The sequence below is a fragment of the Euprymna scolopes genome, chromosome 21 (assembly GCF_053919585.1).
Source record: "Euprymna scolopes isolate OS-2025 chromosome 21, ASM5391958v1, whole genome shotgun sequence".
Classification (NCBI taxonomy): Eukaryota; Metazoa; Mollusca; class Cephalopoda; order Sepiida; family Sepiolidae; genus Euprymna; species Euprymna scolopes.
Genome location: NC_136502.1, coordinates 40,626,832 through 40,756,497, shown reverse-complemented (window position 1 = coordinate 40,756,497; position 129,666 = coordinate 40,626,832). Strand labels below are relative to the sequence as shown.

Below are 129,666 nucleotides of genomic sequence, written 5' to 3'. Positions count from 1 at the left end.
TTTATTCGAAAAGAGAAAAAGTGATTTTAAACAATATTTAATTTTAAAACTAAAAATGGTCCAAGGACTTTCTGTTCACCCTGTATACAAACAAACACACGTGTAAATGTTAGCGGCTGTGTCATCTATACAATGGACGTATATATAACAGGTATATATATTTGTATATTTTGGCAGCAAGTCATTATTCAAGCACGCCTGATTGAACACAACAGAGTTATTCCTTTTTCTGAGTTTTCTGGTGGATATCTTTTCAATTCGCCCGGTCGTCTTTTTTTATTTCAGCTGGCATGTTGTATATAATGGCGCCCAGAAGTTGTTGTTTTCTCAAGCGCTTTCTATCAGTGCACCGGATCGTTATCAGGAGCAGTTGTTGTTGTTATCGTTTTCTTTTTTGTTTGAGGCTTGGTGTGCCAGCTGAAATAAAAAAGACCGCTCGGCAAATTGAAAAGATATCCAGAAAAATCAGAAAAAAGAATAACTCTGTCGTGTTCAATCAGAGGTGCTTGAACGAGTATATATGTACATATGTCATGTAGTGGCGCATGTCGTCTAGGGGATTGTGATGTGTGTGAACGTGTCAATTTGTTTCTATGTAGTGTTCTCTTTCTTGTATGTATAAATGTTCGAGTGAGTGGTTGACTGTGTTGGTGTTTACACATTAACACAGTTCGTCAAACAGGACACATAACATTTTATATACAGTTCTTTGTGGCAACAAAACTAATAAACATCTTTGTATGTGGCACACAAAACTAAAGGGAAACATACCTTCTTCCACTGGTTGGTATTGACTGAAAGTTCTGCAAGATGAAGATTACTTCCCTGCAAAGGAAACACTATACACAAATTTTCATATTTTAACATTTATTTTACTTTTGTGGACTCCCTGGGAGTTGAAGGCATTTTTCTGTTGTTTCTTACATTGTTTGTCCCCCAATTTATCGGAGAGGGACCTATGTTTTTAGTGGCGTCCATGCGTCCGTTAGTCTGGACTATTGCCAGATAAATGTCCATTAGTTTTTCCTGAAATTTTGCCACAAATTGTATTTCATTAAATAGATGTTCACAGTAAAAACATTAAAACATTTTTTTGCAAAAATTCCTGTTGCGCCCCCAGGGGCTCAAAAGGGGTAAAAAAAAAAAATGGCCCAAAATGACACATTTTGCTCCATAACTTTTAATCCATCTGTTAGATTTTTTGGAAACTTGGCTAAAATGTGGAGCCTATTGTTCTTAATATAAGTCCAGTATTGGTGACCCTGGCAAAATTCTGGTTTGCGTCCCTGGCGCATTTTAGTGCTAAAAACGCTTCTTTGTGTGGCTTTTTTTTTTATATATTTCTCAACAAAAACTTGATATGTCAAACTATATAGTGGTTTTTCATGGGGGGTCAACATAAATATATGTGTTAAGGCCTGAAATTGCACCGTTATCGATTTACACTGGGATTCGACGTCCCCTGGGGCTCAAAAGAGGTAAAAAATGACACTTTTTGCCCCATAGCGGTTGATCCATCCATTAGATTTTCCTGAAACTTGGTCAAAATGTGGAGACCATTGTTCTTAATATAAATTCGGTATGGGTGACCCTGGCAAAATTCTGGTTTGCATTCCTTTGGGACTTTAAGGGTTAAAAAAAACATGCCTTTTTGGAGCTCTTTTTTCATATTACTCAAGAACTTGGTATGTATGTCTATATATAGTGGTTTTCCATGGTGCTGAATTCAAATATACATCTCTAAAGGCGTGAAACTGCATCGCTTGTCCATTTTCACTGGGATTCAGTGTTCCCAGGAAGCTCAAAAGGAGTCACAAATACCCCAAAGTTTATGACACTTTTTACCCCATAACTTTTGCCCCATCTATTAGATTTTTCTGAGACTTGGCAAACATGTGAAGGCAACGTTGGCCCTTCACACTTCTTACATTCATCATTTCTTCACTATTTTTTGTGGTGTGATCTCACTTGCAGCACAAGAGGGGGACCACGCATGCGTGGCTTGTTCTAATTGGTTCAGTTGAATGCATGCATAACTGACAGACAACTGTCTAACTCCACTCTTCTAGTAGACTGGTTAGCTCTCTAACTACCCTGTCATGTGTTCCATCAATATATGATAACTCTTTTTTTGTTTGATTCTCTGATCTCACATAACCAGGTCAGTAATACTGTTAGTTACCTTGACTTTTGTTTATGTAACTAAAAATTCTCAAATCTTGTATTACACGAATTTTAACTGGCCTCACCAAATCTCAATGTTTATTATATAAATATTATTTAATTGCTTTACTAAAGCTATATATCTCCCCATTTCCATACATTCCTTTCTGTTATTAAACATTTTCCTTTATTTAATATTTGCTACTCTATAACATTTGGACATCTCATAGCGTCACCTCTTGCCTCCTCGTTCTATCTGGTCACCCAAAACTATCCAGGAGTCCAATATTTAATAAAGTTCTTTTTGAAAACTGAAAATGTTAATTTTACTGTGAATCCTAAGACTTCCAACATATGATGAGGGTAGAGGTGTTAGATGACTCTTGTTTTAACACCACGAACACACGGGAAGAAATGGATCATCTTGAATTTCAGCTGTCTAGAAAGAAAAAAAATGTCTCTTAAAAAATGTAATCTAGCGACATCCATAAAGTGTAATTTTTGATTAAAAGTGAGAATGTATTTGTGAGATGTGATTTGATTTGTTCTCAACTTAAACAATCATTGTCATCTAAACAATGAATTCTGAAGAAATAACTAATTGTATTAGTAACTTTCTATAATAATTATTATTATTATTAGTAGTAGTAGTAGTTTTGGTCAAAGAACCCTAGTTCAGTTTTATAAAATTATTAATATTTGTCTAAGAAAATTTTTTAAAGTTTAATTAATAAAATAAAATAACAAATGCAATACTGGTTAAAAATGTTCTTTCTTAAAAATAAATCTTCAACAAACGCAAGAGAAATTCACCTGAGGTACATGCACACATGTTTATATATACAAGAACCCAAGTTTGCCCAGCTAGGTAAACTTGAGTCCTTGTACCGGAAAAATATCCAGTAAATAAAATGTTTAGTAAATCGTTATTATTTTGCATTTCCATAGAACAAACATGGATATAAATATCACTAAAACATCCGCTGGGTCATAAGCTTCATTTCAGTACCTTACTTGTCTAAGTGGGTTGCCTGTAGGCTGTAGGCATCACACACAGACAGAGAGTAAATCAAACTTACTAAGGGAGATAGTAACTTCCGGTGAACACCGGAAAAATATCCAGTAAATAAAACGTTTAGTAAATCGCTATTTTTTTTACATTTTTTTTATTTTTTGCATTTCATCGATATAAATATCACTAAAACATCCGCTGGGTCATAAGCTTCATTTTGGTACTTTACTTGCTTAGGTGGGTTGCCTGTAGGCTTAGATAAACCGTGTCACACACACACATTAGAAAAATTACAGCCGTTGATGACTACGCGCGAAGAAGGAAAGGGGGAATACAATAGAGAAACGCGAACTGGCAAGTCGTCTGTAGAAAGAAAGGGTTAAGCTCAGTAGAACGTTGCGCACATGTCTGTGTCGATGGGCCAAAGCAAAGAGTGACGTTAGAGAACGCGGTCGGTTTGTTGACTCAACAGGTCAAACGCTGGTCCAGACGAAAAAAGGGAAGTTAACAGGTTTTGTTGACTTTTATACTGGAGTTAGTGTTCTGGGTGCGCATGTCTGGTTTTCACTTTAAAGGAAGTGACGTTTCGCGTGTGTGCGTGAATGTAAATGTATATACGTGAACGTGAGTATATGTACGTGTATGTGCGTGCGTACATGTGGGTGTGTATATGTAAGGGAAAACATGTTTGAACAAGCTACCATTTCATTGCAGCAGATGCAAGCCAGTCATTGCTACTTATCCTTAATACCATCACCACTTTTTGTTGACCGGAAAGGTAGGAAGTCATGTATACATCTTGAAGAACAAGTTTCCCTTTTCTAATTCTTCCATTGTTCTATCATTTTTCCCTTACGCCGATATTAAGTTACAAAAATACTTATTGATCAGGGGTGATAACTCTAAGTATGACTGAGTTATTTGCCCTTTTCATCTGTTCGGCAAGCGAATCTTTTATTCCATCAGTTTTATGTTTGGCTGTGTTTGTACGCTCTGGAATGAAGTCTTTTTGTATCTGCAAACAGATACGTGTGATATATCTTTATTTATTGATGTTAGACAAACTCATAAACGAAAAAAAAAGACACCTTAAAAATGTTCTATAATGACTGAAAGTTGGTAAGCCCTTCTCCACATTAATGGGTAAAAAAAAATACTATATACATTCATTGGAAGCAAGCGTGTGACTTTTTTTGTTGTTTTTACATAGGCATCACCACTTATCAAGGCCAAGAGGCCACTCGAGGATAAGAGTTTAGAGTGTACAGTAGTCAATTGGATAATATAGTAATCGTTAGTAATGGAAATTCGCTAAATTTGTTAACTTAAGTGGAACGGCTCATCAAGAACTTGTTTATGTTGGACTTGAAGACAACCAGATTGTAGTCAACTGGAAAGCCGGAAAATAGAAGACAATTCCACAGGCGTGCAGTTCTAAGAAAGAAGCTTTGTTCATGGACTCTACGTTTAAGTTTAGGCACAGATAAAGAGTTGGGGGAATTATTGATAGTGTTTTCAGCTAGACAAGTGGTTTTTGTGAAAGTTTGGCGAGGGGGGACCATAGATTGAAGCTCAGTCGAGCACTTGCCATGACAATAACGATAAAGCAGAGACAAACTCGCAACATCTCTTCTGTGAGATAGAGGTTGCAGCGAAGAGAAAAGGATATCTCCTACCAGGCTATGAAGTCTATTTGAAGTCTATCAAGGCAGGACAAATCCTTTCTAGCAGCTCCTGCCAAGATGTGGCAACAGTATTCCATCCTTAGCAATCACTTTCTCTGTGGAAAAGACCTCATGATACGAGGATTTTACTACTCTACATCAAAGGCTGGATAATCCAGCAGGTTCTAGACCTCGATATCAACAACCTAAACAATGGAGCACACTTGTTAGGGTGGAAATACTAGATATTGAACCTTAGGATATGGAAATGGAAACACAAAGATGGTTGACAATATATGATATCAAAATCAACCACTGTTAGATAATACTACATACATCCTGATGGGAACATTCTATGCAACTCACTTTCTCCATAGAATAGACCTCAAAACATTAGGCACATTGGATGATTCAAGTGGCACACCAGTTGAGGTTCTGACCACAACAATTAATCTGGCAGAAATTGGTCCATTTCGGTGGTCTTTTAGTTGTTGGACTAAGCCAAATATTCTAGGTAGTCCTAGAAGGTCTATCCTCTCAGGTCTTGGATCCCGAAAATCCAGGGGGCAGCAAGTTTATTGCTTGTTGTCTGAGACACTCACTAAGAATGCTGACGGGACTTTTTGAGGACCAGTGCTCCTTTTTTAGGGGTGCTAACCCATTCATTCTGCCTTCCGACTGTATGTTACATTCTTTTGCAGTGGGAGAATGATAAATAGAGGCCTGGGGCCTGACATAAAAAAAAAAACTAGATAATGGTCTACACCTATTAAGGTAGAAACAGTACAATTCCAAAATACAAGATACTGTACCAGAGGATATGGAAATGGAATATGCAGACAACTTGGATAGGATGAAAGTCCACACAAAGAGGTTGACAAAAACCGATATCAAAATCAATCATGGCCCATGTCACAACACAAGAATGTCACAGCCATTGAGAAACCTGTTCCAACAGATGCGAAGTATGTTGCACTGGTACACAAGAATGTCCTAGGAAGTGACCACAACCCAAATGCATGATGGGCCCCCATTAGAGGCGGGAGGAGTGGCATATAGAGTAATACATAGAACACAGGTTGTCAGGATTTAACTGGTAATATTAAGTTTTGGACTGATATGACAATGTGTACTATTTGGACTGACCTGCATTTGTAAACATTGAAAGCAGGTAGAGTTCGACAGAAAGATCTTTGAGTGCGACAAGATATACCTGAAGGTTTTCTCTAACGAAGTGTTTTGATACTTTTAAGCAGCATAAATCCGATAATCTACTAAATGAATTTTAGTTAGAAAATAAAATTTATAAAATTGCAGATTTTCCAAATAAAAGTTATCTCATTTTTATGCCACTAGACTAGAAAATAGGCACTAAGAAAGTACAAATGTGGAACCCTTGCTGCTAGCACCAGAGAAACAATATTTCTGATGACACCATGGTCTAGAACAGACTTGTGGGCAAAATGAATGCACACATATCCAAAGCAATGACTGAAATGTTAGAAAATTATCTCCAGCCTGCAGTGGAAAGGAAACATGAATGGATGATAACATTTAATACTATTAAGACAGAACTATTTTCTTTTAATAATTAAAAGAAACCTTACCGATTGCTATGGCTAATAAGATTTCCTAGCCTAACGTTCATAGACAACATGAATTGTAATTAAATACATAGAAAACATTGCCAAGACCGCTGCAAAGAAGGTGAGCTCTCTCTACCATACTAGAAAACTACATACACTTGCCAATATCCTGTTTCTCTAGAAAGCCACCATTAGCCCATGCATGGCATATTTTTACTAGTGCATCTACCACTAGTCTATCCATAGACAAGGTCCAAAATGAGTCTAGAATCTAATAGGTCCCACAGCGTCGGTCCTGGATATGACCTTAAACTATATCCGATGGTGAGGCCCCAGCTTGCAGGCTTTGGGGAGTGTGGAGACACCCTTTAATTGCCATTGCTCCCAGGTCCACTCTGACCTGGAGTGGTAGTACCTGTTAGAGTCACAAGTGTGGGTTAAATAGAAACCGACTTGAAAAAAACAAATATATTCTAATAAAAAAATTTTCTTTAAAATCACTGGATTCAGCATTAAATAACCTGAAAAGGGTTGATATGCCGTAAAACAAAAACAACCAAGCCCACAGGTTCAAACAAGCTCCAAACCTCTGTTCCATTGTCGCAATGTTATATTCCTGTGTCTGTTTTACAAGTACTTTAATGGAATGAGTTCTGACGAACTTGTAGCATTTGTACTCTTTCGACAAAAAATACCCTTGACTAACCCGACAAGCAGCAAAATCCCACCCTTTACTTAAGAAGTTTCTAAGATGCCAAAAAGCTCTTCATTCTAATAATTTCTTCCCTCAAACTGCAAGACTTTGAAATTCCCTCTGTTTCCTATTTTCCTGACTCTACTAACATGCAAAAATTTAAATGTAATGTGAATAAATATCTTGTTGCTCAACTTCCTATATTTGTGTACCTGTAGGCATGCTCCCAAACCATAGCACTTTACATCCAAGTGGCAGTATGCCTTGTTTGGAATGAATAAGATTAAAAAAATCTATAAATATAAAAGCGAAAATGTATGTGTGTTCGCTTTTTCTGTGTGTCTACAAAAGGCTTTTTTCAGAGAAGCGGTTGGTCGCCTAACAACTTTTTAAAACTTTTTATATCACATATAAATCGTAATATCTCAGAGTTAACAACGGAGCTCGCCTATCTATTTAATTTGCTCGACCTAGGGAAGATAAGTATTCAACAGTTTTCGCTCGCCGCATGTGTGTTAGGCCTTTTCCTATAATAAAAGCGACACTAATTCTGGCGGTATTTTTCCGGTCTCGATCGCCGGAAATGTCTGAAAGCAATGAGCTTTACTCAATGTGGAAATATTATTTCCTTATATCAGAAGACAATTGCTATTCAATTTGGACAAGTGGAGCTGTTTCCCCTACCACCAACATCTTGAAAAAAAAAAAAAAAAAAGCGTTCGGCACTAAATGCTACCCCGCAGTCAAAAGTTTACCTCATTAAGTCATTAAAACGTGCATCAGCTAATTTAAGTAATTAAATAAATTCAAACGTGTTTCTGTTAGCATCTCGTGGTGGCCCAATGGTTAATGTTGCACTCTTTTTTTTTCACACTTTAATTTACAACTTTGCCTGAATGATCCTCATACTTACCTACCAAAACATTTTTTTTTATTTTACCCCCCCCCCCCGGAGTTTTGATTTACCCAAAACCACACACACTTCCAAATACCAGGGCAACGCCGGGTACACTTCATTAGTCTTCGATAAATATAAAAGCGAAAATGTATGTATGTATGTGTGTTCACTTTTTCTGTATGTCTAGTACAAAAGGCTTTTTTCAGAGAAGCGGTCAGTTGGTTCACAACTTCTTAAAACTTTTTATATCACATAAATCATAATATCTCCGAGTTAACAATGGAGCTCGCCTTACTATTTAATTTGCTTGACTTCGGAAAGATAAATATTCAACATTTGTCGCTCGCCGCATGTGGATTAGGCTTTTTTCTATAATAAAAGCGACACTAATTCTGGCGGTATTTTTCCAGTCTCAATCGCCGGAAATGTCCGAAAGCAATCAGCTTTGATCAATGTGGAAATATTATTTCCTTATATCAGAAGACAATTGCTATTCAATTTGGACAAATGGAGCTGTTTCCCCCTACCCCCAACGTCTTGGGGAAAAAAAAAAAAAAAAAAGAAGCATTCCCGCACTAAATGAAATGCTACCCCGCAGTCAAAAGTTGACCTCATTAAGTCATTATTAAATAAATTCTTTTTTTGTCACACTTTAATTTACAACTTTGCCTCAAGGGTTCGGGTTCGATCCTCATACTTACCTACCAAAACATTTTTTTTACCCCCCCCCCCCCCGGAGTTTTGATTTACCCAAAACCACACACACCTCCAAACACCCGGGCAATGCCGGGTACTCCTCGCTAGTAAAAACATAAATAAAAGATGTTTTAAATACTTGATGTTTACGTGGTTAAAATACTTAATTGGATCAAAATACTCAATCTTAATTAGTTGCCCACATTGGACTTCAACCAATCAAAAGGAATCACCCTTTGGAGCCAAGCACTTGTGCACATTATCTATAAAAGTGACTACCCACACACTGTCTCCAAAGAGATGCAGTGAAATCCTAATTTGCTATATGAATTCATGTCAGTCCTGACACTACTGCACAAAGCTTGGCAGACAAATGAACTTGAGCCATAGCCCTGACTACCAGCATCTCAGCAAGCAACACAAGTCAAACTCATGGATTTTTAAATAAATCAAGAGTTTTTCAGTCCAACAAATTTACTCACAAGTCTAACATGTCTTCCGTCAAGATCATTGAACTCGACTTAAACTTTTTCTTCTTAATGTTTTACTTTTGGTTGTTCAACAAGACGTTAATAAAGTTGATATATAGACAAATTTTGTCATTATTTTACAACTTCGCCTTATTTCACTACACGATTTCAGACCAAGACTGGATTAGTATTAGTACAGCTTTTGAACCAGATAAAACTGAGTTTTTGTCCAGCATCTTTTAACCGTTTACGTAGATAGCCAGAAGATGTCAAGGTGCTTAGCCAATTAGAAATCTCCAGAAGCAAACTTTGAGTCTTCGGATATATATGACTCCTCAGAGAAGGAGGCTTGTACAGCTTTTGAACAGGATAAAAAGCAAACTGTTTTTTGTTTTGTTATGTAATCGTTAACCTAAACCAACCATAATCTAATTTTAGCAGAATTTAATCAGTTAAAAATAGAAAAACAAGAAAAAAAATTAATTCATTGTTTCATTGATTATATTCTTTACAATTTTTAGTTTATTCATTAAAAAAATTATGTACCGAAAAAAAAAAAAACTTCCCTGTGAAGAAAAATCATTTAATTGATTTTTTTATTAATAAATAAATAAACAAATATTTTTTCATAAAATAGACATATGGTGCATCTTTTTTTTCATTATTTATTTATTATTACTATTATTATAATGATTATTATTCATATAATTTCTTCTTGTTGCTGTTATTATTATTATTATTATTATTATTATTTATTTTATTTATTTAGTTAAAAATCCGTCTTGCTTTGATTTTGATCTGGTCTTTTTCCAGTTGTTGACGTATTTCTGCATCAGCAATATTTTGTTGTCGCTTTTGAGTTGCTTCTCCACAGGGTTTGGTTTTTAATGTTGGGAAAATCCCAGTTTCCCAAAAGGGGGCATTCTGAATTGGGAATAAAAATTAAAATTGTCTCGGTCAAGAAGGATTTCTTTTCACACTGAGGACAGAATAGAGAGCGTTTTTATTTTGCAATAGCTTCCTTTCTGTGGAACACGTTACCACAGGATGCTTCTCAGCAGATTAGAATAAGCTCATCTTCAAATCCAATGTCACAAGTAATCAAATTCAGTTAATTCTATTAATCATTTTGATGCTTATCCAGTTTTATGCCAATATTTAAAAAATATATAAGTGTACATAAATGTTATGCACGTACCTGTAAAATAAAATAAAAAAAAATGGTTGTGCATTAAACCTCACACAAATTCATACAGTATTTTTTTATAAAATAAAATCGAATTTGATTGGTAAACAATTTCTAGCCGGTATTATAAATAAAGCCTTGCTTGAATGAAAGTTTGAATCATCTCCCTTGATCATTGACTTTCATGTAAAGTGAAAATGACGGATGAGACATTTCACCATTAAAATATTTTTGTTTGTGTTTAAAAAAAATATTTGATGAATTTGTGTAATTTTAAAAAAATCGTTTTAAAACTTAGTACATAATAAAAAGTTTGTGCCATTTTCTTTGTTTTCTATTTTTTAAGGTACTTATGCAGAGAAGGTACTTTGCTAAGATAATAACATTATTATTTAGAAACTCATTCTTAAGATAGGGAGAAAGGATGTTTTGTAACTGTTCTGTTCTTTCATTTAACAATTTAATAAGCAAAAGATACCGTAAAAATTGAATTTAACTTGAAAATACTATTAAATAAAAAATAGCGCAGTATCTTCTCTGCATAAATACCATTTTTAATATTAGGACAAAACTGGATTAGCACCATAATTTTTAATACTCCCATAATATTCTTCATCCTTTATGAGAATCTTATTTTTTTAACCCTTCAGTTATTAAGCAGTGTTAATGGGGTGGGGAGGTCTGCTCACCTGTCCATATGACTCATCTGTGATCATCATCATCATCATCATCATCATCATCGCCTCTGCAAAACTCTACCAAATTCTTCCACCAATTTTGGGTCTAAACACTTGAAATTTTAGATATAGGTTACCTGGAAATGAGTCAAACTTTTATATATATATATATATATATATATATATATATATATATATATATGCACATAAAGTAATGAACAGTACATAGGGCCCAAGCCAAGCTGGGCTGAACTGCTAGTAAATAAATAAATAGAAGCCATGTGCTGGGTATATACAAATAAACTTAGATAAAAAAAAACCTGAATAATCTCGTCACCAGAAAATCTATTAAAAACATGAAACAAAGGAAAGTTACCTATTTTGTCTCACATATTTAGACGTCTGGGTGATTGACCACCCAGGGTTGGATGACAACTAGGGATAATGATTAATGTAGACATCAAAAGTTTATTTTGAATAACCATAAACAGAGATTAACTGACGGTCCTAGAACAAGGGCTGATTATCAGTAGACAAAGACCTTACGAAAAAAGAAAGAAAAAAAAAAATATTGACTTAGAAATGTACTTGTTTGGGGAGGAGGGATGAAGAGAGGCAGAGAGAGTTTAAGGGAGAGAAAGGAAGAAAATAGATTCAAAAGAAGAAAGAAACGAGAAAAGAAAGACAATAGAAGGAAAGGGGTAATCTCCAAATGATAGAGGAGGAAATGCTAATCTCAAAGAGAGATGGTCAGAATTAGAGCTCTACAAAAAACCCATTGTGTTTGGAAATAAAGAAGATTTGCTTGCTGGGCATCGAAGAGTTCGCACCTCTGCTTTGGGCTGTTGCCCAAGGCCAGATAACTTCCCCAATAGAGCTAAATTGAAAAGCTCTTCCTTCTCTGACTGAGAAGCTGTGAACGAACCTAAGTTGAAAACATCCTACATCATGAAACCATTAAGAACCCAATCAATTAACTTTCCTTTGCAAAAAAATGTACCCTGAAATATCTTTCTCATTAATAAAAAATGATCTCTGAATTATTATTGAATTGCTTTTGATTTGAAAACCCAGTTATTTACAGCGCCGATACCACAACTAGCCAATCAACAGAGCACCTACGAGAAGAACTCAAACCACGGCATTTGACAACAAGCGGCCAGCCAGTGTGCTAAAGGTATTGCCACATGGACTGAGAGTTATGCACATTTTGTGCACTCGGAGCACCAGAATGGTAGTTCCAGTGATAAGTAAGTGTCTAGTTACATTTTAAGGGGTCCAGCACTAGATGAAGTTAGGAGTGTTGCCACAGGGACTTAGGGTTAGTGCACAGTTTCTTGCCGTGTGTACGACCAGGCCCTGGTGGTTACAGTTGCTACTGTCATGGTGGTGTGCATTAATTAATTTACTTTCTGAGTCTAGTTTTTATTTGTTCCTCTTTTTTATTTTTCCTTTGTATTTTTTTTTCTCTTTTTTCTTTCATTTTTGATGACGAATATAAAATAGTCTTACCTAACAACTAACAAGTATTCCGTCTTACTTATCGACATCTATCTTCTAGTGGCTATTAGCCTTTATATATAGTAAAAATAATAATTAAAAAAAAAAAAAAAGCGGTTAAAATAAAGTTCCGTCCTTCTGTGTTTACATTCTTCGTCAGCAGATATTTGTTGAAATCCCCGGAAAATCACTTCTGAGTAATGTTTTTGTTTACGAGGTTTAGGATATGCAAACGGACACGGCTGTTTTTTTATTTAATTTTTTTTTTTTTAATTTATTTATTTATTTACTCAGAATGACGGAATATTTTAAAACTGGTAAACATTAGCCAGAAGTGACCCCCCTCCCCCCAAGCCATTTATCGCGAAGCAGTAAGCACAAATATCAGTGGACGAAGAATATGAACACAAACAGAACTTGATTTTAACCAAAAAAATGCTCCTACATTTTGATCCTAACTTGGACGAATGTTTTTTTTGTTTGTTTTTTTTTTATATATATATTTTGTTGTTTTTTTTTTTGCACTTGTTTAGTTTAATCAAAACATAAAAAAAATAAAGAAAATATTAAATATATATATATATATATATATATATATATATATATATATATATATATATATATATATATATATATATATATATATATATATGATTAGTTTTTTTGGAAAAAGAATTCCAGCAGAGTGCTCAATTAAAAGGAAAATCCAAATTTTAAGAGCGTACTTATATTTTGTGTACAGAAAGTTGTTAGTTGAGACAGGTCATTGGTACCGTCGGTTTCAAGCCCGATAATAAGGCCCGTTTAAGGTATCCTTAACAAGCTCTCTTCAGCCAATATTCGTCTCGACGGTACCAATGACCTGTCTCAACTAACAACTTTCTGTACACAATATATATATATATATATATATATATATATATATATATATATATATATATATATATATATATATATCCATATATATGTTTCATATAAAAAAATCAATTAATTTGATCACGTAGTTTTTTTGTTTTTTTTTATAGAGGAAAATCGGTACTTGTACAGTTTAGTCAAGACATTAAAAAAATGAAAATATCCCCCCCCCCAAAAAAAAAGGTTATATTGTACGTATCCGTTTTGAACTGAAGATCTCCGCCAAAAAAATTTCATTTAATTTGATCAAGTAGTTTTATCTTTTTTTATTTACAACGGAAAAACACGTTCTTATGAGAGCGCATTGGTTGCCGCATTTGAAGTCAGCCATTGTGAAATTTGCTGAACACGCCACTGGGAGATAACTCCACGTAAAGCGCCAATACTCCCTCCCCATCTTTAATTCTAGCTTTTCTTTCTAAAAATCGAACCTTTTGCTCGGTATCGTACCAAATTGTTTTTCCGCTGCAAAAAAAAAAAAAAAAAAAAAATACTTGATGAAATTAAGTGAAATTTTTTGTTCGGAGAACTCCGTTCCATAACGGATATGTGCAGTATAACCTTTTTTTTTCTTTTTTTTTTTTTTTTTCGATATTTTCATTTTTTAATGTCTTAACTAAAATGTACAAGTATCGGAGAATCAAATTTTAATGAGCTCGATCGTACCGGCGCGGCCGCGTTCATCTGCATATATCGCGGGCGAGAAGGGGGCGCCAAGGGAAATAACTCCAATCATCGCTTATAAAGTTTGTCAAAATTTGACGAGATTATTTTGAAACATGGACAGCAAAAATATATAGATAAATATTTTAGCTCTTTTTTTTTTTTTTTTCACTTATTTTACAGTTTCTCTGTTCTTTTTTAATGCCTTTTTCATTTTGTCCTTTATTAATCAATTTTTCGCTTAAAGGCACCCCTTCCTCGTCCGTGAAATAAGCAAGGTGGTCGCGACACGACGAGCTATCTCATTATAATTTGATTTTCCTCTGTAAAAAAACAAAAACAAAAAAAAACCTATTTGATCAAATTAAGTCATTTTTTTTGTATGAAAACTTTATTTCATAAAATGTACATACAATATCATTTTTTTTCTTTAATATTTTTATTTTTTAATGTCTTGAATCAACTAAAATAGTTTTTTTTAAACTGATTGCTGAAAGTAAAGGGTATTTATTTATATAAAAAATACAGAAAATGTGCCACTACTCCGAATAGGGGGACATGAGAAAGACTTATAGTATCTAACTTTATTTATCTAGCCGCATCCCCCTCCCCCCAAATCAGTCACACACATACAACCATATTACAAGTAAAAAGATAGAAGTTAATGCTGTTTCCTTGTATAAGTTTGTATCCGACTTGTACTATACTCAAACCCTCGCGAGAGAGGTATGTCCTGTCTTAACCAATGGCGAGCATTCTTTTTTGTCAATTGGTACGTAGCGTGTTCGTTTAATTGTAGAATCCTTGAGTGAATTTTCCTTAGTCAACAAACTAAAAGTTTCTCCTTGTAGAGCCAAAGCGTTTAGAAAAGAAAGAAACTGTGGCTGAAGACGTTTTAACAAGGAGAAAAACATAGGAAAATAACACGTGAGAAGGTCAGTCGCTCCATTTTGGTTTTTGTAACATTGAAAAAGCGAAAAAACACATTAACAATGTGTTTTTTCGCTTTTTTGTTTTCTAATTTGTTGTTTCATGTATCCGATTACGTCCACGTTTTCTTGTTTGCAGTTGTTCCACTAATTTTTTTTTTTTAAATATTTAATGTCACTTTGTTGAGACCTAATTTTATTTTTTAACGGATTAATATTTTAAAAACATCGGTCTGTCGCCTTTCTTTCTACTCTACAAGCAGCAAATATTGTTTATCTTGAACTTTTCAACTTTAAAGGGAGCTGCCATTGAAAAAGTATTATCTTAAACAGAAGACGGTAAATTTTTACTTACTTTCCACCCTAATCACCTTTAAAATGACGAATTTTACAGGTTTTTGGGTATGCTGAAAACGAATATCGCATTTAAATTTTCAGCAAGCAAGTAGTTTTTTTTTTAATATTAGGCAATGCAATTCCTTTATGTTATGCCAGTAAGTAAAAATTTACCCAAAATAGTTGGTACTTACTTGTTAAGACAAAGTTGACAGATCGATTTTTTAAATGTTTTTTAAGCAAAAACAACAGTACTTACTTGTCATATCGAAAATAGTAGTATATTAAAAAATTACGAAATTTCATCGAGTAAAAAATTATGTATAGTATATATAGTATATAAGTAATTTTTACGGAAAATTGGGGAAAATGGCATTTTCCCTAGATGTGAACACCTTGAAGACTGCGAATACAGGGGGCATACTTATCTCCCTTTTTCTCACTTTAATGGCTGACGTTTTGTTTTAACCGATAGCGATATACTTTTTTTACTTGGTGAATTGTCGTAATTTTAATTATTTAAAAAAATCTATTTTTATATAAAACACATCATTAGACCCAAAGGCTGAAATAAAACCAGAAAAAAGTTCATTTTTATTGTTTTGTTTCACGACATTCGATGCCCCTGTATTGCTTTTAAAATTTGACCTTTCTAAGGTTTGACAGATTAGCCTTTTTAAGGCCAAATTTTGGCCTTTTTTACGCTCTTTCACCACAAAAAATATATGGCAGCTCAAAACGTGGTTCATGAAAGAGCGTAAAAAAAATGTATTATTCTAATGGTTTTCACTGGTAGCCATGTTTGTTTTTTTTCCGCATGCGAAAACCAACGTGGCCACTATTAGAAAATAGTATCATAAAAACTACTTGTCAGTGATAATTTTAAATGTGATATTCGTTCAAAATAGACCTGATTACACCTAAAAATCAACTTTTTAAAGGTAAACCTTTAGTTTGGTACTCTAGCAAATATTGACTAATTTAAGATTAGTTCCCCGATGTTGACAAAGGTTTTATCCGGGATTGTCAACTACAAAATAAAATTAGTTTTTTTTTTTTTTTTTTTTTTTTTTTTTTTTTGGTGCTTCTACAATTTATCGCCGAAACTGGAAACGCCATTTTATTTCGCGCACCTGTTGTTGAAATCCAAGGAAGAGACATCAGTATTTTAAACTATGACCGAAGTTAGAAATAAATAAAAAAAATTAAACTAGATATTAATTACTTCCGGAAAGAACTATGAAAAAAGTAAATAAAGTGAAAGAGAACATCTCTGTAATTGTTTAATTGGAAATGTTTCGATTTAATTAATGAAAATGGCAAATATTTTTTTCATAAAACTTATATATATATTTTTTATTATTAAAAACAGAAAATGAAATGACATATTCATAAATTGTCTAAACTGGGCAAGCGTCATTTGAAAACCAAAACATTTACTGTATAAAAATTTATCAAAATATAATTGTAAAAACATTTATTGAAAAGTTTGTGTAAGAAAATATAATTTTAATAAAACGATTTTGTAATGAAAGCAACATTAGATTTTTATGAAATAGTTTTTTTGGTTTTTTTTGTTTTCGAACAAATAAATAATTTTAATGAAACATTTTTTTTTAATTAAAGCAACTTTGAACGATCAACAACAAATTAATTTAAATGAACCGATAAATCATTATCTAGTTTAATTTTTTTTTATTTATTTCATGCTTTGCTTCGGTCATAGCTTAAAATACTGATTTCACCCTTGGATTTCAACGACAGGTGCGCGAAATAAAATGGCATCTCAAGTTTCGACGATAAAGTGTAGAAGTGCTGCTTTTTTTTCTTTCTCAAATTTTCCTTTAAAAAATAAATAAGCAAACGAACAAAAATTTGGGTTATTCATTTTTCTGTTCGTTTGGTTATTTTAAAAAATACAATTTGAGAAAGAAAAAAAAAACCTCGTCCCCTTTTGCAGGTGATAGTTCCGGACAAAACCTTTGTCAACATCGGGGAACTTGAATTTTACCAAAAAAACTAGTAACGAATTTTCTTTGAAAAAGAGGCTGCAGGGAAGGAAAAAAAAGGACATCCTCCACTAGATATCGAAGTCGGTTTTGTATTCTGTCAAGGCAGAAATAGCTGCTGAGGCTCATAGCCTATGAACCGCACATTTCTACAGTACTGCAGGTTTTGGAGTCTTAATTTATTGTTCCAAGGTAGATAATTCTATTTTACTAAGAAAAATGACTTTGTTCGAACCTGCAACAAAGTTTTATAACATTAAAAAGAAAAAAAATGGTGTTTACGCAGTTTAGCAAATATATATTAAAAAAAAAAAAAAAAAAAAAAAAAAACAAAGATAAAGGAAAATCTATATGATGTAGGTGCCCGTCATGGAATGAAGTTCTCATAAAAAAAAGCAAAAAGCTTAATTTGATCAAGTGGGGTTTTTTTTTACAGAGGAAAATTAAATTTTAGTGAGACTCATTGTGATGCAGGCATCTTGGCAATTTCAGCTACGAAGAAAGGGGGAGCAGGGGAGATAACTCCATCTAATTCTTGAAGTTTGTCAAAACGCACATGAAGTTCTTATAATTTTATTAATAAATTTTAAAAGAAAAAAATACCTTAAAATTATTCAAAATTAAAAATAATCTCGTCAAATTTTGTCAAACATCAAAAATTAGAGTATGATATTTCGAAAAAATTTTTAATTTTATCAAAAATTATAGAAAAAGTATTAATATAATAAAATTCAGGGTTGAAATTATTTTTTTGGAAAAACAAAAGTTGTTCAGAAATAATGAATTTTGATAGATTTTAATTAGTTAAAATAAGCCAAAAAAAAAAAAAAAAAAACCGAACTGGAGTTTTCTAGGTTTATTGGCCGTCCCTAGTTTTATGTAGAGCAATTAATTTACCCATCTGAAATCAGTATGATTCGGTTCAGGTTCTCTAGAAGTAATGGAATCTTTTTTTTTTTCTTCTTCTTCCACTATCTAAACAAACCAGTTAAATTCAGGGTATGTTAAATGAAATATTACCAACTTTGGATATTGTTCAGGATGTATTTACAATCACCTCTTTTGCCTGATGAAAATTTTTTAAAATTAATAATATAGGACTCTATTCTGAACAATTGTTTCATTTTTTGGGTCAGCTAACACTACACAAATGAAATACAATTCTTTTCCTTTTTAATGTTTGCAGTCATTAAACAAAATGTTAAAATATAAAATATCAGGGCACTTCTATATTAACGATAAAAGTTGATTTTCAAGTGAAACAAATTGGTACCTACGTAATTGTCAAATCTCAAATAGTAATATATCCAAAAATTACGAAAAACGATGTGATAGAAAAATTATTATTGTGAAATCATTGTACGCTTACTAAAATATGTTGACAGGGGAGATAATTAAATTTTGTTGCTTACGTTACGTGATTAACATAATTAAAAATGTCAGACAAATTTTATTTCCTAACTAAACTTTATCAAAAACTGTTTTTCATTAATAATTATTTTTCTGACACATTGTTTTCCATAATTTTTGGATATGTTACTTTTTGCGACATGACAATTACATAGATGCCATTTGTTTTAGTTGAAATTCAATATTTTTTGTTATTATAATATAGAATCACTAATATGAGTTTAAGTTTTAGTTTTGCTAACCGTAAGCATTTTTTTTTTAAACTTGATGGTTGAATTACGTCACTTTTTGCACATGGCAAGGAACTTGAATAATATCTAACACGACAGCGTTTCTTACTAAACGATAAACATCTGTAATATCATCTTTTTTTTTTTTTTTTTTTTTTTAGTTTTCAGACAAAAAATTAATTAGAACTTCAGTTTGTTTTACTATTGTAAAATGACTTGGGTTTTGGTTTGTTTCTTTCTATTAAAAATAAAGACAATTTATACTAAGCGTTTTGACCTCATATCGTATGCCAGTGTGTGCGTGTGTTTCTCGCTTCTACGAGACTCTCACATTATTTTGTTTGTTTATTTATTGAAACAATAAAAGTAAATTTGTAGATTAACATTCGTAACTACCCCCCCATGATATTCTAATTTTTTACACCATGAAAATCTTTGCAAAAAACAAACAAACAAGAAACAATTGTTTAAGAATAAATTTAACGTACCCCACTATTTCCAGGCCCTTCCAAAGTTTTAGGGATGTTAATTATTTTTTGTTTTATCATTAACTATAAGTCCGTCTGGCAAGGTTGTAAAAATACACATAATTGCCTAAAAATAAAGTAGAACCCCATCCCTCTCAAATCGCACAGAATTAATCTCTCATGATAAAAAGTAAAATTTGTTACGTGCCCTAAATTGTAATAATGCCTCAAAAGTGGGATCATTAAAATCATAATAATAAATAAATACAATGCAAGTTTGTCTACCTCTACATTTCAATTTCTTAAGATCCTTTAAGTTTAAGCCTTAAATATTAGACTTTATCTAGAATCAAAATCATGTAATGGATTTTGGTCCAAATTTAGATAAGGATTATAGACATAAGGTTTAGTATCCTATATATGCATTGATTTTAAACTTTGTAAGGAAATATAAAAGTGGTGCAAAACTGTTCTTTTGGAAATGGGTATTTTTCTAATCTATTATATAAAATTAAGTTAGTCGGATTTTGATTTTGGGCTTGAATATTATTACATCTGACTAGTGTTGGGGCGATTCCTAATTTTTTTTCCGATTCTGATTCCGATTCCAGGAAAATGTTGGTTAACGATTCCGATACTAAGTATGATTCCGATTCCTGTGGAATTGTTGTTTTGAAATAAACCATTATATAATCGAAAGTTTTTGTAAAGCGAAAAAAATTTGGTACAGTGAAAATGTGGAAATACAATTTCGAAAACGATTTGATTTTTTTCATAAAATTTCTTTCATTGAAGATAAAAGTCAAAACAAATATTTTAACCACGAATTAAACATGCATCATGAAATTAATAACAATCAATTTCAGGAGTTATTTTATATATTAAAAAATATAAAGAAAAAGGGCGGAGGTACACGAATGCAACTCCTGTAGCGAAATAAGCATCGGCGAATCGGTTACGGTTCTGATGTTGTACGTTGTTCGACTGAGGGAGAAGTTATAATTTTTACAAGGAAAGAATTTTTGCGTGCGTGACTGCGTGACCTAGTTTTTTTTATTATTTATTTTGGCATGAAAGTTGCGCATGATTTTTGTTATGATTTTTATCCGTTTTTTTTATGGATATTTTTCTTTTTGCCGGAGTTTATATAATTATTAACAGGAAAATTGGTGACAGTCAAAATGGAATCCGCGCTAGTTTTAAATATCATTTTCAAGTTTAATTATGTTCACAGGGCTGTACAGTACACCACACCATTCACAAAATTTTGTGGATCCGCTTACTGGTGTTTGCACCAACAATATCGAAGCCTACTGGTCTCGTATTAAAAGAAGACTGAAATTACATATCGGGATCAATAGGAGAAATGAAATGGTCTCCTGTTGATGAGGCCAATTATAGAGAGGCTTATAACATGAAAAGTGAAAAAATATTAGATTATTTTGAAACATTTTTAGAGCATGTTCATGAAAAATATGGTAATTAAAAAAATCCCAATGAGCTTTGGGGGAAAAACATGTTTTGGACAATTGAAATTTTTATTTTTTTTATTTTGGAATAAAAAATATTGAAACAAAAACAGTAGTGTTCTCGTCCAGTAGTTTTTATTTTATTTAAGAAAATAAAAGGTACTCATGCAGCATGCACTTATTCAGCCGTGCTGAAGTAATGACATTATTTAGAAAGCCATTCTTAACATGGGGACGGGAGGGTGTTGTGTACTTGTGTACCTATTCTGTACTTTCACCTAACAATTTAATAAGAACAGGTATCGTAAAACTTTTATTAAACCTGAAAGTACTATTTAAAAATAGCGCGGATCAATAAGTACACTAGCATCAAATAACATTTCACTGTGTGTTTCAATCTACAACATTCCATGAGAGGTAGTACTCACTAAAGCTTTTTGTTTATCGCCACAAGTGCTAATTTTGACTTTCACCAATTTTCCTTTAATAAACAATTAGAAACTCTTCAAACATTGGGCGAGGCACTTTAACTATTTAAAAAGAAAAAAAATAAATAACGGTAACATAAGTGCATAAGCACCAATTTTTTTGTTTTGTTTTGCTTTACTTTCATTTTGTTTGTTTGTTAAATCCGGCAATAAATAAATAAATAAAAATAACAAAAGAATCCCAAAACAATAATAAGAAAAGGGTATCGTAAAACTTTAATTAAACTTGAAAATAATATTTAAAACTAGCGCGGATTCCATTTTGACTTTCATCAATTTTCCTGTTAATAATTACATAAACTCCGGCAAAAAAAAAAAAAAAAAAAAAAGAAAATATATATATCCATCCCCCAAAAAACAAAACAAAACAAAAAACATAAAATCATAATAACAAAAATCCGCGAAGCTTAGATAAGTAGGTCCTGCAGACGAGCCTCGTTCTGACATTCGAAAAATTTAGGTTAACAACCGGTGAACGGTGAAGCTACTGAAAAGTAACTCTTTGGAATGAAGATGGATATAAACAATATTTTTAAAATTAATTTCTTATTTTACTTAAAAACAAAATGTAAACATAAACAAAATATTTTAGAAAATAATTTCTTAATTTTAAATAAAAATTGTGAACTCTTGACTCTTTTGTCTCCCAATTTTTCGTCTGCTAAAATTTTAATCACGTGATTACGGTGTAGCGTCAATAAAATAAACCATTTAATCAAGTGCCGTTTGTTATGGATTTAGCTGATTACGATATTAACAATCACTTTATTGGTACTTATGCACTTATGTTACCAGGCTGGTGTGTATTTTGTAACTATTCCGTACTTTCACCTAACAAATTCATAAACAAAAAAGATATCGTAAAACTTGAATATATATATATATATATATATATATATATATATATATAATTTTTTTTTTTTTTTTTTTTTTTTTTTGAGGGGGGATTGATTTAGCGAGATAAAGGACCGTTTGAATAAATTCATGATTTGAATTTGTAATTACAAAAAAAAAAAAATTATTTTCAGTTGCGTGCACTTATGTTACCGAACTGGTATTGTAACTATTCTGTACTTTCACCTAACAATTTAATAAACAAAAAAGATATTGTAAAACTTGAATTTAACTTGAAAATACTATTTTAAGAAAGAGCACGGTAACATAAGTGCATGTGGCAACAACAGTACGGTCGCATACAGACCGACACCTTCAACATTTCATTGCAAATTGCATAATTTTATAATGTAAATTAACTAAATACGTGTTCCTTTTTGTTGTTTGTTTCTGTTGATAAATTGTTCGTTTGGAAATAATTTTAATGCTGGTTCTTTCTTTGAATTGAGTTCATTCGAATTTAAAATGTTTTCTGTTGAAAAAATTTTACTTACTTCTTGTTCCTTTTGGTTTGTCTTATTTGAATCGAATTGATATATTGCAAAGAAGTAAACAAACGAACTAAAGTGTCAAAAAAAAAAAAAAAAAATTTTAAAATACAATAAAATAAAGTTTACCATAACTAATAAAAGTTTCTTTTCTATCTACATGGCTCATTATTTTTTACTTATTTTTTTTAGAAATAATTACACAACACTTTAAATTTAAATCAATTTATTCAAACGGTCCTTTGGAAGAGAAATATGTAAAATAAAGTGGTGCTTATGCACTTATGTTACCGTGCTATTTTTTAAATAGTATTTTCAAGTTTTACAATATCTTATTGTTTATTAAATTGATAGGCGAAAATACAGAATGTTGTGAAAAAGATAATCAAAATGAGAACAGTAATCCGAAGAATCCAAATAATATGATTAACCAAACTAAAAAATTCAGAAACATGTATTTATTACATTTAAAAAAAAAAAAATTGTGACTGACAGACAGACAGATGGACAACATATCTATTAATATAAGATATATATATAAATAGAAATGGTTTAGAATCTCTACACTCCTTTCTCTGTGCTGAAGTTTTAGTACCCCTTACCCCCCCCCCCTCTTCCCCAACTAACTCATAGGAGCAGAACCCCCTTAAAACATCAAATACATGTCTGATTTTAATGAAATTTAAACCAATATGCATGTGGAAAAAAAAAAAATAATAATAATATGGTATTATAAGCATAGTGAAAAAGGACATTGTATCAATCAATCATGAGCACCATCGGGTCTTCCTGTTAGTTAATTGATAAATGTGGCAATTGTTATCAAATTGTATCTTTTTGTTAAAAATCATTTGTCTTAAGTTGTCAGAAAGCCCAGGATCTCTTGGTTCCATTCACCTTTTTAGCTGCTTTCCGGCCGTCTATTTAAAATTGTATTACATACATCTGTGGTGTAATTGCACTTAGAATTTGTATCATGATCATCAGTCTGAAACCCCCATCTTACGTAAGACATTGGCAGCATAGAAATTGTTCAAAGATGTGCAACGAAGCGAATGACCTCCATCAGACACCTGCCATACTCCGAACGGCATGCTTCGGTGAATTGAAGTTCTACCATCTATTTAGTAAACACTCACATCAAATAACCATCTCACCGACAATAAAGCCTGAGCAACTTTTTAATCTCATTGTGTCAGTGGGTGCATGCAAAATCAGGAAAGGTTTGATCCAGAATATGCTCTAGTAATGGTATGGAGAGGCATAGCAATATGCACATCCGGTTGGCATGTGCATATTCCTGTAGAGAAGCATTGGTTCACAAACTTGGGACCCTTCTGATACAAGAATAATACAAGTATGTAAATTTAGGTGTTGTTGGGAGTCCAAGCTGGCAGCATAAAAAGACAGACTTTTCTGTTTGACAGGAGTCTTTCGTTTTTGGATGTTGCCTTGTTTGCTTTTGAGTTTATTGATGGTTAGAGAGAAAAAGAAGAAAAGAGACTGCTGCTGCTTGATTGGAAAAGTGAATATTTCCTTGTGGGAGAAAGAAAGAACATGAAATAACCGGACTTGAGTGTGTGTTTTGTTGTCAAGTTGAAAGAATTTACGTGACTGAAATAGAAATTAATTCTTTAAAAATATTGTTCAGTCACAAAAAAAATTATAGACAATCTTTCACGCACAAAGGATAGGAATGACTTGGAAGCAACATTGCCACAATCGGTCCATCGATCGACATGCCGACAAAGTCAGAAAGCAGTATCGCTCTCATAACTTTCGGGGAATTTTTTATCTTCTCTCTCTTTGTATTTTTCTTTTTTTTTGCTTGCATGCTTCACCAAATCTACACATAATGCCCCCTCCCTCTCCATACACATGCACACATAAACTTTTGAGTTGTAGTGCACCTACTGAGAACTGCACACAAATCTCATTATCATTTTATCTTTTTATTATTAGAAGTTCTCACACAGGTTATCATCAAAGATTACTCACTGGCAATTACCAGTGATATTCCTTGGAGTTTGGGTGATAACAAGTTTCCCCAGATTTTCAGTGCTCTCCACTTCTTTCAATAACCTTTGCAAATGAATTTGTGTTATCACAACAGCCGTTTGCCATTGACTTTTTGCTGGAAGTGACTATTGGTCTTCATTGGAACTTGGGTGGCAATAAACCTCTGCACTGTCCCAGTCACCTTCACACCCATCCAGTAGAGGTCTAGTTAGTGCTTTCTCTCCTTGGTTTTTCCATCCTCCTTAACCCTTCCCGACTATTTAGTGTAATGCCAGTCGATGTCAAAACTACACTCCTATTTTTGGGAGGAGGTAGTTAACTTACAATTTTTTGATTTCAGTTTTCTTGGTTGTGATGTACCTGTATCTTTTGTTTTACTTTTGTTGTAGTTTTATGTGGTCGGTGAGTATTTGTAACTCATGTGTATCAGTTTCTGCATGCAAGGATTTTCCTTAAAATTACGGCTGTTTACAGCATTACTGTCTTACTGTATGTTGTATAATGTTGGTCTTCCTATTGATTCCAATTTTTCCTAGTCTTTTTTTTTTTCAAGTTCTTTGGGACTGTTCCTAGTGCTCCTACAATTATTGGTATTATATTGATGTTCCTCATGTTTCATATTTCTTTCAATTCTCTGTCAAGTTCTGCAGATTTGTTTCATTTTTCTGTCTCTTTGATCTTCATCCTGTAATCTGTAGTTGGCTGGGACAGCAAAATTTACAATTTGACAGTGTCTTTCCTTCTTGTTAATTACAATGTTTGATCTTTTTGCTTGGATGGATTTACCTGCTTGTATCGCCATATCCCAAAGAATTTTGTGGTTTTCATTTTCCAGTATTGTTTCCACTTTGTGTTGGCACCATTTTTCTACATGTTTGAGATGCAGTCATTTGACAGAGATCCCAGTACACTGCCTTCCTCCAGCAGTCATATTTGTCTTCATATTCTTTTTAAGCTAGTTTGCTACATTCCCTTATTATATGGTTTATTGTTTCATCTCTTAGTCCACAGAGTCTACAATTACTGTTTTCCTATATTTTATCTATTTTAGCTTTAATGTGGTTAGATCTAATCATGTTCTTTGCAGCTGTTAGTAGAGATTCTGCTTCTCTGTCTATGTGTCCTTTTCTTAGCCATGTCAATGTGTTTTCATGATTCTCTTCTCTTGTCATTCTTTCTCTTCCAATTATTATTATTATTTATTTAATGATTATTTTTAGTCGTCCAAATTTACAAAGTAAACTAAACTCCAAAATTAAATTAATTGATTAAAATTATGTCAATCGGATTTTTTGTTGAATTTAATTAGCATTTAAACTGGCTAATCAAACATTGATTTTGACTAGCCAATTTTCATTTGTTATTGTTGTACCATGTAATCCCCCCCCCTCAGTAAAAAACAAAAATAATGAAATAAAATTTTTGCGGTGTGTCACTACTAAGATTCCCCTTCTTTCTCTTGATATCTACGTTCCGGTTTGCATCCCTGATGAAAAACCAGCTGATCACTGATTATGAATAGTTTGAGAGATGGTGTGCTTGTTAGCATATTATTAGTTGTTGGTTACAAGAATTAGCAAGAACACTTCGTATAAACATGAAACTATTTCTTAACGATAGAAAAAAATGATAACTTTACAAGAACAATTATTGTTTTTAATGTGTGTCAACCATCTTGGATTGTTCTGTACTTTTTTTGCCCGTTCTGCCTGCCAGGGAAGACAACTCTATTCTTGCAATTATTACCCTTTATAACAGTTTTGTTCATCCATTTATGTTCAGTTAAATCATCTTGGGTTATGAAAAGTTTTTAAAAAAAAATATATCAGTCTTATCACTAGGGCTATGACAACAGAATATCCTTATCATTGTTTTAACTCTCGAGTATATATCTGACACAGTTAATCAACCGAGAATCACATCACTCTATATAAAAGCATATAAGATATCGACGGATACACATTCGAGAGTCAAAACAATGAAAAGAATATGCTCTTGTCCTAGCTCTACTCAGTACTTTCTTGAGCAGATCAGCTTCTTGACTGTAAGTCAGCTATCATCTCCTCAAAGTGCACTGCCTCACTCAATGTATGAAAACCTGGTTTTACTATTGGGAGCTGTTGATAATTTTATTGGTAAAAACAAAATAACTGAATATGGTGATTGTTGAATGATTTCAACAGTTTTTCCTGGAGTGATTTGCACAAGAAAAAATTGGATGTAGCTTCCGACCTTCTTTAGGTGTGTCTTCACAAATGGCGGTTATTGGTGAATAGTAAAAGAGAATGTTTTTGTTCTTTTTTTTCCAACGAACCTTATAAAAAAAATGGAAATGACCCAATGCTCTTCATTTTGTAAAAAAAACATCACACAATTTGAATTCTGGTGACTATGGTTCATTGGAAAAAATTAACGAAAACATTCTTTTTTCACCATTCACTAATAACAGCCATTGTAAAGGTCAGAGGTTACATCAGCCGAAACGTGAGAATAACAACTAAGATGAGAACAGTAATCCAAATAATCTAAATAATACAAATTATCAGTCCTCATCTCAAAAATTCAAAAGAATTATAAACAAAAAAAAATAGGTGTTGTAATTGAAGATATAGTGTGGAATGTTGAACTGGTTACAGCTCGTATTCTCATTTTGACGGTAGTTGAGATCTCCTAAAATATAATAGTTGAACAGATTGAAAGCTGCATGTCTCAAAGTGACACTGCCTTGGACAAACAACTGTTATCATAAACGGTTATCTTGCAATAAATGACATGATCACTAGACGCATTCCAAGTTCACTAACAAACAGGCAAATGATCTGCTTTATGCATACATAGGCTCAAAATGGGAAATCATTTGTAACCCTGGAGATCGACTGTTTAAATCGGCTTCACTGTTTTTCACTTTTTAATATTTAATACTACAGTACATTTTCACTGCTTTATGTATGACACAGATGATTTATTGTCACTTCAGGTAAGGGTATTATCAGCTTTGGCCATTACAGAAGATAAATGGTGAAGTGGATCAACTGTCTGTTTTAATTGCACAGTTTTACTTGAACAAATAACAAAGAATGATATGTGCAAAGTTATTGGCTCTTTTAGTTGTGGGAAAAATGGTTGGTTGTTTTTGTTTTACAACATATCAACCCTTTTCAGGTTATTTAATGCCGAATCCAGTGATTTTGAAGAAAAATTTTTTAATAGCATTTTTTTTTTTTTTAAAACCCTATATTACCACTCCGAGTCAGTGGACCTGGGAGCCATGGCAATTAAAGGGTGGCTACACACTCCCCAAAGCCCGCAAGCTGGAGCCTCACCATCGGATATAGTTTAAGGTCTCAGGAAAAATGGCTTTGATTGCGATAGCCGTTTGGAGGTTTGTGTTATGATGCTGTTTACCGACCTTGACAGTAACATTGAAAGTGAAAAAAATAGAAAATGGAAAAATAGGTGGCAGCTGTAGGTGTTTGAGTTTATATAAACACATGGCTTATTTGACCCCTAAAGGAGCAGCAATTGAGTTTATGTAGACAATGCATGACTAGACGAACGCCATGTCATCCAACGCAGAAATGGCACTCGAGTCAATGTGAGGCCCATATTCATTTACATATATGCAAGCTTTTATGGCATAAAAGACTGTAAATTTTCTTGCGTGGGCAGTATTTTATTTCAGAGTTCAAGAGATTGCCATGCATTATACATTTCTGAAGAAGGAGAAAGGGAAGAAGTAGGAGACAACCAAACAAGAAACTCAAACAGGGTTTACTTTTTGGCTAATCTTTCTTTTTTTGTTAATTATTATTGATGGTTTATTAACTACCAAGGCCTAGGAGCCACTCGAGGATAAGGGTAAGAGAATTTGTCAGTTGGGCGATGGTCATCGGTACGAAAGGACTGAAAACAGTGTGTGAAATCAGCAGAAGATTTAAGAGGAATTGATTATCCAAGAGGCCAGCTCAAACAAGTATTTGTTTATATTAGACTTGAAGAGGACCATGTCGCAGTCAGTTGGGAAGCACACACATGGTATCTTATCTTATTATACAAAAAAGAGTTTCTAAGAAAGAAACTTTGTTCATGGAAGTTCATTCTTGTTTTTTAGTACAGAGAGAGAGAGAGAGAAAGGAAAGTTCTTTGCTGTTTGTAATAGCTGTGAATATTTTACAGAAGTTATCAAGGATTGAATCTGAGCTAAGCATCTACCATGAACATAATGATACAGTAATAGCGACATGTCTTCCATGTGCAAAGGGCTGTAGGAACAAGAAGAGATCATTTCCCATTAGATTATGAAGTCTATTATACAATCCTTAAAAAGACAAGGGAAGACAACCACTCTGTCCCATCTATGAGTGTCTTATAAATGCCAATAAAAAGAGATGGCATTCTGAAGGTGTGAATGAAAAGACGCTTGTTTTTTAAAGTAGCTCTCATCAATAATCAGAAATTTAAATGTAAAAAAAATGGAGAAAGTTAAATGTCTTTGAAGCTTTTAAATAAATACTCTATGGTCATTCATGGACCATATAATTCTTTCTTTTTTTTTGTCTTTTGCAATCAGGAATATTCATTTTGTGGTTTAAAATAATAATAAAAAAGCAAATTAATTTAATTTTCATTGTCTGAACTTAATTTGTTTAAATTAAGTTCAGACAATGAAAATTAAATTAATTTGCTTTAAATTAAATTAATTTGATGGTTTCATCAGTAAAAACACAAAATAAGCCTCAGTGGTGTATTTATTTACCTGTTCCAGGAATGTGAGTTCTCTGCTTTTTAGGGAAATTCCACCCTTTTTTATCCAGAAAAAAGACATTTCTGTTGAAATCAATGTTTGGTTCCCACCTCCATCCTAAATGCACACCTATTTTTTTCTACAAAATTGCTAGAGTTCGACTTTTTTATTTTTATTTTTTTATTTGAACAGATGTTCTTTCTCTTTTTCTTTTCTCCTCCTCTTCCTCCTCTCTCTCTCTCGTTTTATCTTTATTTTTCTCTTCTTCTTCATCTCTCTATCTTGTGTTGCACAAAGAAAGAGCAAGATGAGTTCTCTTATGAAAACTAATGTTAATTTTATCTTGAAAACCAAAATGATGGGCAAAGGAGAATTAGATAACTTTTGTTTCATCAAAAGAACAACTTCTGTTTCCTTTTCCTGCTTATCTCACTCATCATAACTTTGACTTTCGTAGTTGAAACTTGAGTGCTTATTCAAATTAGCACTTATAGTAGCATTTAAAAATAAAGAAAATACTGAAAAGTCTGTGTAATGACCATACTAGTCATAGAATTAAAATGAAATATTCCAAAAATCACATAATTTTTTCAAGCATTTTTTTTTTATTAAAGAAAATCAAATTTTACTCCATGTTGAGGAGAAAAGTAGCAGCCGTAATAAAATTAAAAGACTTTCTTTTTTTTTTTTTTTTTTTTTTTGATAACAACAATCAAAACGTAACATTTAAATAAAACGAAACAATAACTTATTAACATTGCGTGTAAAATTTTCAAATTATGAAAACATTTTTTTAGAAGGGTCATTCTATATGTTAAAAACAAAACCTGAAGAATATTAAAATGGCTTCTGCCTTCACTTATTGGTAAAAAACAGCAAATTTGTTTAAGGAAAAATGATCAAATTTTGTGATTTTTGGTATATACCATCTTCATTCCATGACAAGTAGGTACACGATAAAAGTTTTTCTTCCTTTTTTGTTCATCTCCATAAGTGTGTCAATCTAAATAAGCACCAAAACTTGCTGAAGAGTTGATGATAAATACAACAAGGTGGTATATTTACAATATTGTGTATTTACAGAAATACAGAATAGCATGTTACAGAAAGACTGCTTTCCAGAATATTATTTACTTCTTTCCTATCACAGGAAGATGTGATACAAGGTTGGAAGGTGGGGCGAATCAAGTCAGTTCTTCTAAAGACCTAGTAAAAATTGCCTGGACAGTCCCATCAGCATTCCCCAGTGGGGGTGCATAAGGCAGTTAACAATAAGCTAACTCCACTCCAAAGAAGGGACGTGAGGCCTGGGAGGATAAACCTCCTAGGATTACCAAGCACCAGTTCCTCACCCTGACAGATAAAAAGCCACCAAAATGGCTTAATTTCTACAGGACTGATTGTTGGGAACAGATCCTCAACTGGTATGTATGTATCATGAAGTCTGGGTTATATTTTGTCTAAAAAAATGTGAGTTGTTGTGACCTTGAAGGACTGATAATAAATAAGACAACACGGTGGTATATTTTGTATTTACAGAAGTACAGAGTAGTATGTTATAGAAAACTCTTATCTTTAAGTGGCCACGTGATAAAAAAAAAATGCACCAAGACTGCATTGCATATTCTCTTCTATACATAGTGTTTGGAAAAGTCCATTTAGTCACGAAATAGGGTAGATCACCATCATGTTATAACAAAACTAATTGGAATTGTTTTTTTTTTGTTTTTTGCCATGATCAAAATATAGTATCTGTTCTGATACTACACTTCATCTTTTTTCCATTCTCAAGTGATGAGAGAGAGATCCTCCTAAACTGAGGCATTTTTTATTGATGCCCTATTTAAGAGTGTCTCCTTTCGGGGAGATATTGCTGATTTTTTTTTTTTTTTTTTTTTTTTTTAGAGCTACATGGGCCAAAATAATTAAAAAAAAAAAAAAAAAAAAAAAAAGACCTGAATGTGTTTCGTACTGTTTTTGTCAGTAGCTTTGATTTTGGTGAAGCTGATTCTCCAAAACCTCACTTTTAAAATCAGTTTCTTAACAAAATGAAAAAAAACTTTTTTACACATTTCCATCTTTTTAATTTTTCCTGAATATTTTTACATTTTCTATAATGGATCTAATCTGTGGGCCATACTTTGGAGACCCCTGCACTAGGTGAAATAATGTACTCTTGTCTACAAAAATGCCCAAGCAGTCCCAGAGGCGCCTTAGGCGATTATCAATAAACTAACCCCTTCTAAAAGAGAAGGTAAAGCCTGGGAAGATGGACCTCCTAGAACTAAACAGAACCCTACCTTAGCCTGATAACAACAATGCCACTGTTGTACTGATTATCGAGGACGTATCTCCGACTGGTACAGGCAACATTTACTCAAGCTGTGCCAGATTTCAATGATGTATTTTTTATTTCTTTTTTCAACCTCTCAACCTACAAAAAGTCTTAATTTCTTTTCTTTGTATTCTAAATCACTGTTCTATTTTCGTTATTTCCTGACGACTACAACCTCGTTTGTTGTGAAGGTGTTTTCAATCTGCTCTTCAACAAAAGTGATTCTTTTTTTTTCTTTTTTCCTTTTTTTTTTTTTTATAAATAGAAAATCGCTGCTCTTACCTCGCTTAGTCTGCTGCATAAATGGATGAATGTCAAACATATGCAAGATATAGCAACACAAACGAAAACGAAATAAACTTTCGACCCACAAAAACAAAAAGTTTGATTTCTTTTCTCATTCATATTCGTTTCCTCTGGTGAAGAGTATTCCTTGTGACATTGCTTGATCACACGATGACTAATCAAGCTATACAGCTTTTTAGGACTTCATTTGGAGACTTTTAGGGATTTTGCAGAGTTTCCAGACTTTCATGAAGAAAGATGTGTATACATTCTATTGTTTACCTGTTTGCTAAACACTTTGAGCATGGCTATCTTTGAGCCTCACTGGACCTTAGGTTTACTTTCTGCAGCCTTGCAACTCTCACTTCTCTCATTTCTCTCATTTTTTCCCTTAATTCTCACATTCCATGAGCGATGTTTCTGACAAAGGAGGAAGAATTGCTCTTTTCTGTGACGAAATCTATCAATCTAACATTAATCGTTGGCTAATTTTTGATCTTGAAGTAGTATTTTTTAGCTGCTTATATCAAATGGCTTCATGCTTTGTCTGAAGCGATTTTCATTAAAAACAAATCCTCCTTTGAAAGAATTATCAACAACAAAGACTTAGCAATTTTACTTAATTTTTAAAAGGACAAATAAACAGTCGCAATTTCTGATTACCTGTTTATTCTGTACAAAAATCAATGAATTTATATAAATTGCAATTCTGAATTTTTGAGATGAGATGCGAGTGCTTGTGTTATGTTGATTAATCGGACTATTATTCTCATCTTGGGTGTTATTAGCACAACGTTTCGGTCGCTGCAACCTGCGACTTTCTTTGGGTGTTGAAAACGTGCTTCTTTTTCTCTACTAGGGAAAAGAGTGTTGATTCTGCATTACAAGAATTCGAACCGTGGGTTTGAGTTGCTCCCCTTGCATTGTGTTTAAAAAAATATATATATCTTAGTGACCCATGAAGATTGAACTTTCTTTATGATCTACAAACTCACCCTCAAACCCACAGATTGCTTGATATTACCTATGTAGCAGTTCGGAAAACTCGCACAATCCAAAATACCAAAACTAGTAGAAGTATTTAATATAAGTTATTTGGTCAACTAATGTCACTAGACAACATTTGAAACAAATCATTAAAAAAATTTTTATTAAGTCTTAGAAATGAAGGGACCATTTTTTGTTTTTTTAATTAAGATTTTATGTAATTCTTAGGATAAATAACATTTTTCAATGCTCAACAAATATTATACTTGTATTATATTTGTATTATATTTGTAGTAATATTTAATTTTTTTTAATTATCATTTTACTTTGGTTAATTTTAAGATATCAAGGGGCTTTCACCTGGAGCTAAAACTTGATTTCATTATGATTTGAATTTATACCCACGGGCTCTTTTAAGAATAGACACTGTTCCCTTTATGGCTGCTATCTGTATTTTGTGCCAGTTTGGTCTTCCAGTGATTGTTTCCAAGTACTTAAGATTTCTTTTCATTAAGTCAGTTGCTCCTATCACAACTGGTATAACGATTACTTTAAGAGACTATGTTGTTTTTAATAGTGTGGATGTAAATGTGAGGTAACTATAAAAGTAGTTTCGTTTCCTTGATTTGAGACCAGGAATTAAATTGCAAGATGAAACCAACAAGTTGTTAATAATTGTATTCAATTTTATACAATGAAGGATCGCTGTGGGAGGTTGAACAGTGAAATGTTTGTCCACATTAAATTTAAACATCTGCAGGTTAGTGCAGTTAGGAAAGCAGGAAACAGTGAGGGGATTCCAAAGTCTAGCAGTTCGATGGTAGAAATTATTAGAGTAGAAGGCTTTCTGGCATCTAGGGACCTCAACAGTGAAGGGGTGGGATTTTACTGCTTGTTGTACATCAAGGAGGCACAAGTGCTATGATTTCATCAGAACATGTTCCAATCCATAAAAGTACTTGTAAAATAGACACAGGGATGCAACATTGTAGTGATGGGACAGAGGGTGGAGCTTGGCCTACAGTGTGGAAACTATTAGATTCAAAACTCTTTTTTTTTATCCTGTCTAAGAATGAGAGACTAGTAATAGATGCACTAATTCGGATGTGGCAACAATACTCCATGCATGGACAAATGATGGCATTGTAAAGATATAGAATACTCTCTAATGTGAGTTATTTTCTAGCACAGTAGAGGGAGCCCACCTTCTTTACAATGTCCTTAATGTATTTGTTCCAATTCATGTTGCCTGTGAATGTTAAACCAATGAATTTGAACAATGACTTCTCAGAGTATTATTTGTACATATATTTAATACAATTGCAAATTACTTAGGACCTCTATCCAGTCATGGCTGACGGAACAAGAGCATAGTTAGTGCCCCCCATGAAGTAAATAATGGGTTCCGTTCAAAACATTGTCCAAATTCCCAAGTTCGACAGAAACAATTCTTGAGTTCGAGAAGATAAACCTGAAGAGAGTTGAAGGTTACATTTATCGAAACATTGTGAAAATGGCACTCAAGATGAGAACAGTAGTCCAATGAATCCAAATAATATGAATAACCAATCCTCATCTCAAAAAGTTCAGAAATGTAATAATATACAAAGAATCATTTACAATAAGTATTGTTTCAACAAAAAAATCACTTCAAAAGTATGGATTTGCCATTAAACAAATTAATTAAACCCTGTTTGATGGATAATGTCATTTTTTCCCACCAGTTATTGCTATATTTTTTTTCATCTCACAATAAAAGAAGTTCATTGATTAAAAAAAACAAAAACATCTGTATATTAATGTGCTAATTCTATCCACTCATAAGGGGTATTTTCTCTGTGTGTGTGTGTGTATTTGTCCAATATTTTTATCTATATATATAAAAACGAAAATGTGTGTATGTATGTTTGTATGTCTTGCAAAAACTTTCGACACGGGTCACGGATTTTTACGAGATCGATATCATTTTAAAGTTCCAACTTTCGCCCGACAAATATCGAAAAATTGGCTAAAAACATTAATTTCTTCACCCTAAAATCATCAGTTTTTTACAGGGAGGGGTCAGCAAGAACCGTCCTCTTATGACAAGTTCGCTTCTACGCATGCGTCATACGACGTCGGAACATAATTTACTTTAAATATTTGAAAAACCGACACAATTTCGTCGACATCGTCTTAGCTCAGTTGCTTAAAGGAAGGCCTCATTATTTAAAGGTTTTGGGTTTGAATCGTGGTGTGAGATGTCTTTCTTTTTTTTTTTTTCAATTTTTTTAATATTAATATTGAAACAGGGTTATTTAAGCCAGTGTTTATTTTTTTTGTTTTTATTTTTCAGATTTTTTAAAGAAGTTTTAACGTTCGTTTTTCTGTTTTCTTTTTCCATCACATTCGCGTTTTCTTTTTTTGTTTTTCTGATTTTTACATTTAACATCGTTCGTTTGCCTTACATTAGTTTTTTTAGGTGTTTTTCTTTATTTTTTTAAGTTTTAACATTTTTAATATTTAATATTTCAAAATATTTATTTTGCTTATTCTTATGTTTTGATTAACACCACCCCCCCTGCCCAAGCACACACACCTTTAAACACCCGGGTAACCCCCCCCCCCCGCTAGTCTATAATATAAATCTCAATCGTCGATTTGTGTGTATGTATGTATGTATGTATGTTCGTATGTCTGCCAAAAACTTTCGACAGACACAACGGATCCTAACGAGATCAGTATCAATTTGAAGCTCGATGTCTCGGATGACAAATATTGAAAAAATGGCCAAAAACATTAATTCCTTCACCCTCAACTGGGCAGTTTTCTACAAGGAGGGGTCGGTTTTTGCGTCGCCATTTTCACAAGTCATCATATCGGTTGGATTGACTACGCTTAGTTTCAACGTTCGGAACTTCTCGTCGGGCGATAGAGACATCGGCTAAGACGTCATGTTTTTTTAACCTTTTCTTCTCCTTTGTGTTACAGGTTCGAGCCTGCCTGTCTACTACCACTTTTTATTTTGACACCTCTGCCTACTGTTGTTTTGATTCCCCTCTCCCGCCTTACCACATTTTTTTAACACCATCCCTCCTTACTACACCATCTACACACACCTGGGTAACAGGCACCCCCGTTGGTCTTGTTTTGATTCCCCACCCCTGGGGTTCCTTACTACACCACCTAAACACCCAGGCAACGCCGGGCATCCCTACTAGTCTAATATAAAAAATACATTGTGAAAATTTTTTCCATTTGTCAGACATTTTAACTAAGTTTTCTTTTTTTTTAACATAATAAATTAGTAATAAATAAAGCAGATGCCATGGCCGAAAATCGGAACTGAAACTTTCAGAACTGAGCTATTTAGTTGTGTTGGGCTAATGTATCGGAATCCGATATCGGCAAAATCGGGACTTTTTGGGGTATTAGAATCGGAAAAATTTATGTCTATTTCCTGATGCCAAAAATGATTCCTTTAATTATCTTTTTTATAAGATTTTGTTTTAAACAAAATCTTCCACTACTGGTTATAATAATGAATATTTATTAATTTTAAACTATCAGTAAAACTAAAATCTATAGATTACTCCCCCCTCCCTCAAACAAGTGTGTTTTTACGTTTGAAAAAAATGTATGCACATTTAACATGTGTTTTGAGTGAAATATTGAGAGATTTCTAAAGAATTGAAATCGAGAATTGTATCAGAATCAGAAATTTAGTACGGAATTGGTAATTGTATAGGAATTGGGAAAAATTTATGGAATCGTCCCATTACTACTATTTAGATTTTATTAAATAGATCTTAAAGCATTACCTTAAAAAAATATTTATAGCTTTGATGTGATGTCATAGATTTATGATTTACGGCATGTTTAAAAATATATATATATATATATAAATATAAATATATAGAGATATAGAGTGAATCAATGTGTAGTTTTTAAATAAATAATTTATATAAATGTTAAATGCTGCTAAAAATACCCTTTATATTATGAGTGCATCTACCAACCTTACCAAAATATGTAACAGGTATATTAGTGTCTACTGTCTTCAGTCTCTGTATTTATTATACAAGAGTAGTTCCAAAAGTAAAGCCTCCTATTTTTTAACTCAAAAAGTTGAAGAGCTATGAAGACAGAAGTGGTACCATTAAAAAGAGCAACCTTTTGTGCTTAAGAATTTAATTTTGTACGTAATCACCACCATTCTCAATGCACTTTTGCCAGGAATTCAATGACGCATCTCTGCTTCTGATGCACATCCATAATGGGTTGATTTCTTAGCGTTTCACACACCCTCAATGTCTGCAGCAGAGAGATGAAACTTTCAGGTCATGAATGCATAAGTTTGATCATCATAACAATGCAATTTGCAATCCTCTCTTGATCCATTCAGGTGGAACGAAAAAAATAGAAAGCGTTACTTTTGGAACTCTCTTCATACTTGGCTGCTCAGCAGCAGATGTTATGATAAGCGTATGGTACTTGGGGAAAAAAGAGGAAAACAAGGTGAATTTTAAACAGATTACAATATTTAATCATTTTTTTGTTTCTGATAAGATTGGAAGAAAATGATCGTCAGCTCTGGTGTAATAATAGTAGTAGTAGTATTAATGGCGACTCAGTGTTTTTCAGTCATTCATTTCTCTGCTCAGATTGGAAGAAAATGATTGACTGCTCAAGCAAAGAAATGTTGTTACAAGAATATTTCTTTTATTTGGTCTCACTGCTCTCGGTGATAGCAATGTTGCGATGTCTTGAACCCAGGTTCGTCTTGGCATCCCAAGTATTTCACTCACAGTCATTTTTATTTTTTTATATTGATTGTTTGAGTTGACTACATATGAAAAAGATGACTATGGGACAAAGTAAAAATTATATATAAATGAATGGTGGAGAGTAAGACGACCCGAAGAAGCAGCACATATGCTGGGTGACCATTATCTATTAAACAGACCTAGTATAGAATTTGACACACACACACACATATATATATATATATATATGTAGTTGCCTGTTTAGCCGCACGGATGAGCTGTTATACAGCGAAACAGTACTGTATGTGGATGACTATATATATATATATATATATATATATATATATATATATATAAAATGAAAATTACAATTGAATTTACCAAAATGATCCAAGATGGTAAAATTAAAGTAAATTATAAATATTAAAGAATTAATATTTATAAAATTATCTCAGCCAGATATAAAAGCTCGATAAAATCAAATAGGGAATAGAGCTTATAATATGAGCAAACAGTTAATGAAATATGTTAAAAAACACTTTGAAATGAGTTAAAAACATATTTAATCTAAAAAGGAAACACTAGATAAATGGATAGTCCTTAATCCGCAGAGTTTCGAAGAAATACTCTCCTTCTCATCAGAGGGTAGGAATTAGCAAAATGCGGGATCGGATTTTGCATGTAGAAGTATTTGATGAAACAAGTAAGTCAAAGATCTTACTTGAAAACAAAAAAAAGTGAAGCAGAGGGAATATGGTAAAGAAAAAGGTGATTACACATGAATGGGTAGTCTGGTGGAAGATAAAAAAAATCCAGTGACGGTAAAATCCAAATGTAAAACTTCAGGAAAGTTAAAAGAATTTCCATTTGTACAAGTAAAATCCAAGGAAATCCCGTGATTGGAAGAAGATGGTCCATAATAATCCAAAGGCAGAAATCCATAGAATAATTCACAAAAATGTGTACAAGGAAAAAAATAATATTAATAAAAGAAAAATAAGATGTGCTTTTCACTCTACTTCCAAGACATAACTATAAATAAAAAAAATCTGGGAAGAGAAAGGAAAGAGAGAAAAAAAAAATGATAAAGTTAAATATAAAATAAAGGGAAACAAAAGTCAATATGACCCAGACAGGAAATGTTACAGGCGCGAAAATATATATAGGGCAAAATAATACAGGTCAACTGAAATGTACAGGTCATCACTTAAAAAAAATGTCAGCAAGAGTAAAAATAAAAAGGAAAATAAAAATAAATAAATAAATATATAATATAAAATAAAATAAGAATAAAAATAAAAATTATTTAAGGGGAGAAGATGGATTGTATCTGCAATTTCAGGAACAAAAAATTATATTATATGTTTTATGTATTATATTTTATTTTTTATTATATTTTATTTTTTATTTATTTATTTATTCTTTATTTTCTATTTATTTATTATATATTTATTTATTTATTTTTATTGTAAAATGCTCTTATGGTTGTCAACGGGTTAAAATAGATTTATTGATAAGAAAATTGCGTTAAAATAACTTAAACGTAATACGGAAATGAACAATGTAAAAAAAAATGCAGAAAGTATTAACAATTGTTTATTTAGATAATTTAAACGCGAAAAAAAAAAAAACAATTGGGATGCTGAAAACGTACACAGTAAAACAATGTTTTATTGTCGCATTGAATATTTATTTATAAATATGTTTTTTTAATTTGTATTACAAATAAATAATCAACGGGACAATAAAGCGTATTGTTTTTACTGTGTACGATTTCAGCGTCCCAATTTTTTTTTTTTTTTTTTGCGTTTAATTTATCCAAATAAACAATTGTTAATACTTTCTACTTTCTTTTTTTTTTTTTTTTGCATCATCTATTTCAGTATTACATTTAAGTTATATGTTATAGGTTTATGTTTATGTACGCATGCGCAACCGGAAGTCGTAAACCGGACGTTGGGTTACAACACCCGTTACAAGGTCATTTGAATTTTATGATATATATATATATATATATCTCTATATATATCATATATATATATATATATATATATATATATGTATATATATAGTGATAAGTAGTAAGATTGTACATCTAAAAGCAAAAATGCATACTAGAATTGTCTGCAAGACCCATGGCATAGTGGATAAAGTGTTAGGTAAAATTAAGTTGTAAGTTAAATTCTTCTGGAGGTTGAAAGTTCAATCCTCAGTATAATTGCGAAATATTTAAGATTTCTATTTGGTTATGGCTGATGAAATGAGAGCATGCTACCCCCATGGATTAAATAAAGGATTCTATTTGAAATTATGTGCAGATTCACGAGTTTGACAGAAAGATTCCTGAGTTCAACAAAATACGTCTGGAGAAGGTGGGAGGTTACATTGACTGAAACATTGGGAAAATAACACTTAATTGTGCTAAATGAGAACAGACGACATTCACGTCTATTCTGTTTTGTATGGCACCAAGAAAAAGAACAAATTCCCTCTCCCCAGAAGTTGAATGATTTTGTTAACTTCTGTTTTACTGAGATCATCTGTTGATCACTAGGTGTAACTTAAACTTTTCCATTCAAATTTACAGCCTTGATTACTTTATAGCAGTACTAATAGTTGTGATAGACAATTCTCATCTGCTGATGTAATAAGATATTTTGAGCATTGATGTATTTATAACATGTTGGGTGTCCATGTGTTTTAGTCTGGGGATGGCCTTTGTGCTATTGTTTAGTCTGTACATAAATGGATATGATATACAGCATAAGTAGATCACCAAAGTTAAGCAATGTTGAGTCTGGTCAGAACCAGATGGGTGACTATTTAAGAATACCAGGCGTTGTATGTAGGAAGATGCCAAAACTTCTAGCAGTTCTTGCATCCCATCTGACCTCCAGCTGTCTTGGCTGTTCTGCTGCTGGATCAGTCTGGTTGGGACGAAAGTGGAGGCTGGTTCTACACAAACCAGTATCACTTTAAACAAACATCCAGCATGTATCATCCATCATCCCTATTCTGATGGACAAATAATTCTTTTACAAGTGAGTTTGTCAGACAGTGTTTAATAGTTATATCTATATTTAATAGTTCATGACTTTCTTCTGAGAACGTATGGTCCTCCAGCCAAGGCTAAATATAATTTGACCGCAAGATATGTGTGTGTTCTGACTGACAATAATTCAGACAACCGGTTGTGTCTCTCTCCTGTACTTGTGTTCTCACTTATATAGCCAATACCTAGTATGTAATTTTTTCTGATTGATTGAAGGCCAATGTTTGTAACTAATCAGAATTATGTATTTAACCAATCAAAATCTAGTATTTTACAGAATTTTTTTTTTTTTTTTTTTTTTTTTTTTTTTGCTCGAAAAAATTCTACAAGTACTGTCTCTCTTCTGAGGAGTAAAATTGGAATAGTTGTATTGATCAATACTTATAAGAAAATTACATAATTTTTCTCGAAATTTCCTTACTAGTTTTTATAACAAAACACACTCCTTTGTTCTTTCTTTGCTTTTTTTTTTATTTCTGGGTTGACTCTCTTGTGATTCATTCAGAAATGCAAACTTAGACCTGCATGATACTATCAACGTCCCCCAACCCAAAAAAGTGTTAGGAAGTGATAACTAAAAGACGAAATAAGTTTATCAGTAGAACAAAGTGATAGGAAATATGGTTAGTAAAAAGACAATCACGAGGAAGTTGTTCACCAAGGTACACAAAGACCGTTTGAAATAGGATTGTTAATCAGCATCTGGCAGGTGACTGGACAAATAATCAAACGTACATGACATTATATTTAGAAACAGTTTTAGGAGTGGTAGTGAATTTTGTGATACTTTTTGACAGGGACAGTTAAAGGCACATTGTGACTCTGAGCAACTGGGGACATGAATTGATCCACTGACCGATGAACATTATCTCGATAGATGACTAAGAGATGGATGCTAGTGTTTAGAGGGTCGTTTTCTGCAATGGTGGTGCACACACACCCAGAACCCAACTAACCTCCACAGAATGTGTTTTCTATGTTTTCTCTTGCATTGTTTATTTTTTTATACTTGTGAACCAGTGCTTGCCTCCTTGGCAGTTGCCAATTTGAGAGACAATGACACTGCCAGATGAGCAGATAAAAGTGAAGAAATTCATGGCACATAATGCTGGGATCAGCGATTGATGCTGAACGAGGGAGCACATGGTTGCACACATCATTGTCGATTAGTTAAAATAGATATTTAATAACTCTGAGAGCTTGCCAATACTCATGTAGCACAAATGGGGATAGAGTTGAAGCATACTGGAGAGGGATACCTACAGGTGAAAAGAAGAAAAATTTTAAATAGATGATCAGAAAGTTTTTCATCAGTCGACAGATAACGAAAAAGTGGTACATTAGTTGACGAGAAAGAGGAAGATTAAAAATACTTGTTTTAAAAGTAATCTCTTTGATGTATTTTCCTTGATTTATCAATTAAATTAGGTTTTGTTGTTTGATGAGTTATTTAAGAATTTAAATAAAAGTAAAAAAAAAAAAAGACTATATAGTAAGTTTATATGTCCATAGATAAACAGCTTATGATTCACAAATGGTCTTGTTGAGTGGCCTATCTCAAAATCACAGCAATATATATATATATATATATATATATAAAAATGAAAATTACAATTGAATTTACCAAAATGATCCAAGATGGTAAAATTAAAGTAAATTATAAATATTAAAGAATTAATATTTATAAACTTAGCCAGATATACTCAGCCAGATATAAAAGCTCGATAATACCAAATAGGAAATAGAGCTTATAATATGAGCAAACAGTTAATGAAATATGTTAAACACTTTGAAATGAGTTAAAAACGTATTTAATTTGAAAAGGAAACACTAGGTAAATGGATAGTCCTTAATTTTATCTTCTTCCACCAGACTATCCATTAATGTGTAATCACCTTTTTCTTTACCATATTCCCTCTGCTTAACTTATTTTGTTTTCAAGTAAGATCTTTGACTTATTTGTTGTTTCATCAAATACTTCTGCATGCAAAATCCGATCCTGCATTTTGCTAATTCCTACCCTCTGATGAGAAGAAGAGTATTTCTTCGATACTCCGCGGATTAAGGACTATCCATTTACCTAGTGTTTCCTTTTCAAATTAAATATGTTTCAGAGTGTCTTTTAACATATTTCATTAACTGTTTGCTCATATATATATATATATATATATATATATATATATATATATATATTCCTACAAAGTGAATATTGTGGTTCAATTGGGTTTCTGTGGATGACAGATGGGCCTTTGAGCCTTAAGATAATTTTTTTTCACCTCGAACAAGGCGTATTAGTACTTGGACTGCTAATTAGGATCATGTCTAGAAAGGACTATGTGGGAGTTGGGTCACAAGGTGTCTGTTCGCATTACATTTAAACTTCTGCATGCTAGTACAGTCAGAGAAACAAGGAGGAAGAAACTATGAAAGTATCTAAGGACCTCAATTGTTAAAGTGTTGGATTTTGCTACTTGATCGGGTTAGTCAGGAGTACGTGTGTCAAGGGGGAACAAGTGCTATGAGTTCATCAGAGCACATTTCAACAAAGTACTTGTTAAACAGGCACAGGGATGCAACATTCTGACAATGGGACAAGGGTTGGAGCTGAGCTGATAATACGAGGCCTATTACATTGGAGACTCTTTTTTGGACCCTGTCTAAAAGGGAGAGACTAGTAGCAGATGTATCAGCCCAGCTAATGAACTCTTTGTGTTTGATTGGATGATATTTTCAGAATTATTTGTTATTCAGTAGAAAAAAAAAGTATCATTGTAATTTCTCAGTAAAACATTGTTACTTATTTTAAACTGGTTTTGTTAAAGACTATGTGATCCTGACACTTAGTCACAGTGTTGGAATCAAAAACCAAATTCTGATAAGTACAAAAAGCAGACAATTACTGTATGTGCAATAAATGTACACAAATACAGGTTCACTTTTGTTTCATTCCTGGGGAATGCCTGTATTTATTTCTCTCCCACCGCAAGAAGTGCGAAATTAAGGTCAGAATGTGAGATTGAAAAATCAGCGTCCCAGAGGAGGAGCACCCTGACCTTGCAAAAAATGCCTGTACAGTCCCATCGACATTTCCCAGCAAAGGCATGTCAGGTGATTAGCAATAAATTAACCCTCTTCCTAAAGAGAGAAGGCAAAGCCTGGGAGGGTGGACCTCCTAGAACTGCACAGAATCAGCATTACACAGGGGACAGATGGTCTGCAGGAATGATCTAATCTGTTGATTTTGAGGCAAAGGAAAAAATCCTCCGGTTGAAAAAAATTTCTGGGAAATGCCATATGTGCTTCAAAGAGATTAGAATGTCATCATACTTACACCCTCTTCCATTGAATCAATGCTACATACATTTTGGGCTCCACTCCAAATATTTAATATTATAAAATGTAAAAAAACAAACAAACAAAAGAAATAATGTTAAGGATTGAAGGTAAAGGGATGCAGTTCCTTATTCAATCCTGGGCAATGTGGGATCTTCTAGTGACCCCTCTCCCATGAAAAAAAAACAAAACAAAACGAACATCACTTATGGATTAGTTAATCAAATCCATATTTCTTTCTAAAATTCAATGAGATTTGATACAAATATGCCTGACTTGTCCAAGGTTCATTCAAGGATATTTCTTTCTTTATGTATCACGTTCCAAAGCCACTCGAGGATAGGGTTTAATGAAATGAAATGACTATCAGTCGAAAGATGAGGAACACTATGGAAGTAGATACAGCATTATAATTAGTAACAAAATACAGTACAGTATATAATACACATGTATATAATCAAATAACATTATAAATAACACCATAAGGGGGACAAATACCATAACCAGAGGCTGGAAAAACATCTTATTCCACATTGTAACCTGAAAAAAAACGTATCCTATGGCCACTGTATCGCGAGGTTCTACTGTACTAAGATTGATGAATGGTATAAACTGAGTTTTGACTACTTTTGTAGTAAAACTACGATTGAAGTTTATTTCTACTAAATAGAGTTGGATTGAAGAAAGTATTTTGAGTTTGTTTAATGATTCCATGAGTGACATTTTCATAGAAGTCACCTTATTAACATTTCAGAGATGAAGCCAATTGATTTTAAATAAATATGGATTCAATCTATAATATTGCCAAATATACATATACAAGGTGGAACGATAAAACTGTCGCTCTAAAGTAAACGACACTACAGCTTTATTTTAAAGCTTTTATTGAAAAAATCAACTCCGGTAACTTGATTATGTAGTAGAGCTGAAATCTATTCAATGTAGCTGCCTTCAGCCTCAATCACTACCTCAATACAGGTCTGGAACTGGGAACATGCCTTTTTCCACAAGCGCCTGCAGGAGCTTGCCAAATACTTGTTGGATAGTGGCAATCAAGTTGGTTTTGGTGTTGTGGAAGGTCATGTTGGTGATGTTTTCGGTGTATGACCAAACAAAGTAGTTCACCGGGTTCAGGGAAGGCAATGAGAAAAGGGGACAAAGTCGTAGCACTCCTTCTGAAGCCAAGTCTGGGTCTCCTTGAACTTTAGGGCCAACGTGGAGTCCTGCTGCCGCACATAGGGTCTGTTAGCCGCCCCCTGATTGCACCAAGGGATCACCACACTCTTCAGCACATCCAGGTACACTTTGGTGTTGATTTTTAAGCCGACGTTGAAGATGTAATGTTGCATGATGTGACCCTCACTTGAAACCACACCAAAAACCATAACGAGGGCCGGAAACTTTGTTTTCATTACCTTGGGCACGTCCCTGTTATTTGTGACAATCTGGCAATGGTTCTCACTGTTGCGTACCTGGTTCTGGCTAAGTTCTTTTTGTCTGTAAAGAACCAGAGCATGTTTGGCTTCTTGGGATGCTTCAGTTTGTTAAGCAACCTGATGGATTTGATTAGGCTGAGGTCCTTTGTCTGGTGCCTGTAGGACCTACAATTCAAGTCCTCCTTCACACATGCATTCACAGTTGTGTGTGAGATGCCTAAATCTTTGGCAATCTGCCGAATATGCCACTAGGGAGTTGCATCAATGATTGCTCTGATCTTTTTGATGAACTTATTGGTCCAGGTCTTCCCGGCGGTGTCCTCAGCCTTGAACTTTCACTTCACCACCTCCAGAAGGTTGTCTGATGCATTGAGCTGTGCCCTCAAGCATTGAACCGTTCAGATTTGTATCTTGAGGATGCTAGCAATGGTCCTGATGTCATAACTTGGATCGGTAGAGACCATGAGTTGTACAGCGGCACATCTCCGATCTCACTCGTTGAACATTGTATCACTTTTGCACATGATAGAAGGCTCCTATCACTCACATCACAACTGGCCAGCTAATAGGTGGTCTGCAACAAAAAAAAACATGTTTTCATCAAATGGAAATAGAATCATGTTGTCTTTTCTAGGGCAACAATTTCATCGTTCCATCCTATATATATATATATATATATATATATATATATATATATATATAGATGTAATAGAATACAATTGGTGAAAATTCGATCGTAATGAATAGATCTTCATACACTCGTGGTCTTCAACATGTATTGCCTATGATGCAGTCTATGTATCCGTCCAACCAAATTCCAAATCGCACTATTCGTGTAAGATGCAACACTGCCAGTATCACAGCGATTCTTATGAAAATGACCCTTTGTTGGTTTGATCATATTCTTCATCTGTAAGTTGTTAGCCTCAGTCACACAATATTCAGATGTGCTTATTATTCATTTTTAACAATAAAACAAAGGCTGTTGGGTATTTATGGCTGAAAATTGGTGAACAAGTCTATTCCTACAAAATATAGTTGGATTTTTGTAGACAAGTTTATTTCTTCAAAATATAGTTGGATTTAATTTTTAATAGAAATTTCTCCCAACAAATCATGAAGCCACTTGATGTAAGGAGCTAAAAGAAAAAAATATATACACCAGGTCAAGATCAAAAAATAACCAACAATAAGTGTTATATGGATAGATTCCAACCCCCAAAACAGCAATTCTTTCCTTTTTGTCAGAAACATTGTTCATGGAATGGAATGTGAGGACTAAAGAACAAAATAAGGGAAGTGAGAGTTACAAGACTGCTGAAAGTAAACACAAAGTCCATTTTCTAATTATGTATTTTATTAATGATTCTATATGTGGCATTTGGGGGGGGGGTTACGAGTGGGGGTAGATAAAAGCATAAAAATTAACCTTTTTTTTCTACTTAACTGTAGAAAGTCTATGGTTCCTGATAAGAGACCCTGCAGAGTTGGTGATTAAAAAAAAAAACAACAACAACAAAAAAGAAAACTGATTCTTTCAATTTTTTGTACATAAAACAAAAAAGAGTGAATGGACATTATCAATGGGGTTAGTAGGTTATCACATTAGCAATTGTTACGTAAATATGTTGCTGACCCCTTTTCTCACTTTGGTTAGGTGAAATCCACTTTTAAATTCTTTACCACATTTACTTCAAGCTTAATATGCGTCTTAAAAAGTAGGTACAATTGATAGTGGCTATCATGAACCAAAATGTTATTTCCATTAGTTGTGATGTTATAAATATGAGTACATCCGGGTCTTTCCTCCTCACAAGAATCTTTTTAGCTGGTGTAAACTATAAATACCAACTGGTAGAGCAGCCTGGGAAAGAGATCGAAAATATACACCAAAAGCCTCATGCTTAAGTATATTATCATACCTGTTCAGTAAGATGATGTACTAGATTATTACTTGAATACACTGTAGCTAAAACCATCAGACTACTTCAAGCAAATTTATCCCTTTTGCAGGACATATCAACCAAAATTTTATTTTCAATATTAACTATCCCAAACCAAAATTTTTTTTTTCATTTTTTTCCTGGGCGAGAGTCCAAAGCTAAGGTGCACTTTTCGACTGCCAGCAAGCAAGACTCTATCTGCCAAAAACAATGGTCTTTTATTAAAACCCTAATTCTTACCTCCCTCTCTCTGAGATTAGCATTTCCTCCCTTTTCTTTTACCTCCTCTTTCTTCTGAATCTCTTTTTCCTTTGTTTTCTTTCTTCTTTTGTGATAAAGAAATCTGTTTTTCCCTTTTTCTTTCTTTCCCCTCTGAACTCAGCTCCTCTCTCTCTCTCTCTTTCTCTCTCTCTCTCGCTCTTGTCATCCAAGTTATTTCTTATCTGTGAGGTGGTTTCCTGCATGACGCAAAACACCTGGCTTATTTTGAAGATTTTGTGTACGTTAATCCAGACACTGTGTCGCCCAAATGTCGATTTTACTTTAAGAAATTAACTTTTCTCCATGATATCTCAACAAAAACATATTCTATCATTTCTCTGGGAATATGAGATTTTTTTTTGGCCTGGTGTCAACACCCCCTACCACACCTAACCCTTAGCCCATAAACAAGGTAATTTGAAACTGCCCGGCATGCACTTGAAAATAGTGTTATAAAAGTATATACACACACACACACACACACACACACACACACACACACACACACACACACACACGCACGCTTCAAACAACCCCACACCCAATCACTCGTGGGGTGGGGGGAAAAGAAGTAGCTTTTCAAGACTAACTGCCCTATCTGATGATTCAAATGAAAAAGGACCTGATTCTCTTTACCAGTTAGTCACGGCTGCTTTCTGTGCAAATGATGTCACGGCCAGGATATTGCTTTATTTTTTATCTTAAATGGAAAATTCCACTCTTTCTAATTTTTAATTTTACATGAAAATTTCTTGTATTATCATAATCTTAGACACCTGCATCTGATATTATTAATGTTAATTACTGTTTGTAACTGCATATGCTACTGGTAACAAAGATGTCCCTCAAGTCAGATAAAGTATGTACTGAAAGGGAAAAAAGTGAACTGAAAGTTCTTCAGACACAATTCAAAAGAATTGGTTATACAGAATGAAGTATTGATTTTTTTAGGATGAATCAAAAACGTTTATGATACATATGAAACATACATTAATTATTTTGATTCAACACAAAAAGGTCACCAGAAAATTTTTGAAACTTAAAAAAAGTATAGATCAGCAGAGAAATTCTGTTCAATGTTTGCTTAAATGAAAAAATGCTGCCTAAATACACCAAAAACAATGGTCTTTTATTAAAATCCTAATTCTGACGTCCATCTCTCTGAGATCCATCCATATAATATATGTATATGAAGGGAGTTAAATTTTGTAAATTATGGTTTACAACATTAATTGTTCATACACAAGGAATACAAGATAAAGTTAATTAGTTCTATAAATAAATTCTGAATAAGTCAATGTTTGTGTGTTATAGAAATCAATATTAACAGAATATTCAAATTTCAATAAGAATTAATTTTTTCAAGGAATCTAAAGATGCCATTGAAATTTTTATTTCAATCTTACCTGGGGTCACTAGTGGTAATTATTGGTTGGGTTAATAAAATAAGTGAAATACTAAAACATAAAAAAATGAAATTCATTTTTGGTAAATAGATTTCTTTGTTTTTATAAAACGAAATATAATTAAACAAAGAATATATTTTTAAGAAAAATATTTTTAAAAGAAGATTTAAATATATAAATAATTGGCGCTTCTACACTATTGGGACAAGATTTTGTAGTTGATAAATAGTTTTCAGATAAAAAAAAAAAAAACAACTGATTTTTTTGTCAATTTTCATAAGTTACAATGGTAGCTTCCAAATTATGCAGTCGGAATTACCTGAATATTACTGAATTATTAAAAAAAAAAAAAAATAACCTTAAACGTGGTAGCAGGTGAAAAATATTACTGTCATCTTGTTTAAATCGAAATCGAAAATAACCTTCCTTTTGAACTCTACTGTGTCTTATGATCGTTTTTATCAAATTCTATTTTTTTTTTACTTTAATAAATAATTCTCTGTTATCGATTTTCGTAATTTTTGGATATAATCATCTTAAAAATAAGAAGAATACGTAGATACCATTGTTTTCATGTGAAATTCAGTATTACGATTTCTGAAATTTCATCCTAATAGTGTAGAAGCGCCAAATAATTATTTTTATTGGCATTTTTAAGATTTGAAATAATCAAATTAAAAAAAAGTGAAATTATCCAATATTAATTAAATACATCTGCCCTTTTGTAGCTAGAGAATTTTTTGTTTTTTCATACAAAACCTTTGAATGCATTCAGTTTTTAAGCAATACTTATATAGGATTTCTTTTTCTAAATAAGACTTCCAGCATGTTTATTGTTTTATTTTTTATATATAGTATTGGTTAAGTTAAACTTATGTAATGTTGATATCTGACATCAAAAAAAAAATTATTCTTTTAGTCTTTACTTAGAAATTTTCTTTTTTTTTTTTTCTTTTTTTTTAGGTAAATTCATGCTAGGAACAAGTAAAGAAAACTTTCATAGTTATCTGCAAGATTTTTTATGGCGTTGGCAAATTAAGTAAATTGGGGGGTATTCTTTATTGGATATGTTTTTTTAATGATGTATAATAAAAAACATTTCAAAGTAAAAACTTTTTATGTAAATTTAAAAAATATATTTTATTATATAAAACCATTCTGGAAAAAAAACCCCGCAAAGTACCAACTAAATAAGTATGTTTTGATTATATTTTTTTTAAAAATACAACCATTCAGAAAAAAGTATTTAAAGTAAAGACTATTTTTTAATGTAAAGTTTAAGGCGCTAGTTTGAAGGACAGGTTTTATCTAGGGAAGATAACTAAAAACTCTTCATTTTCACTAATTATCTTTGAAAACTATTTTCATTAATAATTAATTTTCTACCTTATCGCTTTCTGTAATTTTTGGATATTTTCATTACTGTGACATGACATACCATTCGTTTTACTTGAAATTCAATATTTTGATTAATGAAAAGGTTTTGAAGGCAATTAGTGAAAATTGTGTTTTTAAGTTATCTCCCCTAGATAAAAACCGCCATTCAAACTAGCGCCATTTTTGCTAAATAGAAAGTGGATGTTCAAATTAAATCAGTTTATTGAACTTAACGGTAATATTTGCATCGATGACAATAACAAATAGCCCGTTACTGTTGAAATTAAATTTTTTCCATATGTTTGTGTGTGTTTTTTTTTATTATTACTTGACCTCATATTGCAAAAGGTATTTTGAGGGGACATTTCTGTCAAGACAAAAATTATAAACATAACATTATTTGGACTTATTTTCAACCAGCAATATATCTACACATGAGATGAATACCACAAGTATTATATAGACTCTGTTATATTAATCTAGAGTGCCTATTAAATCAAAATTGACTGAGATAAATGTCACAAAAACTATTTACATTAAGTTTTACGTCATACTCATAAAAAAATTGCTTGATTGTAAATGTCATTTATTGCAACTTTTAGCACCCATAAAAAATATTTACTTTTCATATAGAAATAAATCTCCAAATTGAAACAGGTTACATTCTAAACTTGTGTCCCAATTAATAGATTGTTTCGATTCAAAATATGAAGTGCAGTAATAAAAATAATGTACCCCAATTAATAGATTGTTCCAATTAAAAATATGAAATGCAGTATAAAAAATAATCTGTCCTAATTATAGGTTATTCCAATTAAAAATATGAAATCCTGTCTCAAAAATAATCTGTCCCAATTAATAGATTGTTCCAGATAAAAATATGAAATCCTGTCTCAAAAATAATCTATTCAAATTAATAGGTTGTTCCAATTAAAAATATGAAATGCAATAACAAAAATAATCTATTTAAAGTAATAGGTTGTTCCAATTAAAAATATGAAATGCAGTATCAAAAAAAAATCTGTCTGAATTAATAGGTTGTTCCAATTAAAAATATGAAATGCAGTATCAAAAATAATCTGCCCTAATTAATAGATTGTTCCAAATAAAAATATGAAATCCTGTCTCAAAAATAATCTGTCCCAATTAATAGGTTGTTCAATTAAAAATATGAAATGCAGTAACAAAAATAATCTGTTCAAATTAATAGGTTGTTCCAAATAAAAATATGAAATCCTGTCTCAAAAATAATCTGTTCAAATTAATAGGTTGTTCCAATTAAATATATGAAATGCAGTAACAAAAATAATCTGTTCAAATTAATAGGTTGTTCCAATTAAATATATGAAATGCAGTAACAAAAATAATCTGTTCAAATTAATAGGTTGTTCCAATTAAAAATATGAAATGCAGTAACAAAAATAATCTGTTCAAATTAATAGGTTGTTCCAATTAAAAATATGAAATGCAGTAACAAAAATAATCTGTTCAAATTAATAGGTTGTTCCAATTAAAAATATGGAATGCAGTAACAAAAATAATCTGTTCAAATTAATAGGTTGTTCCAATTAAAAATATGAAATGTAGTAACAAAAATAATCTGTTCAAATTAATAGGTTGTTTCAATTAAAAATATGAAATGCAGTAACAAAAATAATCTGTTCAAATTAATAGGTTGTTCCAATTAAAAATATGAAATTCAGTATCAAAAATAATCTGCCCTAATTAATAGATTGTTCCAAATAAAAATATGAAATCCTGTCTCAAAAATAATCTGTTCAAATTAATAGGTTGTTCCAATTAAAAATATGAAATGCAGTAACAAAAATAATCTGTTCAAATTAATAGGTTGTTCCAATTAAAAATATGAAATGCAGTAACAAAAATAATCTGTTCAAATTAATAGGTTGTTCCAATTAAAAATATGAAATGCAGTATCAAAAATAATCTGCCCTAATTAATAGATTGTTCCAAATAAAAATATGAAATCCTGTCTCAAAAATAATCTGTTCAAATTAATAGGTTGTTCCAAATAAAAATATGAAATCCTGTCTCAAAAATAATCTGTTCAAATTAATAGGTTGTTCCAATTAAATATATGAAATGCAGTAACAAAAATAATCTGTTCAAATTAATAGGTTGTTCCAATTAAAAATATGAAATGCAGTAACAAAAATAATCTGTTCAAATTAATAATTTGTTCCAATTAAAAATATGAAATGCAGTATCAAAAATAATCTGCCCTAATTAATAGATTGTTCCAAATAAAAATATGAAATCCTGTCTCAAAAATAATCTGTTCAAATTAATAGGTTGTTCCAAATAAAAATATGAAATCCTGTCTCAAAAATAATCTGTTCAAATTAATAGGTTGTTCCAATTAAATATATGAAATGCAGTAACAAAAATAATCTGTTCAAATTAATAGGTTGTTCCAATTAAATATATGAAATGCAGTAACAAAAATAATCTGTTCAAATTAATAGGTTGTTCCAATTAAAAATATGAAATGCAGTAACAAAAATAATCTGTTCAAATTAATAGGTTGTTCCAATTAAAAATATGAAATGCAGTAACAAAAATAATCTGTTCAAATTAATAGGTTGTTCCAATTAAAAATATGAAATGCAGTAACAAAAATAATCTGTTCAAATTAATAGGTTGTTCCAATTAAAAATATGAAATGCAGTAACAAACATAATGTGTTCTAATTACAAATAATTCCAGTTAGATTTGTACCATTTTTTTTTTTTAAATCGCTTCAGACAAAACATGAAACCACTTGATGTAAGGAGTTAAAAATAGTCTCTCAAGTTAAAAACTAACCAATAAAAAATATTAGATGGATAGATTCTGGCTCAGAAAACAGCAATTCTTTCTTCTTTGTCAACGACATCATTCAAAGATTGTGAGAACCAACGAAAAAAACAAGGGGAGCAGTTATGAGGAATTTGGAGATTTACCTGTATAATATATACAGTGTTTGGAAAATTGATTTTTTTCTCTAAATGGTCTCCGGTTTGTACAGATATTTATTTACCTGTATTTGGTCTGTTGTATTCTGCCACCTGCAATAAGAAAAGCCAACATCTGCAGGATGCTGACCATGTGCACCATGTTGGTTATCAATAGAATCTCTTCCGATCATGACGCTTTTATATTTGGTTGGTGTCATGTCTCTCTTGGACAGGGTGAAAAAAATAATTTCTAACCTAATAGGTCCTTCCCTGTATGCCAAGCTGCAGCGACGCAGTGTTGCATTCCTGTATTTGTTTTACAAGTACTTCTATGGAATGTGCTCCAATGAACTTAATGCACTTCAATGTAAACATTCCCAAGCCATCCGACTAGTAACAAAATCCACCTTCTTCAATGTAGTGGTTTCTAGATACCAGGAGATTTTTTACTCTAATTGTCTATTTTCTCGGATCGCTAGTTTTGGAATTCTGTTTCCCCAACTGTACTAACATGCAGGAATTTAAATGTAATGTATACAAACATCTTGCTGCCCAACTCCATGCTCAGGTTTACTCCTTATAAATACGACTTCAACAACCCTTTAAACTTCAGTGGAAATATGCCTTATTTGAGGCAAAGAAAACGTCTTTTATTTATTTACTAGCAGAGGGGTACCCGGCGTTGCCCAGGTGTGGAGAGATGGTGTAGAAAGGAACCCATGAAACAGCAGTAGGTAGCCTGGGTGGAGAAGGAAAAAAAATGGTACTAGGCAAGCAGTGTACGCGAACCTGTAACGCGAAGGAAGAAAAGAAGGTAAAAAGAAAAAACTAACCTCTTAGCTGATGTGTTCATTGTGAAACTGGAAGTTGCAAGCGTTGGAATTAACAGTAGTCAATCAAAAGGAGACGGTGACTTGCAAAAATGTCGATGAAAAAAGCGACCTCTCCTTGTAAAAAATAGGCGAGTTGAGGGTTTTTGGTTAATTTTTCGATATTTGTCGTCTGAGAGACCGAACTTTAAAACAATACCGATTTCATCACATTCCAACGCGGTCTATCGAAAGTTTTGCGAGACATACAAACACACACACACATTTTGCCTTTTATATAATACACCAGCGGGAGTACCAGACGTTGCCAATGTGTTTGGAAGTGTGTGGGTTGGAGGGGGAGATAAAGCAAAATGGAAACTAAGGAATAAGCGAAGTAATAACCCTGTTTAAATATTATAAAAAAATGATGTTCAACCTAAAAGAATCAGAAAAACAAAAACAAAAAAAACAAACAGCAAACGCGATGGAATCCCCCCCCAAAAAAAAAAAACGTGTAAGCGAACGATGTTAAAACTTCTTTAAAAAAATCGGAAAAACAAAAACAAAAAAAAACAGCGAACATGATGGGAAAAAGAAAGAAAAAAACGAAAAAATGGCATAAATAACCCCGTTTCAATATTAAAATTTTAAAAATCAAAAAAAAATTTATCTGATACCTCAGATCGAACCTGTAATCTAAAGATAACAACGCTGCCACTTTGACTATTGTGCCATGACCACGTGAGCGAATTTGTCTTGGTTTTTATACTATTTAAACTAATTCAAGTACACAATGTCTTTTGCGCATGCATATTTGGCTAGACAGAAGGAACGATTTTTTGCTACCCCTCCCTGTAGAAAAATGTCCTGTTGAGGGTGAAGGAATTAATGTTTTTAGCCAATTTTTTGATATTTGTCGTCTGAAGGTTCGAGCTTCAAAATGATACCTATCTGGTGAAAATCCGTCGACCGTGTGGAAAGTTTTTGCAAGACATACAAACACACACCACACACACACACACACACACACACATATTTTGCTTTTTATATAATAGAACACTAGCAGGGGACTCGGCATTGCTTGGGTGTGTAGAGGTGGTGCAGTAAGGATATTGAGCAAGGAGAGGCGTAAAAAAAAAAAGAGAAAGAAAAAGCGAACGGAAAAAAATCACATAAATAACCTTGTTTAAATGTTAAAACTTTCAACAACAACAAAAAATTTTTTTAAAAACAATCCAGTGTTGCCTGAGTGTGTCAAGAAAAGAAAAAATCAAAACAACAACCAGGTGGAGAGAGGTGTTAAAAAAGAAAAAAGTGATGGCTCGAACCCATAACGCGAAGGAGGGAAAAAAAAAGACGTGACGTCTTAGTCAGTGTCTCCATCACACGACCGGAAGTCAAGAGCGTCAAAATTAAGCATAGTCAATTGAAAAAAAAAAAAAATGACAACACAAAAACCGACCCCCTCCTTGTAGAAAATTGCCCAGTGGAGGGTGAAGGAATTAATGTTTTTGGCCAATTTTTCAATATTCATTGGCCGAAGGATTGAGCTTGAAATTGATACTGGTTTGGTCACGTTCTGACGCGTCTGTCGGAAGTTTTTGGCAGACATACAAACATACACACACACACACGCACACACATTTTGCCTTTTCTATATATAACTAGCGAGGGGTACCTAGCGTTGCCCCGGGTGTTTGGGAAGGTTAAAAAAAAAAAGTAAGTATGAGGATCGAACCCGAACCGTTGAGGCAAAGTTGTGAAAAAAAAAAAAAGTGCGACGTTAACCATTGCCCCACGCGACATGCTTACGGTAACGTGTTTGAATTTATTTAATTACTTGGATTTAGCAGGTGCTCGTTTTAATGAGTTAATGAGGTCAAGTTTGACTGCGGGATTACATTTACTGCTGAACGTTTTTTTTTGTTTTTTTTTTTCCCCCCAAGATGTTATAGGAAAAAGACTAACCCACATGCAGCGAGCGACAAATGTTGAATATTTATCTTCCTGAAATCGAGCAAATTAAATAGACAGGCGAGCTTCGTTGTTAAGTGTGAGATGTTACGATTTCTATGTGATATAAAAAGTTTTAAAAAGTTGTGAACCGACCGACCGCTTCTCTGAAAGAAGCCTTTTGTAGACACACAGAAAAAGTGAACACACATACATACATACATACATTTTCGCTTTTATATTTATAGAATATATTTTTCTTTTTATAACATTTTGTAAATATCCTACGGCGTCACATGTGTGTGATTTTTTTTCTTCAAGAGATTACAGGAATTGTTTTTGTGGGGTATTAAATTTGACATTATATGAATTTTGCTGTTGCATATTTCTCCCAGCAACAAACAAATCCTCTTACGAGTTATTCTGATCACTTGTTTGCATATTAAAGGTCATGTAAATGTGTAATATTTTTGTTTCTTAAGTGACAGAGGAATTTTAGTTTTTTTAAATTTTTTTTTTTATTATTCAATTTTCTTATCATTTTGTTCTAGACAGGGATGGGGCATCCTACCAGATGCCAAACATTCAGCCGCTATCTCATACATTCCAACCGAGATCTTCTTTTTAAGATTCTAACAATCCCTTTATTTGTATCTATCTTGCACTTGGTTAACTGAATATATTTCCCAGGTAGTTTCAAAAATTCTTTTTCAGGAGTCCGGTTGCCTCTAGGATTATTGGGAGAATGGAGATCTTCCTAAGATTCCAGTTTCTTTTCATGTCGTACATAAGACTTTGGTATTTTGTTATCTTCTTCCTCTCAGCTCTGTTTAACTCGGCATCATTACGGACACTAACTTCTACTAAGGTTGCTTCTTTTTTTCTCCTTCTTGTCCCATATCATTATGTCAGGTCTAATAGCCCCATTCTCTTGGTGCGTAGTTGTAGGTATTGCAGAGTCATGGTCATATATATGCGCTGGTTTATTGCGATATCACAACCAGGACTGTGACATCGGTAGTAGGGTGGATTGAGTCAAAAATAAATGGGGGGGGGGATATCAAATAAGTCTATGTGGAAAGAGTTGAGTATCGGTATGCTGAGTAGTGACATCACAAATTAGATTTATTGTATTGCCACGGCAGGACATTTTCAAGAATGAGAGTAATAACCTCCCCTGCTCCTCCTCTTCCTTCTCCAAAATAAAGAGCTAATGCTTGAGAGGATGTCCTCCTCAAACCAAACAGATACAGCACTTTGATAATATTATGGACTATTTAGATTACTGTTCTCATCTTGGATGCTATTCTCACAAGTCACGTACATAAAAAAAAAACAAGTCGCAACCTTATTTCATTTTGTTTACATTCAAACTTTATCAAAATGACACCCCATCATACACATACAAATAAATGAGAAATCACGAGTTTAAATTGAACTGAATTTCACTATATTTACCTGTTTTCATACTTTAAACTAGACTGGTTTGTGATTCCTAATTCTTATTAAATTTGTTTCTGGGTTTTCATGTATGGCAGGAAGAGGACGTTGTCTCTGGAAGAGTTAACTACTCCCTCTTCCTTTATTTATGACTAGCATGAACACCCGGCATTGCCCAGATGGATATGAAATTCGGTTTGGATAGAGCTGCTATACTAAGTACTAAGAATATTGAGCAACCCCCAGAAAAGAACGGAAGAAATTTTGGCAGCCTATGCACTGGACCCCCCCCCCCTAAAAAAAAGAAAATAAATGAATCAAAACAACTTTTCTTTCAATCAAAATAGCAGCGAGTGCCTGTGTAAAAAGAAGAAAAAAATTAGCAGCAGTAGACAGGCTCGAACCTGAAACACGAAAGAGGAAAAGAAGGGGGAAAAGCTAACGCGCTAGCTGTCACGGCCACAGCAACTTATAAAGTCATGACCCTTCAAAATAATGTTTTTTAAACATACAGTTTGCTATGCATACGTGACTTGCAAAAATCTCGACGCAAGAAATGATCCAGTTGACCGCCACAGAATTAATCTTTTTTTTCTAATTTTCACCTATTATGCATCCGAGAGATCGGTCTTTCAGATAGTACCAGTTTCGACCCGGTCCGATGCAGCTGAGGAAAGTTTTAGTGAGATATACAAACATACATTACATTCACACACACCCACACACCCACTCACACACACACTAACAGACAAGTGAGATTTATACTATAGAAGAAGAAAATTAACAGTAATAATATTAACATACCTATGACAAACCAAACATCTCTCAAGTGTCTTATACAAAGTTTCATATAATTCCATCGGCCATTTTTTGAGCTTATAAGTGTTTGTTTTTCTGCAACCATGTTGAGGTGAATAATTTCAAGAAATAAAGAAAAAAAATGTTTATATTTTCTTTACTAGCAAAACAAAATGTTGCTCTTTTTAAAATTCACAATCTGGACACTGCACACATGTTGCATTGAAAATAATGTGTTGAACACAATGCAGAAATGTATCACGAACTGATAACTGAAGCTTACAATGAACAAGTGAACAGCCATGCATTTTGGGAGAATTATGCATTTATAAAAAGAAATATAATATTTTATTTACATACAAATTTCCAAAAAATAAACGAGATATCACAAGTTGAAATTAAAGCGAATTTCACTTTAATTTACCTGTTTTTAGAACTTACTTGTAATACTTATTCTTATTAAATTTGTTTTCAGTTTTCGTGAGTGTCAGAAAGAGGACTTTGCCTCTGGGAGGGTTAGCTACTCATTCTTTCTTTAAGACTAATTTATGTAACTTGCAGAATTATATACATAAATATGATAAATATTCAATTTTATTTGTGTTCCAGCTTATTAAGAAGACCACAAAGTGGCAACAAAGTTCAGATAAAGATACTAAGACAATCACAAAGTAGAATCCAACGTGGAGAGAAAACTCTTTTATCTATGTTTCTCTTAAGTTTAAATGACACCTGATAACCTTCCTATATCTTTATCGACAAGTATAAGGTAGATAAGTAAAGACATACTTAAAATAATCTATTATTATAAAGGGCAGTAGTTGTCAGTGTGTATGTGTGTTTGTACTTTCAGCTAAAACTCTAAAACTACAAAATAAACAACCAGAAAGTTGGTATTTTCTTGATCAGCTTTGCCCCGGATGAATAATATCTAAAAATTTAGAAAGAATGTTCATTCTTTGATTCTAAACTAGCACAGATTCTGTCAAGGGGAGGGGGTGTTGTACTAACTAAAGAAGAAATAACTCAGATTTTTTTTTTTTCTCTTATGCCGACTCCTTCTTCAAACAATCTATAAAAGTATAAAAGTGTATGCATGTGTGTGTGTGTCTGGACAGAGGAATTCGTTGGACAGAGAAGAAAGAGGAATAGGAAAACCGAGAGACAAAGAAAAAGAGAGAGTTGTTCTGATGAACGTCAGGTAGCCCTGCTAGTAATATTTCTATCTAAATGAATAAATGTGAAAGTTTAGTTTAATTTATTTTTAAAAATTTATCTGAACTATACTAAACAGGTTACTGCTATTCAAAGCATTAACACCACATATTTTGAAATCTATATATATAAACACCACATATTTTGAAATCTATATATATAAACACCACATATTTTGAAATCTATATATATAAACACCACATATTTTGAAATCTATATATATAAACACCACATATTTTGAAATCTATATATATAAACACCACATATTTTGAAATCTATATATATAAACACCACATATTTTGAAATCTATATATATAAACACCACATATTTTGAAATCTATATATATAAACACCACATATTTTGAAATCTATATATATAAACACCACATATTTTGAAATCTATATATATATATAAACACCACATATTTTGAAATCTATATATATATAAACACCACATATTTTGAAATCTATATATATAAACACCACATATTTTGAAATCTATATATATAAACACCACATATTTTGAAATCTATATATATAAACACCACATATTTTGAAATCTATATATATAAACACCACATATTTTGAAATCTATATATATATATAAACACCACATATTTTGAAATCTATATATATATAAACACCACATATTTTGAAATCTATATATATAAACACCACATATTTTGAAATATATATATATAAACACCACATATTTTGAAATCTATATATATATATATATATATATATATATAAACACCACATATTTTGAAATCCATATATATATAAACACCACATATTTTGAAATCTATATATATATAAACACCACATATTTTGATATATATATATATATATATATATATATATATATATATATATATATATAAACACCACATATTTTGAAATATATATATATATATAAGCACCACATATTTTGAAATATATATATATAAACACCACATATTTTGAAATATATATATATAAACACCACATATTTTGAAATCTATATATATATAAACACCACATATTTTTAAATCTATATATATAAACACCACATATTTTGAAATATATATATATAAATATCACATATTTTGAAATCTATATATATATAAACACCACATATTTTGAAATCTATATATATATAAACACCACATATTTTGAAATCTATATATATATAAACACCACATATTTTGAAATATATACATATAAACACCACATATTTTGAAATCTATATATATAAACACCACATATTTTGAAATCTATATATATAAACACCACATATTTTGAAATCTATATATATAAACACCACATATTTTGAAATCTATATATATATATAAACACCACATATTTTGAAATCTATATATATATAAACACCACATATTTTGAAATCTATATATATAAACACCACATATTTTGAAATCTATATATATAAACACCACATATTTTGAAATCTATATATATAAACACCACATATTTTGAAATCTATATATATAAACACCACATATTTTGAAATCTATATATATATATAAACACCACATATTTTGAAATCTATATATATATAAACACCACATATTTTGAAATCTATATATATAAACACCACATATTTTGAAATATATATATATAAACACCACATATTTTGAAATCTATATATATATATATATATATATATATATAAACACCACATATTTTGAAATCCATATATATATAAACACCACATATTTTGAAATCTATATATATATAAACACCACATATTTTGATATATATATATATATATATATATATATATATATATATATAAACACCACATATTTTGAAATATATATATATATATAAGCACCACATATTTTGAAATATATATATATAAACACCACATATTTTGAAATATATATATATAAACACCACATATTTTGAAATCTATATATATATAAACACCACATATTTTTAAATCTATATATATAAACACCACATATTTTGAAATATATATATATAAATATCACATATTTTGAAATCTATATATATATAAACACCACATATTTTGAAATCTATATATATATAAACACCACATATTTTGAAATCTATATATATATAAACACCACATATTTTGAAATATATACATATAAACACCACATATTTTGAAATCTATATATATAAACACCACATATTTTGAAATCTATATATATAAACACCACATATTTTGAAATCTATATATATAAACACCACATATTTTGAAATCTATATATATAAACACCACATATTTTGAAATCTATATAAAAGGCAAAAGTGGTATGCACATTTTTGTATGTCCAGCAAAGAAAATGACTTACTGCTTCCTTTCTATTAGTACCTATATATTGTTCCTATTTACTTGCCTCCCCATGAAAGCAGAGTTAGACACATGGTTGATTTTTAATATGGGGCATCCAGCTCCTCAAAAAGGAACACTCTGGATAGGAACAAAAATAAAAATTGTCTCAGTCATGAAGGACTTCTCCACCGACCAAGGACAGAAAAGGTGAAGTGTAGTATCAAACAGATACTACACTGTGATCTTGGCCTAAAGGCCAAGAAATTCAATGACAAAATTGCTAGAAAAAAATGACCACACACAATCATTCGTGTGAATTGATTTTTTCTTTCTTTTCCTGTCTTAATTAAAAAAGATAAATTTGTATTAAAATTAACAAAATGGTAATATTTATTGATATGAATAAATGCTAAATTTTTGTCTTGTGTTTACAACAAACTTATGAATGAAATTTTTATTACCTAACATTTTGCAAAGTGATAGGGAATTGGCAAAAACCATTTCTATTATTTAGTTGTACACGTTTCGATTGATGTAACCTCTGACCAGGTGTATCTTGTTGAATTCTGGTATCTTTCTGTTAAACTCTGGAATCTAGACGAAATTTCAAACAGAAACATTTATTTAATCAACTAGAGTCGCATGCTCTTGTTTTGTCAGCCATGACTGTGTAGAAGTCCTGAAGCACTTGGTAAAATTTAGTTGTAAGTTACACTCTTCTGGAGGTTGAAGGTTCAATTCTTGGTGCATCGACATTAAAATATAACTGCGAAATACTTAAAGCTCAGTTATGGCTGACGTGTGTTAGATGTAGTGAATAATTTTGATCAAGTAATTTGTCAAATGTTGAAGCTTCAATGAATCCAAGCCCAGAGAAACAAGATGTTCAGAATATAGTAGTATCTGATGGAGAGTTTTTGTTTGACAAAGAATCCAGACTGATAATGATGTAAATTCTTCATATATTCAGTTTCAAAATAAACGTGGGGGTACCTGGCATTACCCAGGTGTGTGGAGATGTAGTAAAGTTGGGGATAAAAAAGTGGTAGTAGCAGGAGGGGGATCAAAACAACAGTAGGCAGTTTGGGTGAAAAGAGGTGTTAAAAACAAAAAAAAAAGTGGTAATAGGTAGGCAAGCTCGAACCTCTAATGTGAAGAAAAAAAAAAGTAACATCTTAGCCGATGTCTTCATCATGCAATTAGAAGTCAAAAGCGTTGAAATTAAGCGTAGTCAATCCAATGGTGACAATGACTTGCTAAAATGCTGGCGAAAAAAGCGATCTCCCTCCTTGTACAAAACTGGTGAAGTAATGAATGTTTTTGGCCAATTTGTTGACTGAAGGATCGAACTTGAAAACAATCTTGCGTGCGCCTAAAGTTTTTGCCAGACATACAAACACACATACACACATTTTGCCTTTTATATATTAGACTAGTGTTAGTGGTAGTAAGAAGGCAGGCTTGAACACGTGACGCGAAGGCGGAAAAGAAAGTGAAAGAAAAGCTGACATCTTACCGCTACGCTAAGACGTCAAAGGAAGTGAAAGTATTCAAATTTAGCGATGTCAATGAAAAGGTTGACTTGCAGAAGTGAATGAGTTCATGCAGGCGCAGGAATAAACGTCTTTTGGCTGTTTTATTTATTTGTTTTCCAACGATGTTGGGAAAAACCAATTTGCCCCCAAAAAGGGAGAACTCTGGCAGTGTCCAAATGAATAGCAATTGTCTGATATGAAAGGTCTCCTCCACATTAATCAAAGCTGATTGCCTTTCTGGACGTCCCGGCCAGAAAATCAGGGAGTTGCATCAATCAGTTTCGCTTTATTTATACGAGAAAGACAAACAAACACAGGGAACCAGGGATTTATTTAAAAGTCAATCCAAATAAATGTAGAGACGGCATCTGTTCGCAAATCTAAGATATTATAATCTACAAAGTATAAGGAAAGTTCTAAATAAATGTAACCTCGTCGAGAACCCCACGAAAAAAAGCCTTTCGTGGACATACAAAAACGCGCGCGGCTGTTTTGCCTTTTATATATATATAGAAGATGGTTAAAGGTCTTGCTAAGTAATACCAAGACAGCCTTAGCATTGTTATTAATTTAAATTTTGTATGTTTCCCCGTGTAAAGCAATCTAGAAGTAGGGAGAGGCAGCGTGATGATTCTAAAGAATAAAGTGTTTCAGGAAACGATGACTGATACAATTCATTTCTTCCATGCTTTCACCAATTCTGGGCGTGAAAACCTGTTTCCGAAAGCCACAGGTGCTGTTTTCTGATTTATTAAGCATGTCCGCACATGCTCAACGCATGGTGGGCAAAAGAGGCATTCAGGCTTGTTGTTGGTGAGATGATTAATAATTTTGTGAATATCTACTAAATCAGTTGCTCGATGCCAAAGTTTTCATGAATCTGACCCAAGGTGTCTGATGGAGGCTATTTGCTTGATTGCACATCTTTGAACAGTCTGTGTTCTGAGAAAGATGGAGGTTCTACACTGATTATGTGAATTCTAAGTGTGATTGGTCTCGGTCTCCTTCAGAATTGATTGTAGAATAAAATGAATTTTATGCAAATAATTATTTAACTTGACTACTTCCTACTGCTGACTAGATCTGCTTGTTTATATAGCATTTTTTTTTTTTTTTTTTTTTTTTTTTTTTTTTTTTTTTTTTTTTTTTTTTAGTCCATCTTTGTGGAAATTGATTCTACTACAACAGATGTATTGTAAATCATACATCGGATTTTATAAAATGTTTAGCTAAGAGAAAGGGCTCCAAAAGAAATAGGCTTGCATCTTCAAAATAGTAACGTCTTCAATCTGGATAGTAACTTTTTTTTTTTTTTTTTTTTTTGTTCAAAGATAAACAACCTATGATGCTTGAATGGTCATATTAGGTGGTGATATATATATATTCCAGCTGAGGAGTTCAGTTTGATTTCTGTAGATCTCTGAGACAAATGGGCTATTAATGAATGTGTAATTATTTTTGAAGAACTCAAAAAAATTAAGTAAAATAAAATATATTTGTGCAAATAACAGAGTGAAAGAGAGAGAGAAAAAAAATAGGTCAGTCTAAATCAAATATCAATGTTAGATGAATTGTTATTTTGGTTTGACTTTGAAAATCTGACCAGATAATCTTATGTTAAAAAGAAACAAGAAATGTTGCTTAACAGATTAAACTAAATAGATTCTAAAAAAAAAATTTCAATACATAATTTCCTTGCATTATGGATTCCTAATTATTTTATTTTTTATTTATATATGGACAATCCTGCATGTTTGGTAGAATGGATAGTTGCATGCTGCAGATGGCAGGCCTACAATAGGGAAAATATTTAGCTAAGAGAAGAAAGACCACACTAGAAATGGGTTGGTGTATTTGAAATAGTGATGAAATGAGGTTCTTTGCTGTGAGGGTCAGCTACTTAAAACCTAGAAAAATTGTCTGTTCCAGATATGAGATACTCCCTGGTCAATAAGTTTTTATGTCCAGTAATAAAACAGCTTAGCCTTTTCAATTGAACTGACTGTGTGATCTACCCTAAATGACATCAGTATCTATACAAAGGTTTATGCAGCAAAATAACAGTTGACAAAAAAGAAAACAAAATAAGCAATAAAACAAATGATAGTCATATTTTAACTCCTAGAATGAAGCTTCATCAAGATTTAATGATTTTTCTTTTCTTTTTTTATATCTTTGGCAGATGGCAGATGCGCCTGCAAACCCAGTTTCTATCAACCTCGACCAACCTCGTTATGACCAAAACACATTTAGTGGCCGAGCCAAGCATTTCTTTATTACTACAAACCCACTGAATCTATTCACATCTCCAAAAGAATTGGATAGAGCAAAATCTATTGTTGAAGGTGTTCGGTAAGTTTATCTTTCGTTAATATTAAAATTTGAATTCATTTTATTTGTTCAATTTTCCTTTTTAAACATATCAAGTCAACTCTTAAAAAGAAGATAATTATATACAGATCCGTGGGAATTGGAATGTAATGTTGAGATTGAAAAGCATGCAAAGAAGATTGACAAAACTAATAAAGAGTAAAAGATTACAATTATACAGAGAAATTGGAACAATTAGGATTAACTACTTTACTAGGTAATTCAATTGAAACTTTCAAAACAATTAATGACATTAAGGACATTATGTTTTCAATCAATTTTGTTGGTTTTTACACCTACGTTTGTTTGTATGTGTACAGCCTAGCATCCACATTGACCAAAATTTATAATGATCGGTTTAGTAGTTTACAAGTGAATGCGATACATATAAATATACCTAACTTTATATAGATAAAGATAATAGGTCGATTTAAAAAAATAAATGAAGAATATGATTTAGGAGTTGACTTTGATAATACATTTAAAGCTAAGAATTATAAAAATGCGAAAAAGAAACTGAAATTTACAGAATATTTACCAATTGATGTCTAATACCTATTTATTAAAATTTCACAAAACTTGGATGTATCTGAATTTTCACAAATAACTTTCACTCCCTTTTTATGTCTTTTGCTTAAAGCTAAATCAAACTAAATATTACCGACTCTTACATGTAAAAGCTATGTTGTAAAATTCATAATGATCGGTTAATTAGTTTAGGAGTATAAAATTAGATATTTTTATAAGGAGACGCTAATCATGAACTGCATGTCTGTCTTCGCTGTTTTAATTCATGTTTTCAATTAACCATCTTTACGCCTCCTCCTGGAATGATTAGATGGATGGTTTGAGATATTATTTCAATGGAGACAAGCATTGTTTTCAAGATAGGTAATGCTCCATGTGGAATATTTCAATCAGGCCATGGTTCCATACATGAAAATTGGAATGCAAATTTGAGATTGAAAAGCATACAAAGGAGATTGACAAAACTAATAAAAAAAGAGTAAAAGATTACAATTATACAGAGAGATTGGAAAAATTAGGATTAACTACTTTACTATGAAAAGAGGAATCAAGAGATGATTTTAATTGAAACTTTCAAAATAATTAATGAGATTAATGAGGTTTTTATATGCACAATGGCATGGAAAATCCATTTCTCGCCTTGTCGAATTAAGTACAGTTTTTTTTGCAAAATTATCACTTGTGAGAATTTTGTGGAAACTCTTAGTGATGTGAATGATGAACACGATGAGAGATTCCGTCAAGATATTTCAGTGATGGAGAAACGTTTTAAAGGAAAATGGAACCCTGACACGTTGGCAGACTATTGCTGGAATATAAAACAAAAGCATAATGAGAAAACGGTGCCTAATCTAGAGAAATAAAGATAGGATTTTGTATCAGGATAATTTTTTTACACCGAAACAGGTCTTATGTGGTATGTACCTTTTTTTTTTTAAACTGTAATTTGTTGCACAGTGTAATTATCGCTTGTGAATTGTTTTTGAAATGAAATAATGTAAAGTAAAAATGAACTTTAATTATATTTGAAAATTGTTGAGATGAGGATTAATAATTTGTCTTTCAATTTCATTTTTATGAGACTTATCTTCCCAAGCATCACCTTCTCCTTTGGAGTAGGGCAGGGGGTATTATAGTATATGTTCGTTCGTCATACTAGTAAAAATATATTACCAGGGGAAGCATGTTTTTACTGGTAATAATGATAAAAAAAAAAAAGCAGAAGAACATAAGTCGTAGGACTGTATACTTTTGTGTGACAATGTAAGAATGGGCCAAAGTCTTATATGGGTCTTACTTCTCCTTATTGTATGAAGAGTATTCCCAAAGTTATGCCATGGAAACGTTTATAACTCAAAAATTATTTAATTTATGGGACTGAAATCTTTCATGGTTGTTGCTGTTATCAAAGATTGTCAGATTCATATATCAAATTTAAAAAACTGAAACTAAAATTATGTAAAAATATATATATATATATATATATATTGTATGAAATGTGGGTTTTCATGGGCTACAATATGGACCAAATATCGAATCTCTATATTGAACAGAACTGAAGTTATCTCCCAAAATGTGACTTTTTGCTTTTTCTGTGATCTTGACCTTTGACCTAGATGTCCCCAAATTAAATCCATCCAAAGTTAACCATGATCGATATTTTGACCATTTTTGGTTACAGTTGGTTGACCCATGTAAACACAAAGTTATATACAAACAAAGCAAAACTCTATCAAAAAAATCAAAATCTCCTTGTTTGAGGTGGTGGTGGTGGTAGTAGTAGTAGTAGTAATAATGGTGACTGTAATTTTATTATAAAGTAGTTTCTCCCCTTTTTTATAGGACAACATAACTATGAACTCAACGTGACCTGACAGAACAGCTGTTCCATTCAATTTTGTTTATAATTGTTTTCACACAAATTTACTTGTTTCAAATTGTCATACTTTCTCATCAGCCATGCTTCTTTCTTTTTTTTTTTTTTCCCGTGGTAAGAGAGGAGAGACAGTGGGAAGGAAGAGAGTAATTCACATATTGATATATAGATATGACACTGATGTAATTGTTATGCTAAAATTATCATTGTTTGCCTATTGGACAAATGTCAACATTTTGTTGTCCAAATTTAATGGCCCATCCAATAAAATCTTGTTTTTTTGTTTTTTTTTTTATAAAAGTACAAAATAGTTAACACTCAATAATTAATAACCAAAAAAAAAACGTACTCAAATAATTCATCAAATGCATTAGAATGAAATTCTCTACCTATCTCATTTTATTTTTTTTTCATCATAAACAAAATATATTGATACTATTTGAGGAGTTGAGCAGCGAGATGTTTGTTCACATCAAATGTAAACTTCTGCATGTTAGTACAGCCAAAGAAGCAAGAAACATCAGAGCACATTCCGTTAAAGTACTTGTAAAACAAGCATAGGGATGCAACATTGTGTCGATGGGACAGAGGTTGGAGCTTGGTTGATAGTGTGGGATCTATTAGATTTTCCTCTTAGACATGGTCCAAAAAAGAGTCTCTGATCTTATAGGTCCTGCACTATGGGTCAAGCTCCAATTTCTGTTCCAACACCACAATGTTGCATACCTATACTAGTTTTACAAGTAATGGAGTGTGCTTTAATGAATTCCGAGCACTTGTGCCCCTCGACATATAACCCAACCAGCAGCAAGATTTCACTGTTGAGGTTCCTAGATGTTGGAAAGCCTTCTACTCAACTAACTTCTTCCTTTGGACTGCTAGACTTTGGAATTCCCTCCCTGTTTCCCACTTCGATGACTACTAAACTGTAGAAGTTAAAATGTAATGTGAAGTTGTTTCTCAACTCCTGACATGATCCAAAATAATAGCTCTTTACTTTCAAATGGCAGTATGACCTATTTGGGGTGGAATATGGTAAAAAAAAAATCTTTTTTTTTTAAATAGCCATTCTGAAAAACTGAATAAGAGTTCTTGGATTAGTAGATGTAGAATAGTTGAGGCAGCAGGGTTAGTTCACAGGAAAAAGCTAAGGAAAACATGGGAGGCAGTAATAAGGATGGACTTGAGGGAAAAATTAAAAACCTGACCGGAGATGGGTTAGTTTTAAAGTCAATTTGTAAAAACTGCTCATGGCAGGCGAGCATATAAAGTGGATGTTAAAGTGATGATGATGATGATGATGATGGTGGTGGTGATAAAGTTTATTATGGATCAAAAGCTGAAATTTTAAAGAAAATTTTTAAAAAACATGCAAAAAATTTTCCCCCTCCAAAACATATCATTTTAAGTTTCTTTACTTGTATACTACCAAATGGTCTAAGTGCATGATAATCCCCACAGCAGGCCAAGTAATCTTATAACTGTTGTGAATATTTTAAGATATAGAAGTTAAAGAATGGAAGGAAAATTTCCCTACGAGTTTATTTTGATGTTTTTATGCATTTTATATATCAAATAAAAAAAACACAATGAGCTAATTGATAAATTAGACAATTATTGATAAATACCTATAACTGAAGAGATGAATAACTTTGAATAAACAAAGACAAATGCATATTTCAATGAGTGAATTTTGTTTGTAAGAATTCTTTTCTAAATGTATTTGGATGGAACTACACTATAATAGCTAAATTCGGAAAAAAAAAAAAAAATGATTAAAAAAAAAAACAACAATGATATCTAGTGACTTTTGATGTCAATTTCAACTATAAGCAATGATATCTGCTTAATTGTACTTCAATATTACCTCATTATTTAAAAAAAAACATTTCTTGTTTTTATCGTAAAAAATCGTTGCCATATTTCTTTAGGAAGACATGACATAATAACAAAGGAAGTAACTCAGTTATGCTAAAAACAAGGCAAAACAGAATTTATTTAAAAAAAATTGGAAATAGTTACATGCTATTTACCTCCTTTTGGAACTCTCCAGTGTTTTTTGCCAAATATTTTATTTTCACTAATTTCTATCAAAAAATGTTTTCTTTTTAATAATTTTTTTTCTATCTTATCGTTTTTCATAATTTTTGGATGCATTCATTACTGTTACATGACAATTAAGTAGAGACTATTGTTTTGCCTTAAAATTCAATATTCAAAATTTCGAATTTCACTACTATAGTGTAATTGCACCGGAATTTGTAATTAAATATGGCCATGATGAGAATGACAATGAAGAGTTAGTGACTAAAAATATCTCTGTTGCTGACTGATTGTAAAAATTGTCTTCAGTCAGAGTTCAAAGGTTAGATCTCCTGGTCCGGTATAGTTTATATTATTTAATGCACAATTACAAAACATTTTCTAGTTATTTTCTGATCTGCTAGCAAATGCAGTTGCTTTATAAAAAAAAAACATGAAAATGCCATTTTTATTTATTTTTTGCAGACTATTATCATTATTTTCATAGTTTTTGTTGTTATTTCACACTTGTCCATGGGCCTCATTTTTGGTCTTATAAATCCAAATTTTCGTTTTTATCTGGTCTACAAGTGTCGGATTTGTACCAAATGTTATATATATATATATATATATACAGGTTGTCCCTATAAAATGTATACACTCTTTAAATGACCATAAAACCAACATTTATTTTAAGAAAGAAAGGTTTCATACATCAAAATACTGTGAACAAATATAGAAACCAGTTAATTAGCAAAAATGTTCGAATTATTGGCCATTGTGGTACATGAACAACTGACAACGCTTACTGATCAAATCAAAAACGTTTCTAATCAGTTTAGTTGGTATGTTGACACATCTTCTTTCAATGGTTGCTTTCAATTCATTCATTTTGGCTAGTTTTGTGATGTGAACCCTGTGTTTAGCATACCCCTACCCCCCCCCAAAGAGAAAGGGGGGGGGTCCGGCGAGCGTGGACAGTACTTGATACTTCCTCTTCGTCCTAACTATCTGTTTTGCAGGTGACTATCAAGAAATGTTCTTACGGCATGATGATAGTGGGAAGTGCTCCATCGAGCTGGAAGTGCCATTCTTTATTCCTAAACATCTCTTGGAGACGTGGCATAGCGTTTTCATGTAGCAAGTTGAGATAATTTAAAGAGTGTATACATTTTATTGCGACACGACACCCTATATATATATATATATATATATATATATATATATATATTTTAATCTTTTGAGATGAGCAATTTGTGTATATTTATTTATTTGTGGACTGTTATCGTCATCTTCATAATTGTTGTTTCACTTTGTGTCACAGGCCCCGAAGAGCGATCAAGATTGGATTTTTTAGTCTTATAAATTCAAGTTTTCGTTCTTATCAGGTTTTCCATTGTTAGATAAAAATTAAAAAAAAAATAATGAAAATGCCAGTTGTTAATAAAATTGATTTTTTTTTTATTATATGAAGGATGTTCCAAAAGTAGTGCCTCCTATTTTTTATTCTGCCTGACTGGATCAGAGAAATTGCCAATTGCATTGTTATGCTGACTAAACTTATGCATTCATGATCTGAAAGTTAAGTCTCTCTGTTGCAGATATTGATAGTGTGAGACTCTAGGAAAGCTACCCCTGTCATGGATCTGCATTAGAAGCAGAGATGCGTCATTGAATTCCTCCATGCAGTAAAAACTTAACCAATCAACATTCACTGGTGTCTGTTGAACGTTTTATAAAGCCAATGCAGTTGACGTCAGAACAGTTAGGAGGTGGGTTTGTCGATTTCAAAGTGGCAACAAAGATATGAAGGAGAAAACGCGCTCCGGATTTTTACGATCAAGGCATCATAAGGTATGGCATAAGGGCCTATTTCACAAGATTTCTAGCTACTGTATTACTGGAAATGTTTTCTCAATTATTAAATCATTTCTCTCCGATAGGTTCATAAGAGTAGTGGTTGATGGGCAGAAATCAGAGGCCCACAGTATTAATGCTGGAGTCCCTCAGAGGTCCATCCTGGGCCCAACTCTCTTCCTGATCTGCATCAATGATCTCCCAAATCACATACTTAAATCATTCGTTGATATCTATACTAACACATCAAAGGCCGTAAATGACAAAGTTCTCTCTCCTCTGATCTTGAACGCGTGGTAGAGTGGGTGAAAAGGTGGCCGGTTACTTTTAATGCATCCAAAACCAAGCTTCTATCTTTACATCATCAATGCTCTGATCTCCATCTGGCATCAATTGAAATGAATGGCTTTCGTCTTGGGGAGGCTCCATGTTTTGACAAGCTTCTGGGTTTGACCTTTACTCCTGATCTGAAATGGAACATGTACATCAAGTCTGTTGCCAAGGACGCTGGGAAAATGGTGGGATTCTTCTACCGCTCCAGAAGATATCTCACTATTAATGCAATTCTCTATCTGTATAAAAGCCAAGTACGTCCAAGGATGATGTACTAACAGTGTCAGAAATTTTGTGAAGACTATTGAATAATTCCACCCGCCATCTTTCGAAGCTTATAACTCCTCGAAAAATGTCATTCAAGCCCTAATTTTTTTTTTCAATTAAAGGAGCAAGGACCAAGGTTTCATTAAAAAAAAAACACAAAAACAAACAACGTGGGTTTTTTTTTAAAAAGGTTTTAAACTTCGGACTTTACAGGTAAATTTCTAAAAAACACTACTTTTTTTTGTTTTTAAATTCGAATATATTATTTATTGATCTTTTATCTTCAATTTGTGATATATAAAACTTTGGTACATAAATTAATTATTTACTTTTTAATAGACATTTGAAAATGAGGGGTGTGAATTAAAAAAAAAACGTTTGTCTAAAATATTATATTCGGTTTATTGGAAAGAGCATAAAATTTCACATTGACCCTGAAAATATCGTAAAAATAGAATCAATAGAAAGATTTTGATAGATTTTTAAAGTTTAAAAATTGAAAAATATTGAACTCGTAACATTCAATTAATTTCATTACTATTTTTTAAAAAATATTTCTATTACTTTTTATACAACTTTAATAGTTTATTTTGGAAGTATAATCCATAAAGAAAATAAACAACCCACCTTTAAAAGAGAAATTACGAGTTTTTTATATTTTATTTGCAGTTTCGTGTTAGGGGTGTCAAAAATTCCTACAAAATTCTGATACACCTAATGATGTACTGCTGCCACATCTGGGCAGGAGCTGCTAAAAACAGCCTATCCTGCCTTGACAGAGTACAAAATAGACTTTGTGGTTTGGTGGGGGATGCCCTTTTCTCTTCCCTGCAGCCTCTCTCCCACAGAAGAGATGTTGCGAGCCTGTCTTTGTTTTATCGTTATTTCCATGGCAAGTGCTCGTCTGAGCTCCAATCTCTGGTCGCCCCTCGCCAATCTTTCACGAAAAACACCTGTCTAGCTGAAACTACTGTCATTAATTTTCCCCACTCTTTATCTGTGCCTAAAACCAAACGTAGATCCCATGAGCAAAGCTTCTTTCTTAGAAGTGCACGACTGTGGAACTCTCTTCCGTTTGCCTGTTTCCCACCTGACTACAACTTGGATGTCTTCAAGTCCAACATAAACAAATTCCTGACAAACCGCTCTCTTAAGTAAGACACCCTATCAAATATCCAATACTAATGATTACTACGATACTATCTCATTGATTACTGTACACTCAATAACCTCCGATAGGCTCATAAGAGTAGTGGTCGATGGACAAAAATTAGAGGCCTGCAGTATTAATGCTGGAGTCCCTCAGGGGTCAATCCTGGGCCCAACTCTCTTTCTGATCTACATCAATGACCTCCCTAAACACATACTTAAATCATTCGTTGACATTTATGCTGATGACACGACCATCTACGGCAACACGTCAAAGGCTGTAAATGACAAAGTTCTCTCTGATTCTCTCTCCTCTGATCTCAAGCGCGTGGTTCAGTGGGGAAAGACGTGGCTGGTTACCTTTAATGCATCGAAAACCAAACTCCTATCCTTACATCATCAACGCTCTGATCCCCATCTGGCATCAATTGGGATGGATGGCTCTCGTCTGGGAGAGGTCCCGTGTTTTGACAAGCTTCTGGGTTTGACCTTTACTCCTGATCTGAAATGGAACACGTACATCAAGTCTGTTGCCAAGGTCGCTGGAAAGATGGTGGGATCCTTCTACTGCTCCAGAAGATATCTCACTACTGATGCAATTCTCTATCTATATAAAAGCCAAGTACGTCCAAGGATGGAATACTGCTGCAATATCTGGGCAGGAGCTGCTAAAAACAGCCTATCCTGCCTTGACAGAGTACAAAATAGACTTTGTGCTTAGTGGGGGATGCCCTTTTCTCTACCTTGCAGCCTCTCTCCCACAGAAGAGACGTTACGAGCCTATCCTTGTTTTATCGTTATTTCCATGGCAAGTGCTCGTCTGAACTCCAATCTCTGGTCTCCCCTTGCCAATCTTTCACAAAAAACACCCATCTAGCCGAATCCACTCTTTATCTGTGCCTAAATCAAAACGTGGATTCCATGAACAAAACTTCTTTCTTAGAACTGCGCGCCTGTGGAACTCTGTTCCGTCTGCCTGCTTCCCATCTGACTACAACTTGGATGTGTTCAAATCCAACATTAACAAATTCCTAATGAACCACCCCCTTAAGTAAACACTTCATCAAATCTCCACACTAAAGTAATGTACTTGCAAAAACTCTTATCTCTGAGTGGCTTCCGGGCCTTGATAAGTGGTGACATCTGTGTAAAAAAAAAAAAAAAAAAAAAAAAACGTTATCCCGAGTGGCTTCCGGGCCTTAATAAGTGGTGACCTCCATGTAAAAAAAAAAAAAATCTGGTGTTGAGGAAGAAAAACGAAACAAGTGACAATTTTATTTTATTTTTTGTTTTTGCTCTTCTATCTAGCATGCTTTGAATAGATCTGTAACATCAACCATTTGACAAAGGGGCTTCCCTGAAATATATCATGGAACATTGTCACACACAGTAGGCCTCTTCAAGTAAGACATATTGATACTTAACACTATTGGATATATATATATATATATATATATATATATATATATATATATATATATATATATATTTGCAAATTGTAACTTGTCTTTCTTCCTCAACACCGACTACATTCCATTCCTCGCATTGTGATAGCCTTCTGAATCTCTTCTATATTTTTTATTTTTTTTGTTAAAAAACAGGATTCATTACTTCTGGAATGACCCTCATATTTTTTCTAGAACTACAAGCACTTTTGCTATAAGATCTATTTAAAGCAATTTAAGCCTTGCCTCATAATTATCTTACTTTGCCACTCACAGTTGATGACCCATCCTTATCCATGCGCCTTGATAAATCATTTCTAAACATTGTCATGGCTTTTTTTTTTTTTTCTCACAAAATCTTTTCTTTCCTAACACTCCCTGGTACCCTGGCTCTGGGTGTAGGGATACCCATAGTTATTCAGCTTTCCTTCTCTTCAGTTGTCTAACCCATCTACACTTTTGATAGCTGTTGGTCTCTAGTGATTATCTTCTCAGATCTGGTCTGCTCTTGCCCAACTTTAACTCCAATCTCTCCAATGAGACCACTGAGCCGTCAAATGAAAACTGTTATAAGCTAACGCAAAACTTGTAAATATATTGACTTCAAGATCAGAAATCCTATGACTGGATCTTTCGTCTTACTCTGCCACTCCCAGCTGACTACTCATCCTACTTCATGGTGTCCATCCTACCGCCTTTTTATGCTCTGGTGAATCATTTTTAATCATTGTCATAACTGTTTTTTTTGTTTTTTTTACTTCCATAATATTTTCTTTTTTTTATGAATCACTTCCTAACACTCTGGGGGGGACATCCATAATATCATGGTAATATATCTCTTCACATACACTGGTGCAAGTTAATACTGCTAGTATATTAAATGTAGAAAAGTGTTATTGTCAGATTAAAAGTAATAAAAGTACATCTGAGAATCACTCGTCTAGCTGAAAACACTATCAATAATTTCCCCCACTCTTTATCTGTGCCTAAACCTAAACGTAGATCCCATGAACAAAACTTCTTTCTTAGAACTGCATGCCTGTGGAGCTCTCTTCCATTTGCCTGCTTTCCAGCTGACTACAATATAGTCATCTTTAAGTCCAATGTAAACAAGTTCTTGATGAACTGTTCCCCTTAAGTAATCCAATTTATCAAATTTCCACTACTAACGATTACTATGATATTGTCCCATTGACTACTGTACATTCCTTAACCCTTATCCTGAAGTGTTGACTCCAATGTAAAAAAAAAATCTATATAAATAAAACAGTAGATGTATGTGTGTGTCTGTCTGTCTGTGTATAAATATTTAACTGATAAACTCTTAAATTACTGGTCACATAGCACTAAAATTAGCAGGAAATAGTAATTATACACCAAAGATGGTTTATAATAAGTAAAATCTTTGTTTAGATGGATGAATAATGTATACAGACATATATCAGCCAAGTTAAAATGCAAAATGTTCATTTCAACTGGCCGACATATTTCTGTTTCTTTCTGCGCATGCCCAAATTCAATTCATTTCTTTAAGTCGTTTAATAGTAAATCTTTCTTGTCTATCTCTTGATAGCTACATCGGTAGGGAACGCAGCTAGAGCCGTAATGTTTTGGTTTTGATTCTAGCTGATGGCACCCAAGTCATTTTTTTTTTTTTTAAACTTTTGAAATCACTATTATATATTAGGTACAATATAATATTTAATAGAGAAATGCCTCTGTAATAATAGATATGAAATCTACATGAATTAAAATATATTGAAGTGTATTTTACAACCAGCAAGGTTGGATGCTAGTAAGTAAATAAAATGAAAAAAATTTTTTTAATTTATGGTGAATTTTTAAAAAGATGGTGATTATTATTCCTGTAACTCGACGTGTGTCTCCCTCGTCAGATCGCCGGACTCTCAACGTCGTGTACCGTGGATTTTTCGTTCGACTGTTCTTCTTATGGCCGGATCGTCCTTTTCCTGTTGGCGACTGTTGATGAGAACACACGCAGTTCACAAAATAGAAATATGAACAAACAAAGGAAAAACACAAACGCCAACGTTCACATATAAATTGACTGTTGGACTTGTGAGTGTGTGTGTCTTCCCCTGTTCTATCGATGTTACATTTGTCTATCTCTATTTCTGGGAAATAGATTGAAGCTCAGTCGAGTATCTACCAGCCTTTGGGCTGGGATCAAAGTGTAATATAATTACAAGCAGTTGCAGGAGCTCAAATCAACAACAGCAAGTCAATTAGTCTGCACTTGTGTGCCTGTAGTGGTAACACTATGCATCTATCTGTTTGACTGATGGTTCTTAGCGTGCAGTTCAGACTAGATCTCCAGCTCACTGTCCCCACTTCTCTGAGTAAATGGGAGGCACTGGGTTCGATCTGTATTCAGATCTCTATTCAATGTTCCTATAAGGGAGAGTTGAGATTGCTCAATGTGACATGTCATCCATACACTGACAGACTGTTTTTCTGAGTCAGACTTTGACAGAGATCGCCTTTCTTGATCGCATTTTTACCCTTTCAATCAGGATTGTCATAAGCCGAGATATGAACTGCAGTACTTCAAAGAGTACTGGACCATGCCCAAAAAACTTCCTTAGTTCAGTAACCTTTCTCAACCTTCTAGAAAAGAATTCTTCAGGGGATCAGTGAAGGATGCAGCTTAGGATCTGTTTGATGAGTGGTCTGGGTGGCTAGAGAACGATTCGCTCCAAATATGTTGGGTGCCAGGTGTGGGTCATCTAAACAACTGAGTTCTTTCTGACATAGTGATTGGCCTGGAATTTATATGAGCCAGTTCTGGAACAGAGGAGTCATTCGAGTATCCTTGCTGCAAAACACATAAAGAAACGCCTAATCATGCTTTATTCAGATACTACAAACTTAAACAGTTCTGGGTGTATGTCAATGATGTGACATCTTGTTTCTAGCCAGAACATACTCTGCTGTTAAACGTGTCCTATGTAATCTACATCAGGCCGTTGCGGTGGTTCTTTCGATACTGGTTATAGCAGAAATATGGTGTGGACATCACATCTGCGAGGAAACATTCTTTTTTTCCTCCTCTTTCCTATTGTAATCCGACATGTGTCTCCCTCGTCAGATCGCCGGCTCCCAAACGTCGTGTACCGTGGATTTTTCGTTCGACTGTTCTTATGGCCGGATCGTTCTTTTCCCATTGGCGACTGTCGATGAGAACACACACAGTTCACAAAATAGAAATTGAACAAAGAAAGGAAAAACACAAACGCCAACGTTCACATATAAATTGACTGTTGGACTTGTGAGTTTGTGTGTCTTCTCCTGTTCTATCGATGTTACATTTGTCTATCTCTGTTTCACAATCAACTCCAAAATTGTCCACGTTTCTAGTTCACAGTCAACTCTATAACTGTTCAACTGTCACTGTCCAATTTCCATCTGCTGCGACGGGCATCTAACTGTCAACTGACTGTTCAACTTCCATCCGCTCTCGAGCGCATCTCGATCTCAACTGTCTGTCTCCTCTGTCAGGTCACCCACCCCACCCTGGCTACCAGAAGCTGCCCTTCCCTGTTTTATCAGCAGGTTTCTATTGTTATTGTTATTAGGATATTTCCGATTTCTTTGTTTTTCTAAGCCATTTCATATCTCTTTGTCTATTGTTGGATATTTCCGATTTCTTTGTCTACCCCCCCCTCTAAGCACTTAGTGGCCCAAATCCACCCCAGGTCCACTTTATAGTATCACATTCCAATAAATATTTAATTTGTATTTTCACATGTTATTTGAAAAAATTGATAAAATCAAGAAAATCTGTATCCTTTAAATTATTCAGACATGCATATCAATGTAACTTCCAACACGGCTTTACGTTGCGAGTGAAACAGTCTGATTTGTGAGTGATTTGTGGCGACTAGAAATAATAAAATGCTTATCTTTTCGCAATGATGTTGTTTTTTCACCAAAAATCTTCTAAAGGTCATTATTGAGCAAAAAATATCTTTTTTTTTAATATTTATCTTTTTTAATAAAACAAACAAAGTCAAATTATTTAAACAATAAAAGTTTAATAGGACAATATACTCTTTTTTTTTTTTTTTTTTTAATGCAGTCTGTGTAAAAAATATTTGAAGAAATTCGAATATTTATACCTTCAAATGTCAACATAAAATTTGGTACATATTTAGAATTACATTTATTTAAAAAAAAAAAAAAAAATACAGAAAAATCTTTATAATATATGTACTTGCCATGGAACAAAGATGCCATATTCCAAAAATCATATGGGTTTGACTAGTAACTTTTCTATTTGGCTAATCAACGAAAATATTTAGTTGTCAAAAGTCAACTAAAGATAAATTTGTCCATAGAGCCCTGTCCGACCATTTTTTTTTTTTTTTTTTTCAGGTGCGTTTTGTTGAACTTTGGAATCCATATGGAATTTCAAATTTAATCCTTTATTTAATCTTTAGAGATAGCTTGCTCTGATTCTGCAAGTACATGTCACAACTGATAAAAGTGCTTAGTAAAAATCAGTTCTAAGTGGCAGTCTTCTGCAGGTTAAAGGTTCAATCCTCAGTATGGATAGTACTAAGAATACAATTAAGAATTACTGATAGAACCAGAACAATTTACTCCCATGGATTAAATACAGGATTCAAAATCCCAATCAGATTCTAGAGTTTGACAAGATAATTACCCTAACTAATATACACACATCTCTCTCTCTCTCTCTCTCTCTCTCTCTCTATCTATCTATCTATCTATCTATCTATCTATATATATATATATATATATATATATTGAAGGCAAGTAAGCTATAAAGAGAAATGTTTATAAGTTAATTCTTGGAGGAAATGATCAAGTTAATTGCCCAATAAAGCTCTCTTCACATATTGGGTATTTTTCTTTTTTTAAACTTTCCAATATGAGACCTTTTCTTTTTTCTTTTTTTTACTTCACTGACTGAGGCATTATTTTATATTAATAAAAAAAGTTTGTTTTTTTTTAACTTTGTTAGCCCTAAACAAGGTATATTACCACTGAATGTAAGGGATTACTGTGATAGGGTCCAGATTTATAACAGAGCAATCTGGGGGAGGGGGGTAACAAGATGTTTGCCCACATTATATTTAAATTGCTGCATGTAGGTGTAGACAAGGAAAACAGTGAGCTGGAAGGAATTCTGAAAACAAGCTGTCCGAGGAAAGAAGTTATTAGAGTTGAAAATCTTCCGCTATCTAGAAGCCTCTACAATGAAAAGATAAACATTGGTGCAAACACTGGCAGAGCATATTTTTTTTTTTTTTTCCTGTCATTTTTCTTATATTAGTTTTTAATAAATCTCTATTAATCTTTTTTCCCATAGACTTGGAAATGAAAAGTTCTCCCATCTCAGCGAAGATGACATTTGGAAGGCCAAACATCTTTACGACTCTGCCTACCACCCGGATACGAAAGAGAAGATGTTTCTGCTTGGACGGATGTCTGCTCAGGTACCAATGAATATGAGCATCACAGGTTGCATGATGACTTTCTATAAGTAAGAGAACCCATTTGAAATTTTTTTCTTCGTCTTTTTTCTATACTTTGAAGTTAAAATTTGTATAAAACTAATGCCTATTTTCTTAATCATCCAAACAGATATTTTCACCTGACATTTTTCAGAGAGATATAACTTTTTTTATTCAATCATTTATTCAGATTAAAATTGATACTATCAATACTGAAAATAGATACATAAACTTTTATATACATACATGAAATAATAATCAAGAAACATAATATTTGAAAGGTTTTGGTTATTTATCCTATTTCGTTAAATCACTTAATTACTGTTAATATTATTGAAACTATTCCGTATACAGAGAAAAAATAGGACAATAAAATTACAAATGAGTAACACCAAACATTAATTCATTATAAACTGTTTAAAAAATAGTTATGCAAATTAAACATATGAAAGCTGTTTTGAGGTTGTTGTTCTCTATTATATATAAGTCTTGAAATAAAGGCGAAACATTGATGAACACATAACCTGGTTTGTTCTTTTTTATTTATATAATATATATATAAAGTCACTGTGTGTGTGAGTTCCTTCCTTATTGACGTCTGGAGTAGTTCAGTTCTAGAGCATTGGACTACGGATTGAATGATCCTCAATTCAAGCCCAGGTGTAGTTCACCATTTTATTTTAATTTTTTTTTTATTAATGAGCTCAATTTACGAGAAAAGAAGAGGTACCATTTAAAATCACCAGAAATCATTTTTTTCTTTTGCATATTTTAAAACTAAACATTAATCAGAAGTGACTTTTCCAGGGCATTTATCATCAAGCCCAAATTTCAACTGACTCTCTTTTGAACTCTGTCTAAGAGGGAGAGACTAGTATCAAATGCATCAGCCCAAATATGACAGCAATACTCCATACATGGGCGAATGGTGGCCTTGTAGAGGTACATGATACTCTCAGGCATAAGTAACTTTCTAGCATGGGAGAAACAGAGAGCCCATTTTCTTTGCAGCAGCCTTAGCAATGCCCTCAGTGTATCTGTTGAAGTAACAGGTTCAGTTCAGGGGAAAGCCAAGGAAGTGATAAGATGGATAAATAAGGACCTGGCAAGAGATGCGTTAGTTTGGATGTCAATTTCTAAAATCCATTCAACAAATGCCAGCATGTAAAATCAACATTAAATTGAAGAAGAAGAAGAATTGATAAGCACCCAAAAAAACTGTTGACTTTCAGAAGGAACTTGAGCATTTTTGTATTACAAATAAAAACACTTTTTTCTTTTATTTTCAGAACTCCGATGGCTGTTATTTTCTGGCAATGGTTTAATCAATCGTTCAACGCTGTTGTGAATTATACAAATCGAAGTGGTGACTCCCCAGTGCCATTAACGTAAGATTTCAATCATATAAAGTTATCTGATTTTAAAAATGAGACCCAGTTAGCAGTTTAGTGAACAGACTTTGCATTTGACAAGCCGATTTTCATTGGTTGTTGTATCATGTCACTGATAATACAATAGTGTGCTTGACTACAATTTATTTAAAAGCTGATGACTGCTAATATGGAACATTGATTCTTGCCCAGAATTCTTCCTATATTAAAGCATATAATAATAAATAAACTTTATGTAAAATTTCAAATGTTTAGACTAAAAATTGGCTGGGATGTCACATTTTTTAAAAACTTTGACCCCAATTTTGACCTCCTAACATTTAATGTTTTGGGCTCAAATCAAATTAAAAAGCTTGATCCATGTCCAAGGAACCCACATCTAAAATTTCAAGTGTTTAAACCAAAAATTGGCAGAGGAGTTTGGTAGAGTTTTCGAAGGTCAAATCGTTGAACTTTGACCCCCTGGCAGCCAAATTTCTGGCTGAAAACCAATTAAAAAGATTTTCCCAAATCTCAATACTCCTTATGTCAAATCTCGAGTCTGTAGACCGAAAATTGAGTTATTTTGTAGGAAAATGTACATAGACACACACACACACACACACACAAATTTTCACTTTTATATATATACAGATTAAAGTCATGCACCAGTAGTGATAAGAAAAAGTGAACAAATGTTTTTTACGTTGTTTAATATTTGTTCTTTATTAATACTTATGGTCATATTTAAATTGTCAGTACTCCTGCAGTATTTTACCCACCGATTTCACGATCTTAGCCGAGCGTTGATCGACATCCGTCGGAAAACGCCGGAACATGGCGAGCGGTACGATACTCTATCAGCCAATCAGGGCGCTTCAAACGAACGCGCAGCAGACGAATAATTTTCATTGAAATTACACACATAGCGTTTCATTTCAGTTATTTTATTGTTCAAAGTAAAAATACACAGCCTTTCATTTCAGCTATTTAATTTAGCGATAAAAAAAAAAAACCGGGAGCTGTTGGAAACATATTTATGCAAATTTATGTGGAGACAAAAATTTGGACACAACCCTTCTTTTGTCTCCATAATAAATCAAATCGCGGAAGGCTACCCGGTTGGGAAGGAGCTTCTTTCCACATCCTCTGAAAACCCTTTGCTCCCTACTTTGCCTCTACAGTCAGTAGAAAATCTTCCAGTCGGAACTAAAGATAAACAGTAATTGTTGTCCCCCCCCCTACAAACATTACTGAAAAAAAAACAAAAAAAACATTGTTGTTACTGTTTAATAACGTTTTGTTAAAAACAAACAAAAAAAAAACATTGAAGTGTTTATTACTGTTGCTTACCCCCCCCCCCAAAAAAAAAAGCTATCGGAAAACAAAATGAACCCCAAAAAAAAAACATTCAACAAAATAAATTTATTCTACTTTAAAAAAAACTTACGGTAAGTGTTTGTGATTTATTTTATCCAAATTTTTTGTATTAATTTTATCCATTTTGTTGTGTGTGTGTGTAATATCTTTTCCTTGTAATGTTGTTGCTATTCACATACTTTTAGCGTTCTTCTTGCACCGTAGCTCCGAATTCTCGGCTTTCGTCGGCGTTAACGCCGAAAGCGTTCGTCAACGCTCGGCTAAGATCGTGAAATCGGTGGGTAAAATACTGCAGGAGTACCAAATTGTCTTTTTTGGCTTAATGTATTATTTTTAAGAAAAATTTATTAATACTATCGTTATTTTCATGGCAAGTGCTCAACTGAACTCCAATCTATAGTCCCCACCTGCCAAACTTTCACAAAAAACCATTCAACTAGCTACAACCAATATATACTATTTCCCCTACTCGCTATCTATGCCTAAATTTAAACACAGATTCCATGAACAACGTTTTTTTTCTAGAATTACCCACCTGTGAAACATTGTTCCATTGACCTGCTTCCCAGTTGAATACAACGTAGTAGCCTTCAAATCCAATGTAAACAAATTCTTGTTAAGCCATCCCTATAAATAATCAAATTCTACCCAATTTATACCATTAACAATTACTATACTACTATCTTACATTCATTAACCCTTATCCTTGAGTGGCCTTCAGGCCTTGATAAATGGTCATTTTCAAGTAAAAAAAACTTATGGTTATATTAAGCTTCATATGTATGTTGTGTTGTTTGACTTGATGCATTTCAACCATATTTTAAAGAGAATTTATAGGCAAAAGTACCATAAATGTGATCAATTAGTTTTTCATTTTTTTTTTTTTTTTGTTTCTCCTTAGATCAACTTAAATCCACTTTGAGTATTTTTAATGCATTTGATGAATATTAGATGAAAGAAGCATTAAATCTTGTGAAAGTCCATCAGTCCACAAATTTTGATTATGTAATTTTTAGTAGGGTTTTATAAAACTCAATTTTTAACCATTTTAATGACCTCCTTTTGCATTGAAAATAGTTGGCTTGCATTCGGCATAAAATTTTGATAAAAATAATGAATTGCATGCCTAATTTGACCAATTACTAAAAATTACATTTTTTATCAGAAAAAAAAACCCCAAGAGCTCAGCATGATTATTGAAACGAATCAGACAAAAGAAAACACATTACTCCTTAGTTATACGATTTGTTTACTTTTTTATTATAAAGATGAAAAAGCATATTTTTCAAATATGCTTTTTTTTTTCACAAAAGAAAAAATAATAATATTTTTTGATAATATGCACCAATATTTTTATATAAGATAGAATTTAATCTTCAATTTTCTTTGCTTTTGATTTTTTTATTTCATAAACCAGGCAACTTGGATTGTCTTATGTCTTGGCTACAGGTGGAGCCATGGGTACAGCACTTGGATTCAATAAGGTTGTTCAGGTCAGTAAAGTTTTTCAAAGGATTGAGTTCTTTTTTTTCTCTTTATTATTGTATTGATTGTGGATTTATTAATGTACATTCTTTGGTTCTTGTCCAGAACTCCCCCTATATTAAAAAACAAAATAAGAAAATCAAATTTTATAAGTAACCAAAGAGCAGCTACATTGTCCGCCATTTTGAAAACAGTCGAAAAAAAGACAAAGAGAGATAATACAATGTTGCATCTCTGTGCCTGTTTGGCAAATATTTTAATGGAATGTGCTCTGATGAACTCGTTGCACTTGTGCCCCCTCGACATACATATCCCAGACAAACCTGCTTAGCAACAAAATCTTTGCTCCCTCAGCATTGGTGACCAATGTGAGCACTAATAAAACAGTCAGAACAAGAACAAGAATGGAAGATGAAAGAGAAGTTACAGAAACAGTATTAGAGTCAGCAATTTTTCATATTATTTGGATTCTTCAAACTACTGTTCTCATCTTGAGTGTCATTTTTCTAACATTTCAGTTGATGTAACCTCCAACCTCTTCAGGTATATCTTATCGAACTTGGGAATGTTTCTATCGAATGGAACCCTTTATTTACTTCAGCCATGACTGGATAAAGCTTCTAAGTAATTCACAATTGTATTTTTCAGTCGCCCACACTGAGGATTGAACCTTAAACCTTCAGGAGAATATCACTTTACAATTGAATTTTTCCAAGTACTCTAACCACTGTGCTATGAGTCCTTGCAAAATTCCGTACAGATTCCAGAGTTCATCAGAAACGTTCCCAAGTTCGACAAGATACATCTGAAGAATGTTTGAGGTTACTCAGAATCCAAATAATATGAATAACCATTCCTTATCTCAAAACTTCAGAAATGTGATCAGCAATTGTTGTCGAGAGAGGGAGCACACAAGCTAAAGACATCACTTTGTTTTTTGTTTTTTTTAATACTATTTTATTTCTAAAACTATCATGTTCATTAAATTTCAAGACTATAATTCACTTCTAATTGCAGTCAATGCCTCCTCTTATTGGAAGATTTGTGCCATTTGCTGCAGTTGCAGCTGCTAACTGCATCAATATACCTTGTATGAGGAGCCAGTAAGTATTAACATCTATTAATAACTAGCTGGGTTATCTTGCATTGTCCAGGATCTTAATTTGTATAAAGTATAGAAAAAATCAAAATTTAACAATTTGCTTAATTTAAAATGTTTCAGTTCATCTATTGGACAAAAGCAGAATAAAAATACTTATGTCACTGATTAGGTTTGAAATCAGAACTTCTGACTTTAAATACAATGGTCTAGCTAATTTAGCCACTAAGGCAGGTATAATTGCAGACACTAGTAGTTGCATAAATGCAAATGTTTGCTGAGAGTAATTTTTCTTTCTTTCTTTCTTCCTATCTTTCTCTCACACATTATGCAAATTTAAATCAATGAAAATTAACAAAAAAAAGGAGAGAAAGGATGCAGAAAGATAAACCAAAACTTCTTTTCCATTTTTTTTTAAACCCCTAATCACCCCAAACAAGGCAAATTGCCACTGAGTCGTAAGGGGCTAACATAAATCGGACACAATACATACAGGCACACTCTAAGCAGGGAGTTGAGCAGTGAGATGTCTGTTCACATTACACTAAAATTTCTACATGTTAAACAGTTGAGGACGCAGGAAATAGGGAGGGAATTCTAAAGTCTAGCAGTTTGAGAAAAGCAACTTCCAACATTAAAAGACTTTTACAGTGATAGCATCGGATTTTGTTGCTTGATGGATTAGTACAACGAATTCGTCAGAGCACATTCCATTAAAATTCATGACAATAAAAATAAACACAGTGATGTAACACTGTGGCGATGGTCTTGTGTGCGAGACGACATGATGACTACAGTTTACAGAACTTTTTACAGTTTTGTGGAGATCAGAGGTATCGATCTGTAGAGAGCATGTTCAATATTTTGTCGAGGCTGTTATGTTGAACGTCGTAGGTCATCACTTGTTGAGATATGCATTTTGCATGTTCCAAAAAACAATCAACAATAAAGACCAAGTTTACAGAGTAAATTTGAAAAAGAACATTAAAAGAAAGAACATTAAAACCGAATTATATATATATATATATATATATATATATAAATAAGATATTTTATTTGACTTGAAATCTGTAATAACTAAAAGAGTGTTTTTGTACACGTGTGTGTATGTATATGTATATGAACTAACTTGAAATTGTTTGTTGCGCTCATGAGTTCATTGTGTATACATATCTGGGTGTTTGTTTGTTTGATCATGAGAGTTCGTTAACATAAACATGTGTATTCATTCTTACCTTGAAACAATAACGCCCTATCGAGGCGTGTACATAATATGGACGATTCAAATGAAAGAGAGAGATACAGAACAGTAAGTGCCACCTGTCTGAGAAATCTGAAATCACAAGGGCAGATAACCAGTGTGTAATTGAGATATGTTTGTGTGTGTGTGTGTGATATATCTATTAGCATATCAGTTCAAAAAAGCATCTGCTCATAGTTTTGACTCCTGTTTTTGCTAGCCAGTTTATGACCTTCAGAAGCTAAGAGCATGTCTCTTAGATTGCAAAAGGAAGCTACCATCTCTAATTCATCAGTGCCAGCTTGCAACCATAGTTGCAATGTTAGCAGAAGATTTACTTTAAAAAAAAACACAGATAACACATGCGAGTCTGTCAAAACTCAAGAAGATCAAATCCTGCACCACAGATTATAATTTTGGTCTTTTCTGCATTCACCATAAATCTACTCTGTTCCATAGCTTTTTTTAATACCTGAAATCACCACGTATGTTCCTCAAGTGATTCTCTTATAAGATTGTTGACAAATATTTTTCTTGTGAAACTGACAAAATAGATTTTATGTAACTTGTAAAAAAAATTAAATTTTTAATTGCAAAGAAAAGTCGTTTGTACTCTACAAGTAACTATATTTACTAGTGATGAGATGATTTTGATATTTTTCCCCGATTCTGATACAATTAACGATTCCGATTCTTTATAAATCTCTAAATATTTAATGATAAAATGATTATTTTCCCCGATTACTATAAAAACACATGTTTAATGTGCATATATTTTCTCAAACATAAAAACCCACCTGTGCGGTGGAGCTATAGATTTTAGTTTTACTGGTAGTTTAAACTACCAGTAAAACTAAAATCTATAGCTCAATAAATATTTATCGTTTTATTACTACCAGCAGTAGAAGATTTTTTAAATACAAAATCAAATAAAAACAGATAAGTAAAGGAATCATTTTTGGCATAGGAAAATATGCAAAATATTTCCCAATTCCAATACCCCAAAAAGTTCTGATTTCAATTAATCATCCCATCACTAATATTTACCCATTCACAAATATTTATGTTTCGCTAATCCCCTCCCCCTTGCCATTTTTTTCTTAAGTTATTGTGAAACAAAAGTAACACTTATAAATCAATAAATGTTGTAAAAAACAAAATTGGTTTTGCAATGAAATCATAAAAACACAGAATTAATTTTCAATTTGTTATGTATCCATGTCGTTATTTTTATCAAATTTTTATTCAATTAAATTTAATTAATAATGCAGACGGTAGATATGTTTTTACCTGTTACAATTTAAATTATCTCCCTTGCAAAATTTGAGTTATTATTTGAAATTGTTTAAGAAACTTAATGACCTAAATAAAAGAAATATGAAATGAAAATATTTTATTATAAAAAAATATGATGGAAGAAAACTAAAAATAGGTTAGGCATATTCAAATACTTTTTGTCAGATGCAATCCTATTGCATGTCTAACTTTGAGAAATACATTGAATTAATTTTATATATTGGTTTGGCCCAAAAGTTTTTTCATGTTTTTTTTAATATTATTTTTCTGGCCTACTAAAGATTTTTTATATATCTCTTCAAATCAAGTATGTTGATGTCGGTGTAAAAAATGTAGGAATTCCTCTGCTTTGAGGCTTATTACAATAAGCTTCAAAATAGAGTTCTGATATCTTGCTTGTATTTTTGGCCTTGAAATGGAAGATCAAGCAGAGCGCTACAGACATCCGATGCATTTTTTTATTACATAAAAGGAGAAAAATGTTAGAAATTTGCATAAACATATTTGGGGAGGGGGTACAGAACGGAGACGCCAGAAATGATTTGCTCAGTTGTAGAAAATAAATTTTTCAATGAGAGATGCTCCTTGCTCTGGCCAACTAAAGATGATCAACAGTGACCAAGTGAAAACTAGTTAAACAAGATTGTCATTTGACAACCAGACAAATCACAAACATTTGCAGGATTTCCTAATCAAGCACAGAAAATGAATTGCATTGATATCCACTTTAAAAAAAGCAAACACATTTTTTGACTAACCTAATATTAAATAATAAAAATAAAAAAAAATTTTTATTTTATAAATGTATTAGAAAATCCTTTAAAAAAAAAAGCCTATCTAAATGTGAGAAGAATCCCCGTCTGCTTTAATTTGTCTCAGCTTTATTTTCATAGCATGTATTAATGGGCATTTTTACTATTTTTCTCCATAAAGGGAAATAATGAATGGAATTCCAATATTTGATGAAGCTGGAAATCGTCTCGGCACGTCGACTGCAGCCGCCAAAAGTGCAATTACTCAAGTTGTTTTTTCACGAGTTCTCATGGCCTGTCCAGGAATGAGTAAGTCGAAACTTTTATTCCTTTTTTCGACTCAATTGTTTCTTTTTTTTTTTTTTTTTTTTAAACTGGCAATAAAAGTGGCAGACAGGTTTCCAAACAGATTGCTTTATTTCTGCATATATAGCATGCAACAGCCTGACAATTTACCTTCTTTCTGTCAGACTGAAATATGGTTTTGTTCAGTTCTTAGAGGTCCACCCTCCCAGACTTTACCTTTTATCTTTGAGAACAGGTTAGTTTATTGCGAATTGCCTGAGGTTTACTACTGAAGAAATGCTGACAGGGATGCCCAGGCATTTTTTTGTAAGCGAGAATGTACTTCATTTAGTGTGTTGGCTTTTCAAAACCTTACTTTACCATATATTTAATCTTTGGCAAAGGAGATAAGTCAGTATATGCACAATGCAAATAATACTTGTTTGCTTAGTTTCTTGTATTCACCTCTATCCCTAACGCCTGTTTATTTGCATATTTTAATTTGATATCATTATACACACCTGCTCTACTTATAGCATTGAGCAGTTTTAGATTCAAAATCTACCAATTACTAAACGCAACACTGTATTATTATACGCATCTCTCTGGGGTATTAAGCATAATTTTTTTTTTTTTTTTTTTTTACACTTATTCACTCCAAACAAGGCATATTGCCATTTCGACATCGAAACTGGAATCTTAAGAAGATATCCATCATACCAGTCATTATAGGAGCAACCAGGTTAATGAAAAAGAATTTCAAAAATTATCTGGCGAATATACCCGGTGAACCAAGTAAAAGAGAAATACAAGCAATTGCACTTAAAGGGATGGTTAGAATCTTAAAAAGATCTCTCGGCTGGAGTAACTAAACTAATGGGAGAATGTTTGGCCTCCGGTAGAATGCCCCATCACCAGCAAAAACAAAGTGATAAGAAAATTGAAACAAAAAGGAAGCAGTCTAGAAAAAGGCTTGATGACCAATGCTTTTAAAAAGATGAGTGGTCTCAGCAATAATAACAAGTGCAGCTTCTGTCACACAGAAGTAGAGTGTGAGCCACCTGACATTCAGTTATAAAGTCCTGTTGGGGGACGGCTACTATACAATGCGACACAATGGAGTGTGTAAATAACTCCATTGGAAAATCTGTCAAAATATCCAGTATTGCAACGGGTCTTCGGAAAAAATATCAGAAAGGACACAATTCATCTGACGATGAAATTTCTACAGCCATGTACCTAGAAAACAGAGCTGTTAAGTCTGATAGAGTGAGGCGGAACAGGAAATAGAAAGTAGCAACCCTAGTTGAAGTAAGTGCCTCTAATGATGCTGGCCTTAACAGAGCTGAGAGAGATAACGAAATAGCAAGGTCTTATGTACAATATGAAAAGAAACTGGGGTACTTGTACAGTTTAATCAAGACATTAAAAAATGAAAATATCGTAAAAAAGGTTATATTGTACGTATTCGTTATGGAACAAATTCCTCTGAAAAAAATTTTCGCTTAATTTCATCAAGTAGTTTTTTTTTGGTTTTTTTTTGTTTTTTTTTACAGCGAAAAACAATTTGTTATGATACCAAGCAAAAGGTTTGATTTTTAGGAAGAAAAGCTAGTATTAAAGATGGGGAGGGAGTGTCGGTACTTTATATTGAGTTATCTCCCTGTGGCGTGTTAAAAAAAATTCCATAATGGCTGACTTCAACGTGCTCTCATAAAAAACGTGTTTTTTCGCTGTAAAAAAAAAATACTACTCAATCAAATTAAATGAAAAATTTTTCGGAGATCTTCAGTCCAAAACAGATACGTACAATATAACTTTTTTTCCGACATTTTCATTTTTGAATATCTTGATTAAACTGTACAAGTACCGAAACTGGAATCTTAGGAAGATTTTCATCATTCTAGAAATTATAGGAGCAGCCAATCTCATGAAAAAGAATTTAAAAAACTACCTTTCAGATATACCCGACGAACCAAGTGCAAAAGGAATATAAACAATTGCACTGAAAAGAATCTTAAAAAGATCTCTTGGAGTGACTGAAATAGTGGTAAATGTCTGGCATCCAGTAGAATGCCCTCATCCCTATCATAAACAAAATGATAATAAAATTAAAAAATAAATAAATAAATAATGCAATGATTTTATTTTTTTTAGATTTATTTGTCAAACTTGGATCAGTTTTTCCTTGTGAGTTGTTTTGTCAATTTCATTTGTTAAACTTGCATTGGCCTTAATGACAGCTTTGAAGCAACCTTAGGCTATTCTCACTATGACTCCAATTAAGCCTTTCAACGGTTGTAGTTATCCTAGCTTTCAGCTCTTCCTTAGTCTTCAACTGGATTTGTTAATGGTTTGTTTTACTACATAAAGCTGAGGAATTTGCAGTCAAGCAAGTTGATAGGCCAGATGCAGCTAAAGTGTGATTGATAGAGTTCTCTGATAGTCAGACCTGAGTCTTCTGTACCTACAGGCTACCTGCAACTACTTGGACAATCCAGGTTTTCACTACCCTGCTCAGAACACTGATATAGCCATCAGTGTTCACCTGTTGAACTGTAAAATTGCGTGATTTACTTTAGATTGTAAAATGCATATTTACTTATCTCCCCTCAAGGACAGAGTTATTTCATCTGTTCCATCCTCAGTTAGTGAAGGAGAAATCCTTTGAAACTGATACAAGATTAATTTTTATTTTTGTTCCAATCCAGAGTGCCCCTTTTTGGGAGCTGGATTTTCCCCACATTGAAAACTGACCTTGTGTCTAACTCTGCTCTCGTGGGGAGGCAAGTAAACAGATACATGACTTTTAGAGTAAAGTATATAGACAGAATGTGGGTTTTAGGTGGAAACTGTAACTTATTTAATCCTACAGTGACTTCTTCAGTTGAAAAGTTGATATCGGCTGGTTTAAAATCTTGTGAAGTTTTCTGGATATCTTTAAAAAAAAAATTATTTATATATTAATACCGTAGTACCTTTAACATATATACGTGTGTCGCAGTTTACAGATTATGAATTATTTGATCGGGAGATGCTATTTATCAAAAAGGAGGATAGAAGGTGATAACATACGATGAACATTAAATCATATATAGATCTACACTAATTTAATGTTCATAGTGTGTTATCAACTTCTATTCCCCGTTTTAACAAATAAGATCTCCCAATCACCGAAAATGTAATGTAAAAGAACATTTTTTTTTAGATGATGTTGCTTTTAGGCCATACGTGAAACTAAAATATACCTTCTTGGTCTTCTGGCTAGGATCTAAGGGTAGTATCTGTTCTGTCTAAAGATAGTATTATGATATTGTGTGGTTTCTGTTCACACTGGGCGTTCATACAATGGAAATATGTGACAGACTCCTATAAAGATATTGGAGATAAACTGAAATAGCCAGATATATTCTGACACTACATTAACCAGATTACGTAGATAAATACTTTTATAGTGTTAATAAAAGGTTTACAATAGTATTGCAGGGTCTCCACTCACACTGAACAACCACAGAATGCCCAACAGCAATATATTACATATGGAAGATGCTGCTGTGGAAATTCCACAGGTCCTGCTAGTTTAAATTATTATTAGAAAGAAAAAAATAATTTTACTTGGTTGTAAAATGAATATGTTGAAGTAAAAAGAGCTTTGGTTCTTCTTCGTTATTTTTAGCAAAATTTGAAAATTGAAATATAAAATTTCAAGTGAAACCAATGCTATTTACGGAATTGTTATGTCACAGTCATGAAAATATTTAATAATTACGAAAAACAAGAAGGTAGAAAATTAATTATTAATGAAAACAGTTTCCGAACACAAACCCCTGATGATTGAACCTTCTTTATGATCTAGGGACCCACCCTCAAACAAACAAAATGAAAACAGTTTTTGAAGACAATTAGCGGAAATTAAGTTTTGCTAAATTGGCCAAAGATTTTCAGTTTTCATAAAAGATTTACCTCGTTTTTTGTTTTTTTTTTAATTTAAAAAAAAATTTTTTTTTAGTTTTTTTTTTTTTTTTTTTTTTTGCACAATTCAGTTTTTGTTAATTGTCTTAAAAAACTATTTTTATTAATAATGACAATTCAGTAGATAGCATTAGTTTCACTAGAAATTTAATATTTCAAGTTTTGAATTTCGCTACAATAACAAAGAACTAAAAATTTATTTAAATTAGAAAAAAGAAAACCTATTTTATAAGGTTGTAGAATTAATATGCTGAAGTAAAAAAAAACAGTTTATCTGAAAAGCTTGTGGATTGTTTTCGAATTATGTACAATATTTTGAAAAATGTGTTCATTTATTTATTTATTTATTTTTTTTTTTTTAGTGATTCCACCATTCATAATGAATTTTTTGGAAAAAAAGCCGTTTTTAAAAGTAAGTAAAATCAATTTTTTTAAAACAGTGCCCAGAAATGTTGGCTTTTTTTTTTCTTCTTTTTAGTTTATGCTTGCCAAGTAAAAAAAAAAAAAAGAGCCCTAATGGGTAATAAACATCCCTAAACTTATATTTAGATTTTCTTTTCAACAACTTCACTAAGAACTATAATTTGAGAAACAATATTGTAGAAAGGAATAGTTATTTTTATTTTTTTTATTATTTTTTGAAAAGCAGTTTTGAAAATTTGAAATATTAATAACGAATTCATTAAATAAAAAATATGAAGCATCTATTTTTTCTAATGAAGGCGTCTTATTGCCAAAAAGATTAAAATAATAATTGTATTTTACAGCTTTTAACAGCTTTGATTTTAATGACTAAAATTTCAATATTGATATTGTTTCTGAATACATAGAATGATAGAAGAAAATAATTTTCGCTTTTCATGTCAGCTTTACATGAAGTCGACCAAATATAATGGAAACATGTCCTGTCGGGTTTCTAGCACTTTTCGTTTCTTCCTTTTTTTGTACACTCACAAACCTTCATTTAAAGTTGAAAAAAGTTGTTTTCTTTTAATAAAAATGAGTTCTTTTAGGTATATATTTGGTTAGAGAGTTAGGAAGTAATAATTTTCAATGTTAATTATTTTTTTAACATTTTAAAAGAAAATAATGTTATGGTAATTTCTTGAAACACATTCAGTTAAAAAAAAAAACCTTTAGACTTACATGAAAATCCAAACTTGGGTATTGACATTGTAAAAACTACTGCCTTAGTAATGTGTATTCTGCCTATTCCTTTTGTGTCAACCAATGATATGTTTCTATTTGTGTATGAAAAACTCCAAAAACACTATAATTTTTTAATTGTCTATAAATAGATGGATGAATTCAATTTGTGGTTGAAAAGAAATGTCGCCAATAAAAAGAAAGTGGCTTTTAATCTTTGTATTCTATTTTTAATTGCTTTTTTCTTTTTAAAACTTTATTATATGTTTTATTTATATTCTTTCCAGCGTTATCCTGCTATGAATGCTCCCATCCAAGTAGGACTTGTAGGGTTTTTGTAAGTTTTTATTTAAAAATTTTTAACTTTCTATGCCCTTTCTTTTTTTTTTTTTTTTTGATGTAAAATTTTTATTTGTTATTTCTCTGTATGATAACTCATAATGAAAGTTATTTTGTTTAATTTTCAAAGTCAAACTCAAATAAAATTTATGCTGACAAATCAAACTTTGCTTTTGGTTAGCCATTTTTCATTTGTTATTGTTATACCATGTTATTGGATGAGACTATAATTTAACATGTAAAGTTATCTTGTTAGATTTTTTTTTCAAAGTCAGGCCCAAATAGCATTTAAGCAGACAAATCAAAATTTGCTTTCGATTATCCAATTTTCATTTGTTGTACCATTGCCATCATTTAAAACTTTGACGTTAATCGATTAATAGAACAAATAATGTGGAAACTTCCCTTTTAATGTTAACAAATATAACATGTTTTTAGATATTCATCTTTGGAGAGGTCAAAGGAAATAACTTGTTACATAATTACTTCCCTTTAATGTTTAAAAATATTCTGTGGGAGAAAATGTCTACATTCTAATAGTTTTCTAAGTTAGAATTTGTAAAGTCATTTCACAAAAAAGAACTGATGCAAAATAAAATATATTTATCCTAATAACATAGTGGAAGGAAAAAGCAGAAAACAAAAATAGGTTAGTCTGAATCAAGTATCGATATATATCTTATGCATTGCTATTTAAAAATGTCTACATAAATTCATGTGTAAGATGATAGACATCATGTGCTTGTAATGCATTAATGTATTTTTGTTCATCTATTCCAGCCTTGTGTTTGCCACACCTTTATGCTGCGCTCTCTTCCCTCAGAACAGGTAATGCGTACACGACTTTTGTTATGATGACTCAAGTTAAACTCAAATAGAAATGAGAATTTGAAAACTCACAAATAAGAAAATAATTCTTATCAAATTTATTAACCCATTAGTATCTCAATTTCATTTTCTTTAATTTATTACCAAAAATATTTTGTAAATACAACATTGCTTGATATTGAAATTACTTTAGGCGATATATTAAAAAAAAATATATATATATATATATATGTATATACTTGACATTATAGGATAGTTGGAGCATTCATCTAATATATAAAAGGCAAAATGTGTGTTAGTCTGTGTGTGTTTGTATATCTGCCAAAAACTTTTGACAGACACAGTGGACTGTGACAAAATCGGTATCATTAGAAAGATCAATCTCTCGGATGAAAAATATCTAAAAATTGGCCAAAAAGATTAATTCTGTCTTGATCAACTGCACCATTATTTTCAAGGAGGGGGTCAGTTTTTGCATCAACATTTTTGCAAGTCATATGCCTACCATTGTCAACGTACGTTTATAAAACGTTATTTTGAAGCTTCGTGGACGAGACAGCTAGCACATTTGCTTTTTTGAACTCCTTTTCTTCTTTCACGTTACAGGTTCAGTCCTGCTTACTGTGGCTAAATTTTTTTTTTTCTTTTTGCACTCTCACGTATACTCACTGCTATTTTGATTGAAGAAAAGTTTTGTTGTTTTTTTTTTTTTAGGGCTGGGGGTTGGTTGCTCAGTAGCCTTAATATACCACCTCTCTCCATCTAGGCAATGCCAGGTACCCCCGCTAGTTTATATATAAAAATGTAGGGGTTTTTTTTATTAAGGACTATTTATCAAAAAAAAATTTGATTGAATATCGGATGGAATCGATTGTATCTTTTTACTTTAGATTTTTAAAGTTTATTGAAAACTGAGACATCAATGTTGCCAATATACGGCAGAAAGGTATAATATTTGAAAGACACTTCAGTATTTATGACTAGTAATAGATATCTATAAAACTGACAGCAGATCTTCTTGAAATATTATCTTTCTGGTACAAAAACTAAATAAATAGATGCTAATGGATTCTTATATGAGAATGATTTGTTGTCTTCTTGTGTGATGTTTGAGATGCTGAAGACAAACAATGATTCACAGTGAAAGGGACACCGTTATACAGTCACGTCCATAATAGAAGTGACAGTCCAAAAAGTAAATATTTTTATTTAAAAATTTTTTTTTTTTAATTTAATTAAAGTTTTGTTAAATCTCTACCCAAATTGCAACAAAATTAAAGTCATGAAAAAGTTAAATACAAAAATTTGTACATCCAAATATTAATTAACAGTGAAATGTTACCATAAGACAATGGAAATGTATTGAGAAAACGTTAAAGTTGTTTACGATTAAATACAAAAATACAAGAAAAAAACAAGTAAATGCTTTCCTGGTGACTACAATATGGTCATCTTCAAGTCTAATGTAAATAAGTTCTTGTTCCTTAATCAAATTCTATCCAGTTTCCACCACTAACAATTACTGCACTGTTGTTCCAATGACCTCTATGCACTTATTGACCCTTATCCTTGAGTGGCCTTTGGGCCTTGATAAGTCATGACTCCCTTGTATAAAAAAAAAAAAAAAATCAAAGAATCACTATTTGTGTGCTTGTTCAAGCTAAATCTCCAAAGTTAGAATATTTACATAAAACAAAAATGCATAGATATATATACAAATTGTTGCAACAACAAAAAACAGATACTTGACAAAAAGTAAATGAAATATCAAGAGGGGCTTAAGAACATGGTGTCACTTTGAATGAACACGATCACTGTAGGATGCCGCTACATATTCCACCAGAACTCTTCTCGTGCACACAAGGCCAAGACAACCCAAGCGTGTTTGCTTAACAATGTTCCTCATCACTGGTCGCTGGACTTGTGGCCACTCTCCTTGGCTATTTTTTTTTTGGAACCTGATATTAAAATGATTTGCAGCCTTCTTGTGTTATATTTGGGATGCTGAATTCAAATCTGAAGTTCATGATGAAATTTGCATGCAAACATTACCAAATTCGTAGCCGTTAAAACAATCATGCTTTCGAATTTTTTCACATGCTTACCATATAATCATGTTTGCATGCAATATCTTAGTATTACAGGCACTCATTATAAAGCCATAAATTATTAGCGATAAAAAAAAAAATCAAAACCCATTAGTAAAGACATAGTTGAAAGTTAAAAAAAAAATGGAACAAGAAACCCATGGAACTTAGACTAATTTGACTGAAATACTAAATGGAGTATTCAGAAAAAAAATGAAGTCTTATCAAGCAAAAACGCTTTATTTGATAATGTTTGCCTAAATGAAAATATGCTGCCTAAATACACACACAATATATATATGCCTGATGAATCCTAACGTGGATGAAACGCAGAATATTCTGTGTAGCTTAATCGCCATATATATTTTATAACTTACCATATATATATATATTTAAAGTGATGATTGTGTAGTTCCAACGAGAGAAAAAAATATATATTTAAAAGAGTGTAGCCATCAACAATTGTGTTTTCAGCCTTTTATCATATTTTTATATAAAGAACTCAATTTAAAACTGTAAATTATAATTTACATGAATTTATTGTTTGACAGGGTACTCAAATATGAAATATTAAAGTTTCCTTAATCTGTGGATGTTCTTTGAAACTTTGCGGATTAAGGAAATTTTTATATTTTTTGATATTTCTTATTTGAGTATTGAACAATAAATTCATGTAAAGTATAATTTACCACTTCTAGTTATGATTGAATTTGTGCATGTGCTAAACTAACAGAAATATGTTGGTAAGTTACATTTCAACTTGCCGACATATTCTGTACATGTTATTGCTCCACCTAAATAAAGATTTTACTCATAAACTATCGTTGGCGTATGATTACCATTTCCTGTTAATTTCAGCGTTATATGACCAATAGTTTAATAGTTTATTGGTTAAATATTTGCACATGCATACACTTACATGCATCTATTGTTTTATTTATCTAGAATATCAAGTTTTTCTCCCTATTTCTATTACAAAAATAGTTTTTTTAGTACAGCATGAATGCTTTTTCTTTCAGTTCAGACTGTTTAAAAAAAAAAATTAAATTGTATTTCGAATTGATCTTTTTATTTAGTCATTTTGATATTCAGTAGGAGTAGTTTTCACTCTCATGCTGGGAAAGCCTCCTCAATTTCACTCAGATTCAGTTGGTTAAAAAAAATTTAAGACAAATAGATTTTTTTTTATTTTTAATAAAAAATAACAATCTAAGTTTTACTTTTATCTACTTAGCAAATATATGCTTTCTCTGGTTGCATAGTTTTTTTTAGGCTGATCTGATTATATAATTGTGAAAGAACTATATACAATATGGAGTTAAAGCAAATAAATTGTTTTGGACTATTGAAACAATTTTCAATGCCATTGATAATGCTTACCCATTCATTTATTTTTTTTTTTTATTATTGCTTATGTTTAAATTCATGTTCTGAAATATGACATAAATCATAAATCTATGATGCCACACCAAAGTTATAATTATTTTGTTAAGGTAATGTTTTAATCTTTATTTATTAAAAAAAGTCAAAATAAATCAGTTGGTAGGTCCTAAGGCTGAATGTCTGAAGGTTTTAGTTTTAATTTTCAGTCATGGCATTCATTTTGTTTGTTATCAAGTTTTTTACTTATTAAATGCAATATTTTTCATTTTTAAAAGTAATTAACCTTTCTGATATTTTAAAATAAGACAAATTCTGCAAACATATTTATTGCGTTTAAAAAAGTTTGTGACTGACGGACGGATGGACAAAATCTCTATATAAGATGTAATATTATTAGTGTTAGGATGATTAATCAGAATCAGGAATAAAAAAAAAATCTTAACATTTTGGCATATCGAAACCGGTATCGAATTCAGAACAATGTGTGCCAATTTTCCGATGCCAAAACAATTCTTGTTTTTTTTTTTTTTTTTTCTTTGGTTTTGTTTAAAACTTTCTACTGTATGTACACATTGTATGGGTTCTTGCAGTAATTCACCCCCCCCCCACCACCACACACAAAAACTCACTCTATATTTAGAAATTTAAAAAGAATCGGAATCAGTTAAGTTTAATGGAATTGAGAATTTAGAACAGATTTGGTAATCGTATCAGAAAAAATATTGGAATCGTTCCATCACTAAACATTATGTCAAATTTTATTGAAGTAGCTCATTTAATTTGTTGGTCTTGTGATCTTCATCAATTCTTTTTTCAGATATATCGTTGTAATACACATTCTTGTTCCAGTAGTTGATGCTTGTGCAGAATTTGAACCACACATAACTAACTGGCTGCTCGGCTTTGTTCAAAACTTCTGGCTTATCAAAGTGTAACAACGCTATTTAATACTGAAGAAAATATTTAAAAATAATAAAATCGCCAGAAAAAAAATAAAATAAAAAAATATAACGAAAATACCAAATTTCTGTTTCCACATAAACTCGAAAAGATAACTGCCGGGAAGCTCCCGGCTGGTCCCGTTGATTTTTTTTTTTTTTTTCTCCAATATTTTCCCCAAAGATCGTCTGTTCCTTTGTCATGCATTGATCGGCGTCTTAACGTCAGATTACAATGAAACCCAAGTGCATGATGTTATGTTCTGAGCAAAGCCGAGTGGACGGTGAGTTACGTCTGGTTCAAATTCTGCAAAAGTACCCAGTAGTTTCTCACCAAGAATTGCAGACTTGTGAAACTCTATCTCTGCTGATTGATATTTTCTTTCCTATAATCTTTACTTTTTCAAAATTAAGCTCCTGTTTTTGTGTCAATCATTTTTCATTATTTTTACCTCCTTACATCAAGTGAGTTCATGCTTTGTCTGGAGTTACTTCCCTAAAAAAGAAAATTTATTTCATCTTATGTAAGATTGTCAAATTTTATTGTAACTATTTTTTATATAAAACTACTTGAAAGTAATTCATTAATTTATTTTATTCATTATTTTTTTTTTTTTCTTTCAGTTCCCTGGATGTAACACGTCTAGAAAAAGCTGCCCAGGATAAGATAAAAGAAATCCATGACAAACCGGTGCAGAGAGTTTATTTCAATAAAGGACTTTAAAAATTGTAGGTCATAGGTCAAACGAATTGTGTGTAACTGATACAACAAAAAACAAAGGTTATTATTCTACGCATAGGAGTTGGACTTGGTTATTTGCTGACTTGGAAATAATCCTCACCTACCCTCTCACCCCCATCCCCATGAAATGAGATCAGCTGACACACAAATATAATTAAAGTACAAAAAAAAAATCTTTGAAAATAAACTACAGATTGAATTGTAAATGTTAGCTTTCAAATATTGTATAAAAGACAAAATCTCTCTTTGAGACTTGGTTAGACGCACGTCTTCCAATTCAGTTTTTTCTTGTGCCTCTCAACTGTCCTTCATGAAAGCCAAGTGCACAGAATCAACTCGAACTCAACAGTTGATCAAACAATAATTCCTGCCTTTATATATTTTTATTATATATATACATACATATATATATACAGGGTGTCTCAAAAAATGTACTCGCACTTTGAATGATGATTAAACCTTTATTTATGAGTACATAGTGGTGGAATAGCTTTGAATATAGAAGACAAGTGTAATTGAAGAATTATGTTTGCAAATATTCAAATTGATGATCATCATTGTCCAGACAATGCTGATGACAGTTAAAATGTGAATTAATTTTTAACACTCTATATATATATAATTTTTACTGACATAAGTCTATATATTTAGATAGATATATTTACATACATTCATACACACACACATATATATATATAATTTTTACTGACATAAGTCTATATATTTAGATAGATATATTTACATACATACACACACACATTTTATATATATATATTTTTTTTTTTTACTGACATAAGTCTATATACTTAGATATATTTACATACACACATATATATATATATATATATATATATAGTTAATATTTATTTTCAACAATGTTATGTATTTCACTGCTTTTTGTTTTTTGCTGTCACTCTGTTTGCATTAGACTTTAAATAAAATTTAATCCACAAGGCTGGGAATAAACAAAGAATACTATAAAAAGAAAAAGGGAAATTATAAAAGATTCCAAGCTGTGACTGAAGAACAGGGACCACCGGTTGCGGGCCTCACCATAGCTACTTGGCTAATGCGCACACAAATCCGTAAAGACTGAATTTGTACAAATTGTTTAATTCCTGTATATGTTTCATTTTATTTTTGGTTGGTAGTTTATTTCTAGCACTGGATTAAATTAATTGTTTAAGGGTATTACTTACACAATCAGTCCCAACAAAAAGCAAGATAATATAAGTTTGTTTTTAAACTATATGAAGGATGTTTTTAATCAGGTGAAAAGAAAAGGTTTTTATAAAGTCTTTGGACATTTTTCTTACGATTTCTTTTGTTGTTCTTTTTTTTTGGGGGGGGGGTCTGCTTTTCTTCTTTTTTTTTTTTCTAGTTTTCTCCCCAAAAAATTTGACAAAGTCTCAAACCAATCAAACAAAAAATAATTTCATTTCAGAAACCAGTATTTAATTTGACTGCAATAAAAATTTGCAGTGCTTCTGCAGAATAATGGGATTTGAAACAAATGCATTTCAGGTAAAAACACTATTGCGTACTTACATGTCATGTCATGTTAAAATTAGTATAAATTCCAAAAATTACGAAAAATGATCCAGCAGAAGATGTGCTGGAGCTAGTTTTTTTTTTTTACAAAAATAGAATCATACATGTTATCGGTTTAACATTTTGTATTTTGAAAACAAGGGCGATAAGTCAGTTTTGCATACAGAATTGGTCACAAATAATTGTTTTACATTAAAACAGACGATAAAATTCTATAATTTGATAAATTTGATTTTTATTTGTAATTATTTTTCTATTTGATAACTTTTAGTAATTTTTTGGAATTTATACTAATTTTGACATGACAGGTAAGTACATAGTAATTTTAAATAATTCAATTCATCGGACTACTGTTCTCATCTTGAGTGTGATTTTCACAACGTTTCGGTCGATATAACCTCTGACCTTCTTCAGGTGTATCTTGTCGAACTCTGGAATTTGGACAGAATTTCGAGCGGAACCCTTTATTTACTTCACGGGGGTAGCGTGCTCTGGTTCCGTCAGCCATGACTGGATAGCGGTCTTAAGTAATTCGCAAATGTATATTTTGGAAACCCACACTGAGGATTGAATCACTCCTGAATACTGTCCAACTCTCTGGAAACAGCTTGTGAGAGTCAAGCCCCCTACAGAAAAAATCATGACCTAGAACTGTGTATATGAAATCTCATGTAAATGTGGAAAACTATAGAGGTGAAACGTGTCGTCCATTGAAAGTATGGTTAGAAGAACATCGAAAAGCCGTAGTACGTGGAGAGACTGAAAAGTCAGGTATAGCTGACCATATCTGGAAAGAAAAGGGAAACCATCTACCACTATGGGACGAAGTAAAACTTATAGACAGAGAGGAACGGTGGAGAGTAAGACAACTGAAAGAAGCAGCACATACACTGGGGAATAACCAATTGCTAAGTAGACCTAGTAAAGAATTCAATACGATATGGGAACTAGTAGTTATAGACAATAGATCATATATACAAGCAATAAGTAAAAACATTAATATATACAAGTAATAAGTATAGAGATAGATATACATTAATATATAGTAATAATTAGTAATAAATGGTGACAGTAGGTTTAAGGCTCCTAAAAATTCGTACTAGAATTGTCCGCAAGGACCCATGGCGCAGTGGTTAGAGTACTAGGAAAAATCAATTGTAAAAGTGATATTCTCCTGAAGGTTCAATTCTCAGTGTGGGTGACCGAAATCTACATTTGCGAATTACTTAAGACCTCTATCCAGTCATGGCTGATGGAACAAGAGCATGTTACCTCCGTGAAGTAAATAAAGGGTTCCGCTCGAAATTCTGTCCAAATTCCCGAGTTCAACAGAAACATTCCCGAGTTCGACAAGATACTCTTTAAGAAGGTCGGAGGTTATATCGACCGAAACGTGAAAATCACACTCAAGATGAGAACAGTAGTCTGATGAATAATAATACAAATAACCAATCCTCATCTCAAAAATTCAGAAACGTAATAAACAATTCAATGTTCATAAATCCATTTATATCTACTAATCTTATCAAGATTTTAACTCCCGATTTACACAGTTCCATAGAAATATTAATCTAAAGAATTCTAACATGGATTGCAAATTTGTATTATTTGAGCTTTTGTTTTCATCTTGGATGTTATTCTCACAACAACGTTTCTGCCGTGATAACCTTCATTTCTTCAGATGCATTTTATGAATCACAGGAATCTTTTTGTCTTTCCACAAGGACCTTTGGTACAACACATAAAAGTGCTAAGTAATAATCAGTTCTAATTGACAGTCTTCTGGAGGTTGAAGGTTCAATCTTCAGACTAGGTGATAGTAAGAATACAATCACAAATTAGTCTAGATTTCTATCCGGTCATGGCTGACGGAACAAGAAAAACAATTTACTCTAGTGGATTAAATAAAGGATTCTGTTCAAAGTTCCAATTAGATTCCTAAGTTTGATGAGATGTACCTGAAGATCAGATATTTAAGTTTAAAAAAAATATATGTGGATCCACAATGATTTTTTTTTTTTTTTTTTTTTTTTTCAACAAAGCAGTCCCACTTATCAAGACCCAGAGACCACTCAAGGATAAGGGTTAATGAATATACAGTAGTCAATGGGACAATATTGTATTAATTGTTAGTAGTGGAAATTTGGTAAATTGGATTACTTAAGGGGACGACTCATCAAGAACTTGTTTATGTTGGACTTGAAGATGATCATATTGTAGTCAGCTTAATAGCAGGAAAACGGAAGAGTTGCACAGGCATATGGTTCTAAGAAAGAATCTTTGTTCTTGGTATCTACATTTAGGCACAGATAAAGAGTGGGGAAAATTATTGATAGTGCTTTCAGCTAGACAAGTGTGTTTTGTGAAAGTTTGGCGAGGGGGAACTATATATTGGAGCTCAGATGAGCACTTTCCATGCAAATAATGATAAAGCAGAGACAGGCTCGTACCGTCTCTTCTGTGGGAAAGAGGTTACAGGGAAGAAAAAAGGGCGTCCCCCCACTAGGCTACAAAGTCTATTTTGAACTCTGTCAAGGCAGGATAAGCTGCTTCTAGCAGCTTCTGCCCAGATGTGTCAACAGTACTCTATTCTTGGGTGTACTTGGCTCTAATACAAATAGAAAATTGCATCAGCAGTGAGATATCTACCGGAGCGGTGCAATGAAGGACAGTTTTGGTTTTGCTAATGTTTAACTGTTTCTAAATGAAACTAATCTTAAAACAATACAGTATTAAACTAATTATAACAAAACCTTTTCTTTTTTTTTTTAAAGTGTTTTAAATAACCATCCTACAAAGTGTTTCAGTGGTGTTACCCCTACCAAAAAGGTTGGTCTGAAAGTTATTTACCCCCCTCTCCCCCACCAAAAAGGGTAGTATAAACCAGGTTTTACTCTCCATCAAAAAAAGTGGTTTGAAATTTTTTCTACTCCCTACCAAAAAGGATGGTCTAAATTTGTTTATATTTTTTAATAGTGGCCTGAAACTCTTTTTTATGTTCTACCAAAAAGGATGATCTAAACCTGTTTTTACTCCCTACCCAAAAATGGTGCTCTGAAACTTTTTTTTTTTTTTTTTTTACTTCTACTAAAAAGGGTAGTCTGAAACTCTTTTTACTCCCTAATAAAAAAAGGATAGTATGAAACTCTTTTTACTTCTTACCAAAAAGGATGGTCTAAACCTGTTTTTACTCCCTACCAAAAAAGGGAGGTTGGAAACTCTTTTTACCCTTACCAAAAAGAGTGATCCAAAACATTTTACCCTCTGACAAAAAAGTAACAACAATAGCTGAACAATCATTAAAACAAGTTACAGCACATCACTTTATGCCATGAAAACGATGGCCTTCATACAGACCTTTCCAATGTATAACAGCATTAATGAAAGTGAATCAATTGAATCACAGGTGTTTTCTATTGCCGTATCATTAATGTTAAGTTTTGGTAGCGGTAACACTACTTTTGTTTTACAACCAAATTTTTTTTTCAGAATTTGTTATTTTTTGATAATTTATTGATTTATAACTTTTAATTTATCCTTTTGTTTGCTTATTTTTTTTTTTTTAAATTTGATTAATAATAATAATAAATTAATTTATTTTGAACTTCTGTAATTTTTATATTTGCATTAGGTACATTAAATTAGATGACAAACTATGATTTCTATAAAGGTAATATATACATGAGGAGATTTATTATTATATTTGAGAATTTCTTAATAGATATATCTAAGGAAAGAGAAATGGAAATGAAAATAATCTGCTTTAAATAAAAAATAAATGACCTTGACTTTTTTATTCATTTTTTTTTTTTTTCATTTTCACCCCAAACAAGGCACAGTGCCACTTTAATGTAGGGGGCTACTATTAGGGACACAGGCTACAGGGGTACTAGGTGGGGAGTTGGGCAGCAAGATGTCTGTTCACATTACACTTGAACTTCTGCATATCAGTACAATTAGGAAAGCAGAATCCCGGGAGGGAGTTCCAAAATCTAGCAGTTCTGGGGGAAGAAACTATTGAAGTAGAAGGCTTTCTTACACCTAGGGATCTTGCTGCTTGTCAGGTTTGTCGGGGCTTTTTATATCGAGGGGATACAAGTGCTTGTAGTTTGTCGTAGCATTCACCATTAAAATACTTGTAGAACAGACAGAGGGATGCAATATGACAGGTTCAGAACCTATCAGGTTGGTAACCATTTTCCCCTTGTTTAGGGTTCAGACATTTTCTAATATTACAAAAGATTATTCTCCAGTTATCACTGTTCAGCAAATCAACTGTCTCCAAATCTTGTCTGTTCATTTTTTTTTCTAAGTTTTCCTTGTGCAGTCAACCTTCCTTAGATTTAGGACATCTATGCTTCCACAACAGTTTATCTCTGAGAATGAACGTTTCACATTACCATACCAACATAGTCGGTTTATTACTAGAATAACCTCTATGCTGAGCAAGTGTAATGCTTTCAGCAAATTCTTGGACCTGGGTGTGTTTGATTTAGTCAGATTTCACATTGCAGGTCCATCTGATCATGAATCTGTCATAAGCTGAAGACAATTGGGAAAAAAAATTAATCAAAAATTCTTTACAAACACATTTTTGAAAACAAATGTCAAACGATTTTGCAAGTCATTCACCATTATCATTATTTATTATATCATTATTTTAATCTTTTAACCCGTGTCTATGCACAACTAACAGAAGCCAATGCATGTTTCATCGTAAGGAAGCTCCTTTCGTCTTTTTTTTTAAAAGTTTTGGCTTTGAATTCTTTCAACTAAATTTCATATTGTCAGACGATTTTTGGCTTTATTCATGGATGTTAATTATTTTGTTCATATTTTATGACAAATCAGATGATTCTATTGTTGGCATTGGTTTCCCTGATATTTTTCTAGTCAGAAGACTTTATAAAAAGAAATTGTGTACTTACAGAAGGGACCATATGAAGGTTGCCAACATCCTAAGTGTAATTGTTTCTGTGTAAAGAACTGAATTTGAACATGGCACACTCAGATTATCAGTCCGTGTTGTTAACCGATTAACCACCATCACCTCCCAGTTTCTAATAAATCAATTATCAAGAAAATCAGGAATAAAAACGAACAGTAAAAGAAACATAGATCCATCCAAATGTTAATCAAAACAGACTTGTGTTTCTTGCTGTTTTTCTTTCAAATGATTAATTTTTTTTTATATAAAAGTTTGCATTTTTTTTTTTTTAATTAGAGATTTCAGTTGCACATGTTTATCGTATGCTAATTTCCTAATGTACGGTGGTTTATGATTTCCGGCTTTCAACATTATTCTCAAACAACTTATTTTTCCTGAAAGTAAAATTATATCTAATTATAGCCATAGTAACGTAGACACTAATTTAGTAATGGGAGGTTTTTAATTGTATATTTCATTGTTATTTTGTAAATACCATTGTATAAGGCAACCGTCAGATAAAACGAGGTACAAAATTGGAGCAAATTTTAATAAATGTATCCTATATCAGTTGTATAAGACGACTGCTAAATCATGAAACCATGTTTGCTTAACCTAGGCTAGAGATTGCAACACCCGGTATCTTATGAAATATTGGTTTTTAAAGATGATTTTTTAACTTCAAGGGTTGCCTTATATGCTGAAATATATGGTAAATGTTTTATTTCCCTTCCTCCTATTAAATATTATCAAAGATATGGGTTTTGAGTAGATTAGCCATCGTATGATTTCTTATGTTAATTGAAGAAGAAGGATGTATAGTAAAAATGTGGTATTTTAGTGAGAGAAGAGTGAATGTAAGAACTAGCTAGGTTAGCATAGTTAGCTTTAATTTATTATGTTTGCCTTTCTGCCCCCCATTTTTTAGATCTTTTGCTAAATTTTTTAATAAAAAATGGTATTTTTTATTGGGAATAAATGTTCACCCAATTGGACACTTGATATCTTCTCAACTGGAAACTTTGATGTGGATTAATATGCCGTCCTCATTGTGGTGCTGTTAGTCTTGGTGAACATAGTGAATCAATGTGTTCTGTCATCGTTGTTAGCGGGATATCTTATCCCATGTTGTGATTTGAGGTAGTATGAGGTATATGTCACTGCTGTCTGGAAACACGTTGATTGGAAAGACATATGCATGTGATACTATCAAAGCACCATGGCAAAAATAAGTTGTTTTTTTTTACAGGGGAGTCACCACTTATCAAGGCCCGAAGATCACTCAAGGGTAAGGATTAATGAGTGTACAGTCGTTACCAAGACAACAGCGTAGTAATTGTTAGTGGTGGAAATTGAGTTGAATTTGATCATTTAAGGGTTGGCTCAATAAGAACTTGTTTACATTGGACTTGAAGACGACCATATTGTAGTCAGCTGGAAAGTTCCACAGGCGGGCAGTTCTAGAAAAGAAGTTTTGTTTATAGAATCTTGCATTTAGATTTCGGCACAGAGAGAGAGAGAGTGGGGAAATTTTTTTATAGTAGCTAGATGCGTGTTTTTTTGTGTGAAAGTTTACCAAAGGGGGACCATAAATTGTTGCTTGGATGAGCACTTGCCATGAAAATAACAATAGAGCAGAGACAGGCTTGCAATGTCTCTTCTGTGAAAAAGAGGTTGCAGGGGAGAGAGAACGATATTATTTGCTAGGTTTTAAAGCCAGTTTTGAACTCTGTCAAGGCAGGATAAGATGTTCTGAGCAGTTCCTGTTCAGATGTGGCAACAGTACTCTATTTTAGGACATACTTGGCTCTTATACAGGTAGAGAATTGCGTCGGTAATGAGATATCTACTTTAGTGATAGGATGATCCAACTATTTTTCTGGCAATGTTGACAATGGATTTGATGTATATGTCCTATTTCAGATCAGAAGTGAAGGTCAGCCCCGGATGTTTGTTAAAACATGGTGCTTCCACAATATGAGAGCCGTTCATTTCAATTGGGGCCAGGTGAAAACAAGAAAAAAAGAAAAATAAGTTGATCAGCAAAATAAGGTTAGTGGAAAGACAATGGAGAAGAAGTTAATCACAAAGGCAATTGAAATAGGATTGTTAATCAAGGCGTGGCAATAACTGGGACCAAGATCAGATATGCAGATCGATACATTTAGAATTAGTTTATGGACAGTTTTAGGAGTGGCAGTGAGTTTTGTAACAGTTTATGACCTTTTGGAACATTTTAGGGACCATTTTAAATTTACAACAATTGAGGACAGTTTCCAGTTTGGGACAGCTGAAGGCAGGTTGTGGCTCGGAGCAGACAGAAGAGCTGACATCAACTAACGACAAAGAGGCCTTGACAGACGACTAAGATATGGATGTTAGTGTTTAGAGGGTCATTTTTCACGATAATGTCACACATGTACTCAGAGTTTGTGCTTTCAATATTTTTAGTTGTTTATTTTTATACTTATGAATCCGTGCTTCCCTCCTTAATGGTCGTCAGTGTGAAAGATAACGATAAGGCCAAAACTAAAAGGAGAGAAGATGTAGGAGAATAAAGCCAAAGCATACAACATTGGAATCGGCGATTGATGTCGAGCAGGGAACACGTGATTACACAGGCATATGTAGAAATAAAAAATTACGGGTGAAATTAACAGTTTGTAAAACTCAAAAAAGTAAATGGCTGCTTTCATCTGTTTTTGTTCTAAGGGGCAGATAACTCCCAGGTACATTCTGTATCATGAGCAGATAACTCCCGGGTACTATTTCAACTCTGGAGTAGATAACTCTTACCTATATATATATGTATATATAAGGAGACAGGCATATGCAGCAGTAAAAAAAAACAAAAATACAAATGAAATCAACAGACAGTTCATACAACTCAAAAAGTATAAGTTTTTGCTTTGTTTTGGATTATATTCTTCATATTTACAGGGACAGGAATTTACTTTGTATGTAAAGATGGCAATGTCTCTGTTCTTTGGATGCTATGGGTATTATTATTTGTTTTATGATTTCTCTGTCTTCAGAGATGTTCAACATGAAATGACTTTCAATCTGTCGGCTTAGAAAGTGGTATTCACTCAACACGGCTCACATTAAATATTCTAAATTCACACTACCTTATATAATCAGCCAGGGTTACTAGGAATCACCCAGACAAATGTTTTTGTTGTGGCCATTATGCGTTTTGATGGGCTGCCAGCTATCTTAGCTCAATCCTCACGGTTCTGTTTGACAGAAAGATTCCTTAGTTTAACAAAATGCACCTGAAGACTGTTGGAAGTCGCATCAGTTGAAACTTTGTAATGTAAAAATAACATCCAGGATGAGAACAATAGTTTGGATATTTCAACATATTTTATTAATTGTAATATCTTTTAATGTTCGGTTCAGTTTTCTATTTCACATTTACATTTTGGACATTTTCCAAAATGAAAATCATGTAAAGGATTTTGATCAGAATTAGAATAAGAATTCCAGATGTGAGGTCTCCAGTGATGAGGATTTCAAGTTGAATGATGATTTTTGGTGAGAGAAGAAACCATTAGCAATGACCAGCGACGAACCTCAGAAATGTCCCACAGAGCAAAAGTACTGTTTTAATATCACGGAAAACCTTATGATGTGGATATTATGCTGCCTCATAGACTTAGGGTCTGCATGACTTTTGTGCACCTTGGAGCTAAATCTGACAGTATGTGCATGGTTCCAGAATCTAGTGAATGCCTGAATACATTTAAAGAATCCAAGACTAGACAATGTTACCTACAGTTGAGGATCGCATTTAACTTGTAATCCACTGTGATTATGGGCAATAGTTCATGGGGGATTGGGGGGTAGGAGTTACAGATAGGATACAAAAAAAGTCTCTAACCCACATTGTTGGCCAAATTCCAGCCTCTGTCCTATCACAATATAGCATCGCTGTGCTTGTTTTATAAATGATCCAACAAATCTACTGGACTTGTAACCCTATAATTAAAATAAATACCCTCGTTCAACCCAGCTTGCAACAAAAACTCACCCCTTCACTGTAGAGATCTTTAAATGCTGGAAAACTTTCATACTCTAATAGCTTCTTTCCCCTGGACTGCTTGTTTTTGGAATTCCTTACCTTTTTCTGTTTCTTCGACTGTACTAACATGCAGAAATTTAAATGTACTGTGAACAAGTATCTTACTGCACAACTTCTCATTTAGGATTTCCTCCACTATGAATTTGTCCCGCTAATCACAGAAATTGCGTTATGTCTCAGCTTTGGGGGTGAATAAAAGTAAGACAAAAAATTTTAAACATGAGGACGTGTAACATATTGCATATGCATATGAGCAGCAGCAAAGGATGGCTGGCTTGTGAAGAGATTAGCAGCAGCAGCCAAAAAACGTGCATATGCTAATTAGGAAGTGTGCACGAGAAGAGAAAAGGAAAAAAGGAGAAAAAATGTACCACGTGATCGAGAGAAGCAATGTGTGCATCAAAGAAAATTGGTGTGTAAAGTTAAGGACGAGAATGGTTCAGTATGGGGTCGGAAGAAGAGAAGCATGAGCCACGCTAGATGGATATGTGGCAGCGAGAGACTTTTTTTAAGTGGTGTCGAGACAGGAGAGTAACGTGCAATAAAAACTTTTATTAATAAAGAAAAAATGCCAACCCGGAGTTTTATTTATTTACTTTGTTTGTGCGACATATGTAGTTGGCACAATCATTACAAAAACATTAAAGTTCACAAATTGTATTCATACCTTCGTAGCTGCATGTGCTCTGTGTATGCACCTCTACATGATCCTTCTTAGAGTGTTTATTGCCGTGAAATCAAAGCTCCTTATTTCTACTTTCAAAAGGACCAAGTCAACCCAAGACTGATGGAAGACAAAAGAAGTTTATTTAACTTGATCTTTGTTCCAGATTACTAAACACCGAGTGTTAGGAAGAAAAAAAGAGAAAAAAGTATAACAAAAAAAGAGGAAATAAGTTTATCAGAACAAAAGTATAGGAAATGAGGTTGGTGGAAAAACAAAGCCATAGGAAGTTGTTCATTGACACATACAAAAGGAAGCTGAAATAGTATTGTTAAGCAAGGTGTGGCAGTTATTTTTGCACAAATGACCCAACGAAGGTATATATTTAGAGTTTATGGGTAGTTTTAAGAGTGGTTGTGGATTTTACAACAGTTGTAGACAGTCTTGGGTTTTGACAGTTGACAACAGAATTGAGGACAATTGCTAGTAGAACATAGTCAAAAGTAGGTTGTGGCTTAGAGCAGATGAAGAATGAATTAATCAATTGACTGACGAACATAATCTTTGCAGATGACTAAGATGCGAACATTAGTGTTCAGAGAATCGATGGTGGCACACATGCACAACCCAGACTACAACTGATATTCGCAGAATGTTTTAGAGTTTGTGTTTTCTTTTTTGTTTTAATTTTTTTATATTTGTAAGCCATTGCACACCGCTTGGCAAATGTGAGAGACAATGACACAGCCAGAAGAGAAGATGAAGGAGGAGAAGACCATAGAAACAACTTGGGGTTGGCCATGTTGTTGAGCAGTGTAGCATGCGGGTATTATTAAACTATTCCCATACAAATGTGTTTTATAAAAATCACAATGGAATTGAGGTTGGGTGAAAATGTTTTTTTCCACTTCACACATCCATAACTCTTGCAAACAAGTTTACATGATAAACAAGCTTGGCCTGTCATGGCTTGTAAGCAGAAATGGTTACACTATTGTGATAATTGCTTGAATGTGGTTGCTTGGTGAGTTTTATGACATATGAACCATCATTAGTGTAACCAGACGTGCGACGTCCCGACAGATTGCCGACTCCCAACGTCGTGTGTCGTAGATTTTTCGTTTGACTATTCCTCTTATGGCCGGATCGTCATTTTCTCGCTGGCGATGGGAACACACGTGGTTTCACAAAGTCAAAATATTAAAATAAAACAAACACGAAAAACACAAACGCCGATATTTCACATATATTTGACGGTTCGACTTGGGAGTCTGTGTGTCTTCTCCATGTTCTATCAATATTACATCCATCTGTCAGTCTCAATTCGGCTCTATCTCTGTTTCGCAGTCAACTCTAAAAACTGTCCAACCGTTGTCGTTATCAGCTCCGATCCGTCACAACCGGCAGCTCGATATCAACTAACCATCTTCTCTGCATTGATATCTGAAGTCGCCCCCACCCCCGACCACCTGGGAGCTCCCCTTCCCTTGTAATCTATAGGCTTGTATTGTCAATTATCAAATCTGCAGGCTTCTATTGTCATTATCAAGTCTAAAACGCTCAATCTAAAAATTGTTTCATTGTATATTTGTAAGACACTTCCTATCTATTGATCCCCCTTCAGCACTTAGTGACTCATGGGTCACCTTCATAGTATCACATTGGGTCATTTTATGCCAGAACTATACATGTTTTGTATATGATTAATATGTAGGGATATAGTTTGTAAACGATTTCATTGTTAAATTTTACAAACAAATTTTTTTTTCATTAAAAAAAAAAAATATCAAGATGTGATACAAGGCCAAAAGGAGGGGAGTTGGTATGGGGTCAGTAGTCATCAACAAAATACCACCTTGGTCTGACTTATTTAACGATCTCCAGATGGTATACTTTGTAAGCGATAGATTCTACTTATTCCATGAACTTAAGAGTAGCAGCAATTATATACTCCCCAAATTCTACATCATACCCAGAAAAGCTGGTGGGGGTGGGGACTTGAGTATGTAATAGGATTAAGAGATAGAGTAGGCGAAAAAAAAAAAAGAAATTAAAATGGGGTGAGAGTTAGATTTCGAAGTCATAGGTTAGGTGGCAAACACCTTGCCCAAGGGTATCCAAAACAATTTAATGTTGCACTTGGGATAAGCCTGTGTATTTCTGAAATATCTAAAATATAAAACTCATAGAATTCTCAAATTCTAAAGCATAAAAGACTATATAGACACTGTAAATACAACCCCCCCCCCCAATATAAATAACTGCCATCCATGGACTCGTTAATAAAATTCACAATCCAACCATATCTGGTAAAAATAAACTTCACTCTCTGCATACCTTGTACACTAAGTTATGATCATGAATGTTCAGTAGTCTTTGTTTTATCATTGTTCAATGATATGTGGGACACTTTGATGATAGTCTCATTAGTAGATAGTGATTATGAGTGGATTTCACACTCACCAGACCATAATACCCCAGATTTTTTATCTGTGTGTATTTTACAAATGAAAAGGGCCATAATCAGTGCCAGGAGAAGATTGTATCAGACAATTTTGTATATTGTATCCAAGTGTGCTTCTCATTAAACATCAATTGGTGGAGAAATGTTATAGACTTGAGTCCGTTTGTACGAAATATATTTGGATTGCAAAAAAGATTATGAATTTAAAAAAAAAGGCTTCATGGTGGCATTTTTCCAAGGTGTCTTCAATAAGTTTCCAGACTTTTTTGTACAGGCATTTAAAATTGTCATAGACTCTTGAAAATTCAGTATGTGATTGCTATACATCTTATGAGATGACTAACCAATTTTTATGATTTCAGTTACAAATGAACAGCTACAGCAGGAATTGGAATACACCCTACTTAAGCCTGATTGTCACAGCTGGTAAATTTCAAAAATACAATCTGGACTTGAGAACACTTTAGAAGAATGATATGCAATAAAATTCTGTTTTAAACTTGTAAAAAATGCCACAGAAATGTATGAAATGTGTCAGACTGATTTTCAACCATCTTGCATGAATCGAGCATCAGTTTTTGAGTGGCATAAGAGATTTAAGGAAGGCAGGGAGTTTGTGAGATGTGTGGAAGGAGTAAGGAAGTCAGACCACCATAGTTGATTGGTCAAATAAAGAATTTCATGGAGAAGGACCGTTGTGTCTATAGAAACAATAAATGCACACTTTGATGTCAGTGTGGGAACTGTACATATAATTATTTGCGAGAAACTGAAGATGTGAAAGATTTGTGCAAAGTTTGTCTCAAGGGTGCTCGGAGAAGATCAGAGTATTTGACCAAGATGGGCATCAAGACAGTTCCTCACCCTCCCTATAGTCCAGACCTTGCACCCTGTGACTTTTGGTTATTTCCTAAGCTCAAGGAAAACTTTAGAGGCTGTCGTTATGAGACAATTGAGGAGATGAAAGAGGCTGTGACCGAGGGTCATTGAGACGCTCACACAAGAGAACTTCCATGAGGCGTTCCAGAAGTTGTTGGAACGGTACAACTAGTCCATTGCAGTCAGAGGAGATTACTTTGAAGGAAACTAGAGTTTCATGTGTGTAGTATCAATAAAAATGCCCATACAAAAAAGTCTGGAATCTTATTGAAGGCACCTTGTATTTTATGTTTTCTAAGGTCTTTCTGTACAAAATGTTAAAAGACAACAATTAAAACTTGTATGATATATTTTTTTTATTAAAACTGCAAATACAGATTACAAGTTGAGCGAAAAAGAAAAAAAAATGGCAAAAAGAAAATTCAAATGAAACAAATTACTTTTCAAACTAGATTTGCCATACAAATTTTCCAAGAGAATATTTTACAAAAGAAACATTATATCACCTTTAAAAGCATCCGTTTCAAATTCTGATGGTCATTGATTTTTTTTTTTTCAATTTGTACAAGTTACTTAACAGCATTTTTAACTTTTCCTTTGATTGAAGGAATCTCTAGTAAAAATCTGCTTAAAATATTTGATTAAAAAAACAAACAAAAACTTTTCACAAGAAACCACTGCAAAAAAAATACTATTACGTCTGCTAACACCTCAAACAAATTTGAAGTTAGAAAAGCAGGAGGAAAATTAATTATAAATAGGATTAAGAAATTTACACACGTCTTATTAGTAAATTAACTTTATTAAAAAATGCTTGCAAAATGTCGATAAAATATCTTTTAAAATCAGAAACATCTGGTCAGCGTTTTTGAAAAAAGATGAACAAAGCAAGTTCAAGGATGACAAAATTTTTTTTTTCAATCAATTTGATAACTAATTCAATAAATTCTACCCACTCTGGATTTCAAATGTTTATATAAAGTTATACAATTAATATGTATGGTTTACATGACTATATAGATCCATATGTACAGGATTCACTCCTAAACTAATTAACTGATCAATATAACACAGTTGCTACGTGTGAGCTTTAGTTAGTTTTACTTAGTTTTATACAAAGGATGTTGAAGCCCTTCGTGAAAATTCAGATTTTTGTATAATTAGGAGAATAAGTATTAGACATCAATTAATACACTTCAGTTTCTTCAGATTATTTTAAAGGGTTTTGGGGGGCATAATATGGGCATAGCTTTCCATTTGGAAATTTAGGTATTTCAGATTTGCATTAAATTTAATCTGTAATCACTTGTTAAACAAAATTCCTTGAATTTCAATTTCTTCATAAAATCCCTTAAACTTAAGTTCTAGATAATTTTTTAGAATGAAAATCATGTAATGGATTTTGATTTAAATTGGAATATGCATTTCAAGCATAAGGTTTAGTATTATTATATGTTTGTTTGAATCTTTGTAATGGGAGGACATAAAAGTGGTGCAAAATTGTTAGGTTTAGAGAATTAATTTTACCCATTCTGGGACAGGTATTCTTTTAGTGTATATATACATCAAAGACAAAACATTTTTTTTTTTTATATTCAAGAGAATTTTAAAATTTTAAATGAAAAATAAATCAAATGTATGTTAGAGAAGCCAACATAATCACCCGAATAAAAGATATATGCTTCATTTGATTTTTAAAAAAATGTGAAGGCACTTTGTGTAAAAAAAAAAAAAAAAAAAAAGACTTTTTTTCACTTTATTATTAAATTGTTGTACCTATTCAGCATGACCCATAATACAGTGAAGTCATTTTATTGTTTCAGTTTTATTTGTTTTCACACATTTGTAAACGTATACAAAAAAAAAGAAAAAGAAAATTGTTTTTAATCTAAAGTATGAGTTATTCCCCTTGATGATTTTTATGATTATTTAAAAATGTTTCATATTACAAATCGTCTGAATGAGACCAAGTCATTTTTTTTATTAAATGGATTGTAGCAGAGTACATTATTATGCAGTTTAGACAACAAAATGAAAAAGTGTTAAAACAAATATATAACAATTAAATGTCACAAAAGGCAAAATAAATTGCTTTTCTAACTTCTGGGATAAGTTTTTAAAGCATTTATTTACTTCCAAACACAAGCAATGTTGAATACTTAAGTTAGAACGAGAACAAAATGGCTGACATGAGACTATCATCTGAAGAGTCTCAATAATTACTCAAAAATTGAAAACTAGACAAAATACTGGTGGAAGTTCACCCAAAACAAAATAATGATAGAAACCAAACTAATCAATGTCATTGTGACATTAAAAATAAAGTAAGTGTAAAACCTGTCAGGGCATTATGTTTAATTTTTGGGTAATTATTGAGACTCCTCAGATGACCGTCTTATATCGGCCATTTTCTTCTGGTTCTTAAGCATTTAATGCTACTTGTGTTTTTAACTAAATAAATGCTTTAAAATAAGTTAAACCACAAAAAACTTATCCAGATAGGTAGAAGAGTAATTTATCTGGCCTTTGGTAACAGTTGTTATATATTTGAGTTTTTTACCACTTTTTCGTTTTGTTGTCTATAGTAAAAGAATGTCCTTATAACAAATCAAATTTAAAACAAGTAAAATATGCAATAACAACATTAAACCAGTGAAAAAAATTCTAACATGCCGATTTATACAAATCTGTTTTTATAGAGGACGATGAAGAAAGCAACTGTGAAATTTCCAGTTCCCAACTAGTATAGAAGGAATTAAAAAAAAAAAACTTGACAATTCTTGTCCAGAATTCACCCTATATTAAAAAACAAAAATAAAGAAAAACCTGTATAATGTATGTACCTGTGACAAAACAAAAATCTCATATTCCAAAAGTCATATAATCAATTAGTTTTATTTTTATAAAAAAAAATAATTTTTGAGTGATTAATGGTTAATTGTAGGTATTACAAAACATCTCATGAGTTTGAATTATTGTTAAGTTATCTCCATTTGTTGTTGTTAGATTGTTTTCAAGATGGCGGACCAGACAACTACTCTTCTGTTACTCATAAAATTTGATTTTCTTATTTAAAAATAAAACTACTTGATAAGTTTATGTGGTTTTTGGAATATATTTTCGTTTTGACACAAGTACATACATCATATAGATTTTTCTTCATTTTTGTTTTATATTTAATATGGGGGAATTCTAGACAAGGATCCTAAAAAATATTGTTTTATGGTCTGAGATCCTCTTTATTTTTTAATTTTTTTATTTTGTACAACGAAAGAGAAATGATAAAAAAATAAGTCGAAAGAGAATCAAATATGTTTTTCGCATGAATTTCGATGATGATTCTTCAATCAGATTGAGAGAAGAGTACAACACGCGAAATAATCAACTCCTTTTTAGCAAGGAGTAAAGTGTAGCGTCCGTTCTGATACTACACTTTATTTTTTTCTGTCTTAGGTCAGCGAAGGAGAAATCCTTCTAGATTAGGCAATTTTTATTTCTGACCTGGGTTTTCCCCACATTAAAAAATGACCTTGTGTCTAACTCTGCCCTCGTGGGGAGACAAATGATTCTCCAATTGAAAAAAAAAAAATACAAAAAAAAAAAAAAAAACAGAGAAAAAACTAAAGATCTTTATTCAAAATCTTTTCTTATATTTTTTTTGACACATGAGTATTTAAAAATTCCACAGTGCTTTCTACTTCAATCTGGTTTATTTGTTGTTGTTGTTATTATTAAATGTGCCTCAGGATCACTACAATTAAAAAAAAAAAATGTCTCTTTTCTTTTCCGTAAAAATAATCATTGTCTGCTAAATATTCTTTGAATAAATAAAACTAACACTAACCTCTTCTTTATTTATTGATTTATGTATTTAAAACAAGATTTAAAAAAAAAAAAATCATTGCAATCATCACATTTGATTTAACATATATTTTACATGCTGACATGTGTTGAATGACTTCAAGAATTTGACTTTCAAAGTAAACTATCTCTGGTCATATTTATTATTTCCCTCCCATGTTTTTCTTGGCCTTAACCCATGAACTGAACCTGTTATCCCAACTGTTCTGCAATTCCTAAGAACTCATCCATTCTTTCAGTATGGCCAGATCATTGAAGTCTACTTTTCTGCACACATCTCCATATACTGTCCAGATCTCATCTTCATCTGAGTTCATCAAAACTAAAACTGTTTTTAATACCCCCTTTACACATCCATCGTATCATTCTCGTATAATTTCCCTCCATGCAATGCATGTCTTCAACCTTCATTGGTCAGGTTTGCATATTGGATATTTGCAGCTAATCATATCTGAAGGATGTTCCCCTATCTGCTACCTAGGGATCTGACTGATAGGATATAGTCACTCCACACCTTCTTATGGTAATTATTTTATTCTGATTTATTGTATTTTTTATGTGTTTGTGTGTATTAACTTTTGGATCAATTTGGTTTTGAGGGTCCCACAAAATTAGCAAAACAGAAGGGGGGGGGCTTTGGGTTAACACTGGTTGACGTTTGACACATGTGGCATCTGTAAACAAACAGATAAACAGAAGACCTAGTTGTTTGGGGGGGGGGTTGTTATAAGGTCGATTTTTAATCTCTCTCTATATAAATAAAATGAACTCATTTTTTCCCGTTGGATTTTGACCTTAATAGGATTAAAAATTAAGATATTTCTTGCAAATATAATATGCACAAACGGCAGAACAATATCTGAGGTGTGTTATAGGCTTATTATTTCTCAAATTCCTCAATAATCTTAGATTTCTATACTTTTTCTGCTGAGAAGTCACGGCCAAAATCGGTTAAGATCAATGGCAATCTACTCAGAAAGTGTATGTGGGATGGCCTCTAGTCAGGTATATCTCCTGCATACAGACACCTGATGTAAAGTTTAGACTTTGCAGGTATCGGCTGCCATAAATGCTGACTGACAGGCTTGGTCGAGTGTGGGCTGTAACCTTGGTTGTTGACATACTTAGTCTTGATCCCAAAGAGGCGTTGAGCAAAGAAGAGCATCTACTACTTTACAAAAAATCCTCATGGATATTTCCATGCATTCAACTAGCCAGATACCTGATGCCCCTAAACATGCACGTTGAAAAAAAAAGAAGCAAAACAAAGAATTGATGTAGAAGAAAGAAAGATACTTTTATGCAGAAGAATGAGGCATCTACTTAATAATCTTAATCCCAATTGAGTTAAAAAAAAAAAATAAAGATCAAATTCTATTTCATGAGATAAACCCACCCAAATGTTATGAAATGAAACCAAATTCAAATATTGAAAATTATCGAGATAAATCCCATGTAAAAAAAAAAAAAAAAAAAATTAAAACTAAATGCTTTATTTAATTTTGTTTGAAATGGTAGTTTAATCCCTCACACCAATTTTAACCACCCCCAAAATGCTATCAAGTTCTAAAAAGGAATTAAAAAACCACCCATTATTCACTCCATGTGATTTCAACCACCCTTCATCCCCCTTCCCCGCTCAGTCAATTACCCCCAAAGCTACACATTACAATTGAACCATATTCTTATATGAATACATCTAAGAGATATAATATTTCTTAACTATTTTAAGTTTTGCTTGTTTTCTCTCTCACATGCGTGCACACACACACACACCCCACCCTTGAGTGTTTTTGATCTCTCTGTATATAACAAGACATAAGGATACTTCACCCGATAAGTAAACCCTGACCAAATATTCAAAGTAACAGTATTCAAACCTCGAACAATATCCCCTCAACATGGCTATACACAGGCTCATATGAAAAATAGTGTGTCTTCTAGTCATGTGACCTCAACTACAGCACTTAGTTGGATACTCCACCAGACTAGATGAATTATTGTCCTGGAATCCATTAAGACCAAAAGACCACAATAAAGATATACTATAACATATTTAAATGGTCAATTAAGGAGAGGAAAACTAATGTTCTTTATTTCTTTAATAACTCAACAGAAAACTTGGATGGAATATTCAAATACTCCTGTCTCTCATATAGAGATTAAGTATTAGCCCCAGGAAGGGGTCTCTTGATTTATGAGAACTTTGACTAGCATGATTCATGTCCCGACATTGCCCAGTGAAAATATAAAAGAATGATTTAACATTAAAAAATAATTATTCCTTTGTAATCAGTTGGTAAGGAGTTTTCAATGTAAATGTTATATATAAATAAAAACATATAACATTTTATAAATATAAATAAAAATGAATGTTATATATATGAATAAATAAAAATGCATAGTAAAATACAGCTCTGTCTGTTATTGAGCACTATCTTATCAACACTGGAGTTTCATTCAACTAACATCTAAAAAACAACCACCATACAAACACTGTGTGTGTGTGTGTGTGTGTATATATATATATATATATATACATACACACAAACACACATGTATTGGGATTTTAGATTTATATGACTAGGTTTCCTTTCTCTTATCTATTTGTCTGTCTGCTACCGAAGATACTTAAGCTTTTCTTTTTTTATAATCTTTATTTGTATATAATGTTATATGCACACCAATATATCACAGAATAGTTCTCCAGATTAATGTCTTAATAATACTTTATGATACTTATTATATTTATTTATTTTGTGATACAATAAAGTAAAGGAAATCTTAATGCTTATATATGCATTATCAACTGCCTAGAGTGCACTATTCTTTTTAGATTTAAGTTTAGTTTCTCACCTTGCATTCTTCAAGCAATGGAGAAGGGAAGCAAACATTACCACAACTTCATTAATTACCTGCCGAGAATGTACAAATGTACTCTACAATATTGTCCACAGTCTTTGTTTTTTTGTGTTAGTAATATCTTGGAGAATATCATCATCATCATCATCTTTGGTGTAATGTTCATTTTACATGCTGGCATGTGTTAGACAGCTTTTAGAAATTAACTGCCAAACTAATATCTCTGACCAAGTTTTTATTTCTCCCTTTTTCTCTCAAATCCTTCCTAATACTTCCTCCCATGTTTTCACTGGTGGCTGGCCCTGCTATCTCAGCTGTTCTACATCTACTAACTCCAAAACTCTTATCCATTCTTTTCAAGATAGCCGTACAATCAAAGTGTTTTTTCGCACACATTTTCTTTTGAGCTCATTACATTTTTATAAGTTAGAAAGAATATTATTAATTTAATCTATTAAATCCATTAATTTGTCACATTTTAAACTCTCTTGAGTAAAAAAAATATGATAAAAAAAAGATTGTTTTAGAATTTATGAAATAAGGATTCATAAGTTGTACTATTTGCATCATTTGGACTACTATTCTCATCTTGGATGTTATTTTTATGACATTTTGGTTGATGCAACCTCTGACATTCTCCAGATCCAAACTTGTTAATCTGTACAAAATTTTGAACAGAACTCTTTATTTATTCCATGGCAGTAACTTGCTCTTGTTCTGTCAGCCATGACTGGGTAGAAATCTTTAAGTAATTTATAATTGTATTCTTAATATTGCCCGTACTGAGGATTGAACCTTCAACCTCCAAAACAGTCACTTAAAACTAATTACATCATAACACTTTTATCCATTACACCGTGGCTTTTGGAGGTTGAAGGTTCAATCCTCAGTATAGGCAATATTAATACAATTACGAATAAGACTTCTACCCGGATATGACTGACAGAACCGTTGTTAGAATAACATCCAAGAAACGTTATGAGAATAATTTCCAAGATGAGAATAGTAGTCTGAATAATCCAAATAATCCAAATTTACATATTTAATCCAAAGAAAATTGGGGTTTTTTTTTTGTATTAGTCATTTTTACAATAAGGCTAACAAAATTTGTTCAGGTGGTGGACATTTTTATAAGTTAGAAATATTTGGTACAAGTGAACTTTAGCTTATCAGAAGTATTTTTTCATTTTCAGAAGAGTGATACTAATGAAAACGGAAGACAATTTAAAATCAATGCTTTTTTCTTTAAATATTCTAAAATAACTGTTACAATTCTTAAGATTTTTATTTAAAGAAATTTATCTTTTTCAAAGAAAATGTTATATTAAAAAATACATTCCATCCATTTCATAATATTCTAAACTGAATGTAATATTTTATTTGTGCATTTTATAAAATATTTATTTAAAAAAAATTATTATGAAATATGGAGTGTTATATTTTATCTCTAAATTTAAAAAATAATTTATTTTGAAGTAGTGTTGTCTAATTTTTTTCAAATCACCGAAAACGGGTGTTACTTTTTATTTTATTAAAGAAATATATTTAAAAAAAAACAAAAAAACTAAGAATTTTCCTATTTGAATGTTGCATTTTACACCTTTTTTACAATTTAAATTAATTCAATAAATATTTCAGTAAGTAATGTTTTATTTCTGTATTACTTTATTGAACTTGTTTTAAATTATAAAAAAAATGTTTAATTAGAAAAAAAACCCATCAATTTTGAATTGTCTTCCCTTTTCAATAGTATCACCCTTATGAAAATGGAGATAATAAATACTTCTGGCAAGTTAAAGTACACAAGCACCTTATATTTTTATTACTATAATCTATTTAAACATTAATTTGTTATATTTTAAACTTTCTCAGATAAAAAAATGGTTGAATAAAAAAAAAATGTTCAATCAAGAAATAACCAAAAATTTCTATGGATTTTGAAATATCCCATTGTATAGAAACTATAATTGATTTGAATCTGAACTGAAATTAAAATAAATTTATTTCCAATACTTCTTAAGGAGAATCATTCCGGATCCAACTACTGTCATCCCAAGAACAATGTATCCAAACTTATATCTAGTTAAAGATGTCTCTTCTTTTGGCTTGAGCAAAATTTGACCGTCATCGGAAGTGTTCTTTTGCAAGGATGTATCATCTGTCAGAACGTCCAAATCTTCGCTCGACAAACAACTCTCATCTTCTGCTTCTCTTTGCTCTTTAACTTCAACATTCTCTTCTTTTACCGTTATTTCTGAAGAAGATGTGGCAACATTTGAAACTTCATCAAAAGAAGCAACATCTCTTTTCAGTACGTCTTCGAAAGCTATCTCGGATGTTGTAGCTGATGCTTGTACATTTTGTGAAGAACTTTCTTCCATTGTTGCAGTTTTATCTAACGTTACCAGAGATTCTTCTGCTTCTATGTTTGACATCGTAATATTTGAGGAATTATAAGCCAAATCAAGTTCTACTGTTGGGCTTGAATCTTCTAATTCCATTGAATAACATGAAGATGATTCTTGTGATATCATTTTGGAAGTAATTGTGTCTGCTACTGACGTATCCACTTCTCTCTCTGAAAGAAACGTGTCAGCTTGTACTGATGATGATGAACACTCTGCTGATATGTTGTCTGCTGAAATGGGTTCAGTTTCTGTTGTAGGAAATGACGAGGAAGCATGACTATTTATCAAGTTCTCTGATGATTGAACAATATTATCCATGTAAATATTTTGATCCATTCTATTTACATCTGAAATGATGGGATTGGCCATTTCTTCTACTGAACTTGAAAACATCTGTTCAGCTTCTGCTAACGAGGTGACAGGGACAACGAGAGGCTCGTGTGACTCGATTATTTCTGATTTTAATTCCTTTGCATCTAATTCAACATCTGATCCAGAAAGCGATACCTCTATACTCTCCAAGTCAGGACTGATGCTTCCTGTGTATGTATCTGATTCAGTGCTTGCATTTCCATCATTTTTACTTCCGTCATTTTCTTTAGTTATTTGATCATTATTATCTTGAATGGCTGCTTCTAAAATTGTTGTTTCAAAATTGTCTTTTGTTAAAGAATCATTTTGGTCTTCCAATGTCGTTTGCTGTGTCACTTGCAAAGTCTCTTCCGAAACTGCCATGTCAGAATTGCTTAATGATTTACAAACATTGGCATCATCTACCATTATTGTTATTTCCATGGAGTCTCTCTTTTTCAATTCTGGTGACTTGGCTTTTGAAATGATTTCAGTTGCGTCAATGACTGGTTCTGCTTTTGAAATGATTTCAGTCGTGTCAATGACTGGTTCTGCTTTTGAATTGATTTCAGTCGTGTCAATGACTGGTTCTGCTTTTGAAATGATTTCAGTTGTGTCAATGACTGGTTCTGCTTTTGAAATGATTTCAGTCATGTCAATGACTGGTTCTGCTTTTGAAATGATTTCAGTCGTGTCAATAACTGGTTCCGCCTTTGAAATGATTTCAGTCATGTCAGTGACTGGTTCTGCTTTTGAAATGATTTCAGTCATGTCAATAACTGGTTCTGCTTTTGAATTGATTTCAGTTGTGTCAATGACTGGTTCTGCTTTTGAAATGATTTCAGTCGTGTCAATGACTGGTTCTGCTTTTGAATTGATTTCAGTTGTGTCAATGACTGGTTCCGCCTTTGAATCGATTTCAGTCGTGTCAATGACTGGTTCCGCCTTTGAATCGATTTCAGTTGTGTCAATGACTGGTTCTCCTTTTGAAATGATTTCAGTCATGTCAATAACTGGTTCTGCTTTTGAAATGATTTCGGTTGTGTCAATGACTGGTTCTGCTTTTGAATCGATTTCAGTCGTGTCAATAACTGGTTCTGCTTTTGAATCGATTTCAGTTGTGTCAATGACTGGTTCTGCTTTTGAAATGATTTCAGTTGTGTCAATAACTGGTTCTGCCTTTGAAATGATTTCAGTTGTGTCAATGACTGGTTCCGCCTTTAAAATGATTTCAGTTGTGTCAATGACTGGTTCCGCCTTTGAAATGATTTCAGTTGTGTCAATGACTGGTTCCGCCTTTGAAATGATTTCAGTTGTGTCAATAACTGGTTCCGCCTTTGTAATGATTTCAGTCGTGTCAATGACTGGTTCCGCCTTTAAATCGATTTCAGTCGTGTCAATGACTGGTTCCATCTTTGAAATGATTTTGGTTGTGTCAATGACGGGTTCGTCTTTTGAAATGATTTCGGTTGTGTCAATGATTGGTTCCACTTTTGAACTGGTTTCAGTCATGTCCATAACTTTTGATAATTCTGTGTTGTTCTTGTCTTTTAATAAAGTCTCTTCTACCACAGTCCTGTTAGATACTGAAGCAACATCATTTTCAGCAAATGTTTCTGCATTTACCAACAATGGTTTTGATTCCTGTAATTCAATTCCAAAGTCAGTTTGTTCCATTTCAGGTTTTTTTTCATCTACAATTTCATTATTGCTTGTTGATCCTTGTGTTTCAATTAAGGAAGGGTTAGCTTGAACTTTATCAACGTTTACTGAACTGGCCTGATATGCTGGCTCAAATGATATTGAAGGGTTTTCATTGGCAAATTGTTCATTTAAAGCAGATTCATGGAGATTTTCAATGAAGATTTTTGTTGTTTTCAACTGGGATTCGAGTAAAATTTCAATATCCTCACTTTTCAATTTGATTTCAGACTTGCTTTCATTTTTTTCAGTATGGAAATCTTCCCAGGAAGGTTCAGCATCTAATGTTACAGACATATCTGTGATCTCGCTTGATTCTGATATATTCTCACGGTCAATATTGTTGTTGTTCGTGGTCTTGTGAAAGGGAACAATACCATCTGAATGTTCAATCGGATCTGGATTCTTGACATCAACACTCTCCATGAATCCAGAATCAGCCATTTGAGGCTTCGCAATATTAGAACATTCCAGATAAAACGAACTTTCAGACGGCTGACTCGACTTACTAATACCAGAAGTTGAAGTATCATTTATAGACTCAGTAGAGAGAGCGGAAAGAGATGAACTTTCAACCAATTGCACTGAGTTGTCCTTATTTGTATCAGAATCAATTAGCTCGGTCAACTCTGCCTCCTTTCTGGATGTATACTCTGTTGAAGTAGGGAGATTAAAATCCTGCTCGTGATGCTCTGAATATCTTGGCATATCCATTTCGGTTAGGACTGGCTTATGTATGGGACTGATAGTTGGAGAAATGTGCTCGCCTTTCTTTAAAGATTCATCGACTGACGGAAGGAAATTTGATACTGGGTTAAAATCAGGAATGGAAATCGGTGATTTATCTTCCGTTGAATTTGAACCGGGTTCCTCTATGGAATCACACATTTCCAAAAGTTGGTCTGAAAGAGATTTGTATTCCATCTTGTGAAGAGAGGAAATTATGTCTTCAAGATCAGCATCCGGATATTCTTGAAGCCAGTTGAGAATCAGATTCTCCGTGGGACTGCCAGTCTTTGTATCGATAAAACCAATATCATCTGAGGAATATCCTGTAAAGATGAACAAAAATATTAAATCATCATCATAGTTGGTTCAATGTTTTACATGCTATAGCATGCATTGGACGGCTTTTAGAAATTGACTTCTGAACTAACCTATCTCTGGCCAGGTATTTATTTATCCCCCTTTTCTTTCAAATCCATTCTTACCATTTCCTCCCATGTTTTCCTTAGTTTACCCCTGCCAACTGAATCTGCTACTTCAACTGTTTTACATCTAATACTCCAAAAACTCTCATCCGTTCTTCAGGAGTTCTGAAAATTAAAACCTAATTTCCTTTATTAAATTTTTGTTCAGCAACATCATTAAATGTTATCCATTCTTTAGGATGTTTATGTTTTGTTGTCTTACAACATATTAAGATGCAAAAACATTGTGTTTGAACAATGTATGAGATGGTGTCATGTTAAACCTGTTCCTTTCATCTGCTAGTATAATTGGTATATCAAAAATACAAGCCGTGGTAATCGTAAAGTGGATAATAATGAGAACTATCAATCTAGGTGTGCAAAGTTTGAATAAAATCAGTTCCATAGAATCTTTTTCACACATGGACGTTGGCAACCTTCACATGGTCCCTACTGTGAATACTCGATTTTTAAAAGAATCTGAGGGAGGAAATCAATATCAACAATAAAATCGAGTGAATAGAAAAAAAAAAAAATTATACAGATCAATTTTTTTTTTTTTTTTTACAGAAAATCATGTCCTACAAACCTAGAATGAAAGAAGGAAACTTGTTACATGTCCCCTTTTCATGTAAGTATAAAAATAGAGAGATTACTTAAAATGAAAATAAAATGAGAGAAAGCAGAAATCGAACCTTGGATATAAGTTTTAAAGAACAATAGGTTTTAATGAAATGTCCAGTAAATTGTTAATTCTGATGAAATAAATAATAAACTATTCAATTGTTAGAAAGAATGTGGATAATAAAATATGGGTTAAATAAATTAGATATATAGGTTAAAATTCCTTTTGTAACAAAAGGAAAAGTTTTGGACACGCATGTCCAGAACACGTGAAAGAAGGCACATGTTTTAACATGTGTATGACGTCATGGAAAATAGAAAGTTCTAGAAATAGACAGAAAAACTTTAGAGTTGGGCAGACAGAAGCGGAGAAACTCAGAGAGAGTCTGGAGTTTGAAATTCGAACGTCTAGAAGCGAGACGATCACTTTTAAACTTAATATGTGAAGCTTTGAATTCTTGATGAGAAAACCACGGCCGGTCGTGAAGAAATAAAACCATCATGTGTTTTTTGTAAAACGTCGTCTTGTGTTGTGATTCTACAAAAAGGTAAATTGAATTGTTATTATATGTCTATATGTCTGTGTTATAAAATGTCGTGACATACACATCTCATATCCACAATGTGAATC

At 32.5% G+C, this 129,666-nt stretch overlaps 2 protein-coding genes across 4 annotated transcripts in view; one reads left to right on the top strand and one right to left on the bottom strand.

Moving 5' to 3' along the window:
- Positions 1-14,747: 14,747 nt before the first annotated feature.
- LOC145242152 (sideroflexin-1-like) lies at positions 14,748-101,675 on the top strand. The gene is made up of 11 exons (XM_080105130.1): positions 14,748-15,059; positions 65,962-66,131; positions 80,983-81,156; positions 82,417-82,515; positions 85,295-85,370; positions 86,380-86,465; positions 89,931-90,058; positions 94,369-94,418; positions 95,440-95,489; positions 96,272-96,319; positions 101,352-101,675. Exons 2-11 carry the CDS (start codon positions 65,962-65,964, stop codon positions 101,449-101,451), a joined length of 981 nt encoding a protein of 326 aa, XP_079961256.1. The 5' UTR covers positions 14,748-15,059; the 3' UTR covers positions 101,452-101,675.
- A 23,070-nt stretch (positions 101,676-124,745) lies between these two features.
- The window catches only part of LOC145242149 (uncharacterized), a 51,666-nt gene continuing 46,745 nt past the window's right edge, over positions 124,746-129,666 (bottom strand). For all 3 annotated transcript variants that reach the window (XM_080105126.1, XM_080105127.1, XM_080105128.1), the window contains exon 4: positions 124,746-128,273. In XM_080105126.1, coding sequence (XP_079961252.1) covers positions 124,762-128,273 — 3,512 coding nt within the window. In that variant the 3' untranslated portion in view covers positions 124,746-124,761. The remainder of the gene's footprint in view (positions 128,274-129,666) is intronic.

Bases quoted from the DNA above. Each gene is read 5' to 3' on its own strand.
- LOC145242152 (XM_080105130.1), top strand. From the start codon at position 65,962: ATGGCAGATGCGCCTGCAAACCCAGTTTCTATCAACCTCGACCAACCT. The intron at 81,157-82,416 runs GTAAGAGAACCC...TTTTATTTTCAG, and splicing joins TGCATGATGACTTTCTATAA to AACTCCGATGGCTGTTATTT. The intron at 82,516-85,294 runs GTAAGATTTCAA...TTCATAAACCAG, and splicing joins GACTCCCCAGTGCCATTAAC to GCAACTTGGATTGTCTTATG.